Here is a 114,517-nt window from a genome sequence, read left to right on the forward strand (position 1 = left end):
TTTCAGAGGCTTTGTCCTCTCTCAGCTGTTCCAGCCCGGTGCCCGTATTGTGCTGCCGGACTCATTACTGGCAAACCGACAGCCCGAGCACCATGCTAATAGGGCTTGAGTCGCCCTGGGCGAGGGGAAGGGAGGGGTAACAGTGTGAATGAGGCACAAATGCAGAAAGAGGCTGTTAAAAGAGACAGGGAGGAAGTATTATCATTGCCTTTATGGCCACACATTCTTGTTTTTCTCACTCTCTTTGGATTTCAGCTGCATCAAGGTTTGATAGTTGTGGTCATTATGCAGCGGGCAGAAGCCCAGTTGGCAGCACTGGCAGACAATTTTTGAGGCTGATGACAAGAAGAGATTTTGTGTAATTTTTGACTCCATGGTCACACACACACTTGTATATTTTTGTTCCTGGCTATTAGTTTCTGCGTGCTTTAAATGTTTTCAGTGGGTGCATTAACATGCACAACAATACAAAACTACGAAAAAGCAGCTCGGTTTTTAAACTTGACAAAGCGTTCACGAGAGGATTCAAATTACCTGAGTCTTTTTTTCCGGTTTTGATGTCAAAATGTAACTGGGCAAAAACGCAAACATGCGCACAAGACTCAGAGCAGCGGTAAATGTACATGCAGAGCGGAATCAAAAATGATTTGCCAAAATGTTTGGCGATGGGGTTCTGCTTTGAACGGTTTATACTTTATATTCTCCTGGGACCCTTTTGTCCTCTGTAGAGGACATTATGTTTTAATGAATTTCTCTGAGACCATACATGGCACAGTTTTATGTCTGGATATCTTATACAGAGCACATTCAGAGCTTTTTTCTAGAGATATAACATGTTTGGAGGTTTGTTCATAAACACTCCCTCTGCTTGGTCTTTAAATATGACTGATATCGACAGAAAAATCAAATGTTGCATAGGAAATATGATAATATTTCGAAATTAATCATTTCAGTCTGACTAAATTGTTTGTCGTTAATAAACATCTCAGAAAACGGTATGGGGTTTTCAAATCGTATTAAGTCATTTTGTTTCGAAACAAGGCATAATTTTACATGTCTACTGTTAGAGGAAAGCAGGACAAACCATTTTGGTTCGGCATTTTGGGGAGACACAACAGGGAAATAAATTATAGATCAATATTCCAAATAAGATATATTCTTATGAAAATGTTGCCATGTTATTACTCCCATTATAACTTTATTTTTCCTTGGTTTGCCCCAACAACACATTAATATGCAAATTAGATGCAGTGTAATAGATGCATTGAATAAAATGGTAATGTAATTTACGGACATTTTACGCACAGTAAAATAGTGTCAAATAATTCTGTTATATCTTTGGTAACATAGTTGAGAATCATCTCTGTACAAAGTTTGGTTCACAATAGTCTGAAACCTAAAAATTGATTGGTGAATGAAAAAAAAAAAAGTTTTTTCCTATACTGGAAAAAAATAAATAAATAACGTATTTTGAATTGATGTCCTTTGAACAAAATAGTATTTTTTTCCGTACATTTATTTCTTGTGCAAAAAAAAAAAATCTTATTTTTATGGCTCAGGAGGATGGAAAACACTGGTTACACGACTTTAACTGTCGGGTTATGGATAATTCGGCCGAATAGGCCAGACCTACTGCTTATTTTATATATATATATATATATATATATCATATTTCTGATATTATAGCGTGTAATGCCGCGTTTTATTTTTGTATTGGGAAAAGGCATAATAAAACACCTTATCCATGTAGGCTTCATTGTTTTAAACATTTATTTTTCCATAAAATACCAATGCTCTTGCTTTCCTTATAGGCTATACACTTTAATTCAAAATGGTAAACAGTTTATGGAAAATGTTTTAATTCAAACTTAATTCAATCGCCAATTAAAAATGTGTGTGTTTCTGCGCATGCGCGCGCACATTCAATTCCAGTGGGGACTAAAACCTGAACAGCCTACGCACCGACTCGGGACTCGTGTCACCGGGAGGATCTACATTGAGGTCCCTATGGAAACAAACTTGTAAATCATAAAGGAAGGTTTTTTTTGTTTGTTTGTTTGTTTGTTTGTAAGTTTTCTGTGAGGGGTAGCTAGTTTTGGGTGTAGGTTTGTGTAGGGCGATATACGGTTTTTAGGCTACAGTTTACACACAGTTGTGTTACTCTCCCACTGGTGGTAAATTGTAGTTTTGTCTTTGTGGTTCCAATATTGGCTACTTTGGAAAACGTAATAAATTATAAAGCAGAAACGAAAGATTTCTGTCATGAAGGTTCATGTGTGATTTCACAGTGTAGGCCTGGTTCATTTCCAAACGGTTAAACAACATCCAGTCCTCACACGAAGCAAAGTAAATATCGAGGGTCTTCGACGGTCAGTGTCTTTATCGTTCAGGATTCTTGTCGTGTACCGGAGCCCCAGGCGCTCGTGTTCTCGGTTGCCACATGTAAACGGCCCTCATTCATCACGCGCGCGCTGGATCCAGGTGGGCCGCGGCACCGTCGAACCGTGGCCTCGTTAAAGAGCCATTATAATGAGGCCACAAAGAGGCGAGAAATAATTGCAAATAAAAGTACGTGATGCAGAAAATAAAAAAGGAAATTAAACAGATGCGCATGTTTTCAGGATCATTGCTTTTGTCCCTTTCATGTGTTCCGTTAAATCGCTGACTGGCGAAAAATATGCAACATAATTTATGGTTTTCAACAGGAAAATAGTAGAAACACCATAATCATCACCGCCAACTCCAGTCTAGCAGCAGCAGCACTAGCAGCAGCCTATACAATTTGGCCTATAGGCCTATATATATGAATGTTTTATTTATTTAAGAATAATCAAGCTGTTTGCCCTTATATTCTGACAATATGGAATATATTACACTTTTATGATAGGCTACAAAGAGGAAAACACACAAGTGGACTTTGTCATGCTTTATTTAATTCAAAATAATTCTGTAGAAATTATTAATTTACATTTGAATAATATAATTAACAGTACAATAAAACGTAATCTCTGAAACACAAAACTCATTTATCACAGAAATATAAGCATGATGATAAGATGGGGAAAAAATAAAAGCGATAATATAAACATTTTATAACTAATGAATCCCCAAACGATTCAGCCTGAATAATAATGTGTATTATAAATCAATTTCATTTTAATAGGGCTTTGCCTCCTCTACATTATTTACATATTACCCCCAAACATTAAACTTCTGTAATGGTTTGGACTGAATATGCAGCCGAATGTGATGCTTTTAATAATCATTGTGGATTTGGTGGACGGAACATCGAAGAGAGAAATATCCGCGTGTTAACATTGTGTTATTTCAATGTAGTTTTAAATATTTAGGCTACTGTATGAATATCGATGAAGCCATCCGATATAAATTCATTCAGTTCGAATCCAACATCAAAATGTCACGTGAGGAAAATTAAAATCATTTATAACATTTTTTTTTTTTTTTTTACAGTTTAGTTGGATGCAGTTTCGTAGTAGCCTATTTGTCGACCGCGTAGGCTATGCTTCAGCTGCTAAAAACAACTCCTATGTCTCCTTTCTGTCCATGAATATGCTATATGAAAACAGTTTGGAGAACTGTCTTTAGAAACAGATAAATAAAAAACACAGGCAAGAAATATTCTGACTGGTGGAAGAAGATGTAAACGTGTGTTTGTAAATGGCCTTTAATTGCGCCTTGAACAAAGGACATAAATAGATTTACAGGCAATAAAAGGTGCTGTCCGTCAATATGTTTTCGTTTTTCTTCACTCCTTGTGTCTTTCACTGGACACTCCATTGTAAAAAAGAGAAAGTCATCTCCGTTCTTCCCCGGTACTAGAGATGATCATAAGCGGCGGTGGATGAAGGCGGCGCTCGCGCGGCTGAACTATAGTAATACGGGGAACCTGCAGGGGGAGACAGGGAGTCCACATAGTAAACCGAGGAGCCAAAGAAGAACAGACATTTGTTGTATTATTTTGTATTGTTGAAACTTCAGTTGGTCTACTCTGTAATTCTAATTAAATCACGAGCTAGAGGGCAAACGGTCATCTTGTGACTGTGGCATTATTTCTTTCCACAGAAACGTTCAATAGCCTGAAGGCACAAAAAGTTACCTCAGAGGACATGTGACTGAAACTTTATGCAATAGTTGAAGGGCACGGCAGTCCCATTTGGGTGTAGACAGGTGTTTGTTTGTTTTTTGGGTTTTTTTCACATGTAATGCGAGTACCCTCTACTACAAAACCATTACCATGTGGAAAACACTGAAAGTCCCCAGAGACACACTGTTGATTCTGCTCTACGTACCTAATATGCTGGAGTTGGTGAATCTCCAGGCGTCGCTGTAGGAAGAGTACGGCGAGTGGCCGTAGGTCTGTCCCATGTATTCTGGACCTGCAGGTGAACACACATCCGTAAACAACCCATTAAAAAAGACAACAGTAACAAAAAGCATGCCACAAACAAACTCCTTGAATGAAAACAGATTCAGACTTAGGATCTCATCCAGTTAAGTGTTGTGCGAGTTCGTCTGCACTTTCGGCAGCTAGCACATCATTCACTCGGTGGTTAGAGGCGCTTGTAAACCATTAATCCCACAGGCTGGGCAGGTGGATGGCTGCTCACTGGTGCATACAGTCAGTCTGCTTTAGCGTCTCTCCATCCCTCACTTCCTCCTTTAGCCTTTCATGCTCTCGCCGCCTCCCTCTGCCATTCTTTTTTTAACATTCCAATATCTAATTGGTAATTATGGGAGCCGGATTGAATCCCCCCCTCCAGTGAGTAATTGTGTATGAACGCTTCCTCTCAGCAAGCCCACCAGAAAAATAATAAATCAGACCCTCTCATTTCGCGCTTGGTAGGGCAGACTTCAGATGAAAAAAAGAAAAGTGTATCAGAGTCTGAGCACCTCCATCAAGCTCTGCTGCGTTTGCCTCACGTTCCTCCTGCCGTTTGTTCCTTAATGCATATACTCTCTGTATATTTTTTCCATATAGATTGTGCATTCATTCACGGTTTGCATCCCTCCCAAGACTGTCTTTCTCTCTGGGACTGATAGTCATGATCCCTCAGTGGGGCCCCAGTGTGGTTCCTGTGGCTCTGTGTGGTCGGGTGAGAGGGGCCGCCGCGGGCAGCAGGGCGGAACTCCTTCCCCGTTCCCCCCATTCGTCCCCAGACCTGCTCTACCACAGCAAACCAGCTACTGATTAACCCACCCGTCCCTCTGTTAATCTCTAAACCGCCCTCCCGGCACTCTCACACGCTCTGTGCGCTCCTCACATTCATACTGTACCATGTTTATCACCGACTGTTTTCAGAGAAGCTGCACCAATGAGAGCACGGAATCGCCAAACTAGATTTTAACAATTCCTGAAGTAAACGCGAATGCCTGTGTGAAAATCAGCAGCACTAGAATGCTGCTTTGAGCTCACTGAGCAGAGGTTTTTATCCAATTGAGGAACATCACAAGTCATTTGTCATAAGAACCGGATTCATAGTATACAGTGGAAAGTCTAAGCTAGACTAGTACACAATCTAGAGTACGGGTGAAATAAAGAACAGAAGACAGATGTTTCTTTTAATAAATAGGAATCACAGTAAGTGTCTCTGCGGTTGCTGATTTGTTGTGCAGTTGCTAGGCTGTTCTGGGTGGTTGGCTGGCTCATGCCCTGTAGTCCTGTGCTATTGGGCAGGTCAAAATGAATAAAATGTTGAACTCTCTGGGTAAAATGGTTCAAGTTTGGTGGTTCAGATACATTCAACATAAGAAAAATAAAGAGATTACAAATGCAAAATCTTCTCAGAACAGCCAGTGTCACTTCAATTAACTCTTTCCCGTATTTAGATATTTAGTGTTGTTGAATGATATGGGAAAAATTCCCTCTGAAAGGTGGCACTTGCCTTAAAAAACACGGCTAAATGCAAGAGAATTCAAAAGGCTGGCTCACCTGTTACCATCCCAGTAATGGTGGATGATGAGAAACCCGTCTGCGTGGCCGAGGGGATGTGTGGAGGATAACCGGGCAGCATCGAGCTCGCCACATCTCTGCCTGAAATAGTCATCAAATCCACTCATTGGTTTGTCTTACAATATCGAAAACACCGTACAGGTGGGGACACTGGGATGATGGATGCATGAGCGATGTGTGAAGTTTTACCTGTGATGAGCGGCGGGCTGCTGAACTGCCCGTGCACTGGGGCATGATGGGAAAATGAGTTGAAGCCATGAGATAAATGAGTGGCGTTGCTGCAGCTGTTAGCGATGGGCGCTGATGATGGAGCCGAAATGGAAGTGAGCTCCAGGAAGGCTGAATTAGTGATGATGTTGGGGGAGGGGCTTGAGCTGTTAATGTTGGGTGACATTTCCTGTTTCAAACAGAGTGGGAGGGGCTGTAGAGCTTCTGAGGCGGAGCAATGGGTTGAGGGACAGGTGGAAAAATGAATGTATGAATGTTAATTGATGAGCAACGGAATGGATTACAGTAATCACAGACAGCATAAGCACAATGACGAAAATGGGTAATACAACAATCAAATAGGAATTATGAATTTGGGGAATACAGGACTGAGCGGTTTCTAAATTAACTGTGTAATGTGTTGCTGGACATGGCACTCCAGAAGTGTCTTTTCATACAGTAAATGTGCCTCACTTCTTGTAAATATCATTTTGATGAGGAGAATAAATGAGGAATTAAAGGCTTTTACATATGGATTATGGTTATTACCTGCAACCACTGTGTATCCCTGATGTGCTGCCAGGTTTCGACTGATAGCTGAAGCACTTTTACCCTCATCCAAACCGCCACTGATGAGCGAGAGAGGATAGAGTGACTGCAGGAGAGAGAGAGTCAGTAGCTGAATATCCGTGTGCATGCGCAGTGATTGGGACAGCATTTTACTCCAGTACCTGCTCTGTTTTGCTGGCCACAGTCTGGTTGAATGTGTCGGAGCTGTAGTGATGCCTCTCAAAGCCACAGTCCTGGTGCTGGGAATGGAAGTGTTCGGTCCTCAACTGTTTCCGGGATCCGCTGCCGCTGCCCTGAGAGTCCACACTGTGCCGACAGCTCTCCTGATCACCTGACATGCCGTGGAAGCTCATTATTTCTTTACTGATAACAGGACTTTCTTTAACACTAATAGTGTGTAAGACTCACTGTCATCGTGGCTCCTCTTGCCCTCGGCACTGGTCTGTGGGATTCCCAGCAGGCCGCTGATGGAGTAGGTGGAGCCCAGAGAGTCTGACTGGGGAGATTCTGGAGGAGTGACGGCTGAACTTGGAACTGTAAATCAAACAGACTTTACTTTAACCACTCTGAACTGAATCAGATATTATTGTGAATTGTTAGTGTATGTTCTTACTCAGTGAATGTCCAGGACTGAGGCCTTTACTGTCCAGGGGAAGGTTGAATGGCTGTTGAACTTTTGTGCGAATAATCCTTTAAGAGAAGAAAACAGCGGGTTAGCAAAGTTAATCAAGAAGGAAATGAAATTCGCACAAAGAAAACTAAGGACTAAATTCTAAGACTATGAAGATTTCCAAGAACATTAACGTTCTGTGGTGTGTAATGTTCTTTGATGAGGTTTGGGTTCAGTACCTGTTGATGGAGCTGACGCTGGGCACAGTGTCACCGTCACAAACGCCCTCGGCCAGCAGTCGGTCTCTGATCTCCCACGCAAACATGGTTGGGTTCTGACGCTTGTACTCCGCTATCTTCTCCACCACTTTAGGAGTCGCCACTTTTGGCTTTGAGCCCCCAATGACTCCTGGTTTAATGCTGCCCGTCTCATAGTACCTGAAAGACAAACAACCATTAAAAAAAAAGCACATATACAGCCGCTGGGAGTGAGTTTTCACAGCTTCCTCCTGTAACCCGTCTGCTCCCTTATTCTTCATTTTCATTTCTGCTAGATTCGATCTACCCTACTTTCAGTCTGCTCATTCTGCATGTGTATATCATGCACTGTGCTGTCTGCCATCTTATAGAGTGTTATGTTGTGTGTAAAGTTATATATTTGGAGTACATAATTGAGTACCTGTTTCTGGCTGAATGTCAGAATGTCAGATATGCTGAAACTACTTGTGTCTGATAAAATCAAGGCCTTCAGAAAAATACAACAACTAAATACAACAAAAAATACAACAAGTACCAAAGAAAATCCAATATTGCACTTGCTACATTTCCATATGTTTGTCAGTAGAGCAGAGGAGACTTAACGAACACTTAATGAGGAAAAGTAGAAAATAAGTGAATGTGTTTGGCCCATCCTGTTGTTGTTGAAGTGTTTGTGTGTTCAGTGTGTTCCAGTATGGGCCGCTCAGGACTGTTTACCTGCCCAGGATCTTGCTTACGCAGCCGTGACTGACCCTCAGCTGGCGGGAGATGTCACAAGGTCGTACGCCCTGGTGCGCCATGTCCACGATCCTCTGCCGGATGACCTCCGGGAGCGGGCGACCATTCACAAACATGCCACCTAGTTGATTAAGACCCCCATGACCTGGGGGTGAAAGGACATGAACACACATAAACATCACGCCAAATGTATGAGGAAAACGTGCACAATGAACACTGCCTCTGTCAGCACAGGTGAATTTAATTTGCCTCATTACAGAAATAGTTACCAAATCACATTAACACTCTTCTGAAAGTTATGGAAATTCTCAATAGTGTCCAGAATAAAACCTTATTCATGTCATATTCAGATATCATGTCATAGCATCCACTACAGTATGATGTCTTCAGCATTTCCAATGTTTCCTCAGTTTCTATAAATCCAGCAGACATTGTTACCAGTTCCACACTTAAAACGATTATATAAATCTCAAGTTCACCACTAGAACTGTCACCAGATAGTTTCTGGTCTAGAGCGCTCTGTACACATTTTCTGGAAAAAGGTGTCATGCTCCTGTGGGACACAGTCGCCCTGTAGAATATTTGGATTTTCAGACTGCATTAAACTCGCCTCAGATATAGAAGAAATTATAATAATAATATATTAACTAATAACACTTCCTGCTATTTCTAGTTTTAGCCATTAACGTTTTTGTGTCTTCGAGTATAAATAACCTGTACTGAGGCAATTAAAACTATAAAAGTTATACAATTGTATCAAAGGAAAAGAATAATGTTTGTCATCCTTTGCACTGAAATAATGGAGAGAGGGACTTGCGTCTATTTTTTTTTTTTAATATATCTATAGTAGCCATAGACCTATATATTTAAATAAACATACGATGTTTATATTGTTCAGTAATAAGTAATACTTCTAACTAGTATCATTGTTTTATGGATAATATATTTAATTTTAATAAGCAGATGTTGATGTAGGGTTTTTCTTTTCTTTTGTGACGAAATTTGTCCGCGCTCGTGTGTCCTGCTGCGCCGCACCAGTGACTCTCACAAGCGCCTCACTTTTAATTTAACCCATTCAGTCTCTTCTTCCCCTTTTGCTCTTTTGTAGCTTTCATTTCCACATCAAACGGCGCTATTAACGGTGTTAGCGGAGTGTGTCAAACTCTCCTCGCCAAGAGTCAGCAAGCGACAGGATATTAAAGCAGAGAAACCCCAGGAGAATACGCACACACACACACACACACACACACACGATCTAAATGGCGACCTTTCATAGATTTAATTAATTTATTACAATATTTTTTTTTTTTTATAAACAGCTGTATAAGTAGCCTAGTAACCCACACCCTAACCTAATAGAAAACTTACAGAATTTTTACAATAAAAAGTTTTTTTAAACACATTTTTCACAAATAAATACAAATGGCATTTAACTTACAACAAAAAAATTTGTATAATGATTTAGCAACATTTTATGTAAACACAATCGTGTCAATTTAAAAGTGATTAAACTGAAAATATAAAATTGGGTTCACACAGATTCCAAATGCTGTACTAATTTAAGTTTTACGTTCACCTACCCAAAGCCAAATCTTATAGCCTAGTTTTGAAGATGGATTGTAATTATTTATTGTAAATGCACATTATTAATATCGTTTTTAAAGATATTTGTTTTGGATCATGGCCTTAACTAGCCTACAAAAATCTATAGCGCATCGCTTAAAAATATATATTAACTGATTATTTATACTGTAAATGTTAAATATATTTTGTTCTGACATTATGGACACTTGATCTATTTGGTACAATTAAGTATTTGAGTAGCATGTAATTTCAGTAGGCTACGCCACGGGGGTAAAAACATGAGACAAAAAAACAAAAACAAAAAAAACAAATTTGGACCATAATAATCGTGTTTCAATGAACAACGGAACATAAACATAATTTTGACTGTACATTAGTTTAAATAGAAGGGAAACGAGATGTTCAGGTACAAATATGAGACCGAAATCGTAAGGGGATATTTTTTCAACAGAAGTGCTATATATTATGCAGTGTATAATAGCCTAAATTTAAACGTTACAGCCTAGCACCTAAATTTAAACTTTTAAAACGCACCATTAATATTACCGATTAATTAATTTTCATGTAAAAAAGCGAAACCAGGAAAGCGGCTCTCTGAGCTAAACACAAAAACTGAATGATGTCTCTCTCCATTACCGCTCTTATACAGTCAAAAATGACTAAAATAGCGGCAAAAATCCATGCGTTGGAATGCGGGTTCTGGAGCAGGTTTACTGCTCAATTGCTATAGGCTCTTATTGTTGAACTGAGCACCAACAGATTTAAACCATTAACCTCTGAAAGTAAAGTCAATATCTGTCCGAGTAAAGACTTCATGTCTAACTCCTCTCGAGATTTCAGATTACTTCTTCTGCACTTCAATCGTTTGATAAACTATTTAAACAACAATAAACAAAAATGCAATTCACAGGAAAGTTTTTATTTCTTTTTCTTTTTTTCTAATCGGATTTATGTTATGAATGTGAGAGGATCTAGTTTTATTATTTGTTTAACCTATATATCAGCAAGTAACCTATATTCCGTAGCCTATAGCCTAACATGAGACCAACACGGACCGCTGGAAATATAGTGATATATGACACATAACTTCCTATAGCCTACTAAATTGTCAAACCACTACTGTCAAATTTCCATTTTCTATGTTTCTCTTACAATTGATAGTAAATTAACAGTAGCTATTTGTAAAATAAACTAATAAAATAAAAAGGAAAATCTGTATGTTATTCGCTGAGTTTACTATTGTACAATGATGAACATTACGTTGCCTATATGGCAAAATATGTCATTTAAATTAGGATAAATGTAGACATTTCATGTGATCTACAGATTCCGGTATATATTTCAAAATAACTCGTTTATTGTTTTTACCTCGCCCAGTTGTGTTGGACATTTCTCAGAGAAGTCTTGGTCTCTTGATGTCCTGGTTATATGTCCGAGTGTCCACTCTCACTTAATTTGCTGTGTTTTAGTCCATATGAGGTCTTGAGTGAAAATATTCCTGCGTGGATAGTTTTATTCCCTGCAAAAGGACATTTATGGTGAACCTGACAGTTACGGCTATTGTTATATATTTATTATTTGATATTTATTAATGACTATTTGCATTAAACAGCCTCTCATATTCGATACTTAAGCACTTAATGTTTAGTCGATGAGTTATTAACGTCAAGCTCCTCGTTTTTAAAGAGATTTCGCTTGTTTTACTGCGTGTTATAGGCCTACTGTAGCTACATTATGAGGTACAGAAGTTGTTGGGTGAACAATCTGCAGTTATCTATAAATGTACACCTGCCGACCCCATTAAACCACATCAAATCAATGCGCAAAAATTGTATTCAGCATGTTAAGCATGTTTTACCTTTTGGAGAAGAAATGTTTGGAAATATCCGAAGGCTTTTATCCAACGCCACAGTGTCAGTTAGAATGGCACATATTCTGTTTGGCTTCTCGGTCGGATGAATTAGAGTTTCTCCGGCAGGCTATTACGGAGCCGTAAGAGCGCCTGACGGGCCCAGCGGAGGTTTTATCCCGGCGGCTCTCCGGCGCCCAGGACGCGCTTCGACCATTGGACGACGGATTTAGGGGCGGTTCGTGTAGAGTGACGTTTCCATCGGGGTGTCGGCCAGACCAAAGTGTACGGATGGATGATTCTGGGTGTTCAGGCGCTTCCAGAACACAACAAAACACCAAGCGATACGTCAACGTTTACGGAAATATTTGTCAAGGATCGGGCTTGTTTCCATTCACCCAGTGATTAGATGTGAGATGTAACGCGCCTCCTGGGGTGATGTGAACGCGCTCATCGTTCACACACAATTGGACTCATGATTTGCCATAATCTGTTATTATATCATGACAAATACCTGATCCCTCACTTGATGGATACCAGCACTTTACAGTGGTTTACCTCAGCTCTCTGTTGAGATAGCAGGCTAATAATAATAGCCTAATAATTAGTAGTAGTAGTAGTAGTATAATTACTGGGCTGTATTTATTTAGGCTATTTATTTTTTTGCTATTTGGCTATTGTTTCATAATAGTTTAATAATGACAATGCTATAGTATTTCTCTGTAAATAATTATCATCAATCGCTTGCAGTTAAAGTAGTTTTATTCCTGTAAAAAATTGGGCAGGCAAGGTCTTCTCTCAGCCTTTTATTGGGCTGTTTTGACACTTGAGCGGCTCCCCGTGAATAAACTAACTCTCAGCGGGGTAACTGGATTCCCGAGCATCTTCACACAGTTTATGTTGTTCTCACAACTTTAAAACAAACAGAACAACCCGAATTACTCATTTATGGAAGTGAGATGTTTGGCCTTTGCCATATGGCGCGTGGCAGTGCAGAAATTAAGGAGCAAATATTTTATTAGCACATTCTGACACCAAACATTGATGAAGAATAGCTAAACCTGGATTTGTTTTAATGAATATTTTGTGCTTCTGCTAGACTCATTACATGGGATGTGGTCTCGGTACAAGACAATTAAACCACATTAAAAGGCTAAAAAGAAAATTAAAACATTCCAAACGCACTCCATATACTTATCTTGTTATTCCTGGGAAGTTTCTTTCATTTCATTCATTCGTATTCATGCCATCGCCCGGTGCATAGGGTAAATACAGCGAGCGCGGAACAAAGTGATGGTGTTTTCCGATAAATACAGAGTAAAGAGAATCACAGTATATGGAAGCAGAAAATTCCTTTCTTAAGTGCAAAAAGAGCGAATGAAGAACAAACGCCCGAGGAGAGGGCAGAGAATAGGAAAAGAGAGAGAAACAGAGGTTACCGAAAGTTTAACAAGGGATTAAACCCATGAGCGATAGTTAAAATACGTTAGTACTAAATTAATGATGCATAAACGCCCTAAAGTGGTTAGCTATTCATTTAATGTAGTGACCATTGAAGAGAAATGAAAATAAAGAAAAACACAATAGACTCTGAAGTGATTTTCATATGTTCTATTTAAAACAGTTGTGTGCGTTTTATTCATGTTGTGTCCAAATACATACTAGGCCTATTTTAAATGCAATTCAATGAGTTAACACTTTGTTGCGACCAAAACAAACAAACAACGGTCAGTGTTGTTCAGATATCAAGAAAAGACTAGACCTGTTAAAAAAAGTTACAGCTGAACAATTCACGTGGAATTGTGCCTAAGACAGAGACATATTGGCTACTGCACTATATTAATATAATATAATATAATATAATATAATATAATATAATATAATATAATATAATATAATATAATATAATATAATACTATTTGAATTTCACCCTCAAACTGTTTTTCAGTATCGCATAGTTAGTGAACAATTAATATTTTAAAAGCACAGAGCAAGCTTAATTCACATTCTTCATTGATTTACATCTCTGATTTATTGCGTTTATTTTTATTGGACAGATATCGTCTGCGATAAAGGTCAAATAAATATTAGCAAGGGCAGTTTATGGTTTACTGGTACTCAGTTTAAAGTTTCTGTGAAACTTACATTGACCAACACAGGCTAACACTGGAAATGTCGACAATCAAAGAAAAACTGATGAAAGCATAAAGATTCTAAACATAACCCGGGCTTGATGGCTTATACTCAGTTCAATTAAATAATAATTGAATAACTGAGTTTTTAATATAATTGTTATTTCAGCATATTCTTAAATATAACTGAAAACCTTGTAAAGGTCCGATTGAGCGGCCGAATCAGTTTCCTCTCGCACTTTTCTCATTCCCACGGCGATCAAGATAAAGTGCAGCGCTTCGGGTGTGTCCGTATGGAAATCAGAGGGCAAAGGTTCATGTTGTTGCATCTTTCAAGTCCAAACCGATCAGAAGAGCTGAAACAATGTGATTGTTGTCCTGCTGTCATCCACTTTACCTCAGTACATCAAGTAATGCAGGTGACCGAGGGTTTAGGACACCTTTTATTTCAATAAATCTTTGCGGTCTATTATGAATGTAAAAAAAAGAAGAAGACATTAGAGCAATATGCCTGTTTTTTGGTTGATGTTAATTTTATGCTAAAACTCACACTGAACAAAGTCCACAATGTCATATAATTATCAGTCACCTTATCTGACGTGCGAAACAGCGATGTTTGCCCGTTTTAATTTCTTAAGCATTTTGGATAAATAAAGTTAATTTCTTTTTTCTTTTTTCTTTCTTTTTTTGCCTCAAGAAACACTGCCAATAATCTGAAAACTTTTGTCATTTACAATGGTTTAAAATATGGATCTAAAAAAGCAACAAAAGCTATGCAGTTTTAATTAAAGGAGCCTAAGCTTGAAACTGTCGCGTGCTCGAGTTTAGTTTTGAGCTTGTGCTTAACCAGTCTTTTATTTATTACATTATAATAATTCGTTCATTAAGCATAGGAAACGCCCCGATAATGACGATTGCATTGTTGTTGTTGTTGTTTATAAGTAGGCCTATGAGTGTTTCTTCATCGTCTGACTGACAGGCGTGTGCTTTAAGATTTAGCTCCACTTAACAGCTGTTTCAACTAATTTGCAATATCCCCAACCCCACACACACAAAATAAAAATAACTTGTATTTAATTATCAGTCTATTGCAATGTTTGTAAAGACCCTCTCTTATCTTTATAGTGGACCATATGCATTTCATGCAGGCACAGATTGTCCTGATTGTGTTTCTTCTTCAGTTCTCTTTCCCTTCTTTAACATTCTGTTTTAAGCTCTCTCTGTTCTCTGCTCATCCCTGTTTTTCTGGTGTTTTGTGCATTGTCACCCCCCTCCATCTCTGTCTGCTGGTCCAGCCCTCAGCATTGTTCAGTCTCTGTCTCCCATTTCCGCTTCAGCCTGTAACCTCTGACCCCAAACCCTATTCTGATCTCCCCCTGTTTCCTAGACCTGCTCCTTCCTTTATTGGTCGCTCGCCCCTAAAGTTTGGGGGTCTAATAACTGTTTTAGGGGGGTTTTAGAGAAGCTGTGACAAAACCTCAGCATGCTGGTCATTGTACATGACACAGTAATGAAAAGGCATTAAAAGTCCATTAGAAAGAGGACTGAGCTCCAACTTTAAGAGGTTCACCAGGGTTTGAGGTTTCCAGGTGAGTTTACAGAGGTAATGATGGAAGTACAGTCATAGAGAAATATCAGATTCAGCACAAAAGAGTTAGTAAGCCTTAGACTGTCATTGCAACGGAAACGACCCTATCCTCATGTAGAGTTCAGCAGTGAGACATGGACAATGAGTCAGTAATGGACAGTAGAGGAGGGGCTTTGAAATCATTTTAAAGTTCATGTTAGTTTCTGCGGTACGAAAGAGATTTTTGGTGAGATTTTGAGGCAGTGCATTGACATGCTTAGTATGAAAGGAATTAGAAGTTATAGAATTTGTGACTGATAAAATTGAGATTATCTAGATCTGTCTCTGTTCAGCTGATTGACTTCTCACTGCCAAATCATCTTTTTAGAGAGAAAGAAAAGAAGAAACTGTTTAGTGTAATTTTGCTTTTGGATGTCATCTTGATTCAAAATTCAAATTGTGCCTCATAATTCCACTCTCTGACGGATGAAATCTCTGTTTGTGCTTCTCTCACTGATGTTCAAAGTGTGATCAGCCTCGTGAGATGATATTTCAATAATATTTTAATATAGAATTTTTGTATAGACATGGATAGCACTCCGAAAGGTGCTATAAGAAAAACTAAACCAGAGATTAGCGCTCAGACATATTCTTGTTTATTACTGAGGGACAATTAATGGCTAAACAGACTTTTGAGGTCAAGCTGTTGAAGGTGGAAATGAAACGGTTTTGTGTAAACCACTGAAGTGATGTGGGTCGCTGTAACTGACACCCATTGGTGTTCAGTAGCAGTACAAAGGATTTAACCGAGTACAGAACATAAACAAACCAACGCTGTAGAAACCGAAGGACACCAAATCTGTTTGTATGCTTTACTGACAGGAAAATAAACAAGGATGAAGATGCTTGCAGTAAGACGGGCTTCAGAAACCGAAGGACACCAAATCTGTTTGTATGCTTTACTGACAGGAAAATAAACAAGGATGAAGATGCTTGCAGTAAGACGGGCTTCAATCTCCATAAAATTTAAAAGTAACACAACCCTGAACTTTAGTTTCGAAGATGTTGAAACAAGCACTTCATGCTTGAGCATTTTGACTGATAAAATCCTCGTCACATGAGTATACAGTGTCATTGTGTCTGCTTCAGTCAAATATATTTATCACCTCTATGCAGTAAAACTGAGCTGCGCTTTATATTCCAATTAGTGGTAGATGCATTTCAGAGTCATTAAGTTATAACAAGGGAGTTTTTCCCCCGGTCACACAAGTGTCTGTAGGAGATTTATTGGTAGGAAACCCTGTGGAGAAATCCACTGAGCTTTACAAACACTGTGTAAATTCAGCGCAATTAGGCCTTTATAGTCCCGTAACTCTCCATCAAATGCTTGTCAGTGTGTTGTTTGTTGAGGGCAAGAGAGAAAATTGGATTCGTTGACCTTGGTTGAGCCCTGTGATTATATAAACCCTCATTCGCAGCTCCTCAAGAATGTCAGGTCAACGTATGATGAGAGTTTTACGAGGACTGAGGTAGGGCAGATCACTCTTTGGGTTTGGCTCATCAGTTCAGCAAGTGTTTGGCCTAAAACTGATACTGGATATGTCGATACCGCAGATGATGAAGTTCAGGCTTTATTCATGACTTCAGAAACACACAGCAAATGAGATAAACAGACTGAAATAGAGATACATTTACATGCAGAATATTAGTGAAATGCTACAACTACAGTGAGTGTAATGAGCATTAAGTCATTAAGTCACCTGTTCTCTTAGTCTCACAGAGATCATATTGGACCATTGTGGATGTGACTGAGGTTTGTGTGTGTGTGTGTGTGTGTGTGTGTGTATTCACTGTACACATACAGACAGACAGAGAGAGCGAGAACGTCTCTTGAGTATGTCAGAGCGAAGGCTGAATCTTTTCCTTCAGTGACTCTATTAATTTACCTCATTTATCTTAAACCCCGCATACATACTCACAGTATCCGTGTGTGTGTTGTGTGTGTGTGTGTGTGTGTGAGAGAGAGAGAGAGAGAGAGAGAGAGAGAGCGGTGCTCATAGTTGCTCATGTGCTCACGTGTGTGTGTGTGTGTGTAAAAGAGGATAAAAACACAACTGCTTCCCTTTTCATTCCCAGAGGACAAATCCGTAGCGGAAAAACTCATTTTCCTGCAAATAGTTTGTCAGTTGAGCTAGAAGAAGTGATAAATTATCACAGACATTTGGAGAGAGAGGAAGAAAGAGAGAGCGAGAGAGAGAGAGAGAGAGAGAGAGAGAGAGAGGCAGCAGTGGAGCAGTTCTCTCTCCTCTTTCTCCTCTCTGTCCTCATCTTCTTCCTTTCTTTATTTAAGAGCACCGCAGAGTCCACCTCACACCTGTCTGTCTGTCTGTCTCAGGTACAGTGAAGGGTTACACTCTGACTTTCTATCCCAGATGATGAATCGACAGCCAGTAAAATGGATTTGTTTTCAGCACATCAAAGCAACAATAATTCCTCAGTAGAGATGTGGCGGATGATGGATGGAGCTGTAGAGACACATTGTGCTGTTACTATAAATGCTGTGGAAAAAAATCAACAATTGTTTTTGTTAGTTCAATAACTGACACGAATCATGATGGAGAGATAAGGATTCACATGTTTATCAGTAATGAAATTCCCAGACACTCCTCGTTCTGACGGCACAACTTAATCAAATAAAAACATAGGCCTATATTGCTTATTTCTACAGTCAATCTATGTTTTAATGAAAATGCATAAAATATATGTTTGATCAGCCATGTTGATATAATCAACTGATATAACTAGCTAGGGACGACTGTTTCCTTAAAATGTAGGAACTTTTCCACACATCTGTCGTTCACATCACATTGGTTAGAACCATAGACTGTATAAAAACAGGTTAGAATTGATGGAACATGCAGCTATTGGCTATCGATGTTTTTGCAGTGTGAGAATCACCTTTAAAACTTGTTTTGGATTTCAGCAGGAGCTTATTCCTCTAATCATGTAAATCTCAACAGCAGTTATGACATCAAACATGCTAACCAGACAAACATTGAGCCCTTGATTTAGACTGAATTAAAAAAGTGCAGAAAGAACATAAAAACAAGGTGTCGAATGTCTTCCGACAGCTCAACTCACCTAAAACACAAAAAACCTAGAGCTATTTCATTCTGTTTTAACTGATGAAAACTATTCTTTACTTCTATAACTTTCAAAAAATACATTTCAATTCTAATAGTAGGCCTAGTTTTGGATAAATTAAAAAAATCAGTATCGTCCTGCAGCTGAGGTTCCTTTAAGCGAAAGCGATCTGCACAGGCCTCAAATTGCGATTTTTTTTTTTTTTTTTTTTTTTTTTTGTCAGCATCTGTCTGTCTGTAATTGTGAGTCTGCTGTCTGTTTAGTTTTGTTATGACCGTTTGTCCTGCAACAATGAACAATTTTCACTGCAAACGCACATTAGACCAGAGGATATTACATCATCATTATCATCATAACCATAAACGGGATCATAATCGCCATCATCACAATAACAGTTATAATCACACTCTCTCATTTCTCAGTATATTCACTGAGACGCTAAAGGCAATCCGACGGGTTTAGTTGCTCGCGTCCGCAGAGACCATATGCGGCAATTTCGAAAGTAAATAACATGCCTTTCTGCTTCTGTGTGTTTTTGTGTCTCCTCGTTGTTTGTTGTGTGGAGCTTTGGGCCTGTTTTTAACAATATCTCTTTTACTCTCCGTACCCCCTCTCTCTGCAGTGATTGATGGAGTGAAGCATGGGAGCGCGGAGTGGTGTGTGGCCAGCGGTCCGAGACACAGAGGGAGAGAGAGCGGGAAGGAGAGCAGGCGCGAGCGGCGCGGGAGCGGGAGGAGCTCAGCTGAAAGCTGCAGACTTAATTCTATGCATCATTAAACAGTCTCACTCAATGCAACATCCCCTATACATCATCCACGCTCAGTAAACACAACGATGACATTACATTAGCAAGCGCAAATGAATTTTCTTTTTAGAGGGAAATTGAGAATACTCTCTCTCTCTCTCTTTCTCTCGTTTTCTGCTTTCCCTCGCTCCACGTCACACATGCTCGCAGAAACAAAACATTAAAAGAGAGATATTTAACCAAACACAAATGCCGTCTCTCGTCTCCTTCGCTTTCTCGTAGGCTACACGGTGAAATCATGAAGCGCCCTGAATCCCAAGTGGCGTGGTTCCACGGGGGTGCTAGAGGGTGCAAAGCACCCTCAAATGAAATCAGTAGGCCTATAGCACCCTCCGTTAACACTGTGATAATGGCATTTCATTGGAGATTTGGCAAACTATCCAGTGCTTTATGGTTTGCGCTTTGCAGATCGGTTTCTATTTCAACATATTTTGCAGCAGAGCAATGTAGCCAATCACAGACATATGTGTTGATTTCTTGATCCCAACAGCCAATCAGAGGAATTTAAGCTAGAATCCATTCACCGCTCACATGGCAGCAGTTTTTGTTCAGGTGTTGCATTCAGTGCCAATGAACTAACTATAACAAAGTGACACTATGTAAATAAGAGATTCAATGTGCAGCATAGAGAACTTCATGGTGATGAGTGACAGCTTTCAGTGATTTTAAAGGGAAAGCTCTTGCGCCATACCAATGTATGGCACCAATATATTATTTATATAGTACATAGAGAGAGAGAGAGAGAGAGGGCACCCTCACTAATTTAGGAAGCACCCTCATTGATTTGATTCTGGACCTGGACTTTCTGAATCTGTCCTTTAATAGTGGATAAGACTCATTAGACATCCTAAGGTCTAATCACTTGTGTTATCTCAATCGGTTTCAGTCCCAATACTAAGAACGCGTTTCTGTAGCTGGACACATGAGTTCATCATCAAAACTCCTGTAACACTAGCCTTTCATTTAAAAATTATTTCATTAGGAAATTTCCCTTTCGTTTCCTAAAAACAAGATAATTGTGACGTGTAATGAGAATTTCTTCTGAATGAGAGTAATGAGAGAGCTTCTTTTAATTTAGTAAATTTAGTGATCAGGTAATTCAGCAGACTGTATAAGAACAACCCAAGATCTTCTGAATGACACTGAAACACTTTATCCTTCTTCACCTGGTTGATGACTGTCCAAATTGCATGTTTATTCTTTTCAGACTTCAGTCGCTTTTGCCAGTGTTTTTTTCGGCATTGATTATGATCCTCATGAGCGCAATGTCCAAATCTGAACACATTCATTCCCAACGGAAGCAGAATCCTGATGGTATGTGTAATATTGGTTTTCACTGTGAGGAACAGTAGATGGCTTTCTGAGTTCAAATTGTTTATGAAGGAAAATATTTGACAATCTCAGTGGTCTTCCTCACCATTTTTTTAACAAGCATTAATTTTTAGTTGAGAAGCACATGCACTTGTTCTTGCAGCAACACCTGATGTGTAAACAAACAGACCTACACAAATGAGGAAATTCTGACCATTCAGATTGAGACACATGAACAAAAATCTGATTTTGAAAAAAAAAACATTTAATTTCCTATAATCTGACATAAAATCCATAATATCTACGCAAAAGTTCTTATGAATGAAGTCACATGAGTTCTGTGTTCTGTCAGTACACTCTGTCAGAGTCAAAAGATGGTTCTTTAAAGGTTCTTTACATGTAGTAACGGTTCTATTTAGAACCATAGCATCCTGAAGAACCCTTTCATGCTGAAAAGGATCTTTGTGTTGGAGGTTAGGGTTCTTCTGTTCCTGCTGAAGCACCCCATCACTGATCTTCTGGAGCTCAGTGATCCAACAGAGTGTCAACACACTCTTAAAGTAATGAATTCTTAAATTGAAATACAAATTTAAATAAAAAATTGTAGCTGGTTTTCCAATCAAACATGTTATTCTCTCTTTTTTAGTTTTTTGGTCACATGTAAGTTTGAGAATCTCTGTTAAAATGAGGATACTTATCTCTTCTCCACTTATTAACAGGAATTTATAATCCATATTAAAGGAGCATTGCGTAGGTTCTGAAATTTCTAACCGTTAGAGGAACTGCAGCCAGTCTCATGCTCGTTCTCAGTGCGCACGCTCGTACGAGCACGACCACATAAACCAGGGTTGCCGCAGCAACCACTGACGCCGGTCGCTCTCTCTTTTTGCCACACTAGATAGCTTTTATTATTTTATTTTTTTTACTTGCGAGGATTGTCCGTGGGTGTCTGAATTCTGCTGCTGGAGGCTGGTCGCTTCTTTCCATCCACAGAGTCCATCTGAAAATACTATTGCCGCTTATTACTATAATGGCTGGCGTGCCGTACGGTTGTAAGCCAAAAGTAGACGAGAACGCGCATGACGTCACATTTTGTGAATTTTCGCACCAATTTGGGCCCGACTCCTCCACACACAATTGAGCCTACAGGCTGATAGAGGCAACCGTGGTGGACAGTCGAGGTGTCATTCTTTTTTTTTTACATCATGGTTGGCTCATAAATGTACAAATGAAAATTCTATCTTAAAGATTTTTTTTAAGTAAAAACCTCCACATAGCTCCTTTAAGAATGCTAGTTGCTACATGGGTTTACACATAAATATATGCAGTCACAAAAATATATCAAAACTTTATATCTCATTTCAACAGCACATACCATCCATTTTATGCAATATTGGCCTTCATGAAGAATTGTTTTTACATAAACAACTGGACACACTGTAACTTTAAACTCAATTGTGTATTTCAGATGGATCATAACCTCATCATCTGCAGAGAAAAACTCCCATTCAATCACACAAAAATACACATTATGGTGGAATCATAGAGAATTATGAAAATACAGTATTTCACTGGAACTTGGTCTTCATTATACAATTTTCTGTTTCTATTTTTTTTTTACTTCTTAAAGTATTTATTTTCAAGGTCAATTGTCATTTATGAATGTATTCTGCCAATAAATTGTTAGAGCACTGTCATTTTTTGCAACAATTTTGTGTCATTAAAATAGTTAAGGTCCTTTATAACATTTGCAGATCATAGTTCTTTATGGAACCCCACAGAAAGGCTTCTGTTTAGCACTAAAAGTGTTCTGCTATTGTTACAAGCTGAAGAACAGAGTGTAAATTTTATACTGTTTAGTGCTTTTCTTGACTAACTGTTCTTAACCGTATTAACAGAGTTTACAACTAATGTGTTTAGATTCTGGTGAATTCTGGAAGCTTCTGTCCTGGTGATGCCCACCTCCTTCACTGGCACTGATTGAGAAAAGATGCCATGAATGTGAAGGATTTGATCCGTAATTGAATTCACAGATGCATAAAAAGAAAGGAAAACTTTTAGTCAAATTTGCAAGTGTGTATTAACACATAAAAAAGAGCAGCATAAAGAAGGTCCCGCCTCCAGACGAGCCTCATGGTGTTTTTTATGTGAGCTGAAGCTCTTTCTTTAGCTGGAAGTGACTGACACACTTTCTTTCATATGCGTTTGAGCTGATTTTTCAGCTACCCTGCGCTCGGCCAGCTGTGTTTTGGTGTAATGAAGTGATTTGCTGGCCGCAGGACTCGAGCGCGATGCTATTTTGTCAAAATGCCTTTTTTTTGTCGCTTCATTTCCTACTTAGGCCACGTTTGACGTTCCTGTCTTATTCAGAAGGCGGCAAATGTGAATGGCATAAATTACAGGCCTAATCAATTGAATAATTATGTTTTTATTGCACACATTATGTCTTTTTCTCCCTAAAAGTGGAAGGCCTGTCTTTTCTCTAAAGTTGACAGAATCCATTAAGAGTGAGCTATAGATCATCACATCTGTCTCGGCGTGTTCGTATATATCGCCCAGCTCGTTTGGAGAATATCGAATCGGTTACACTAAAGTAACCCCCCGGATTTGGCCAAATGTAAAAATCTATTTCTTTCATGCATGCGTGAGGAGCTGTCATCGCATGGCGTAATGACGGATGGCGGCAGTTCTCTCTCGCGGCGAGAGGTGATAAAGAGTCAAAGCGAGGACAGACAGAGCGACGCATGAGGACGGACCGACAGACAGCGCAGCAAATGGAAAAAGATCCTTTCAGAAATAAGGATGATCAGTCAGTGAGGAGGACTTGATTTTTGTGACTTTGTGAGCGATGGCCGCTGTCTCTCAGCGGGTGTGAGTAAAATCTGGAGTCAGGGGTCAGGAAGAAGTCAAGATCATGAACTTTGACCTGTGGCAGTTCTCATTGATTCTTCATCAATCCTCACGCAGGTTCCTGCAAGTTTGGAAGTCATAATTCTGATTTCTTTCTGTTTGGAGAAGCTTTTTAACTTGGCTACAAAAGTGAAGCTTTAGGTGTGTTATCGATGCTTTATGCATTTCATTGTCCTCACAACACTACAAAGAATGACTGCTCATTTCACCTTATCAAATGGCTCAATACTACAGTACAAATACAACATAAAAAAATTATAAAATGGATGAAGAAACACATCCTATTGATGGAGAAAGGCAGCAATCCAACTGACACTTTTTAAACACTTCTCATTATAAAGCTGCAGTTTGTCTCTATCATCTCCCATATTTATAAAACTCTGCATTAAATGCTCCAGAAACTGTCCTTCTCACTCCCCCATATGATTCCTCGCCATGCAGCTACTATCTACTCATCTGTCTGTATCCCACACCTTCAAACAGAACCCTGGACCCCCGCTGGGACCGGCGGACCATCCTGTGACCCACACTGAGGTGCGATCTCAGTCCTCCCCCTCCAGCGTTTACGGTCTGGGCTCCGGAGGGGCGACACATCAGCAGCTCTGGCTCACATTGCTTTGCTTTTATCATAGCGGCATGTGGTGGCGCAATCAGTGGATGATGATGGAGATTGTGGGATTGTCTCTCAGTGGGACTGTTATGATGCTATAAACGGAGCAAGGTTTGATTGAACACACACTTTACTGCTTTGGATGGTGTGAAGGAGTTTGGTTGCAGTTACTGACTTGATGTGAAGGAAAGCTGCTTGTTTACTGAGAAATAACTTCAATTGTCATTGGAGGGTTTCTCAAAGCACTGTGAAGAACTTTAGCAGCACATAAAGTGAACATGATATTAATGGCATGTGTCCTAAAAGCATTGTTATCTGAGTAGTGTATAGAAATCAGTATGTACATAATTTAGAGCTCAGATCTCTCTTAAGTCCGTTAGTGCAACTTAGACAATACTTTCTACATTCAAAAGGATGAAAAATAAGAACAGGATAATATACAGCTAGTCATTAAAAAAAAGGCTTGTGTCGATAACTGTATTTTTTACCACTTACTACATGTTACATACAGTTTTTATTTTTATTTTTTTATGATTAAATACACAAACTACTTGAATTGAAACCATGTTATCATCTGTTTTTCACTTAATTTTCAAACATTTAAACCAGGCAGGGTTAACCTTACAGCAGTGCAAAACACCACAACCCCAATTCCAGAAAAGTTGGGAAGTTTTGTAAAGTGCAGTAAAATCAAGAATCTGTGATTTGTTAATTTTCTTTAACTTTAATTCATTTGGAAAATGGATTTCCAAAGTTTTTACTGACCAACTTAAATGTATTTTGTAAATATAAACAAAGTTTGATTCCGATACCTGCAAAACCCGGGAAAAAGGGTTGGGACAGAGGCAAAATAAAAGTGAAAAGGTTGTAGAAAACCCAAATTAAACTGTTTTGAAACAGTTCACTGTAAGTAGTGTCATGTTTGGGTATAAAAGGAACATCTCGGTCTTTGCAAGCAAATCTGGATTATGGCTCTTTGCTTTGTGGCAAATGTCACTATAGAAGTGTCAAACAAATCAAAAATCACATTTCGCAATAAAAAAATCAAAAATAATGTAAGTATTTCACCAACTTCTGTATTTAATATTGTGAAAAGATTCAGGGAAACCACGGATATCTCAGTCTGTGTAGGACAAGACAGTAAACCTCACTTGAATGTGAGTGAGTCGTCATGCTACGGTGTTAAATATAGCCACATGGGCTCAGGACAGGAGTACTTCGGAAAACCCCTGTCACTTAACACAGTCTGCCACTGCATCAATAAATGCAACTCTAATCTCTCTCTGTTACTATAGGAGAAAACTATAATGTACATAAATTCTATGCAGTGATAATGCCGGGTTCTCTGGGCCAGAGTTCATCTCAGATAGTCAAAAAGACAGTGGAAATGTGCCCTGTGGGTCAGATGAGTCCATATTTCATCTAGTTTCTGAGAAAAATGGACATTGAATTTCCAGTTCCAGAGACCAAAGGGGTCATCCAGACTTTACCAGTGACAGAAGCAAAAGCAAACGCCTGTCATGGTATGGAGGTGCAGCAGAGCAAGCAGCATGGGTGACTGAAATAATTGCAAAGGTACCATTGTCATGGATACATATATTGAAATTATACAGAGGCATATACTGCCATCAAGATGACATATTTCCTGGGACCTCCATGGTTATTAGATCAAGACAATGTCAGGTCTCATTCTGCATATGCTACAACAGTGTGGTTTTGTAGACAGAGTAAATGTGCTAGACTGGCCTCCAGTCCAGATCTGTCTCCTATTGAAAATGTATGACCAGTCGTGAAAAGGAGAATCAGACAATGATGATCACAGACTGCTGAGCATCTTAAACGTGCAGTATGGAATTTTTGGCCACCAACTTATGGGAGTTGTTGTTCATTGGAACACGCGCTCTGTCGCTCCCTATCATTCCTCACTCATTCTAACTTAGTATTTTGACAATCACGTCTTTTCGAAAGGAGAGATATAGACGGTTTCAACGGCAACAACATAAACAAACGTTACTGCGCATGAGCGCTTTTGTGGACCTAACTTAACTTCTGGTAGACTTCCAAATAGAATCAATAACAACAGCCAAGTCCCTCTACAGTAGATATTTTTTGATAACAAACAAAATGTTTGCTGCGTGGATCAGGCGGACTTAATGAAAATGCAAATTCATTATTTGCCAACAGTAGATGTTTTAAAGCATAGAAATAAAGCGCGAGAAATAGAGGTTTCCCCAGTAACAGCTGTAAACGAAGCAGAGCCGGTACGCTCATACGCTGCTATCAGGCATATAACATGCAAGTCTTCCTTCAGAAATACAGCGATATAAAAACACCTGTGCCTCGCTTTGATATTTAATCATATAAATGTAAGGAATTATTATTATTAAACGTGCAGTACTTAACGTTACTCAATGAAGCCTTTTTGAAAAAAAATCAGTTTTAAAATTCTCCAAAAATAAATAAATGTATGGGAAACACATCCCACAGCACAACCACCTGAGCCCAACTTCAGTCTACTCATCACCTTGGCTTTAACTGCGTTTGTAGAAGGCACTGCAGCCAGACCGATATACACAACACAGACCGGAAGTTAACTTAGGTCCAGGCGCATGCGCCCGATGAAACCGTCTATATGAATTATGAGACCCCTATCAAATCAATATTCCATCTAGCTAGTAGTAATATATGTTAAAAAACCTTTCGCCTTTCGTTAATAATTATAATTATGTTATACTATGATATCGAACAAGTTAGAGAACTAAATTTGAAGCTACTTTATTCAGCTAGATATAGAACAAATGTAGATTTACATGAGAGCTAGTCCGTCTGCGTTTTACACAAGACATCATCGTTTCACAAAATATACGGATAGATACAGTTAGCTGAATGGATGCATACCTGTTTATCAGAATGCAAGCGAGTTCGGCATCTCTCTGTAGTTTCAGCTTGTCACGAAGCTCTCTCTATCTTGGAAATGCAACTCCAATATTTACCCGTGTCTTGTAGCTTCTCTTGTCCCAAAACCATCTCGGGTCATTTATTTCACCCGTGCGTTTGCGCTTCACAGAACGTGCAGCCAAAGCATAATCATGATCCATAACTAAGTTATTGATTGAGGTTTAAATACGAATATAAACAATATAAATATAAAATATAATAGTCTCGATCAAGGCTACTACTTTTTCTCGTCTTTGTTTCTGTTCACCTTTGTATTTGGCGGTTCCGCAGGAAGTTAGATAAACTAGAGGGGTCAAAGTTTATATGACGCCATAGACGGGCGACAAAACGGAAATAAAGAAACGTGCCGTGTCTTCTAATTAAACTATAATTTTCTCAGGATTTGAAAGTTCGTGGAAACTGTCGGGATGATGTAAGTACACAACTAAAAATATATATATAACATAGATATAGTGATTTCTGCTATTTTTAAAGGAGAAAAATTACATATTGCGTCTTTAGGTCTTGTATCGAGTGAGACTACACGAAATTTTTTTTTGCAAAACTTTGACAATTGGCCTCAACTCCCAAAAAAATTAAACATTGTAATTAAAAGGAAAGTTGATGTGGCACAATGGTAAACATGCCTGTTCCAACTTTTTTGTGTGTTGCAGCCATCAAATTACAATTTTTATTATGTTTAAAAAATAAAATTAAGTTGCCTAGTGAAAACACTGGAAGTCAATTAAATGAAGGTTAAAGAGAATTAACAAATAACATATTCTTGATTTTATTTGTTTTTATTTCACAAATTGTCCCAACCTTTCTGGAATTAGTGTTGTAATTACTGTCAGACTTTCAAAATCCTTCATCACTTGTATGTTTGTAATCCCACTTTGTAATGGTTAACATTTTCATAAGTAACTGTTATTTAATTACACAATTTTTCTCAGTAACTGTAACTGATTCCAATTACATTTATTTTGTAAATATGTTATTCATTTTCATGTAACTATAGTTACTCACCAACATTGGTACTAACTCTGAACCTGCAACTAATCCTAACCTTATTTCATGTAATTACCTTATACCACCCAGCACTGTCTTGAGTAAGTACACATTTACATTGATATTTAATAATTTAGCAGACGCTTTTATCCAAAGTGACTTGCAAATAAGGAGAAAAATAGAAGCAATCAGAGCATCTGGAAGGCGCATAAGTCTGAACTAGCGAGTTTTGGTATATTGGTGAAGAGCCTGTGGCTGTCTTCTAGGCAAACATTTAAACCTTGAATTTAATGTGTGCGGCTAATGGCAGCCAGTGTAAACTGATGAAGAGAGGTGTGACGGGGGCTTTCTTTGGCTCATTGATGGCCACTCTCATTGCTGCATTCTGGATCAGTTACAGAGATTTGATAGGATGGAGTTATGGTTGACAAACCTAACTATATACAGTTGTGACGAAGTGCTGGGTTGGCTGAGACCACGAGCAGTTGTGTTTTAGCAAGGTTGAGTTGAAGGTGACTGTCCTTCATCCAGCCAGGAATATCTTTCAGACAGGCAGCAATGTGAACAGATACTGTCGGACCATCTGGTTGGAATGAGATGCAGATTTGAGTGTCAAAAGTGATGGAAAATAGTAGTGGTCCAAGGACTGAACCCTGAGGAACCCCAGTAGCAAGAAGTTCTGACTTAGAAACATCACCCCTCTAAGGCACCAAAAACGACCTGTCTGAAAGTTAAGACTTGAACCACGGGAATACAGTCCCTGAGATGCCCATCTTCATGAAGGTGGACAGGAGGATCTGGTGGTTAACTGTGTCAAAAGCAGCAGACAGATCCAGCAAAATGAGTATTGAGGAATCTGGAAGCCACTCTTGCCAGTCTCACGCCTTCAGTAACCGAAAGCAGGGCAGTCTCAGTTGATTGGCCTCTTTTGAAGCCAGATTGGTTGTTGTCCAAGAGGTTGTTTTATGCGAGAAACATAGAGAGTTGGTGGAACACAAATCGCTCAAGTGCCTTTGCAATTTATGGAAGAAGGTATACCAGTTTGTAGTTTTCTAAAAGTGCTGGATTTAGAGAAACATCCAAAACAAGTTTTCCAAAACCATGTAAAAAATGAAAGGAATGAGTGGAGATGAGGCAGCAAGTACCAAAGTACCCAGGCTGCTTTAGCAATGTCCTGGCTCAGACCTTTTGTTTGGCACCGACAAACTGTGTCCAACATACCATATTTTGAAAAGGTAAACTAAACACTATTCAGTTGTCAGTGATATGTTTGTGCTGCAAGTTTGTTTCTAGTTTGCAATTTTAGTAGTATATTAGTAGTAGACTATTTTTCTAATAAAACAAACAAGTTTACTGATTGACCTCAGTTATTTTACTTATAATACACTAATGATTGCTAGCTACAGTATGTTAATTATACAGTATCTCTGCAAAATCCACACTTATTGGTGCTTCTGTAATGCACACATTTGTGTTCATTTTGTCTTTCCCTTTTGTTATGTCTAATGACGTATTAATTGTTGTCTATCATTGATACAAAGAGTTTTATTGGTGTTTGTATTTTTGCTCTCTTTCTCTCTCTACCTGTGTGTTTGTGCTTAATGATGATCAGCTGTGCTCATCCACCTGAATGTGTCGTCCTGATTGGTGCATGTTTGCTGACTTCTAGTACAAAACAGTAGAAAAAGCATGGAGGAAGGGGAGAGACATCACGGCGTTTGAGGTTGTCCCGCTCTCCATGCCCATGAGGGCTTATTGTGCTCTTTGTTGGGGGGTTGTTACAATGTTTCCTGAGTTGATGATTTGCTTAATGATCAGTTAAGCTTGTGGGTATGGTAGGGTGGAGGACACCCAAACGTTTTCTCCTCTTTAAAGGTTAGTTAGGGAGTTAAGGAAGTTCTATGTTGTTTTGTTTATTTTCTTTAATGTATAGGTAATCTAGTATTTACCCCTCTTTAGGTAAAGGTATTGTTTTTTTTTTTTGTTTTTTTTTAGGATGTTCTTTGTTCGGGTCCTCTTCCTGAGGTAATGTTTTTTTTTTATTTTTTTTTTTTATTTTTTTATATATTAATGTTATCTTTTCGTTTGAACCACATTATTGAGTTAAAAATAAAAAAGCCTCCAAGCTGTTTTCAACCTCAGATCTGTGGTTGGTTGTGATTTTTTTTGGGGGGCCTGCAAAGCTGGAGATCCTCAAAGTCTCTTCACTATTATTGTTTGCCATTCCCATTAAACCCTAGACTAAAGGGGAGGACATAACACTTTGTACTTTTTACTAAAACGTTATTCTTCTATGGCCCTGTCCCAAATGGCACACTTCACATGCATTGCAGCCTTGTGGACTTACAATGGCCATTAAGTTCAGGAGACCTTTCAGAAGGGTGCTAGGGAGTGCCCTCTTTGCGGCCACTATGCACACGTTTTCAGAGCCAGCTCAGGAGGAGAGCTCTGCAGCAGACTTCTCCCCGAAAGTCAAAGCGGCAATACGTCACAAAAGTGTGGACTCTGAGGAAGATTGCGTGGGTTTAGGGTGTGTTTTAGGACAGGGCCTAAGTATTGTAGGTTGAAAGTGATTACTCTGGGGAAAAAAAAAGTGGTGGCAGAAGAATTGTCTCCATTCGCAGCCACACTATCATCATCTGGTCCCACCAGTGACAGTGAGGAAAATAAGCAGTGCTCAACCATTTGCCTGGATGACTTTGGCACTTCAATACTGCAGAGGTCAAGTAATCCATGCAAAGCTGCTACAAATTCAATGATGCAGTCAACTCCATCTTCATTCCCTTCTGTGCCATACAGCAAAAGGAGAAGGGCAGAGGTGGAAAGAAACTAATTACATTTACTTTTGTTACTTTAATCGAGTAGCTTTTTTTGTGTACCTCTATTTTTTAAAGTAATTTTTAAAATCAGTCATTTTTCTTTTACTTAAGTAGCAGGACTTATGTTGGTTGCAGGGGCGTAGCCATCTTTTCAGAAGTGAGGGGGACAGAAATTACACACACAGACACATACAACATTACGATATAACATTTCTGTATTAATCTATATAGCCTACCAGTCAACAGTTTTTTAACAGTAAGATTTTTAATGTTTTGAAAGAAATCTCTTCTGCTCACCAAGCCTGCATTTATTTGGTCCAAAGTACAGCAAAAATATTGAAATATTTATTCTGTTTCAAATAACTGTTTTCTATTTGAATTTTAAAGGTCCTTTATAAATTATTTTTTATAATTTCTTTATAAATTATTTTTTATAATATGATGATTTGCTGATTATCAATATTTAAAACAGATGAGTAATTTTTTTTTCAGCATTGTTTGATAACTAGAATGATCCACAGATCAGCATTTATGTGATTTTTATTTTTTATTTTTTTTTATAAATTATAGAAATTAATACTTTTATTTAGAAAGGATTCTTTAAATTGATCAAAAGTGATAATAAAGACTTCATTTTACAATGATTTCTACAATGATTACAGAGATTTAGATTTCAGATAAACGTTGCTCTTCTGAACTTTCTATTCATCAAAGAAACCTGAAAAAATTCTACTCCGTTGTTTTCAACATTATCATAATACAAGTTTTTTTTCTTTTTTTTCTTTTTGTTTTTTTAGCAGCAAATCAGTATTTCTGAAGGATTGTGTGACTTGAGTAATGATGAAAAAAATCAGCTTTGAAATCTCAATAAATAACATTTTGAAATATATTAAAATAGAAAACAGCTATTTTAAATAGGCTAGTACAAATATTTCAAAATTTCACTGATTTGCAGTAAGTGGATCAAATAAATGCAGGCTTGGTGAACAGAAGAGACTTCTTTAAAAAACATTAACAAGCTTACTGTTCAAAAACTTCTGACTGGTAGTGGATACTATAGGCAACTTTAATTTTTCTCTAATCTCTAGCTTTTAATTTGCTTAGAAATATATAAATGCTGTACAATAACAAATAATGATTTGTTTATATACTACAAACACTTTTGTCATATAATAAGGCAGAATAGTTTCTATACTGTAATGAATGCTATGTCAGTTAGCACTACATTGTTCATATACTTTATTTATCACCAGTGGACACTTTCTGCGTGAGAGAGCCCACCAGCTTTGAGTATGAATGAAACACACACACACACACACACACACACACACACACACACACACACACACACTGCAGGAGTGTTTAGCGCTCCGTGATATTCATTTCGCCTTCTGAGTCAGAAAAAAACCCTTGAAAAAATGCCCAAATTTCTGATTAGGTGCATAAAGTGTCCCATCTACTCGCGTTTTGCATTGTTGAGCATTATAACTATTTATAAACGCAATGTCCAATCAGAGGTATTTTTTTATTCATCACTACGTAGAATGCCAGAGTTGTTCAAGTGTCCATGCTTACTGACTGAATTCTGAATGTGCATTCACAAAATTTCTCATAAGCAAACAACAAAGTTGAAAAACAAACGTAATCGGTTGATTTACTTCAGTGAAAATTGGAGTTTTTGCAAAAGTGCATAGCTCACATTAGGCTGAAGTCATGGACCACTTTAGTGTCCTTTGCTTGCTTTCTTTCTTTGTATCATTTATAATTATATATATATATATATATATATATATATATATATATATATATATATATATATATATATATATATATATATATATATATATATTTGTTTTTCATGCTACTGAAATAACCAATGTGATGTCTTGATTTTCTAACCTTCAAAAGCAATTATAAAATTCATAAACACCTCTTAGCTTGCTTTGTTGGTAACTAGAATATAAATAGCTTTTTTCTGCCTACTTGGTGGGGGTGAGCGAGATTTCACCAAGTACAACCTTCCAATCAACCAATCAGAATAGAGATATAACCTTTCAGAAAATATCTGTTTTGGGCTTAAAATCAGGGTTAGGTGCTTCTATGCCCTCGTCAATCAGATATCATTTACCAGAGATTTTAGGAATAAATTATGGGTAGATTTAGGTTTAGGGGTATGTAATGAATGTAATGGTACTTTTACTAGAGTAGAATATTTTAGTACTCTTTCCACCTCTGGAGAAGGGACAGTGCAAATGATGGCATTGGACAGCTACTTACTTTCCTTGAGAAAGACAAAACGGATAGTTTTGATAAGCATGCACAGATTGTTGCAGACTTCATACACAAACTACCACCATGGCACTGTGCCATCTTCATAAAACATACAATACATTGTGCTTGATATTAAAATGCAGCTACTGGATGAGCAAGACAATGGCACAACACATTAGAGGCTGATTGTTTTTTTGTATTTGTTTGTATGCTCTCTTGTGTAAAAATAGTATTTTTGGTGTTTCAAATAAATATGTTGTTACACCATATTGCTGCTGCTGTTATTCATTCAATAAGCAAATTCAAAAGTTATGCAATAAATGAAATGCCAAAAGAACATACAATAGTAAACCTTTGTTTTTGTATTAAAATTAAATCATGACAACACATAAAATATAAAGGTGCAATGTATCCAGTTTAATAAAATAAATACAAAAATGAAATAGAGTGAAAAAAACAGGCTTGTGTTATTGAGATGCCTCTAATAAAATATTTTTTTTTTTCAAATCATGCTAAAGTTTTCTGAGCCATTCACAATTCCCACAGAGGACTGATTATGGAAACTGAATGTTTATTTCTGTATTGCAAACATTATACTTGACTCTGAACTGCTGCTATTATTATTTTGTCTATATCCTGACCATTGGTACCCGTCTCATACCTAGATACATTCATCATTGTACTGGTATACGTATTAGTAAAGAGACTATTGGAGAAAACCCTGTGATATTATCTGAAATTTTAACCTGTATGAAAATGTAATTCTACAAATGATTTTAAGGTAATGGTTGTATATGCAAATCAACTCAGATTGGAAATAGTGTGCTTAGCCCTTTTACTAATTGTGTAATAAAATAAATAAATAAAAAAGTATAGTTCAGGTGTAAAAACAACAACAACAAAAAAAAAAAAACATTCATGCTATACAGACAAATATGGCAATACTATTATAGTGTATTGATATTATAAAAGGCTGATCATTATAGAAAGTTAAATGTTAATTTAGATAGTAGGCTAAATGTAAATAAGCAGTATTAATGGTTGTAATCATAGGTGAAATTTGTGAAACCAGGCACATACTCATTGGTAACACAAAAAGTCAAAAAACAACAACACAATTTTAATGTCAAATAAGCTTTACATTTGTTATAAACATTTATTACAAGACTCTGTGGAATATTACTTCTGACTGGTCAGGTGTGGCATTCCAAGGTATGTTATCCCTCGATAGCAACCGGTAAAAACTAATAACACAGGCTCATCCAGGTAACTGAAATCAGTGCTGTACTCAGGGGCGATTCTAGGATTTTCATTTTAGGGGGGCTCAGCCCTCAGTGAGGGTATAATAAAAATAATAGCCTATTAATATTATTATTGTTATTATTATTATATAACATATTATATATAATGAATAGGGGTCGTATACTAAACGTACTGCATAGATAGCATTTGAGTACTGAATAAGTGAAAAGTGAAAGTGACATACACCCAAGTATAGTGACCCATACTTGGAATTCGAACTCTGCATTTAACCCATCCAAAGTGCACACTCGGCAGTGAACACACACATACACACACACACACGGAGCAGTAGGCAGCCATTTGTGCTGCGGCACCCAAGGAGCAGTGGGGGGGGGGGGTGCCTTGCTCAAGAGCACCTCAGTCGTGGTATGGTGAGCGTGATTTCATCAAGTACAACATGTTCCTGGATCAACATCCTTGTTGAAAATCAGGCTTAGGATCTTCTATGCTCTTGTTAATCAGTTATAATTTCCCATGGATTTTAGTAATAAATTATGGGTAAGGTTAGGTTTAGGGGTAGAGATTGGGTTAAATCTATATTTTTAATAATGTTGATCCAGGATCAACAAAAGATGTTGATCCAGGAACATGTCGTACTCCCCCTCACCTACAATTCCTGCTGGCCTGAGACTCGAACTCAAAACCTTTGGATTACAAGTCTGACTCTCTAACCATTAGACCCGACCTTTTTTTTTTTAAGTCAGTCACTTATTGAAAGTGAATAAGCCAAATTCAAATCTTCATAATCTCCACACACACAACCTGTTTACTGGACAAACACAAAATTTTACTGTTTGCATTTCTAGTACAACCCTGTTTCCTTAGTTCAAGTCAAGTCAAGTCACCTTTATTTATATAGCGCTTTATACAAAACCGATTGTGTCAAAGCATCTGAACAAAATAATATTATTAAGTAATAAAAATGTAAGATGAAAACACTTTGGTTACAATATCTGGATAGGGCCGCATCAGGTTCACATTCAGGAGAAAGAGGCATCTCCAACTGTGACATGAGGGCACACAGTCTCTGTCCCAGGTAGGTCCTTTGGTCTTGGGAAATCCATCTATTGCTCATATTTCGCTTTGTTGTTATAAGTACTTGTCACTGTAGGCATAGTTGCTGTGAGGGAGGGCGTGGGCACAGCCTCTTCTGGGTTGACAAATCCAGCTGATTTTGGACTTGCCTTTTCCACTTAATTTGTCACTTTTGTCACATTTGTGCATGCGCAAGAGATCACATCCGGGGCTTTCCGCGCTTGCACAGACTAAAGCCAGAGCGTGCGCGCGCACGTCACATCGGGAAGCACTCGTGCACTCAGATCAGTTGGACGTGGTTATGTACAAGAGGTAAAAACGATATAAATACTGTTCGTTTTCTTACACAAACCGCTCGTTTCGTGTCTTAGGTCATCAATGTGTACTTATGATGGGGAATTGTTTAATGTTGACTCCTCTGTGCAAGCTCTTTGAGGTGGTGACCATAGACATCCATTATGTGAGTCACAGACAAGAACGGTTGGACCTAAAAATATCAAAATGGGAAATACTGAGGAAACAAAGAAACCTACATCTTGGATAACCTTGAGGTAAGCTAAAACATATCAAAATTTAATTTGTGAGTGAACTATCCCTTTAATAAAGAAGGAAGTTGCAGATATAGGGTTAGGGTTAGCGATATATTCATCTTGTCTTATTTGCAAAATATTTATTTATTTATTTTTTTTTTTGTTTTCATATTTGTTTTCAACAGTGTGTGGCAATACACTAAGGCAAAGAAAGAAATCGAGGGAAAGACCTAAAATTTGCATAGTGGCCCACTACGCCACCTAGGGACTTTCACCCCAGTATATAAACAACCAATACAATTAGAGGTTAGATCTTCCCAGAAATTATTGAGGTGCTTCTGCCAGTTAAACCCAATGTTTTATTACATCAAAAATAACATGTTTAAAAATAAATAAATAAATAAAGTTCACAATTCACAAGGGGACATGTTCTATACAGATATCTTTTAAATACCCACAAGCAAACAAAAAGAGATACCAATTAAGAAAGGTTAAATACCAAATAAAAATACAATCAAGACAACACATGCGATAAACATGAATCAAACAGTAGAAACAAAACAGCAGTGCAATCTGGGTCTGTATGTCCTGCCAAATATTAACACAGCTAAACCTAAAGTGAGTTCTTCCTATTCTCCAGCAGAGGGGGTTGTGGTAGCAATATTCCTCCCATCACAATCTATCCCACCTATTTGCGTTGCAGTTCCAATGATGAACCAGTAGACAAAATTCAGTCCCATGGTCTAAAAATCAAGGAAGCTATAGGCACAATCATCTGGGAATTCATAGCCCCTCTCTCCCTCAACAACTGGGAGAGGCAAGTGGTCCAACCCCTTTTCCTCATTGCTGGCAGTGTTCGCAAAATGTTGTGCAGAGAATGGTTAAACTGTTCACACTGCCCATTGCCAGCAGGATGATATGGAGTAGTTTGTGACTTGACAACGCCATATAGGCCACACAGTTGATGAATCAGAGAGCTCTCAAAACTCTGTCCCTACTCCCTGACTTGGTACTACAAATTTATAGAACCATTCCGTAATCAGAACCTGATACACTATAGAGGCATGTTGATCCCGGGTAGGGATGGCCTGGGTGAATTTCGAGAACACATCAGTCATAATGAGAATATTTTTTATATAATTCTGAGCTGGCTAAAGAAGGGTAAAGTCCATAGCAATTATCTAATTTGGCCATGATGCAAGATGATTCATAAAGGCACGCACCACTGATTGAGAACTCTTAGACACCTGACATCTGTCACACCTCAGATGACATGCCGGGCCAACAACACCATCTGCGGACCAGCTGTAGTGTTCGCTCCATGCCCTGGTGCCCATGCCCCTGAAGCAGCAGAGTGAGCACTTCTCTCTTCAGTGTCATGGGGTGAACCAACTGCAGAAACTCCTCACCCCCATCAAGATGTAGAATACAATGCTAGAGTACTCCCTCCTGCATCACACGACGGTCCCACTGTCGCTGTAAGAACACTGGCCTTGCATTCGCCTTTCCTCAGGGGTCAGCTGGTAATGGTTCTTCCTAAAAACTAACACCTCCTTGATCACAGGATCCTCTGCCTGCAGGGCACGCAAACTAGCAGGGGCATACTAGGGCAAGACAGAAATGGATGCTTGCATTACCTCCTTTAAAGAAACTTGGGGAAAGGACAATGGCTTTTGGCAGTTCTCCTTCATCCCCACCTTCGTAGGCCCCACATGCTGTCGCGAGAAGCCATCTGCATTTTGGTTAACACTTTTGGCCCAACTAGTATTCTCAAACCTTTTCAGTCATTGCCCATTTCAGGGCCAGAAAATCCAACTTCATCGAGCTGTAATTCATCATATTACACTCAGCAGGCCGCAAGCTTCGGCTGGCATAGGCAACTGGTTTTACCTTGCCCTCTAGCTCTTGCGAGAGAAAAGCACCAAGCGGCTAGCATCCACTTCTAAAATGAAGTATAAAGAAAAATTAGCATAGGCCAAAACTGGTGCAGTACTGAGCTTACTTTTGAGACCTTTAAAACGATTCTCGTACTCCTCAGCACATACTGTGGAGAGGCCCTTTCTAGGACCCTTCCTCCTCTTTGAGCCGACCAGTTCAGTCACCAGCCGATGCAGAGGAGCTGCCAGTGCAAAGCCCTCCACAAATCGTCAATAGTAACTTGCGAAGCCAAGGAAAGACCTAAGCTCAGATAGATGAGCAGCCCTTCTCCATTCTGCCACAGTCTGGATTTTCTTCGGATCAGTTGAAACACCAGTCTTTGAGATCACATGCCCCAAATAACGTACCTCCTGTTTGAAAAATTAACACTTTTCCAACCTGGCTTTGAGGCTTTCTTGTTTCAGCCATTCCAGCACAATCTTGAGCCGCTCTAGATGTTCTGCAACATCTGGGGGAAAAACACGATGACATCATCCAAGTACAATAACAGAGACTGACAATGCTGGACCCCGAAGATCCTCTCCATTAGACTTTGAAATGTACTCTGCACACTGCATAGGCCAAAAGCCATTCGATTCCACTCAAAAAGGCCAAATGGGGTACAGAATGCAGTTTTTAGTTTATCCTTTTCAGTGATTGGCACCTGATTGTACCTGCCTTCCAAGTCCATTGTTGTAGACCACAGAGCACCAGAGAGAGCGTCAAGAGACTCTTCAATTCTTGGTAGGGGAAAAGCATCTTTCCTTGTCTTCCCATTCAATTGATGGTAGTCCACACACACAATCTGAGGCTGCCATCCTTCTTTACTAACACAATAAGCATAGGGGCTACTACTTTGTTGGATGATTTGTGTCTCTAGTGTTCCTGTAGCTCAACTGGTAGAGCACTGTGCTAGCAAGCGCAAGGTTGGGGGTTTGATTCCCCGGGAACACATGATATGTAAAAATTGATAGCCTGAATGCACTGTAAGTCGCTTTGGATAAAAGCGTCTGCTAAATGCATAAATTTAATTTAATTTTAATTTAATCTAACAACTGATTAATATGGGCTTTAACGGTCTCATTTTATGAAGGGAGAAATACGGTGATACCTCTACCTAACTGGAGTCTCATCTACCAATGGAATTTCATGAAAAATTAAATGTACTACAACCCAAGTCTATATCGTTAGAGTGAAAAACAGAACTATGTTTATTCAAGCACAATTATACATCACTCTAATCTTGTCCTGAAAGGGGGGATAAATCTAAGGTATTGATCGTATCTTGGACAACAGGGGCATCAAGAAAAAACATTGTTGCAGTAGCAGTCCCAATCTCCTTAACCTCTGCTGTTAGACTAAGCATGCTTATCGGTTTAAGGGTACAAATTACCGTACGATGTCTTCCAATCCTTCATTAACTACTGGGATGTATATTGTACCACAGGTTACTGCAATCAGCGATGGAGAGGCCAACAACCCTGCTGGTAGCCCGGTCCCTGGGGGCTTAAACAAAACAGGATATCCAGCATACTGGGTGGAACAAGTAACAGGCACCAACTTCATGGTTCCACCAGGATCTCTTCATCCCTGCACCCTCACCTGCCCTAGAAAATCTACTGCAGGCTCTACCTTAGCCCGATGGCACTGTTGCAGGGCCTGACAAATGGCCTTGGGACCTGTCACAAAGGCGCCACTCTTCTCTCTAGAAATATGGCAAATAGTCTTAGAGTTTTTACTTGACTAACTGGGGCCCAGGTCAGGAAGCAGACAGACTGGCTAAACCGACCGTCCGCTAGCTGCCTCACATCACAGAGGTCAGTTAATTCTCAGCACATAAAGACTCTTTCACCTAGATATCATACTATAGAGACTGTGTCTGTTCCATGAACTAGAAAATACAAAAAACGTCCAAACCAAGTTTAGAGTTATAATTTAATTGAGATTCAACAAATAAAAAACAGATGCAATACGGATAAACAAATGATAAAGCTTGGCTTATTGAATATCAGATCCCTTTCTATGAAAACACTTTTTGTAAATGATATGATCACTTATCATAATCTAGATATGCTCTGTTTGACAGAAACATGGCTAAAACCTGATGATTACATTATTTTAAATGAGTCCACACACCAAGATTACTGTTACAAACAGAAGCCGCGTCTAAAAGGCAAAGGGGGAGGTGTTGCTTCAATTTATAAAGTTTTCAGGATTTCTCAGAGGGCAGGCTTCAAGTATAACTTGAATAATGGTAATATATATTATAATCCCTTGAAGTAATGGTGCTTCATATAACATTATCCAGAGAAACAAATGTTAATGATAAATCCCCTGTGATGTTTGTACTGGCTACTGTATACAGGCCACCAGGGCACCATACAGACTTTTCTAAAGAGTTTGGTGATTTTATATATGAGTTAGTTCTGGCTGCATATAAAATCTTAATAGTTGGTGATTTTAATATTGTGGCGGAGGTGTGGTTTAGCGAAGTCTGCAACGGGAGAGCGAGTGAAGAGACGAGCGGCGATAAGTGGTTCAGGTGAGAAACAAGTAACACCTGGATCTCGTTTCAGTGATTGGCGTGGGGAACCCGCATTTAAGGAGCGCGACAGCCGGCGAAAGGGGAGAGAGACGGGGACTCGTGAGCGCAGGAAGCTGGAGAGCGATCGAGCAAACCAGACGCAGTATCCGTGGCCGAAGTGCTGTTAGAGAGTGCGCGCACCTGCCGCGCTTGTTTGTTTGTTTATTTGTTTTGTTTTGGTTTTGGAATAAAGCCTCTCACGAGCCCCGTACGCCGACTCTGGTCTCCTTCCTCTACTCTGATTGAACCTTCATTACACTGGTGCTGAAACCCGGGAGGAAGGAGAGTGTTCGCCATGCAGACTCCGTCAGCTACATCAGCCTCGCCATTTGCGGACATCATATCATCGCTCGCGGGCCTGCACCAAGAACACCACCAGGCCCTGCTGGACCTGCGGGCCGACCAAGACCACCGGTTCCAGGCGATGATGCGGGCCCAGCAGGAGGACCGCGAGCTGGTCCGGAGCTTGCTGGACCGGGAGGCTCGGACGGGGACGGCCTCCCCCAGCGCCCCGCCCCCTCACATGCCACTCCCCAAGATGGGACCCACTGACGACCCGGAGGCTTTCCTTGACTTGTTCGAGCGGACTGCGGAGGCGTGTGGGTGGCCGGTGGACCGCTGGCCCGTACGGGTGATCCCTCTGCTGTCGGGGGAGGCCCAGAAGGCGGCCCAACAACTACCCGTCCCGAACCTCCTGGTCTACGCCGACCTCAGACGAGCCATCCTCCAGAGGGTGGGCCTCAGCCCAGAACAACATCGCCAGCGCTTCCGGTCACTGGAGCTGGCCGAGACGGGCCAACCCCTTTGTGTTGGCGCAGCAGCTCCGGGACTCGTGCCGCAAATGGCTGTTGGCCGGGGACGGCGACGCCGAATCCATCATCAACGCGGTGGTACTGGAGCAGTTCATCTCCCGCCTTCCAAAGAAGTCCGCCCAGTGGGTCCAGTGCCACCGCCCGGCGTCGCTGGATCTGGCCATCCAACTGGCGGAGGATCAGCTGGCGGCGTGCTCCGGGGTCGGCGAGCCCCTCCCTGCTGTCTCTCTCTCTCTCTCTGTTCCCCCCCCCCCCCCACTCCGAAATCTCTCCCTCTCCCTAGGTCCCGTTGGGTGGGGCCACCGAGGGCTGTGCCCCGCTGGAGGGTGGCGATGGAGCCTGCGGCCGGGGCCCGAGGTCCCGCACGAGGGATGGCCGCTCCCCAGCGACGGGGGAGTGAAGACCCTCCGGCTGCTTCCCCACGTCAATCCCCTGAGCCACTTCCCGCCACTAGGGCAGCGGGGAGACCCGGGCCAGCCTGCTGGCGTTGCGGGGATCCGGGCCACTTTGTGGACAGGTGCCTGATGATGGAGGTGGGGACACTGGTCCGGATCCCTGACGACCCGCAGGCTGCCCCCGATCAAGCCGGGCTGTACCAAATACCCGTGAGTATTAAGGGGGGTACCTATCAGGCTCTGGTGGATTCAGGTTGTAACCAGACCTCCATCCATCAAAGCCTGATACAATCCGGGGCATTGGATACGGGCCGCATGGTTAAGGTGAGGTGTGTGCACGGGGATATAAGGGAATATCCATTAAAAGCCATAGGTATTACATTTCGGGGCCATAAGCATAGTGTGGAGGTGGCCGTTAGTCCGTGCCTCCAGCATCCGCTAATTTTGGGGACGAATTGGCCAGCATTTCAGCATTTACTAGGGTGTTTGACAGCGGGTGCCGTCGGGGGAAAGAACCAGCCGGGGGGCGGGGCGAGCGCTCAGGTGGGAGAATCTGTCCCGGGGCCTAGCGGGGCGGTCTCAGGGGAACCGAGCGGCATGGCGAGGCTAAACCTTGCCGGCCGCGATGACTTTCCCCTGGAACAATCCCAGGACGAGACGCTGAAGCATGCCTTCGAGCAGGTCCGCTCGATCGATGGGCGGGTCCTCCACCCTGAGCGTCCGCTATCCCACCCGTATTTTGCCGTTATTAAAGACAGGTTGTATCGAGTGACCCACGACGCTCAGACAAATGAAGATACAACCCAGCTGTTAGTACCGCGGAGCCGTCGGGAAATGCTTTTCCGGACGGCGCATTGTAATCCTATGGCAGGGCACTTAGGAGTAGCAGCAACACTAAATCGTCTAACGACCCGATTCTTTTGGCCGGGCATTCACGAGAACGTGCGCAGGTGGTGCGCGTCTTGTCGGGAATGTCAGCTGGTAAACCCACCGGCCGTTCCAAAAGCGCCTTTGCGCCCTATTCCTCTAGTGCAGGTCCCCTTCGAGCGAATTGGTATGGACCTGATCGGGCCGTTAGAGCGATCCGCACGGGGACACCGTTTCGCGTTAGTCTTAGTGGATTACGCGACACGGTATCCAGAAGCAGTGGCGCTCCGCAACATCTCAGCCAAAAGTGTGGCGGATGCCTTGTTTCGTTTAATCTCCCGCGTGGGAATCCCAAAAGAGATTCTCACGGACCAGGGCACCGCGTTTATGTCGCGCACGTTAAAAACGGATTATTGGGCATTAAAGCGGTGCGTACCAGCGTCTATCACCCACAAACGGACGGTCTGGTCGAACGGTTTAATCGCACATTAAAAACCATGATCCGGAAATTCGTACATGAAGACGCGAAAATTGGGACCGTTGGCTAGAACCCCTCTGATTTGCTGTGCGCGAAGTCCCCCAAGCCTCCACGGGGTTTTCCCCCTTCGAGCTTCTCTATGGACGTCAGCCCAGGGGGGTGCTAGACGTCCTGAGAGAAACTTGGGAGGACGGACACTCGGATAGCAAAAATGAAATTCAATATGTCCTGGACCTGCGCGCAAAACTCCATACACTGGGGCGGCTCTCTATGGAGAATTTGCTTCAGGCCCAGGGCAGACAAAGCCAGCTATATAACCGGGGAACTAAGCTACGAGAATTTGCACCGGGAGATAAAGTGCTCGTTTTACTGCCAACCTCTAGCTCCAAATTGTTAGCCAAGTGGCAAGGACCATTTGAGGTCACACGGCGGATAGGAGATCTCAATTATGAGGTAATAGGGACAGATAGAGGCGACTCACGGCAAATCTACCACCTCAACCTCCTTAAAAAATGGAGTGGGGAGGAGTCAGTGTTGCTAGCGACGGTAGTGAGTGGGGAGGAGGATCTCGGGCCAGAGGCGATTATTAAAGGAAAACCCCTCGCACTGGCTCTAGGAGGGGACCACCTCTCGCCCTCGCAGCTCACTGACATCGCGCAGTTGCAGGTAGAATTTGCAGATGTGTTTTCGCTCCTACCCGGCCGTACGGACCTGATTCAGCACCACATTGAGACAGAGCCGGGAGTCTTAATTCGCAGCCGGCCATATAGATTGCCTGAACACAAAAAAAAGGTAGTTCAGACTGATTTAGATGCTATGCTGGGGATGGGAGTAATCGAGGAGTCACACAGCGATTGGGCGAGCCCGATAGTTTTGGTGCCCAAAACGGACGGCTCGGTACGGTTCTGTGTAGACTATCGCAGGGTGAATGCAATTTCCAAATTTGATGCTTATCCAATGCCGCGGATTGACGAGTTGCTCGATCGGTTAGGCACGGCTCGTTTTTATTCGACATTGGACTTAACCAAAGGTTATTGGCAGATCCCCTTATCTCCCATTTCCAAAGAAAAGACCGCCTTCACCACGCCGTTTGGATTACACCAATTTGTTACGCTTCCGTTCGGCTTGTTCGGGGCCCCGGCTACGTTTCAGCGCCTCATGGATCGAGTGCTGCGGCCCCATGCTGCATATGCCACCGCCTACCTGGATGATATTATCATCTATAGTGGGGACTGGCAGCGGCATATGGAGCATGTGAGGGCGGTCCTCAGGGCGCTGAGACGGGCGGGGCTAACGGCCAACCCGAAGAAGTGCGCAGTTGGGCAGGTGGAGGTAAAGTATCTGGGCTTCCACTTGGGCCACGGGCAGGTGCGTCCCCAAATTGATAAGACGGCAGCAATTGCAACCTGTCCCAGGCCCAAGACCAAAAAGGAGGTGAGGCAGATCTTGGGGCTGGCGGGATATTACAGGAGGTTTATTCCTCATTATTCGGACCTCACCAGCCCGTTGACTGACCTCACTAAAAAGGAGGTACCAGATACGGTCCAGTGGACGGAGCCGTGCCAACGGGCCTTTACCCGAGTTAAAGCGGCCCTGTCTGGCGGGCCGCTCCTGCACTCTCCTAACTTTGCTCTCCCCTTTTTTTTGCAGACCGACGCGTTGGACAGGGGGCTGGGCACGGTCCTGTCCCAGGAGGTGGGGGGGGAAGACCGCCCGGTGCTGTACATTAGTCGGAAGCTCTCCAAGAGAGAGACTAAGTACAGCACCATAGAGAAGGAGTGTTTGGCCATCAGGTGGGCGGTTCTCACCCTTCGTTACTACCTCCTGGGACGGGAGTTCACCCTCTGCTCGGACCACGCGCCCCTCCAGTGGCTCCACCGCATGAAAGATACCAACGCGCGAATCACCCGTTGGTATCTAGCTTTACAGCCATTTAAGTTCAAGGTGATTCACAGGCCGGGGGCGCAGATGGCTGTGGCCGATTTCCTCTCCAGGAATGGGGGGGGGGGGGGGGATGCAGGCCGGATGGCGCCCCGGCCTGAGTCGGGCGGTGGGGGTATGTGGCGGAGGCGTGGTTTAGCGAAGTCTGCAACGGGAGAGCGAGTGAAGAGACGAGCGGCGATAAGTGGTTCAGGTGAGAAACAAGTAACACCTGGATCTCGTTTCAGTGATTGGCGTGGGGAACCCGCATTTAAGGAGCGCGACAGCCGGCGAAAGGGGAGAGAGACGGGGACTCGTGAGCGCAGGAAGCTGGAGAGCGATCGAGCAAACCAGACGCAGTATCCGTGGCCGAAGTGCTGTTAGAGAGTGCGCGCACCTGCCGCGCTTGTTTGTTTGTTTATTTGTTTTGTTTTGGTTTTGGAATAAAGCCTCTCACGAGCCCTGTACGCCGACTCTGGTCTCCTTCCTCTACTCTGATTGAACCTTCATTACAAATATCCATGTTGATAATGAAAAAGATGCATTGGGATCAGCATTTATAGGTATTCTGAACTCTATTGGGGTTAGACAACACGTTTCAGGACCTACTCATTGTCGAAATCATACTCTAGATTTAATACTGTCACATGGAATTGATGTTGATAGTTGTGGAGGCGGAGGCATGGTTTAGCGAAGCCTGCAGCGGGAGAGAGAGTCGGGAGACGAATGGTGAGTGAGCGGGTTGAACGGAAATGATGAACACCTGTCTCTTGTTTTAGTTATTGGCGTGGAGAGAGTATTTAACGCCAGGGGAAACTGGAGTATTGGAGAGAGAGAAGGACTGCTGACGGGTCATCGACCTGGTGGTGCTGGAGCAGTTCATCGCTCGGCTGCCGAAGAAGAACGCTGAGTGGGTCCAGTGCCACCGTCCCACGTTGCTGGACTCGGCCATCCACCTGGCGGGGACCACATGGTGGCGTGCCCAGGTGTTGTCGAACCCCTACCCTCTGTCTCTCTCTCTTCCTCTCTCCCCCCTCCTTCTCTCTCTCTCTCAGGTGTTGCGGGGATCCGGACCATTTTGTGGACCGATGTCCAATGATGGAGGTGGGGACAATGATCCGGGCCCCCGACGTCCCGCAGGTCATCCCGGTCAGGCCGGCGAATACCAAATACCTGTGAGAATCAAGGGGGGTATATATCCAGCCTTGGTGGATTCAGGATGTAACCAAACCTCGATCAATCAAAGCCTGATTCAACCGGGGGCATTGGATACCAGCCGTGTGGTTAAGGTGCGGTGTGTGCATGGGGATGTAGTGGAATATCCAGTAATGCTTGTCGTTATCCAATTTCGGGGTCAAAAGCATGGCTTCGAGGTGGCTGTTAGTCCGCACCTCCGGCATCCAATAATTTTGGGTACGAATTGGCCTGCTTTCGCGGCTCTATTGGGGTCTCTGTGTGTGGATGCCTCTTGGGGAAATAAGGCCCGGAGCGACCGATCGAACGATTTAATCGCACTCTTAAGTCAATGATTCATAAATTTGTGCAGGAAGACGCCAAAAATTGGGATAAGTGGTTAGAACCCTTGTTGTTCGCCATGCAAGAGGTCCCGCAAGCCTCCACGGGGTTTTCCCTCTTCGAGCTTCTCTACGGATGGCAGCCCCGAGGGGTGCTGGATGTCCTGAGAGAGACTTGGGAGGAGGGACCATTTCAAAGCAAAAATGAAATTCAGTATGTCCTGGACTTGAGAACAAAAGTCCACACTTTGGGGCGGATATCTAGGGAGAATTTGTTACAAGCTCAGAACAGACAGAGCCGGCTACACAACAGGGGTGCTAAGTTACACAAATTTGCACCGGAAGAGAAAGTACTTGTATTGCTCCCAACATCAAGCTCCAAATTAATGGCAAAGTGGCAGGGACCGTTTGAGTTCGCACGACAAGTCAGAGAGCTCGATTATGAGGTTATACGTTCGGATAGGAACGAGGCACGTCAAATATATATAATCTCCTTAAAAAATGGAAGGAGGTGGAGCCAGTGATGTTGGCGATGGTGATTAGTGGAGAGAACGATCTTGGGCCGAAGGCGAATGTCAAATTTCAATTCCTCCCCCTGGCCCCAGGTGGAAATCACCTCTCGCCATCCCAGCTCACTGATGTAGCAAGACTGCAGGCTTAATTTGACAACTTGTTCTCGCTCCTACCTGGCCGTACTAACCATATCGAGACGGAGCCGGGCGTGGTAGTTCGCAGCCGGCCGTATCGCTTGCCTGAGCATAAGAAAAAGGTAGTTCAGGCTGAATTAGGTGCCATGCTTGAAATGGGGTTAATAGAAGAATCCAACAGTAACTGGGCGAGCCCGATAGTTTGGGTTCAGAAAACAGACGGCTCAGTCCGTTTCTGTGTGGATTACTGCAAGGTGAATGCTGTATCGAAATTCGAAGCATATCCAATGTCGCGGGGTTGACGAGTTGTTTGATCGGCACAGCTCGTTTTTATTAGACGTTGGACCTAACAAAGGGATATTGGCAGATCCCCTTGTCTCCTTTATCCAAACAAAAGACAGCTTTCACAACGCCAATTTGTTACCCTTCCGTTCGGGTTGTTCGGGGCTCCGGCCACCTTTCATCGGCTCATGGACAAGATCCTGCAACCCCATGCTGCATATGTAGCTGCCTACTTGGATGATATCATTATATTTGGTAATGATTGGCAGCGGTATATGCAGCATTTGAGGGCGGTCTTGAGGTCGCTGAGAGGAGCTGGACTCACGGCCAACCCGAAGAAGTGTGCGGTTGGGCGTGTGGAAGTAAGGTATTTGGACTTCCACTTGGGGTATGGGCAGGTGCGTCCCCAAATTGACAAGACAGCCGCGGTTGCGACCTGTCCGCGTCTCAAGACCAAAAAGGAGGTGAGACAGTTCTTGGGGCTGGCAGGATATTATAGACGGTTTGTGGCTAATTATTCATAATTCTTGTGCAAGTCGGACAGGGGGCTGGGGGCAGTCCTGTCTGAGGAGATCGAGGGAGAGGAACGGCCGGTGCTGTACATTAGTCGTAAGCTCTCTAGGAGAGAGACAAAGTACAGCACCATTGAGAAGGAATGCCTTGCCATCAGGTGGGCCGTCCTCACCCTCGACTACTATCTCCTGGGCAGGGCACCCTCTGTTCGGACCACGCCCCCCTGCAATGGCTCCACTGCAATGGCTCCAATGCGCGGACACTCGGTGGTATCTGGCTCTACAGCCTTTTAAGTTCAAAGTGATGATGTCTGCGGCCAACTTCGTCTCCAGAAATGGGGGGGGGGGGGGTTGGGGTGTTGCAGGCCGGATGGCGCCCCCTGGGTCGGGCGGCGGGGGTATGTGGAGGCGGAGGCATGGTTTAGCGAAGCCTGCAGCGGGAGAGAGAGTCGGGAGACGAACGGTGAGTGAGCGGGTTGAACAGAAATAATCAACACCTGTCTCTTGTTTTAGTAATTGGCGTGGAGAGAGTATTTAACACCAGGGGAAACCGGAGTATTGGAGAGAGAGAAGGACCGCTGACAGGTGATCATGCCTCAGAGAAGAAAACCCGGAAGTGATCGCAATATTGTGTTTATGTTGGTGTAGTTGACACTGTGAGCCGTTAAAAGTGAATTATAGAAATAAAGTACCGTCAGCAGTCAAGCCGACCCCTCGTCCTCTTCCTTTCCATCCTTGAACCTTTCTACAATAGTGTTGAAATTATGCAGCCAAGTGATGATATCTCAGTTCATTATTTAGTTTTGTGCAAACTTCATATAGCCAAAACTGTAAATTCTACTTCTTGTTACAAGTATGGTAGAACCATCACTTCTACCATAAAAGACTGCTTTCTAAGTTATCTTCCTGATGTATCCAAATTCCTTAGCATATCCAAAACCTCAGAATAACTTGATGATGTAACAGAAACTATGGACACTCTCTTTTCTAGCATTTTAAAGCAGTTAGATTAAAATGATTTTAATAAAAAAAAAAATAGCAATTTAATGAGTTTATGTTTTTATAACATAGCCATGCCTATGATTTAGGACTATCACACAAACAAGAATGCTGTTTTTATTTCTTTCTTTTTTTTTCTCAAATATCTGCATGATCGCAAATAAACATGAACTTATAGAGTAACTTTCAGACAGAAAAATTATATTCAAAAATGTATATTTAAACGTAACATTTATGCACAATCCATATATGAATTTTGTTGATTGTGATTTCATTTGATTTATTTTTATTCAATTGTGAAGCATGTTTTATTAGGAATGCACACTCTTTATTTGACGACTTGTGGACTGTTCTGCTGCTACACCCGTTGACTGCAATAGCAAGGACTATTTTATTTTATAACTTCAACTGAATTTCACTGAAAGAAGAAAGTCATATACACTTAGGATGCCTCGAGGGTGAGTAAAACACAAACCAATTTTCATTTTTGGGTGAACTAACCCTTTAAGACTAGTACACAGATCTGTATAAGTATAGGTTACAGAATTAAATAAAAAAAATGCAAACATTAGACATGAAGAAGTCTCTGCTATTTTATTCGGTATAATAGTTAAATTTTCAAAACACTTGAAAAACATTCATAAGAGCACTAGAGTTACCATCTATAGAGCAATGGTTAGTAAGGAAACTATAACAGTAAACATGTATTATTGCATGAATAATAAACAATTATCCAACCGTAACCTTAGTCAAGCATTAATATTATTATTAGTATCTATTAGTATTAATTATGATGCAATAAATATGGTATAATTCAACAATGTTCAACCCTCCAAAACAGAGAAAACATCTTTTACAAAAACACATCTACATGTCTGTCTCTTTCAAAGTGTTTAGTGTATGACTTATATTTTTAGGGGTTATTTTAAGCACAATTCTTAACCCTACCCCAGTCCTCACTAATTTTCAAACCCTGGATACAGCCATACGTGTATTGTAAAATAAAGTGTAACCTAATATTGTTGATGTACAATACATTTGAAAAAAAAAAACCTGAGAATAGTGTGATTTAAAGGGAGGGAGAGACAGATGAGCCTTCTCGTGTCTCATTACTCACCTGTATTCACACACACACACACACACAATTACACAACACTGATAGACGTGAGAGAGAGAAGAGTCTCTAATGGACATCTGTGAGTGGCCTGATCTGATTAGCTTGTGTCATGTGACAGGCACATGGACTCTGTTTGGCATTTACATCAGTTTTTCACGCTCGTAGTAAATACAGGTGTAAACAGGGTCTAAAACATTTTGTGATCAAATCATTGAAACCGCAGATGGAAGTAGTGAACACACACAGTGTGTGTAAAACCCAAGTACACTATATTGATCCACAGCATTCTGCTCCATCTAGCACACAATTGAGAATGCAAGCCTTTCAAAGAATACTCTACTGACCATGAGCATGAGCATAGTTGGTGAAAAGAAATCTGTCTTCGTGTGAACAGTGTGTCCGGAGATGTGTGGATGAAAAGATGTACTGTCTGCAATCTGGAGCAGAACGTGCAAGGGAAATATACTTATGGCTTAATCCACAGCCTTCTCAAGTATACTCTGTTAGATAGCAGGCTCTCGACATATGCGCACTAGAAAGATTTGTCAGTGTCCAGTTTTATCTTCAGAATAATGAGTGATAAAATATGTAAATGCACTTGTTTAAACTAGAGTTAATCTTTTAACCTTACACAAGAACTCATCAAAGAGGCTGTAAGTGCAGTCATTTGCAAAGGTAAATGAATCAGCTTTTTAAACTAATTGGTTGATTCAACTCTCTCATTAAAGTAGTCACTTTCTGCCACCTAATGGAGGTTCTAGCTTCATATTTAAAAAGTAGCGTATTTCATGTTTGCAATCATTTAATATTTATACATTAAAATGTTATATTTAAACTTAACAGTTATGCAAAGGATTGTCTGTAATCTGGAGCAGAATGTACAAGTGAAATGTACTTTTGGCTGAATGCACAGTCTTTTAAAGTATACTTCGTTTGATAGAAGGCATTCGACACATGCACACTAGAAAATTTTGGTCCTTGTCCAGTGTTTTCTTCAGAGTTATGAGTGATGAAATATGTAAATGTACTTGTTTAAACTAGAATTAATCTTTTAACCTTACTCAAGCACTCATCAATGCAATTGTTGTCTTCACTAGCAGCACCTAACTACTTAGTGCAAAAAATGCAAGGTGAAAATGCAAGCTGTGCCTACAGAGTACATGTGGTTAGTGTTGGAGGGCTCCAGGAACATACAGCAAGTAACTGTTCCACTTAGATCCCTGTCAGGACAACAAAGCCTTCAGCATGTAAATTATATAAAAGTCAAAAAAGAGATACTCAGAAAAGTACTTTTGTTGTAGTGGTTTGGCAATGGTTCCCAACATCACACATTTTGTACGTATCCCTGATGAAAAGCACCTAAATCTAATCAGAAAGCTGAAATGAATGTGTCTTAAAAATAAAGGTGCTTCACGATGACCATAGAATAGCCTTTTTGTCTAAAGCGTTCCATTAACATCGGAAGAACCTTTCTGTTTCACAAAAGGTTCTTTGTGGCGAAATAAGGTTCTTCAGATTACAAGAAGGTTCAAAAGAGATGGTTCTTTAAAGAACTTTGACTGAATGGTTCATTGTGCAACCAAAAATGGGTCTTCTGTGGCATCACTTGAAGAACCTTTTAAAGCACCTTTATTTTTAAGAGTGTAATCCTAAATGTGCAGATCTGTCGGACCAGAACCAGAACTGGGAACCCAGAAACCAAAACTCTGATTGGAAGGGATTTTCAGTCTTCTCAGAAACATAGGGCCCTTCTGGATTCTGTTTCAATGGTTACTTTAAATTGTAGTCATCAAATAGTACATCTAATTAATTGAAACCATAAAACTTATACAATTTAACAACAATTCATTAAAAGTTTAACAGAAAATTAATTTGAGCATATAACAGACAGGGGTTCTGTGCTGATGAGTGTTTTTTCTCCTCTGTCTGCAGTCCTGATCTGTCCGTTCAGCAGAATTCCCTCGCCGCGCCATCTGTCTGAATGCTGACTGCTGATTCACCTTGAGCTCCAGATAAGTGTCCAACTCCGGACCGAGGAAGATCACAAGAACACATGCAAGTCAAGGCTGGGCTGCTGGGTTTTCATAATGGCAAAACACTCAAATCATGTAGCTATGAAGTGGGCTATATAAATGCAAATTGTATTGGAGATCTAGAAGAGGTCTTGGAAAGAGAGTCATATGTAAATGTCCCATAAGAGCAAAGCGCTGCGCCCGAGCCAATTACCGAAGGAGAATGCCAGCGCCTCGTGGTAAATCATGGCGAACAAGGTGAGAACTCTGGAAATTGAATAGTGAGGTGGTGCGTTTTGACTTATTGTAAATGCAAGAAAGATGCACAGGTGCAAAACTACAGGCTGAAATGAGCCTAGGACTGAGGTAGTTTTTTTGTGGCACAGAGGCCTGTGATACAGGGAAACTCTTCTTACTGATCACTATTTCCAGTATAAGTGGATAAAAGAGGACTAAACTTGATTGCTCATTTAACTCATATAACGTGCTGTGTGCTGTTGTGTATGAAAATGCTTTTCTGCCCATCAATGTGGCTGCAGCATAATAATAGTGAATGCTGAGAAAGGTTTCCATCTAGTGTTCATCATAAAGAACTGCATATTCGTTCAAAGAAACTGACTACTCACTACTCACAAGACAAACACAAAGAGGCACTAATAGTTCTAAATTACACTTGTTTATTACCAAAAAAACACCAGTAAATTGTCAGACAGAGACTGTCATCATCAGTGACCGGATGAGATCATTAGTGTGAAAACCTGGGCTATAAAAACTTCTCTATAAATAAATACTGTACTTGAGCATCCCATCAATAAAAAAAAATCCCAGCTGGTGCTTGCCATTGACCATTTTACGAACAGGAGAACCTGTTCCTGCTAATAAATGCATTACAACATAGGATACAGGGTCTTTGCAGCAGCAGCACTGAGTCAAGATTAAATTCAAACTCTGGTCAGTCATTTCTTCCTGGTGGGAATGTTCCTGCAGAGCCACACCATCCCGTCCTACAGCAGACAGAGAGCATGTCTACATCAGTGTCTCTCACATGAACACTGTGTGTGTGTGTGGTATTCAGCTGAATCATACAGTAAGTTTTTTGAAAACAATAAATGCCTGTAGATTTTATGCGAGGGTTAGGGGATAGAAAATACAGTTTTTACAGTAGAAAAACCATTATGGAATTAACCCATAATCATAGGAAAAGCAGTGTGTGTGTGTGTGTGTGTGTGTGTACCTGGACTCCCTCTGCAGTGAGAGCGGAGCAGGGCTGGATCTGCCATATCCGGTCTCGTATGGTGTGCAGGTTCAGGCTCTCTGCGTTCTCTGCCGCTGTCGCCGCCATCATCATGTCCTGCTTGTTTGCAAAGATTAACAGGGGCACCATGCTCAGTTTCTCTTCATCTAGCAGCTCTGCCAACTCCTGATGATGGTGGGCAATTCAAACACACACACACACACACACAGAGTGAAGTGTGTTTAGTGAGGTTGGGTTTTCAAGAAGAAAAGTGGCAACATTATTAGACTGGCTGATGGTCTACTGACAACATCTGTCTATTGCCTAAAAATCTTTTCATATTCAGTGAAATGTAAAGGACAGCTTCCGGCTGATATATAATACAGACGGTGATGAACGTCTCACCTGTGCTGTTTCATCAAAGCGTTTTCTGTCTGAGCTGTCAATCACGAAAATCTGTAATAAATTAACAGTGGTTAGTGTAATCTCATCTGTTTTTATGAAGTTAACAATTGCTGATAGAAATAATCCTGGATCAAATCAAATTCACATGAAACCACATTTGTAACCCATTTACTTCTGTAGTGTCATGGACGTACCACGGCATAAAGCCCACCGTCTGAGTGTCCATCATCGTCCAATAAATCTTCTAACCCAAATCTATGCTCACTTCATATTTAAGTGTAGATTAAGGACCGCTCAGACATATTTTGTTTTAAAGCAGAAATAAGCTTTTCTGTATATGTGCAAGACTTTCATCAGCCACCACAACACGGAAATAACTACAAGTATAATAAACAGTGAAACTATCTGTGCAACAAAACAGTGTACACAATTATGACACTACATTAAAGTAATATGATTAGAAATGCCAGTTTGTAATATTGAGCATCATAACTGAATGAAGTTGGAGCAAGAGATAACTTTTTGATAAGGAATTATAAAGAAAAACAGTGCTTTCTTTACAGGAATATCACTGATGAATCATTCACAACATAAACACAAATAAACCAATGTCAATGCTGATTTCATGTTGACCTTAACAATAATGAGGAAAACTGTAATTATACAAAGCAAAACGTTTCCAAAATACTCTCCAAATACAACATCAGAGACATTTAATGAACTATAAACACCAGGAGATCTGTGTTCTCAAAGTAGTTCCTCCAGTAAGGTCTGATCTTCCGCTGTCCACCGATATCCCAGACATTTAGTTTGAACCCTTGAGACTGGACACTCTTTATGTTGAAGCCCTGTTTAGAAAGACATCACCATGTTGAGAGCGAATGACACTGCAGAGGTTTGGTCAGAAAAGGTATTGCTGTGATCTATGTGTGACTGACCTGTGTAGGTGTAATGTGGCTGATGTCTTCTGATGCCAGCTGCTTCAGTATGGTGGTCTTGCCTGCATTGTCCAAACCCAACAGGAGGATTCGAACCTCCTGCTCAGGAGAGTTCTTCAGTCTCCTTAAGACCGACAGCAGGCCCTGACACACACAGTGTTTTTTTAGGACTTTCCATAGACATGATTTTTATATTGTACGAACTTTATATTCTATCCTCGAAGCCTAACCCTAACCATAAACAGAACCCTTGGGCTTCAGAAAACTTTCTGCCTTTTTACATTTAAAAAAAAAACAAACTATAAAATATATCAAGGCGACCAACCAACCAAACAAAAGGTATCTAGTAAAATTTTTTGTGTTTTTGTAATTAATATCTGGCCAACACACTTATATTAAAACAGCATCAGTCATCAGTTCACAGCTCCAGGAGGGAATGACTTAGGTAATAAACCGATCACTTAAACTATAATGCTGGAACTGAGATAGCACTATACTTAAGGTAAAAACACCAGGCTTCATTTATCAACAGTGCGTAATGTGTGTGTAATAACAGTGTGTGGGATCTACAAGCACAAGTGTGTGTATACAAGCACAACCCTGAGCATGCTTACACAGAGCATCTAGTGGTAGAATAGCGATACTACAAAGTGTGTTTCCTGTGTTCCTTGATTGCAAATAGCCTAAGCCTACTCAATTAATAAATATATATATATATATATATACACCTTTATATATATACACACACAGTTACAGACCAAAAGTTTGGACACACCTTCTCATTCAAAGAGTTTTCTTTATTTTCATGACTATGTAAATTGTAGATTCACACTGAAGGCATCAAGGGCTATTTGACCAAGAAGGAGAGTGATGGGGTGCTGCGCGAGATGACCTGGCCTCCACAGTCACCGGACCTGAACCCAATCGAGATGGTTTAGGGGTGAGCTGGACCACAGACTGAAGGTAAAAGGGCCAACAAGTGCTAAGCATCTCTCGGGGAACTCCTTCAAGACTGTTGGAAGACCATTTCAGGTGACTACCTCTTGAAGCTCATCAAGAGAATGCCAAGAGTGTGCAAAGCAGTAATCAAAGCAAAAGGTGGCTACTTTGAAGAACCAAGAATATGACATATTTTCAGTTGTTTCACAGTTTTTTGTTATGTATATAATTCCACATGTGTTGATTCATAGTTTTGATGCCTTCAGTGTGAATCTACAATTTTCATAGTGAAACTCTTTGAATGAGAAGGTGTGTCCAAACTTTTGGTCTGTACTGTATACATATATATATAAAATCTACATATACAGCCTTGAAAACCATTCATATAAAAGTGGAAGTGGGTAAATAATGAAATTATCATAGGACTCTGAGCTCATCCATGAAAGGTGGAAATGATGCTGTTACAACTCCCGATATTAAGCCATACCCGGTCTCCCCTAAATATGTGGCGCATCACAATTGTGTTCTAAATAGCAAACTCATGTTTTTAGAAAATATTGAGTAAATGATGATCGTTCCTGTGAACTTGCCTTCGTCTGATGGCGTTAGAACATAGATGGTAATTACAGAGACACGCTTGTTAATCTAACAGTCCAGTGGCTGGTTTGAACAGGTCCGATACCAATAACATTGTAGAACCTCAGTACAGACAGCTGTATTTAAAAGATAGAATTTGAAGGAAACTGTAAGATTTGAACGTTTCGTTTAAAAAATGTTTTGTTATTGACACGGTGAGTAAGTTATTTGAGATATGGCCTATCTCTTTCCATTTAAATATAACTTCCTAAAATATATGTTCACCTTATAGGCAAAATTTCAAACATTTTAGTTGTTTAAAACAGTTTAAGATACTATTTGGCAAGTGGAAAAAAAATTAGAACAACTCTGAACACTTAATTTAAAATCCTGTGAAGATTTATACATGAGGCCCCAGAATGTTTGTGGATGAAGCTAGATGACATACAGCAAAAACTACTGGGCATGCGCACATCAATGTAGCCTAATTTCGCACACTGTAAAAAAATAATTACTACTTTTGCATCATTGTAAGGGATAGCTTTAGGTTTGGGGTGTAGGCGTTAATTAAAACTCAATCTAATAAGTAGAAAATTAAATTAATGGTTAGCTTCCGGTTTTGCTGTATCTCTTCTAGCCACAACCAATTTCTGTCTGGTCATCATGAGCAGAGGAGCTTTTTCTGATCCTGAACCAATCACACAAGACTGTGTTCCGATGAGCTAATTAGCTGCTTTGAATGGGATTGACACAGATTAACACAGAGCTCCACGTGCTGCTAACCAAAATAAACCTCAAGACAGTTTCTGTGCCATATGTACAGTAAACACTCAACACACTACATTCATATGATCTAATATATAACGTTACCTTTATTTAAATGAGAACAGTGAAACATCGAAGTTCTGTTAAAGGCTCGTATCGCTTATTTTGCTTAATAGATGCGTAGGCTATATGGATTTACATTTTTTAATAACTCCTTACAAATACTTAAAAACAACAAAAAAAACAATTTTCTAATTGTAGCGCGTTATAATAAACCGTTAAGCGCTTTTTAAGGCATCTTCAAACATCGAATAGCTAGTGTTCAATATAAACCGATAGAAAACGTGTTTTAAAAAAGATCAAACCGAGAGAAAACTTAAGCAATCAGACTGTTCACATATAAATGAAATGTATGTGTGTGTGAGAGAGAGAGAGCATATGAGATATCAGCCGAGATACTCACCATTCCTCAGTGCGCGCTCCTGTTGTCTCACAGAACGCGCGATTGATGTCATTCGGTTGACGTCAGGGGATAATAAAGCCTCACTGCCACGTTACATTCAAACTATCTTAAAATATGCAAAATGTCCACATTGAATAAAAACGTTCTGTTCGTATATGTATTAGTTTTTATCATTTTTGTGGTTTTTAACTATGATGTTCAGTAGAGAATTTACAAATTTATAATGTATTTGATTTGCTGTTGTAGGAAATAAGCATATACTTTTAAAAAATATAATAGACCGATTAATATAACGATACTCACGCATAGTCACGTACTTAGATGTAATGCGAAACAGCAGAGGATGTGTTTCAGTATTCGGTTTCAGTGTCGCTTTTACTGCTGTTATTGTTTTGGCTGAATGTGATGCTGCTGCCCTCTGTATGTGGATCACATTAAATCACATTCATTAACACAGACATGTCGCGCGGACAGTCATCTCGTCTGTTCAACTGAAGCTTTATGATTCCGCTCGAGTTTGGAAAGAAAAACGCAGCACGATGCTACAGAAGCTGCTGGGCTCCGTGGTGGGGCTTCTCTGTACAGGGACGTGTTTAGTTCAGGTAAGCCGGCGGCGCGTCCTTTGAGGCGGCGAGTGTTGAACTCGAGCTCCGGGATCAGCACGGAGCGAGGCCTCGATAAACAACTCCGATAAAGCCATAAAACCAGCATCGTGTAACAATGGTTATAAACACCTTATGTCCTTTCTTACGGGACATATTTAAAACCAATATTAACATTTTACATTTTAAAGTCACAGACATTCGGGACATGAAAAGATAAAACTGGTGTTTATTATTATTGTTTTGTACTTTAGTGTTTGTGATTATGCGGTGTCTGCAGTGTTTTGCAGTATGTCTGTAGGGTGTTTAGTTAGTTCGCCGGCTTTGTGTCTTTGTGAGGTTTCGGTTTGACTCGTACCGATTGTTTTTAAAGGTTATCGTGTAGGTAAAATGTCCAGCGCCCATCATAGTTCACAAGCAAACAAAGACTCACCTGTCCAACAGGCAACACAGTGTTTCCTTATACAGTATTATATTAGAGTACCCAATTTAGTAAATTTTATATTATTATATATAATGTTTCATATTTATTGTTTGATTTCAACTACACTTGCATTACTTTGTCTCTATAATTTTTAGACTAATATGGGCTTTTTGACACAGAAATCTGATTTTGACTGGTGAGTCTGGTTTTCAAAGATGAATTTGCCTTTGTGCTCATAATAAAGGAGCCACACTCTTTCTCCGAGTGTTGAGAGTGTTTACTGTCAGTCCTCCAACACAAACGCTGATGTAAAGCCTGGAGTGTGCATGATGAAGAGCTCAGATCTGTGCTGTTGTCTTTCACTCAATGCTTGTGTTTGTTTGACAGGGGAAGGAGTTTTGTTTCGGCGTGAACAATGAACAGTACCGCTGTGAAATGGGCTACTGTTGTGGTGAGACCGAGTGCTGCACATACTATTACGAGCTCTGGTGTAAGTGCAGCACACACACACAAACACCCACCCATCCATCCGTATGTGGTTCAGGCTCACACGCATGACAGTACAATGCTATGAGCTGTTTGGTCCACCAGCCTGAGCATGTTCACTTCATATTTCAGCTCAAAATCAAAAGGAATAAAATTAGATTGAAAAACTTAATGAAAACAAAGCTTGTTTTCTGGCTCATTTTTTGCATTGAGACATTGAAACTATATTTAAATACATTTTCCTCTGTATTCTCATTATGGTAATTCATGACATCATTGATAAAGCTAAGGTAACTCCCTCATGAACCTTCAGCACTCATACATCCCGATAGAAGAGAACTGAATGTCACTAGGAATCAGGGACTTCTCACTGTACTCATCTAGCAACACCATAACACTGTGGATGCTGTCAGATCCAAAATTATTGACTTGGTTTTATGAGACCAGAATATGGATTCCCAGAAAGTCAATATTTTGTAAATATTGGCTTTCGGAAAAAGTTGTGCTTTGGCTACACTCTGAAACCCGAAGTTGAGTATACTCAAAACATTTTAGGAAACTTATTTCCCTCAAAATATTTGAGTAAGCAATATCTTTTTTTTTTTAATTAGTAGAGCTTAGAATTGTTCTCAGTCCCTCCTTATTCATCATAATGATAATGATAAACCGCTTGTCTAGAATAAAAATCACCTTCACTCAAAACATTTTAGTTACAGTATCTAACAAAAGTGAGTACACCCCTCACATTTCAGCAACCACATTGGCTCAAGGGACAATACTATAGAAATTAAACTTGGATTTATTTTGTAATAGTCAATGTGCTGCTTTTATAGCAGTATAGATTTACTGTCCTCTGAAAATAACTTAACATACAGCCATTATTGTCAGTAAAGCTGGCAACAAAAGTGAGTACACCCTAAGTGAACATGTCAAAACAGTGTGAGCACCATTGTTATCTAACGCTGCCCTAATCCTCCTGGGCATGGAATTCACCAGAGCTGCACAGGTTGTTGCTCGGATCCTCTTCCACTCCTCCATAGTGACATCACGGAGCTGCTGAGTGTTAGTGCTTCTCCACCTTTCGCTCAATAGGGTTCAGATCTGGAGACATACTTGGCCACACCGTCACCTTCATCTTCAGGTTCCTCAGCAAGGCAGTTGTCATCTTAGGTAATGTTAGATAATGTTTTCCAACATTATCATGTTGGAAAACTGCCCTTATTCCCAGTTTCTGAAGGAAGGGGATCATGCTCTGCTTCAGAATGTCACAGTATATGTTGGAATCCATGTTTCCCTCAATGAAGCACAGCTCCCCAGCACCAACCGCACTCATTTAGCCCCAGACCATGATGCTACCACCACCATGTTTGACTAAAGGCAAGTCACAATTTTCTTGGTACTCCTCACCAGGGTGTCGCCATACATGCTGGACACCATCTGAGCCAAACAAGTTTATCTCAGTCTCATCAGACCACAGGACATGGTTCCAGTAATCCATGCTCTTGGACAGGTTATCTTCAACGAACTCTTTGCAGGCTTTCTTGTGATCCAGCTTCAGCAGGGGCTTCCTTCTGGGATGACAGCCATGCAAACTGACTAGTTGCAATGTGTGTCCTATGGTCAGAGAACTGACAAGCTGACCTTCCACTTCTGCAACCTCTAAAGCCATGCTGGCAGCACTCATGCATCTGATTTATGAAGCGAGCTTCTGCACCTGTAGCACAGCACAAAGACTCAACTTCTTTGATCGACCCCTGCAAGGTCTGTTCCAAGTGAAACCCATTTTGGAAAAACTCTGTATGACCCTGGGCACTATACTGTAATTCAGTTTCAGGGTGTTACAGATCTTCCTATAGCCTAGGCCATCTTTGTTGAGATCAACAATTCTAATTCTCAGATATGTAACCCCTCTCTCCTGGGTCCTCACCGCCACTCCTCGCTCCGAGTGGGCCTCGAACCGCACTAACAAGGAGGCTAAATGAGTGCAGCCACTAGCGTCTGTTGCCAGGGCATCTCTTGAGATTGGGGAGTGAGGTTTACCTGCACAGCACCTACTCGCTGGCCTCCGTTACACTCACCCACCTAAACCTCACTCTCATCCGGGTCACGGCACCAATCTAACCCCTCTCGAACCCAGGTTCAGCATGGGATACAGACGCACACTGACAAGGAGGCTTAATGACCGCAGCCACTAGTATTTGTCGCTAGTGCATCTCTTGAAATCGGGGAGTGAGGTTTACCTGCACAGCAACTACTCGCTGGCTTCCGTTACAGATACTCAGAGAGTTCTTTGCCATGAGGTGCCATGTATGAGATAATTGTTCCCCAAAGCACCACATTTTACATAATACAAGATACACAAATTTGTATGGTCCTGTCAAGAAGACAAAAACATGAACATGATGAATAGGACATGCAGCATTGTTGTCACATAGGGTGTACTCACTTTTGTAACCAGCTATATTGACAATAATGGCTGTATGTTAAGTTATTTTCAGAGGGTAGTAAATCTATACTGCTATACAAGGAGCACACTGACTACTCTAAAATATATCCAAGTTAAATTTTTTATAGTATTGTCCCTTGAGAAGAAATACTAAAATGGTTGATAAAATGTGAGGGGTGTACTTACTTTTGTGAGATGGTGTAAGTGCTAGTAGCAACACCCGCTAGGACATGCTAACATAGCTACCTTAAATACTCTACCTTGCACATAAATAGTCAAAACAACATGCAGTGTATATATAGTCTTAACATTTAGCTGTCCATCCTCAACCTAACCACAGGCTCTACTCTTCACCACAGCGATAACACTACAGAAACCTCTGTAAATGCTAACACAACATTAAATACTAACTTAAGTATCCCCATGTTAATCTAGTGCAAAAACACAATTACACTTAATTTCAACATTTATTTTCCTTATAGTCTGATGCAAAGTATGCTGGAAACTAGAAAACTCAATCATTTTAATTTAAGCTTACTACAAATAAATCTTCTATTCACATAACATTTGTTTTTCAGTTAAGTTCAATTAACTTTCCTTATTATTTGAGTGGAATCAGCTCACTAAATTTAATTCATTTCACTGTTCAGTTTTACACTAGGTAGTTCTGGTGTGGATAAACATGTCACTTCTGCAGGCTGCATCTTACTCGGTTAGATAAAGTGTCACCCTTTTCATAGCGTTTGCCGGCTCTGAGACACAGAGCTTAAAGTGAACTCCTGATTATTCAAATATACAATATAGTCCAATGTTTTTGAATTGCTGTTTTACCTTTGTATATTTTTACACTTGATTTTCAAACTGTGATTTGGTGGTGTTCTTGTAGCATTGTCCTCTTTTGTGCTAAGAAATAAATCTACAGTCAGTTCTCTCTCAATTGGTCCCATTGTTGTCACCATTAAGCCTAAATATGGCTATATGTCACTTTTAAAGGGGACATCGGATGCCTTTTTTCCACAAGTTGGTACGATTTTTAGGGTCTTATTAAAATGTCTGCAACATACTTTGGTTAAAATTCCTCAGTATCTGTGTTAAACAGCACCCTTTAAAATAAAAAAAAAAACAGCTCTTTTCACAGGGAGCAGTTTCGGTGCATGTTTCTTTAAATGCTAATTATATCTGCTCACCCCGCCCCTTTCTTATGTGGAAGAGGAAAGGTGATTTGTAAATAATCAAAAAATGTAAAGTGTGAGACTTATCCATGTTGTGATAACTGAGGAGAAACCATTATATCCTGCTCCCAGCCATATTTGCAGAGGCATCCGAAAAAATTCTGCACGTTCAAAGTCTAGTGTGAGCGCCCCTTGATTCTGATCCAAAACTGCTTGTGACTACAACTGTTTGAGTACGGAGAAAATGTCAGACAGCGTACAACTGGCTGAGGGGCAGAGCTATGCTAACATGGGCCAGTCCATCAGTGGTTGTGGGTGGTGCCTGAGCAATATAACATCATATTACTCAGAAAATTAAAACGCTTGATTAATGTTTTGTTGGGGGATTAAAAAAAAGTAGTGAGTGGACTTTTGACATTGTAGGGTGGTTGTGTCCACACACTGCTAAGACACATTATGTGCAAACCCAATGTAAAAGTGATTTTTGCATCCGATATCCCCTTTAATTGTCAATAAATTGCTTATCTTTAACAGTTTTGGTCCAACATATTTACCTGTTGATCAAAAATTGCCTTAAACTTACACCAGATTTAGTTAGTTTGTTTTATTTAGTAACTTTCAGAATGGTGTACTCATTTTTGTACAACAACATTTTCTGCTGGATCATCATATCTGTAAAGAGCTCTAACATGTCTTCTAGGTAAAGAGTAATTGCTGAATTAAAGTTTCAGAGGGGTGTGCTCATTTATGCACTGTACATATATATCTGTACGGAAACATAATTTCTGTAAATACTAAAATTGCTTTTGGGCTGAAAATGATTATCAACCATTTATTTGTTGAATCAGGTGAATTACTGATATTAAACATTTGATTGAGTCTCTTAAAGACATGAAGAGCCACCTGTCAGTCATCTAGAGATGCGATCGGATTGTTGGCATTGATCAAATGACTGATATTTAGAGCAGTGTGACGGTATGCAAGGACTGATGGTGATGATGGTGTGTGTCTGTAGGGTTCTGGTTGGTGTGGACCCTCATCATCATGCTGAGCTGCTGCTGTGCATACAGACACCGGCGCGTCAAGATGCGCCTGCAGCAGGAGCAGAGACAGAGGGAGATCAGTCTGATGGCATATCAGGGTGCCTCCAGCTCCTTCGTCACTCCTCCTCCTCTCAACCTACGTGAGTACCGTCTTCACACCACACCATCACGGATGCCTGATTTGCGCTAGGGCTGCACAAATAATTGAAATTAAATTGCAAAGGCAATAAATCACGATTACACAGAAGGTGCGATTTTCATGCGTACCTCTCAGTGAAGCACAGTTCTGTGATCAGTAGTAAAATCTCCATCTGAAGGCCAGAGGGCGATCTCGTGCTGAAAATCCAAATATGCCCAGAAGAAGAAATCCAGGAAATGAATCCAGGAAACAAAAAATGTTGATTCAACATTACTAATAAACACACGACTACGGGAATATATGGTTTATCTGAGTTCTTCTTATGATTTTCATCATCATAAAGTATATCTATAATGAAATGCTAATCGACGTTATCACTGCTTAGAATTCAATCAAATATTTTAATTATTCTGTTTGAGAAGCCACATCATCTCACAGAAGGTATTATTTCAAACACTTGACTGAAGTAATGAAGGGAGTTTGGAGTAAAAAATGTTATTAAATGTGGGATTTGTCACATGCTCTCAGATGGAGCAGCATTTGCTACTCAGAGTTGTAGTTCACGGAGGAGATACGCAATTTTAGAGAAATCATCAGAAAATACAGTAAAATGTTGGTTTCGCTTGACATGCACTGGCCAGGGTGTTCAGATATCTTTAGCTTATAGTGCAAACCTTGAGAAGGTCATGCTGTGAATTAAGGGACTCATTCACGCACACATTAAAATGAGCCTTTACTTTGGGGACAAGTTCTCGCTATTAACTAGTTACTTATTAGAATGCATATTACTAGCATATTGGCTGTTTGTTGGTACTTATAAAGTACATATTAATGCCTTACTCTGCATGACCATATTTTAGATCCCCTAATCCTACTTCATGCCTAAATTTAACAACTGTCTTACTAACTGTTTAAAAAGCAGCAAATTAGGAGATTGAGGCAAAAGTTAATAATTAAAATTTGACCTTAAAATAACATAACCTCATTTACTCATCTCTATGCTTTTTGTTCTTCCATGACACAAAAGTTCTCAAAGATGTTCACAAAGGTGATGTTCTCAGCTAAATATAATGTAATATTAGCCAGTATGACTCAAAAGCTGCTATATTTCAGTGAAGGCAAATGTGAACTTTTATCAGTTGTCATTAAAAACAAATGTACATTCAGAAGAGTCGGATCCATATTCAGCCTAGTTCATCAGTCCTCCGTAATACCAACCAGTTTAAGCTGCGGTCGGTAACTTTTGACGCTCTAGCGGTTAATAAACAGAACAGCTTGCGTCTTGCGGAAGAACATCGTAGCCGGAACTACTTCTCTCTGTTTATGTCTATGAAGAATCGCAAAGGTACTGGGTTACTCCGCCGCGGTACCCCCGAAGCAATCTAAAATAGTCCGAATATAAACACTTATTATAGGTGTACCCTAGTGATTCAGGACAAGCTAAAACACGGTTTGGAAAATGGATGGTGTACTCGCTTGTTACGTTCATTTTTCTACATTTTGAACATAAACAAAGTTATGGACCGCAGCTCTGATTGGTTGTTTTTTACCGGGAGCGGATGACTTTCTGCAAATGGCAATAGGAGCACTGGGAGGAGCCAGAGGAGCTTGATTTTTTTTTTTTCACAGATTATCTGTCTCATATTCTACTGTCAGGACATAATGACAGGTTTAATAAATATGTAAAAAATATTTTTTTACAAAAGTTCCCTACAGCACCTTTAACTGCATTCACTCTAGCTAGTCAGACACATGGAGACACTCGTCCAGCTTCCACTAATATGCTCCTGTCATCTGTTTGGTAATGGGGCTGTAATGTGCTTCACGTCACCTCTGAAACGAGCGCAGCAGCTGTGTCTGTTATTTTGGTCAAGTTGAGCAACACTCTGACACGTTTGTGTCCTTCACTTTCAGGGTTCTGGACAGACTGTAAGCTACCCGACTATGAGGAGGTGATCGCCCATCCGCCCACGCCCCCTCCGCCCTACTCAGAGTCACCCCCTGACGTCCCAGTGCTCGCCAGCAGGACGGAAGCGGCCGTGGTCCTGGAGCCGCCTGTGCCTGAGACGGCTGTGGAAGTGGACGAGGACGAGGAGCCCAATGGGCGGCGCAGACATGTGACGGGCGACTCGGGCATCGAGGTGTGTGTGTGCCAGCTGGACGAGGGTTCGGGGCCCGAGGAGGAATCGCTGTGTCAGGGAGCCGACGGCGGCTGCTGCTCCGAGTGTGAAACCCTTGCCAGCAAAGAGCTCTCGGCCGAACCCGCTGCCACCACCGACCGCCAGGTGTGACAGCCCGTCAGTATCAGGAATGAGGGAGTTTGTGACAGACTTTTTCTACAGTCTTGACTGCGTCGTGTTTGTCCGTTTCCCAGCATCCCTCTCGCTTTCTTCTAACAGACTGAGCGATTGATCCACACAACTGTTTGTTTCTCACAGCTGCACCGAGACTTCAGCCCAGAGCGAGACACACACACACACACAGATCGACACATATGTCTCCTCCCGCAGGAGACACGCACGCACTGTCTCAAACACACAGGGTGGCACATGTTCTTTTTTATGATGTTTGTGTGCTGAGGAATCCCATGAGAGCCGGTCGAGCAGATAAAAACACAGTCAGCTGATCGTCTCGTGTGTGTGTATCTCATCGTGGCCTTACCTGTTTCATACACTGCTGTAAACAAGCTTGTGTTGATCTGGATGTGGCGTCCCGTGTTTGTGTGTGACCTGCTGCAGTCACATGATTTATGATCTATGATTTATGTTTATTGGTGAAGCACAGATATGATCAGAAGATGCCACAAAAGGCGGCGATGAGTGTCATGTCGTAGAGGAAGACTGACGTTTACCTGCATTAAGGGCTAAAATTAAGATCAGAATGTTTCATTTGGTATTCTGATGTCAGTCGTGTTTGTTTCCGTGAATGCTTGTCTCTGTCAACCCTCTGAACATGGCTGCAAACCCTGTTTTGTTTCCTGTTGCACTGAAGGACGCTGTCATCCTCTCAAAATTCTTTAACTCCATCCCAATTCTCACAAAGTTTACAGATTCTGTGCCTTTCCTGGTGTAGATCTAGATGAACTAACTAACTAGGCTATGCAAAAAATGAGGACTCTCTTTTGTGAGCTGCATTAGCGCGGCGGCATCTGTTTAGCAATACCGTTCATGTTCACGTGATTCAAACAACTCCTTTTCTCTATAATCAAATCAAATAAGTTCATGTTCATTTCTTCACCGGACACTCATTACTGTGTCTGTCCTGTCATAGAGTTTGTTTCCCTTAGTTTGTGTACTTACTCTGTTCACAATGCCTCGTTTCTTATGGATTGATCACCATTTACAGGTGAAATCTGAGGCGTTTTGGATCATTTCAGGTTTCAGATTTTGTTTTGAGCACGCTTGTGTCAATCACATTACATAGGTGCTCTCAAACATAAAGCCTTTGACATTGAGCAGCTCCAAGTCTGTTGTCAAATGTGTGTTTATAATACAGACATTTAATACCAAGCCAAATCACAGCGCAAATCTGCATCATGGCACAGTTCTATAAGCATGAGCTGTTGACTTCATACTCCTTTATAATAGTAGTGCTCAGCTTAAGTGTGTAATGCATTTTAAGGCCAATTCACAGCGTACAAATAAACGGCAACAAACACGTTTTTGAGGGGTTTTGTCTGATCCGTGTGTTCCCCTTTTGGGGTTTATTTTCGTCTGAGTGAACATATTCAATCAGCATTTGTCAGTGTCTGTTGCTAAAGTGTAAACATGACAGTTATTTTTCATAAACTTCTAAATCACACGGGCAACTTTTTTATTGGTGTTTGTCTGTGCGGTGTGAATTGGCCTATACTTGACTCATCTGACAGTCCGTGAGGTTTTCTAATAGTAACTAGTGATGATGATGATGATTTCTGCCAAATAGCAGCTGATTTGGAAATGCTCACAGATCTCCAGACACGTTTGTGGTTCCAGCACTGAAAGCTGTGTGGCATTTCTACTGTCGGTTCTTTAGTAAGACGTCTGCTGTGTCTCTATAGTCATTTGTATTTTATTTTTGTAATAAAAGTAATAAACCAGCTTTGGCACTGAGCCGTCCCTGTGTGTTTTTGATGTTCATCTGCTCACATCATTATGTTTGACTGAGACAACATACTGTACTGATGATGACTAATAGAAATCTGTAGTGTGGAAATAAATCTGCAGGCAATTCTTGACCAACTTGGTACTAATATCTGGGGGGGTAAAATCACTTGCAGAACTCCTGCTGATAGAGTACAATCTTCATATTTACAGTAACAGATTGTCACATTAAAAGTTGTGCTTATGAGCCTTAGCTACAGCAATTGCTGTCACTATGTCCTCCATATCCTTTGTATGTTCCATTCAATTGTTGAGTTTAAACTGAAATTAGTGCCACTGCTGACAGCCTCTCTTGACCTGAGGAATGGTTTTTTTTTTTTCAGCTTTGCTAGTTTTATTAGTTGACAACTATGTTAAATCAACCAATTTAATGCAGAAGAGCTAAATAAATTGGTAAAGTAAATGTAATAAAACCCTACATTTTTAAAGCCTTTTTCGATAGATTTTTTTGGCTCTGCCATTCATGAAAAATACATTTTCTCCTGGTGGAAAACAAAGAGTTAAGATGAAAATGATGAAATTACCATTATATCCAGTAGATGGAAGCAGAGGATCACCCATTAGCTCAGTTGCCTTTTTATCTACCTATTTTTGTTCATGTCTTGCTTTTGGATTTATTATAAAATATGAAGTATAGCAAGTACAGGAAGTCACAAAGTTTCATGCCCAATATGCTCAGACACCAACAATGCAAAATCATTTAAACACTTATCTAGTTAACTACAAATTAAGTTAATTATTAATAGTATAATAATTAAATAATGCCTTAAATATTTTGACTTTTAATTATTTAATTTAAAAATTAGATTGTTCAAACATTGCAAAAAAGGACACATCAAAGAAGAGCTTTAAGTGATATTTACCTGTAGAAGCTGCTAAAGGCAACACAGACTTGTTGCTGCCTTAGTTTTGTTACTCTGAATTTAATATGCATCACTTAAAGCACAGCTCTGTTTTGACATTGGCTCGTCAGATAGTTCATTCCATCTATTGCTACAGGTATCACCGTTAATCGCGGATCAAGTTTGGCAGATTCACTAACACCCTAACCCTGTTCACAAATCTGTCTAAATCTGTGTTAGTGAGCACTTCTCCTTTAATGAGATAAGATACTAATTAGACATCATGATTATTGCACAGGTGTGCCTTAGGCTGCATTATCACGCTGCAACATGAGGTGATGGTTGTGGATGAATGGCAAAACAATGGACCTCAGGATCTCGTCACAGTATCGCTGTGCATTCAAAATGCCATCAATAAAATGCAACTGTGTTCGTTTTCTATATCATACGCCTGCCCCTACTAAAAACCCCACCGTCACCATGAGCCACTCGATCCACAACGTTGACATCAGCAAACCGCTCACCCACACATGACGCCATACACACTGTCTGCCATCTGACCTGTACAGTGAAAACCAGGATTCATCCGTGAAGAGAACACCTTTCCAAAGTGCCAGACACCATTGAATGTGAGCATTTGCCTACTAAAGTCAGTTAGGATGATGAACTGCAGTCAGGTTGAGACTCAGATGAGGATGACAAGCATGCAGATGAGCTTCCCTGATATAGTTTCTGACAGTTTGTGCAGAAATTCTTTGGTTATGCAAACCAGTTGTTGCAGCATCTGTCCGGGTGGCTGGTCTCAGATGATCTTGGAGGTGAAGATGCTGGATGTGGAGCTCCTGGGCTGCCTTTATGAGGCCGGTTTAATGTACTGCCAAATTCTCTGAAATGCCTTTGGAGACAGCTTATGGTAGAGGAATGAACATTCAATTCAATGGCAAAAGCTCTAGTGGACATTCATGCAGTCAGCATGCCAAATGCACGCTCCCTCAAAACTTGCGACATCTGTGGCAATGTGTTGTGTGATAAAACTGGACATTTTAGAGTGGCCTTTTATTGTGGCCAGCCTACCTGTTCAATTATCATGCTGTCTAATCAGCATCTTGATATGCTACACCTGAGAGGTGGATGGATTATCTCAGCAAAGAAGTGCTCACTAACACAGATTTAGGCAGATTTGTGAACAATATTTGAGAAATAGCCCTTTTTGTACATAGAAAAAGTCTTAGATCTTTGGGTTCATGTCATGAAAAAGAGGGCAAAAACGAAAGTGTTGCATTTATAATTTGCATTTATAATATAATAATTTGCATTTATAATATGTTCAGTATAGTAAAAACCGAGCAAAGGGCACTTCCATTATCACTAGGGTAGCCAAAAATTACATTGTGTTGGACGCAGAGCAAATTGGGTGGGCCTAGCTTAAAATACATCTGTTATCAAAATATAGATAGAGAGAGACTGCAGAAAAAAAGATGAAAATTTCAGAGAAACAAAACATTCAAAAGAATGGTTTTGATCAGGAAAGGGGTAGGACCCGCTTAAATATTGGAGCAGATTTCGAGCAGTGGAGAAACTCAAGGAGCGGAAAGGCCTGGAATCGGATGCCATGCTTTGTTTCTTCTTTATAGACAAGTTACACTGATTTTTACTTTGAGTGACCATAGTAATGCACACTTATTGATGATTATCACTTATTTTTATCGCTTTCACTTATCGTCATTGTCAACATAGTACATGTAGATTCCTCATTAGCGACTGTTACTATAGGCCAATATACGTAAACTGTCCACTATATTCGAAGGGTCAACTTGACACCAATTAAAAAATGTTAATATTGAGTTAATAAATTTTAAAACACAAACCAACACATTCTCACCTGTGAAAGGTTATCCCATTTCTTTGGGAATTTAAATCCTGGTGGATTTTACAACCATCGGCTGTGCAGGATTGTGGCATCTTCGAATATTCATTGAATATTATGGTGAATGATGTAAAGTTGCCATTAGCAAGATCGAGGGACATGTCTGCATGCTTGGAGTTGTCAACGAGGCAGCCATCTACCTATACATATCTATAATGTAAATGACCATTGATGAAGAAGACCAAGAAGAAAGCAGCAGCATATCATGCTTTTTCCTTAGCAGTCGGTTTCCAGTGGTGACCCATCGATTTGTTGCTCTGTTGAGAATGTCTTGTGTCTTAAAACCAAAGTACTTTAAGGCAAGTCATGTCACTCGGCAGCCATCTTTGAAATGTCTCTTAGGCAGGGAAGTGCAGCTCCCATCTCTTTAAATAGGGAAACATCAAATTAAATAATGTTCACCAAACTTAAGATTAAATTCCATATTTGAAATAACCAATGAAATCTGACAACGGTTTCATAAATGTTGTTTCCGTCGCTCTAATAGCATTAAATAAAAAAGCTTATTATTCAGACTAGACCAACCAGTGTGCATGTGCAGTCCTAAGCTTGCGTCTCAGAACATTGAATGTTTCAATAGCACACAGGACTTCTAACGTCAGCTGCAGTGACACAATGACTTTAGTGATTAGCTTTTTTATTCAAAAGGCGGAGCTTCCTTCGATAGAGCAGCCATATTGAGCATTGCATTTTCCCCCAATTCCATACTATACGAGTGACACGTATTGGGTACTCTAATCTTTGATTAAAACCGAGAACATATTCTGAGTTGACTGAATTTACTCCTGGATGCATTTTTGGAACCAGCATACCTCAAGTAAACAAGGTTTTGGCCAATTTACCGAGAGTTCAAGGTATATGTTACGGTAAATTAACCTTGCTTTCTGGAATACACCTTGGATTATGTTAACTATACATAAACTTTCAATTATGCTGCTTCATACAGACTGGTGTTTGTCAAACGGTGTTTACTGCTCCTTTATTCTTCTACTTTATTAACAGTAGTGGCTAATGTATCGAAACTCTGACCCATTTACAGGAAATTACTGACTTCTGACAGATGCTCAACCTCAACAATATGGGTGGTTTTTATCTTCAAATGCTGCAGAGACAGACAAATTCATGCACATTATGAGAGGCAATTTACAAAATAGTATTCGTGACTCAATTAAGATTTTAAATGTCTAATGTTTATTTGTCATCTTTAATGGAGCAACTGAAGTGTTAATGGAAATTCAATTCTTTGATGCTGTCATTTCAGATGTCAAACAACAAGGATTTCTACTCAGGCCATACCGAAAAGGGGAGAGGTGAAGGTACTAGTCCTGAATCCTCCTTGTGATTTTGTGCTGTCCTCTCCGGTCATCCATAATCAGCTCAAACTCATCTGCACACTTTCCAGCAAAATAGCTCTTTTACAAAGAAGTGAAACGTAGATGACTCGAGTACAGTCGCAGATTTTAACACATTATCACTGCATATCACACACTAAATGATCACACAACTTCAATGCTGATTCATTATGGTAACATCAGGAGGAATTTTCAGTATTTTTCAACAGGTTTCTTTTTTTTTTTTTTTTACTTAAAAGTAGTCTTTCAGATTCACTTGACCTGGAGAATGGTCTTTCATTACAGAGTGAAGACTGATGTCCATCTGATTTTCAATAACATCTACAGATCTGAGTCTTGATGATAGACATCATTGTATTTGTTCATTTAGATGGGAGTAGGAAAGTTACTCTTAGTCTTAGAAAGTCGTTGTATTACAGTGTTCAACTCCAAACCTGAAAAAATGTCACCTGCCTATTGACTCAATAATCCTGAAAATACTGAATAGCTTGTTAAGGCATGTTTGATTAGAGTTAGAGCTGAACGCTGCAGCACAGCACTAGCATTTACATTCAGCTCAGAGTGACACATTTTCAAGTGTTGAATGCTCAGTGTTTAGCATTACAGTAGTGGCATACAGATAAAAGGGCATAAAAGCAACAACATTTTCATTTCAATTCCATAAGATCATTAGATTTCCCATTTGAATAGAGACAAATAATCATTTTGCCAAAAAAAACAACAAGATGGTGCATGCTCTGTACAATAAATAAATAATAAAGAATAAATATTGGGTCTGTTATGTGAATGAAGGCAGCAGAAGCGCAGGATGCAGGGAGAGTTCAGATCTTGTGATGCTCTCATCATCATGTCATCTGAAGCTGGAACCTGACAACGGGTGAGGTCCAAATGGTCAGAACTTCAGTGGACCACATCATTCACAGAGTACAGAAACATTCAGACAGGAAGTGCTGAGATGAGAACGGGTCAGTAGAAGCGTTTCCGTCTGCTTTCGCTCCAGTGTCCGTACAGCACGAGTCCCACAACCACCAGGAGAAACACACCCAGCATGGAGAAGAGCACGCTGAAGAAGATGGCGATGCTGCTCATGCCCTCTGCATCTGTGTACGCTGAGATACACACACACACACACACACACATCACATGTCTGCGTGTGTCAGCATGCACTACTCTTCAACAGCTCATACTCACGTCTCAGTAGCTCCATGTTGTCCACGCTGGGTATCAGCACCTCCTGCTCCTCCACATCCTCTTGTTTGCTGCGCAGGATGGTCAGCTGGTAGAGCTTCATTGAGATCAGGTCATGGTTATCTGACACACACACACAAACACACACACACACACACACACACAGGAGCTGAGCAGTGGATCATGAGATGGATCATGTGAAGCAGTCGTGTGTGTGCCTTTCAGGGAAAATTATTCTGATGATCATGTAATCTAATGATCATTAGGTTGATTAATCGATGATTTCACTAGTTAACCACTAGGGTTTGATCAATTATTAAGCTCTTGTAATTATTTAAAATGTAGAAAAAAATTTTTTTTTGCAGGCGCAGAACGACCACATGCAATGCAGCGAAAATTACAGCTGTTTGGAAAAAAATAAGCATTTTTACTTGGTTTTATGGGCACTTGAAGCCTTCAGAACGTGAAAATATCGATCCTAAAGTATTGTGGCAGAGCAAATGAACACCTCCCAAAAACAAGAGTGCCCAGAGTGCTGCTTATGTGATGGTAGCGCATGTTTGTGTTTCTGAGTTCATTCTTTCGAGTTTCTCTATGCATAATTTCATAGATATGTGGCTATATTTAACCACTGGTTCACCTAAAACTCTTACACTATCTGTAGTTAAATGGCATGGTTTGATATAGTGCTCAGGTAAATTTGATCTAAGTAAATGTTAAACTTCTGAAATTCAGAAAAAAAGAACCACATATTGATGAATCAATACATGAAAATTATGTATCTGTGTCCTGTTATTTATCTTTTGGTATGCATTTCAGAAAAAAAAAAATGGTTAGTATTCAGGTGTAATTGCAAATAGTGATTAATCATGATTAATCCACTGAAAATTCTGATTAATTTGATTAATTTTTATGTTAACTCATTTTATGTTGACTGAGGCATTACAGTGCCCCGCTGGTCAAATCATGTTATTGCAGATCCTTACATTACACAATATTACTATTCAAGAACAAAACTATTTGCTGATAATGTTGACTAACGGTTTCAGTAGCGTTTATCACCTGACAGATCTCCAGTGATGGCTGAAATGCCAAAGTAGAAGCCCTGCGGCAGACGCACGCCAGGAACGTCCAGACAGTCTCTCCATTCGTGCTGCCCGTCGATGTCAAGCATGATCTGCACCAAACACACACGTCAGTGTGACATCAGGAAGGACAGTCTGGGTCTATGGCAGGCGTCCCTCACCGTGAGTCTGCGCCGGACATATCTGATGAACAGGAAGGTGTCGTGCTTCAGGTTGCGCACCATGGCGTTACAGCCGCCTAGTTCTGTGGGCCGCCCATCCCGCTCGTGATCGTAGCTTATGGTGCCATTGCCCACCATGGCCAACACGTACGGGAATATCCTCTGATGACAAGCAGAAGAGACGACAGCAGAATGAACTTAGCATGTGATCAACTACTAGTCAACAGAAAATCACTTATGATAGTCAGTGAACTAGTGAGCGGTTTATTACCTGTGTGCGGGGCGTGTATCTCTTCCTCTGGGCCTAAAAACAGACACATACAAACGGAACAGGCACACATGATCAGAAATGACTGATTTACACTGCGGTTAAACTGTCCTGGTTGGATTGACTAGGGAAGTGTTCACCAGAATCAGACACATAAACCTCTGTTGATCAGAACAGAGTGTACAGGAATGAGTGAAACATGAGTGGAGATGGAAACGTCAACATGTTCTCTTGAATCAGGTTTGAAATACAAACTAAAAATACGAACACGCTCTGTGTGATTCTTCAGATCTCTTCGTGAAACTCGTCTAAAGATACTGTGCTGCTATAAACGATCTCTTCATGTAAGAAATGGACTGAATGAAGGCAAGATCTTTGTGTGGACCGTATCAGAGTCCTAAATACACAAATACCACCGCATGAATCTTTAAATAAATAAACTGAGATTTCCTTCTGAAACACAACAGAAAACAACAGATTTGCAAATTTTCTAAGTCTCTTTTTCTAAGTCCTACACACAGATACATACTGTAATGTCATTGATCGTGCTGGCAGTGTTTGATTTCTGTACCTCCATGAGTTTCTCCTCGTTGGGGTAGGTGTCCACAAACACGCCAAGTCCTGTGAAGAAATCCCTGTTTCCAAACACCGGACCTGCAGACAGGTGAGGGATAATCTACAGTTATTAGCAAACAAACACTGACCAGAGATCAGTCTCGACTCAATGAAACGAGCATCTGCAGCTTTGACCTTTCTGCATGCGCTCCTTGGTGTACCAGATGGCCAGACCGTCTCCATTCAGATTCTTCTTCCCCTGACCGTGAATCTTAAAGTGCACCTGTAGTTCCCAGTCCCTCAGATGACACGGCTACACACACACACAACCATAAAAATACACACACAGTGTCTAGTCATGAACCAATGAACCATTTCCTCTGCTTTTAGGACTAGTTAATGGTTAGGGCGGCGTTGGTTAGAGTTATGATTATATTTGTTTAATAAGAAAATCGTAGTAAGCACACTAGTAAGTGATGCTGACTTACTATTCGGCTCCAAATAGCTCCCTGTTTGCTTTGCTGGTCTGGAGTGAGACGCACGTGATCGGTGGTGACCAGAGCGTCTCCCATCTGCTCCCAGTGAGATGAACCCGACACACCGATACCTGAAACACACACACATCATACAATACACAACACATACATGTTAGGATTTCGTGTTTTCTAGGTTAATTCCATAGATGTTATGGTTTTAATACTGTACAAACTGTATTTTCTATCCCCTTACTCTAACCCTAGCCCTAAACCTACCCATCACAGGAAATTCTGCATTTTTACAATTAAAATAAACTTCATTCTGTATGGTTTATAACCTGTTTTCCTCATGGGGACCAAAAAAATATATATAATAGTTCCCCCTCAAGGTAAAAATAAAATTACTGCTATTACTATCTTTGTGGGTAACGTAGACTAACCATGTTCCGTACACTTTTCGCTATTCACCGCACGCCAGTGACCACTCCTCCGTTGTAGAAAGACATACAAGCATGCTTGTGTGCGCATCTTCTTCTTCTTTAGGGTTTATCGACAGCTTGCATCCATTATTGTTGCACTACCGCCATCTTCCGGATTTATTTTCCTTTAATATCCATTTACATCCTATTCTTATCAGACCTGTTCTTGATTAAAAAAAAAAAACCAAAATATTTCCTCTGCTTTGTTCTTTCTCCTCACTTTGCAGTATTTCCCTCATTCCTGTCTCTATTATTCCAACTTTTCCTAACTCTTCCATCATATTTTTCCTCTGTTCTTCATATTGTTTGCAACTCAACAACACATGCTCTATAGTTTCTGCAACCTGACAACAACCACAAAAACCAGTTGGGTGCTTTTTTATAATGTGTAATGTGCTATTCAGATTACTATGACCTATCCTTAATCTTGTCATAACTATTTATTCTTTTCTATTCCCTCCCCTATTCTTCACAACCCCTACTTTATTTTGAATAGCATACAAATGTCTCCCTTTAGTTTCCCTGTCCCACTGATTTTGCCATTCTCTAATGGCTTCTTTCCATACTACACTCTTTCCTTCAGACTTTGACAACTTAATATTTACTTCAATATTCTCTTTTTTTAACAGCTTGTTTAGCTAACTTGTCCACTCTCTCATTACCCACAATGCTTGTGTGCTCATTCTCCGGGGCAATACCTATTATACAGTCTACACTTTGATTGATGTCTTTAGGACCAATAGTTTTTGAGAAAACTGGGGAAAAGTACCACACCCTTTGCGCGCGCGCTCTCTATCTCAAACAAACACACACTAATACCTAGCCATGCAAACACACAATCTAATGCAGCAGCCAAAGACATGGCATAAAACAGTTTTCATTCCTGTGTCAGAATGATAACGTATATCACATAACGTTACGTATAATAATTATCATGATGATAATAGGCAAACGAGAGAACAACGAATTTATAATGCATTTGTGTCTCTTACCCTGGTAAGGCTTGGACAGTGAATACTCTCGCTTTAAAAACTCTTCCATTTCATGACCGTCATCACATAAACTTACACTGATCACTGCAAATAAAATCAACGATGATCCAGAAATCATGATTTAATTCAAAGCTTTTTAAACGCGTCCACTGGAATCACACTCGCGGCCATCGAGTCCCACTATCGGTCAATGGTACCACCTGATTGGCTGCTGCTGTTCACACGGCGCGCATCTACTGGCTCTCTCATCTGTCAATCAAACATTAGCCCTCCCACACATCAGCAAATGGGACCGAAGATAAATGATCATAAAAGATTTGCGATTTGCTAAAACAGCAACGAAACGTGTGAAGTAAGTAGTTACTCTACACATTTATAAAATTTTATAGACCCCCGAATTTGCCCTTTTTAAATTAATTTTATATAATTGTTTTATTTTATGTGCACGCTTCATACTTTAGAAAATGAGAGAGAATGTGCAAACCAAATACACAGTAGAGTAATTCACTGCTAATGTATTTTTATAATTATCATTATTAGAGTCGCCTTCCTTCCGGTGTATATTGCGTAAGAACTGAGTTAGGGACTATCACAAAATATCACCAGCGCCAGCGCCAAACATCAGGTCATATTATCAGTTATCTTAAAGGGATAGTTCACCCAAAAATGAAAATTATTTCATTAATAATGGCCATAAAGCTGTCGGATTTCATCAAAAAATCTTAATTTGTGTTCCGAAGGTGGATAAAGGTCTTACGGGTTAGGAAGTGAATTATCCCTTAAAAAAACAGTGCAGGAAAATGGTTGCTTTATCAAATTCACACTTTAATATACACAACTTCATGTCAATTAAATGAAAGGACATATTCAATTGTTTTTTGATGAATTTTTATTGAATGTGGAGATTTTACACTCTCACTCATCAATCTGGATTTAAACCTCCATTAACCAATCACTTTTGAGGTTTTAAATGAAGCACAAACATCAGATGAGGTAAAATCAGAATCCTATGACGTGTGTAAGAGAGTGTGATTTGTAGACGACCCCTTATCTCAGCTACAGTATAGCGTGTCTGACTGTGTGTGAACACAAGAACTCAACATACAGCTTCTGATCTGATCTCAGATCTGAATCAGATATCAACCACACATAGGATGGAGAACACGCCCGAGAAACACAGCAAAGTGTATACTTATCGAGACACGTGTGAGATTTCTAGGTGTTTCTTTTCCACACCTACATGTGTGCATTTTTAGATGTTTTAAGGCCCATAAATTGGATAATAATATAGTTTTAAAACCAATTAATTGGGCAGTAGCCTATAGCTTAATTTCTTTTTCAAGATAACTTAAACATGAGAATCAGATTAAACGTTGCAATGAATGGACTCTACAAACTGGAAATAAAGAAGATACACTTTATGTATATGAATTTAATAAACAGTTCTAATTATCATTGTACCCTTTAGTAAAATCTTATGTCTAAAATGATTAAACATGATTATTATTGAATTCACACTAATATAAATTAATCTTTTCCAATAAGTGTCACAATATCCACACAAGAACAGAGGACAGGTAGATCCAATAGCAGTAAAGGTTTCTTTAATAAGGGAAAACCGTTACATCAATTCAATCCAGGCAGGGGTCAAAACCAAGGTGGAAATCAAAACTCAACAGAACAAAACACACAGGCATAAACAGGACTCGGAAGTGGCGTGATCAATACAAGGACTCGGTGACCCATACTAAAACAGACGGGGTATAAATACACAGGGAAATGGGAAATGACAATGCTAATGGGGAATTGGCTGAGTTCAATGATTAATGACCAGGGACAGCGGAGTGCAATGAGGAGACCGAGATCGTGGTTCAGGAAGGGACAGACACCGTGGGGAAGGAGGACATCTAGTGGTTACCCAAGGAGCACAAACCAGACACTGAGACAATACCCCCCCCCCCCTCCCCCCTCCAGGGTGGAGCAAGTGGAACTGGGGCCCACCACAGCCATACGGTTGAGACAGAGGCCCACCAGGGCGGCGCAGAAGACCACCACAGTGGGATCGAATTAACAGGAGAGCAAGTCTGGTTAGGCAAGTCTGAAACAGAGAACATGAACAAGTTAAGGGTAGCCTCCGTGGCCACGACAGGATCAGTCGAGCGCTCAGAGAGTTCGGCTGAGACGTGACGAGGCTCTGGAAGTTCAGCAGAGGCATGGGGAGGCTCTGGTAGTTCCACAGAGACGTGGAGAGACTCTGGTAAACCCATGGTGTATAGACTGGATTCAAGAAGATCAATGCTGACTTGACTCTGCTCATGAAGATCATTGGGGACTTGCCTTTGCCCATGAAGATATTTGGTGACTTGCATTTGTCCATGAATTTCACCGGTGACTAGCCCTGACTCTGGAGGGTCAACGGTGACTAGCCCTGACTCTGGAAGGTCAACGATGACTAGCCCTGACACTGGAAGGTCAACGGTGACTAGCCCTGACTCTGGAAGGTCCACGAGCACCTGACTCGACTCTGGAGGGTCAACTGGAACCTGACTCGACTCTGGAGGGTCAACTGGAACCTGACTCGACTCTGGAGGGTCAGCTGTGGCTGTCCTCCTGTGCAGAGGCACTGGGCAAGCAGCCATCTTGTGTCATGACTCTGGACCGGTGGCCATCTTGGGCAGTGGCGCTGGACTGGGGGCCATCTTGCATCGTGGTGCTGGGCTGGTGACCACTTTGTGCTGTGGCGCTGGGCTGGCGTCCATCTTGCCTTATGGCGCTGGACTTGCGACCATCATGGGCAGTGGTGCTGGGCTGGTGGCAATCCTGGGCAGCGGCGCTGGGCCTGGCGGGCATTTTGCGCAGCGGTGCTGGGCTGGTGGCCATCTTGTGCAGCGGCACTGGGCTGGCGGCCATTTTGTGCAGCGGCGCTGGCTTGGCAGACATGTGCTTCCTCTCCCCTCTCCGTCTGCTATGGTGAGACAGCGGCTCTGATCCATCCCACACGAGCCCAGGATCGAAGGGAGGCCATGGTGGAGAGCGCTGCCGGACCTCCTCTCGACCACTAACTCCTCTACGACCTCCCCTGGTCCCACTGAAAACGACCAGGCGGGTCCCCTCAAAACAACTCATTCTCTCCCGCTCGGTGGCTGGGGAAGAAACATCAAAAAACATACTGCTGGATCTTGTGTGACGGAGTCCTTCTGTCACGAGATCCACACAAGAACAGAGGACAGGTAGATCCAATAGCAGTAAATGTTTTTTTAATAGGGGTGCTTCGATCACGATCGGCCGATCGTTAATGCGCATCTCGTCAGTAAAGCAGCTGTTACTACACAGAGCCGTTGTTAACTGAGAAGATGCGCCAAAACACGCTGAAAATGAAGTGGATTTGCGCACCTTCTCGATTAACAACGGCTCTGCGTAGTAACAGCTGCTGATGTGAAATCACGCACCTGATGGAATTAACCGCTGATTAGAGAACCAGCTTTACTGACGAGATGCGCATAACGATCGGCCGATCATGATCGGAGCACCCCTATTCTTTAATAAGGGAAAACCGTTACATCAAACCAGTCCAGGCAGGGGTCAAATCCAAGGTGGCAATCAAAACTCAACAGAACAAAACACACAGGCATGTACAGGACTTGGAAGTGGCGTGATCAATACAAGGATTCCGTGACACATACTAAAACAGACGGGGTATAAATACACAGGGAAATGACAATGCTAATGGGGAATTGGCTGAGTGCAATGATTAATGACCAGGGACAGCTGAGTGCAATGAGGAGACAGACACCGTGGGGAAGGAGGACATCTAGTGGTTACCCAGGGAACACAAACCAGACACTGTGACAATAAGTTTAAACTGATTTTTACATTTTTGGGCATTTTTACCTATATAAAGCCTTTTTTTTTCTAAATAAAATATTTAATTAGTGAATTAGAATAATAAGACATTTGGGCTGTTACCAAGAAAATCAAATTAACATCAAAGCTGCATTTGAAGTGAAGTGACATTCAGCCAAGTATGGTGACCCATACTCAGAATTTGTGCTCTGCATTTAACCCATCCGAAATGCACACACACAGAGCAGTGAACACACACACACACACTGTGAGCACACACCCGGAGCAGTGGGCAGCCATTTATGCTGCGGCGCCCGGGGAGCAGTTGGGGGTTCAATGCCTTGCTCAAGGACACCTAAGTCGTGGTATTGAAGGTGGAGAGAGAGCTGTTCATGCACTACCCCCACCCACAATTCGGTCCGGCCCGAGACTAGAACTCACAACCCTTCGATTGGGAGTCCAACCCTCTAACCATTAGGCCACGACTTCCCTGGTTGCATTTAGATGTATTTACACACTGTTTCAGGGCCGCGTCTAGCCAATTTGACGCCTTAGGTGAAATATATATACAGTGTTGGGGTAACACATTGCAAGTATGTACGTGAGTATGGCCCTACTCATGGGTACAGAAGCTTATAAATCATACAGAATTTTTTTTTTTTTTAAAGATTTATAAAAAAGCAGAAACTTTTCTGTGAGGGGTAAGTTTTAGTGTAGGGCGATAGAAAATACAGTTTGTACAGTATAAACACCATTATACCTATGGAGAGTTCCCACAAGGATAGTCAACCAGATGTGTGTTTGTGTGTGTGTGTGTGTGTGTGTGTGTGTGTGTGTGTGTGTGTGTGTGTGTGTGTGTGTGTGTGTGTGTGTGTGTGTGTGATCTGGTCTTTCATATTTTTGATTTAAGCTCTTCAGTGTTTCAGAGTGAGCAGTTGAGAGTCATGAATGTCACTGTCACACTGATCCACTGCTGTTGCTATTTGTTTCAGTATTGTGTACTATCCTTATTAGCTTATTCATGGTCACAATAAAGGAATTAAACTTAAGTGTTGATGTTGTTTAGGCTTTATGTGTCCTTCATCAGGGTGAGATTCAAACAAAAGAAATCTGAAATGCTTTCGCTCTCTCTCTCTCTCTCTCTCTCTCACACACACACACACACATACACACATTCAAGCACACTCACACACCATACTGAGGAATGTCATACTGTTACAGTGAGTATAGATCATTGGTGTCTCTCTCCCCTCCCTGCAGGATATTTATGGAACCCGTCTCACCCGCAAAGCCCTCTGCATCACAGGTGATCCCACACACCCATCACACAGCTTCTTCAGTCTGCTGCCATGAGGGAAGAGACTGCGGAGTCTCCAGGCCAGGACCAGCAGACTGAATGACAGCTTCATCCACAAGGCTGTCAGGAAGTTGAACTCGCTCCCGAACTTGCCCCCCCCTGTCCCTCTTCTGCCACAGGCACCACTGAACTATGTAACACCCCCCCCCCCCCCCCCCCCCCCCCGCCACTTTGTGCAGCATTGCTCTGCTCACTACCTCATTCACCATTGAACTGGCGTCATTCTACCACCTCATCAGTCAGTTGAATAAAATAATTGCTCTTGAGCCCTTTGTCAATTTAATCAGACTGAATAAGCTTCTTTTTGCACTAAAAATCTTTTATCTGCACTGTTTGTCCACTTCACTGATTTGCACTCTATCTGCCATGTGCCTTGTGCTGCTTTATTTAACCTGATTTTAAATCGTATTATATTTTTTACATTCCCTTATTGTATAATTGTATCTACATTTTATATTTGATCTAGATTTTTAGGCTTTAATGTTAATGTTATCTGTATGCACCAAGGATCTGAGAGTAATGCAATTTCGATTCTCTGTATGTATCTCTGTAATGAAGAATTGACAATAAAGCAGACTTGACTTGACTTGACTTGACTAATTATTACAGTGTACAGTGCACTGTGTACATCTTCTGAGGATTTTGCAGCCCGGAAAATGGAGCACAGCTGGAGGAAAACAAAACTAGAGGTATTTTGTATTGCTTGGCAGGAAAGTAACCTGTCCTACAGAAAAGCACTAAAAACTGCTAGATCTGATTACTTTTAATCTCTTTTAGAAGAAAACAAACATAACTCCAGGTATTTATTCAACACAGTGGCTAAATTAATGAAAAATAAAGCATCAACAAGTGTTGACATTTCCCAACAGCACAGCAGTAATGCCTTTATAAACTACTTTTCTTATGAAAATTATACTATTGGACATAAAATTGTAACCATACAGCCGTCAGCTACAGTATTGCATCAGACAGTGCACTATAGATCCCCCGAGGAACAGTTCCACTTATTTTCTACTATAGTAGAGGAAGAATTGTATAAACTTGCTAAATTGATTAAAACAACAACATGTAAGTTTGACCCTATTCCATCTAAGCTCCTAAAAGAGGTGCTTCCAGAAGTCATAGATCCTCTTCTGACTATTATTTATCCATCATTGTCATTAGGATATGTCCCCAAAACCTTCAAACTGGCTGTTATTAAGCCTTAAATAAAAAAACACAACTAGTCCCTAAAGAACTAGCTAATTACAGACCGACTTCAAATCTCCCTTTTCTGTCCAAGATACTAGAAAAGGTAGTATCCTCACAATTATATTCCTTCTTAGAGAAAAATGGTGTCTGTGAGGATTTCCAGTCAGGATTTAGACCGCATCATAGTACTGAGTAGTGAGATCTTCTCTTATCATCTGATCATGGTCGTATCTTTCTATTAGTGCTATAGGATCTTAGCACTGCGTTCGACACTATTGATCACAAATTTTTTTTTTGCATAGACTAGAGAACTTTGTTGGATTTAATGGAAGTACATTAGCATGGTTTAAATCATACTTACAGTATATGACCACAATCAATTCGTGGCAGTGAATGAAGATGTATCATATCGATTACAAGTGCAGTATGGAGTACCTCAAGGCTCAGTACTAGGGCCGTTACTCTTCACGCTTTACACGTTACCCTTGGGAGATATCATCAGGAAACACGGTTAGCTTTCACTGTTATGCTGATGATACTCAGCTCTATATTTCTTTGCGCCCCTGGCGAAACATGCCAATTTGAAAAACTAGTGGAATGCATAGTCGATATAAAAAACTGGATGATGAGTAATTTCTTCCTGCTAAATTCTTAATTAACAGGTGTTAATTATTGGACCAAAAAACTCTGCATGTAATAACCTAGAACACTGTCTAAGATTTGATGGCTGCTCTGTCAATTCTTCGTCATCAGTTAGGAAACTAGGTGTGCTATTTGATAGCCTTAGAAAGCCACATTTCTAGCATTTGTAAAACTGATTTTTTTTTTCATCTCAAAAATATATCTAAATTACGACCTATGTTCTCAATGTCAAATGCAGAAATGTTAATCCATGCATTTATGACCTTAAGGTTAGATTATTGTAATGCTTTATTGGGTGGTTGTTCTGCATGCTTAATAAACAAACTCCAGCTAGTCCAAAATGCAGCAGCTAGAGTTCTTACTAACCAGGAAGAATCAGAATCAGAATCAGAATGAGCTTTATTGCCAGGTATGTTTACACATACGAGGAATTTGTTTTCGTGACAGAAGCTCCGCAGTACAACAGAATGACAGCGACAGAACATAAAACACATAATAAAAGAATAAAAAATACAAATAAGTAGATAGTGAATGACAATATACAAATGACAATTGTAGGCAGGTATATTACAAAATGCAGTTATGTATGTACATATATATTATGTGCAAAATTTAAGTGTATACTAAGTATGTGTGTTAGATAAAAAAAGTGTATGTGTATATAAATATAAAGTGTAGTGTGTTCGCCGTTATTATCAGCTGTTCATAAGATGGATTGCCTGAGGGAAGAAACTGGTCCTGTGTCTGGTCGTTCTAGTGCTCAGTGCTCTGTAGCGTCGACCAGATGGCAACAGTTCAAAGAGGGAGTGTGCTGGATGTGAGGGGTCCAAAGTGATTTTGACAGCCCTTTACAGTTCTTGAATAGATGGGAGAGTTGAACCGATGATTCGCTCAGCAGTCCGGACTACCCTCTGTAGTCTTCTGAGGTCAGATTTAGAAGCTGAGCTGAACCAGACAGTTACTGAAGTGCAGAGGATGGATTCAATGATGGTGGAGTAGAACTGTTTCAGCAGCTTCTGTGGCAGGTTAAACTTCCTCAGCTGGCGGAGGAAGTACAACCTTTGCTGGGCCTTTTTCACAATGGAGTCAATGTGAGTGTCCCACTTCAGGTCCTGAGAGATGGTGGTTCCCAGGAACCTGAATGACTCCACTGCAGTCACAGTGCTTTTCATGATGGTGAGTGGGGGGAGTGCAGGGTTTTTTTTCCTGAATTCCACGATCATCTCCACTGTTTTGAGGGTGTTAAGCTCCAGGTTGTTGAGAGTGCACCAGACAGCCAGCTCTTTTACCTCCTGTCTGTAAGCAGACTCGTCACCGTCCTGAATGAGGCCGATGAGTGTGGTGTCGTCTGCAAACTTCAGGAGTTTGACAGAGGGGTCCTTAGATGTGCAATCGTTGGTGTACAGGGAGAAGAGCAGTGGGGAGAGAACGCAGCCCTGGGGAGCTCCGGTGCTGATTGTACGGGTGCTGGATGTGTATTTTCCCAGCCTCACTAGCTGCTGCCTGTCTGTCAGGAAGCTGTTGATCCACTGACAGACGGAGGTGGGCACGGAGAGCTGATTTAGTTTGGGCAGGAGGAGGTTTGGGATGATCGTGTTGAAGGCCGAGCTGAAGTCCACAAACAGGATCCTCACATAAGTCCCCGGTCTGTCTAGGTGTTGCAGAACATAATGCAGTCCAATGTTTACTGCATCGTCCACAGACCTGTTTGCTCTGTAGGCAAACTGAAGAGGATCCAGCAAGGGCCCAGTGATGTCCTTCAGGTGGGCCAGCACCAGTTTTTCAAATGACTTCATGACTACAGACGTTAGAGCCACAGGCCTGTAGACATTTAGTCCTGTAATTTTGGGTTTCTTAGGGATGGGGATGATGATGGAACGTTTAAAGCATGAAGGGACTTTGCACAGCTCCAGCGATCTGTTGAAGATCTGTGTGAAGATGGGGGCCAGCTGGTCAGCACAGGATTTCAGACAGGCTGGTGTAACACAATCTGGGCCTGGTGCTTTTTTCCTTTTCTGCTTCCGGAAGACCTGGCGCACCGCATCCTCGCTGATCTGAATTGCAGGTGCCCCACCTGAGAGAGGGGATGCAGGAGGTGTGAATGGTGAGAGTGCTTGATTGGAGCGGTGTTCAGGATGGGTTGCAGGAGCTGTGAATGGTGTGAATGGTTTTGTGGGGAGGTGTTCAGGGCAGGTGATGGGTGTTCTTTCAAACCTGCAGTAAAACTCGTTCAGATCGTCTGCCAGTTGTTGATTCTCTACAGTGCTGGGGGGTGGTGTCTTGTAATTTGTGATCTTCTTTAGACTTTTCCACACTGATGCGGAGTCGTTGGAAGTGAACTGAGTCCTTATTTTTTCAGAATAATTCCTCTTTGCCACTTTGATCTCCTTTTCCAATGTGTATTTAGCCTGTTTATACAAGACATTGTCCCCCTTCACGTAAGCATCTTCTTTGGCCTGACGGAGCTGTCTGAGTTTTGCAGTGAACCACGGTTTGTCATTATTGTAAATTAGTTGAGTCTTTGTAGGAATACACATATCCTCACAGAAACTGATATATGAGGTTACGGTCTCTGTGAGTTCGTCCAGATCGGTGGTAGCAGCTTCAAAAACACTCCAATCAGTGAGGTCAAAACAAGATTGTAAATCCTGCTCTGCTTCATTAGTCCATCTTTTTACAGTCCTTGATACAGGTTTAGCTGATTTTAGTTTCTGCCTGTAGGACGGTATAAGATGAACCAGAAGGTGATCAGAACGTCCCAAAGCTGCTCGTGGAACAGAGTGAAATGCATCCTTTATTGTGGTGTAACAGTGATCCAATATATTACTGTCTCTGGTGGGACATGTAACATGCTGTCTGTATTTTGGCAGTTCACGGGACAGATTGGCTTTATTAAAGTCCCCGAGAATGATTAAAACAGAGTCCGGGTGTTGTTGTTCTGTCTCTGTAATCTGATCAGCGAGTTTCTCTAAAGCTGAGCTCACATGCGCTTGCGGAGGGATGTAAACACTGACCAGAATGAACGAGTGAAACTCCCGCGGCGAATAGAACGGCTTGCAGTTAATGAAGAGTGTTTCGAGATTTGAGCAGCGTGTCTTCTTTAACACAGTTACATCTGTACACCACCGTTCATTGATGTAAAAGCATGTCCCGCTGCCGCGCAATTTCCCAGTTGATTCTGATTCGCGATCCGCTCTAAACAGCTGAAAGTCCGGCAGATGGAGCGCGCTGTCCGGTATGGTGTCATTCAGCCAGGTTTCCGTGAAACACAGAGCAGCAGAGTGTGTGAAATCCTTATTTGTCCGAGAAAGCAGAAAGAGTTCGTCCGTTTTGTTGGGTAGAGAGCGGAGATTTGCCAGATGGATGCTAGGCAACGGCGTTCGAAATCCGCGCTTCCTGAGTCTGACGAGCGCTCCCGCTCGCTTCCCCCGTCTGCGCGTCCTGAAGCGCTTGATCAGCGCCGCTGCTCCTCCGATAACAACGTTCACTAAAACATCTGAATAATTGAAATCCGGAAAAACATCTTGTGGTGCGTTCTGCCGAATGTTCAGCAGTTCTTCCCTGGTGAAACTGATGGCAGGAATATAACTAAGGCCAGGACAAACTAACAAAAACACAAAAACATATGCAGAGCTCGTCACGGAGGCAGCCATCCTGTATCGGCGCCAGTCAAAATGTATGAACATGTTAGTATGAGCATATTAGCCCGGTTCTGTCAACACTGCACTGGCTCCCTATCAAACATTGTATAGATTTTAAAATCTTGCTTATCACTTATAAAATAATGGTTTAGCACCTCAGTATTTGAATGAGCTCTTGTTACATTATAACCATGTCTGCTGCGTTCTCAAAACTCTGGCAACTTGATAATACCTAGAATATCAAAGTCAACTGCAGGTGGCAGATCCTTTTCCTATTTAGCGCCTAAACTCTTGAATAATGCTGTGTTCCAGGCAGGTTTTTGAGCCCGTAAATCATGACTTCAAACCACGGCTCACAGCTTTGTAGCATTCCAGGCAAGTCACGCCACACTGCCTGAGTGCAAGGAATTGTAGGTAGATTATAAATTTTATTGCAACATCATTGTGTTAAAGTCTATTTCTCACCATTTACCACTTGCTTAAACACCACATCAGTAGGCAATATTGTCCGTAGGGTCTGCAATTGTTGTTTTCGCGGGCTATGTGATGTCAGAGTTTGGAACTGGGAGTACATTGATCTAGTACGAGTTCACGGGTGGGAAGTCACGGGTTTGACTGCTGTTCTGGTGTACTTTCATGCGTAGATGTTTTGACAAACACGGGTTAAGAGTTGCCTGGAACGTTGCATAACCTTCCTAACATTGTTTGGGAGGCAGACACACTCTTGCAGTACAAATCTATATTAAATCTTTAACCTGACTTACAAATAACACATTAATACACTTCTAATATCCAAATCCGTTAAAGGATTTTTAGGCTGCATTAATTAGGTAAATTCTAAACACTTCTCATAACACCCGAAGTACTTGCTACATCATTAGAAGAATGGCATCTATGGTAATATTAGTCTGTTTCTCTTTTATTCCGAGGTCACCGTAGCCACCAGGTCCAGTCTGTATCCAGATCAGATGGTCACTGCAGTCACCTGGATCCAGTACGTATCCGGACCAGATGGTGGATCAGCACCTAGAGAGGACCTCTACAGCCCTGAAAGACAGCGGAGACCAGGACAACTAGATGAGCCCCAGATAGAGATCCCCTGTAAATACCTTGTCTCAGACGACCACTGTGACAAAACCACAGAAAACAGATGATTCTTCTGCACAATCTGATTTTGCTGCAGCCTGGAATTGAACTACTGGTTTCGTCTGGTCAGAGGAGAACTGGCCCCCCAACTGAGCCTGGTTTCTCCCAAGGTTTTTTCTCCATTCTGTCAACAACTGAGTTTTGGTTCATTGCCGCTGTTGCCTCTGGCTTGCTTAGTTGGAGACACTTCATTTACAGCAATATTGTTGACTTGAATGCAAATCATTGCACAGATACTATTTAGACGGAACTGAGCTGCATGATGACATCACTGAATTCAATGATGAACTGCCTTTAACTGTCATTTTGCATTTTTGACACACTGTTTTCCTAATTAATGTTGTTCAGTTGCTTTCACACAATCTGTTTTGTTTAAAGCATTATATAAATAAAGGTGAGTTGACTTGACTTCTGTGTGTCGCTTCATCCACACAAAACACTTTCTTATAAAACATAAGAAACATACATTTCAGACATTTTTATTTTCTCCTATATGCAATAGTTCAGTTACAGTGATACTGCTCCAGTGTTGTTATATTAGATATAAGCACTTATGAATCGCCTCTCAGTCAAAGGGACCAGAACTAACTTGCATACTCAATACAAAAGTCTTTCAATAATCTGGATTTGTAAAATTTGCTAATCTGGATTTGTAAAATTTTGTTGTAGTTTTTTTCACTCTACTAAGGTACCCAAACCAACTTGCAGAAAACATCAACATGCAAACAGCTCATAACAACAAACCCTTCCATATATTTTGGAAAACATATTTTGTATAAAATTCTAGTATTTATTTCCATTGTTGAACTTTTTAATATGTTCTAGCACATTAGTATTGCAAAGTCATGCCTGTTTTAAAGACAAATAGTCCTTTACATATAATATTAACAGATTAATGTTCTGGATTAAACTTAAAGGGATAGTTCACACAAAAATCATAATTATGTTATTAATAACTCAACCTCATGTCCTTCCAAAACAGTTAGATCTCCATTTATCTTCGGAACACAGTTTAAGATATTTTAAATTTAGTCCAAGAGCTCTCAGTCCCTCCATTGAAACTGTGTGTACGGTATACTGTCCATGTCCTGAATGTGGGTAGTATGAATGGAATTCGGACATACTACATCTGCCATGTTGACATTGTCACGTGACATACGTCGTCACAACAGCGCGTAAATTTAAAGAGTCCAATCTACTGAGCGAACATCGGTGATGTTTTTCGTCTGCGTTTTTATGTCGTTTGAATTAACTCAAAAGCAGTTTAATAAAAAAAAATAAAAATAATTAAAAGCAGGCATCCATCAGCTGCTCATAGATCACGCCTTCGTTGACAGCATGTAAATCCTTTACTAAATATAAATTTAGCTTTTAGTTTTCTACCTCAGAATAACAGCAGCTACAGCTGTGAACAGAATAACAGCCTGATTTTATGTAAGGATATAAAGTCATTTATTGTAATGAATACAAATAAAAATACACAGAAGAAACAAAAGGAACATGAATCAATTAATAAACTTGAATGAATGCTTAGACAAATACACACACACAAACACACACACACACACACATACATATATATATACACAGAAATACATTATAGATATATACACAGAAACACACACATATACACACATTCCAATATATACATAAATACATACATAATATATACATTATAGACAATACACACACACACACACACACACACATATATATATATATATATATATTGTATATATGTATATGTATATACATAATATATATATAAAGAAAGATATACATATATCAGCAAATAATGTGTAACCTATTGAAATTTTATTCTAAAAAACAAAAACTACATATTTACAGACTGTGAACAGCATCATACAGGCTGCTGTCACTGGTCTTCGACATCCAAGAGCTGCATAATATTGTGGACAGAATGAGCAGGACAGGTCTGTCATGGGGATTTTGAGGAGGCTGATTGCCCTCTCCACCGCAGATGACCTGGAGGTAGTGGGACCAGGTTTCCTTCTGGTAGCTGGCACAATATATGGCTGTCACATACAAACAAAACCTCCAGTAAGTGAAGCCCAATGTTATTTCAACAGGAAGCGGTTTCATTGTGTTCAGCTGCAGATCACCACCAGGGGAAGTACATTGATATCTTTGTTGAGTATCCCGGGTCTGTATATGATGCCAGGGTGCTGAAGAACAGCTTTATTTACTTTCTATCACTGGAGGGCTGTATCCACCTGCAGGAAAACACATCCTGGGAGATGGTGGGTATCCTTGTATGAGTGCCTACATCTGCCTCATCACAGAATACAGAGAGCCTGAACAGAATGCTGCACTGGTTTGTTTCAACACCAATGATGCTCGCGCACAGAACATTGAGAGACCCATCAGGATGATGAAGACAAGCTGTGCTCCATCTTCTTCTTCTTCAAGGCCCTGGAAGTGAGTCCTGCCTTTATGCCAGATGTTGTTGCATGCTGAGCAGTGCTCCACAACCTTCGTCTTCTGAATGAGGACATTGTTGATCCAGAAGTTGTGAAGGATCATGACGATGATACACTGGAACCCCAAAACACAGAAGCCAGCACAGGAGAGCATGTACGGGACAATCTGTCCACAGTTGTGTCACATCAGAGAACAGTGTGAAGCTCATCAAGAGCAGGATTACCTGTAGACAACTGAACAGGTTAAGACTCTGCAAATCAGTTCATCTTCTCTTTGTTTATGCCTGTGTCAGTTATGAAGGTAATTTTAACACTGTCAAATCGAGATATACATATATTAGTTAAGAAATATACATATAATTATATATACTATAAATCACGTAAATATGAATAAATACACATGTAAATATTTAAATGTAAACATTTGTGTGTATTTATATATACACATAAATATACACATTACACACATAACCGGGAAATCATCTAGCAACATATCACATAACATATCATATCATATCAACATATAAGTTTAATTTTACAATATGTATTACTCTATCTCTAGGGTCAATCTTAGACTTCCACTTTTTCCACTAATTTTTGATACCCAAATTTAAAGTCCTCATCTACACTGAACTGAAGCTGCTGAAGTTAATTTTCCTGACATTATTATAAAAACGTCTTAAGAAATTCCCTTTTGGTGTTGCTTTAAGCTCTATTATACTACTTTATGCAAAAGTTAATGTGGTTTTGTCTGAAGCTTTGTGCTCTTTAACATGTAGAAATGAAAAATAAATAAATAAATAGAGATAATAATTTTAAATGTGACCTGGTGCATGGGTATTTCTCTAAAGTGTGGCAACCATTCTCAAGACAACATTCTTCAGATGTTAAGATGTTGCTTGTTTAAAAAAACAACTGGAAACTGCTACAAAATCATTGTGCACACATGCTTCAAGAAAAAGTTACTTGCTATTAAAGAGCCAGTAAGATGAAAATTCTAAGCTTCCGATCACTGTTTATAAGTCCTGTACATTAGGTTTAAATCCATCCAAGGTTAAAAAACATTGTCATTTTGTCAAAATATCATTTTAAAATTACCTAAATTCTCAGAGATCCCCAAACAGTTCGCGCAAAGCTGTTCAAAAGATTCAGTTTCCTTAAACCCCACCTGTCGGTAGCATACTGTGTTCTGATTGGTCAACTAACATAGTCAGGTTTGATTGGTTGTTCCGCACACACCTCCACGGTAAACTATACGTTAGCATCTGTTTGGGGTGAATTATGTCTTATTCCTCTCATCGCGAAGCAAACAGTAAGATAAAAAAACTTGAACAGTCTCGCTGCTTTTTCTTCTGTGTGGGTGTATTCAAACCTCGCACTTCAGTTTTAATCTGAATAGTGCGTTCAGCGCGGGGGTGTGGTCAGATATAACGAAGGGAGACATGAAAAACAGACATAGCGTTGTTTTCATATGGATTACTCTATCACAGAATATCTGTTTTCGGCAGCACTTGTTTAGTTTAAAAGTAGACATGTCAAGCTTTCTATAGATATCTCTCTCATGTCTCTTCGTTGAGTATTCACGGAGTTACACTTCATTTTAATGACGTTTTTGTAAATGAAGATCAGTGAAGACAGGCTGCAGACAGCACACATACTGATAAGACGCTCGGGAGAAAACAGACACATAACTTCATAATCATACTTCGCGTTGTGATTCGGAGATGCTAGTTGTTCTAAATAAATTTGGTAATGAACCCTCTTTTATGGCCAAACGCTTTGAAAATCGCTGTACTCACCGATATTAGAAAAGCAGTCATCAGTGAAATGTTTAGAACTAAACAAAAGGGATTTGTTGTACTGCTCTGGTATTGTGGTGAAAATGAATTTTAGCCATTGGTTCTTCTGATTTTCATTCTTTGGCAGTGAAAATAAAACAAACTTGCCTTTACAATTAAAAACACACCGTCTCCTCGACATGATGCTATCACACCAACCAGAGTTCAGAGTTCCGTTTCTCCCAACACGGTAGGCGGAGATTATTATGCAAAGTGTTCCTAGTGACGTACATAGAGATGGGCAAAAGATTTGAAATCTATAACGACTCGTTTCAGCGATTCAGAGTCGACTCCTTACTTTAGATGCCAATAACTTTATAAATCGTGTACTTTTTGGTTTAATTACTTTGCACATTGTTTACACTGATGGACAGCTAGATCATACACTATAATACAGGTAATTTTTGATTTCCCATCTGTGTGGCTCTTTAAGCACTTTGCAACTGACAAAATAGTAACTGGAAATACCTGGAAATTTATATTATATTAATAAAAACAAAAACTGAATAAACCAGTGATGATCCTAACATAAATACATGCAAAGAGTGTGTGTAGTTAAGATTCATTTTCATGTATATACTTACTAAATTATGCTTTCTAGTAAAGAAATCTTCATCATTGGATGAGAACAAGTGTGTGTTCATCAGTCCCTGTAACATCAAAACAGGATTTACACATTACTGATGATTTATGATCAAACTAAGGCCCTTATTAACAATAGTTTGCCATGTATGTTATCCAACCATTTTCTTTATCAAAATATCAACACTAGTAAAAGAGAAATTAAATCGGGTTAATTAACGTTACTTAAAGTTTTGTAACTTTATCTCATTTAATTACTTAACGAGTTTAAAGAAAACATCGTTAACAAGCTGATGTACAGCATCTGATCGATAACAACGATTAAACATCTTTTTACACTCAATTTACAAAATCATCTAATGGATTTACAATATATAAACCTTCAACAAGTCAGTCGTTTACTTGGATTATGTTAAACAAGTACACTTTAACCACGATGAACAACGTTTATCCATAAGGTACTTACACTTCAAAACATCCGTGTGGCGGTTTTCTGTTATTTTCGAAATGACGAGGCCACTCCCGTGGCCTCATGGGATAGTGTAGTGTCCATCGTATGCATGCTACAGATTTCGGGGAAGTCTCAATGGAGGGACTGAGAGCTCTCAGACTAAATCTAAAATATCTTAAACTGTGTTCCGAAGATAAATGGAGGTCTTACTGGTTTGGAACGACATGAGGGTGAGTTATTAATGAAAAAATTATGATTTTTGGGTGAACTATCCCTTTAAGCTACAATCCGGTCTTTTCAATTCAGTTTATTTTTTTACATCTGCTAGGACACATTTCTTAATAGTTATTTCACTTTTTCTAAACACTTGCCACTGTTCTCCTAACCAACTTTTAGTTTGACAAAACAGTTCATTTCACATTCAAAATGCATTTAAATCACTTTATTTTATCTCAAATCAACTCATTCATCATAATACTAGAAGAGTTTAACCCATGAAACAGTGACCTAAAAACTCTTAAGGACAGGCAGAATTACACAATGATTTCCACTGTAAATTTTCTTTATAAAACCATATAAAATGACTTTCTGTACAGTTCAGATTGACTGCAGTAAATGTTTCACGTTTTCATTAGAGCAAAACATGATTCCTGTGTTGCCCCTTTTGAATAAATGATAAAGAGATTGAAAGACTAACACTGTGTAGGAGTTCATTTATATCTAATGATTTTGATAGTATTTAATTTCATATTTTAGATTCATATTCATATTAACAGTTTTGTAAAGAGCTTGTTATCTTGCAAAATGTCCAGTGGGTGGCTGGTGTTTGTGTTTGAGTGAGAAAATAGTTTGTGTAATTTAAAGCTATATTAATTTATTGTATTTTGTGTCAAAGCAGTGATAAACGATCCACATTTGATCCACACAGAAGCTGCTGAGTTGTGTCCGTCAGCTCTGTGTGAATTATAAGAGGTTTTGAAGTTTAACAGCATTAATGTGTGTGTCTGGCGTGTGTATCGGCAGGTTATGCTAACGAGGTGGGCAAGGCGTTTCGCACATTGGTGCCAGTCAGCTCGGTGTGGGCCAGTTACGCCGTGGCCACTGCATACGTGTCTGCTGATAAATTTGACAAAGGCAGGAAAGCAACTATGGCGAGTCGGGGTCAGTCTGAATCAGTCAGTCTGTCATCTTCTTGCTGCTCTTCATGATGGTTCGGCTGTTTTGTGTCTGCAGGTTCACACTGAGGATAATGGAAAGGCAGTGCGGGTGGCCGTTGCTGTGGTTGACACGTTCGTCTGGCAGGCTTTGGCTTCAGTGGATTCACAATCAACCGCATTTGTGCTGCGTCGCTCTTCCTGCTGGGAAAAATCACATGCTGCCCACTTCCTGCGTGCAAGTGGACCACAACCGCCATTGGCTTCTCCACCATCCCATTCATCATCACACCCATCGACAGGTGAGAAAGTGTGTATGAGAGAGTGTGTAAAGCCCCTTTCACACTGCACGTTGGTCCCAGAAAATTGCAGGAAAATTGCTAGAGTGCCTTCTGTGTAAACGCAAACACGTACCTGCTGGGTTCAATCCCAGAATGAGCTCTGTGTGAACAAAAGCCAGAACTAATGCCATAAAGGGTATAGGACCATCTGTAGGACCAGCGACTAGTCAACGTCAAGCTTAAAGCGTCACGGCAGAGCATTGAAGTCGACTAGTCGCTGGTCGTATAGAGGCAGCAACAGGATAAGAAATATTTGAAGGACTTCCACATTTATGCTCAATTTTCCTAACAGTTAAAATGAGAAATAAATGTATAAAGGACGTGTGATTAAATTACTGGAATGCTCGAAATTGAACAGGAGAATGCACATTCACTACAGCATACCGTAGAGGTAAGTTAAACGCTGTTCTAATCAGTTATAATTATCATTGTACCCTGCTGCACTGTAACACACACACATAGGAAACAGACAGTAGCTCGTACGCCACACGCAGATCACGCGCGCACAGAATCATTCAGGTCAACATAGTTCTGTGATTTCTCAATAAGCTTAGAAACGGAAAGGTTCAAGGCAAGCATATATTTCTTAATAACTAAATCCCATAGCGTCACTACTACTAGAGAGACACTGCCATGTAGAATTAATTCACACACACACAATCGCTCTCACTAATGGAATCATATAAATGTAATCTTTTCTGTGGTACTTTATCCATATCTGATTTAGAATGAGCAGAAATCTGTGAGAAATAAAACGGACCCAAAGGCAAAAGAACTGATAAAAATTAGCTGTTATTGGAGCAATAGCCATGTGGGCAGCACAGTTTCATAGCTGTGCACAAGGGGTTTGTCACAGCTCCAGACTTATTTGTTCATTAATGACGTCATCAGCGACTAGTCGACTTCAACTTGATTTTCATCACATAAAATTTATCTGATTTTAAAAATCAGAAGTCGTTCAACTCCTAGTGTTTCATAGCAATGACGCACATTATCGTGCGACTCTTTTACCAGGTGTTTTGAATGCAGATCAACGTTCGTGATGAAAAAATATTTGCAAACTGTAATGACGCTCAGGTAGAAGATCAGGTAGTTCCTCACTACCAGCAAAGTTGTGATTATCACATTACATGTCACTTTGTAATGTCATGTGTCTTTACGGATGTGTGTGAAGGTGTGAATGCACACACAGATTCCAGAAAATCACTGTCAGTGTGAATGAATCACAAACGATCCCTGGACAAATCCCGGGACACATTATTGTATTGTATTGTGTACATGTATTTTCCGGAATATCTGTGTAAAAGAGGCTTACGTGAGTGTGTGTGAATCACTGTGTGAGTGTGTGTGAATCACTGTGTGTGTGTGTTATGTCCCAGTGTTTTGAAGTCAGTCTGTTTGTTCTTATCAGGTCGGTGGATTTTTTGTTGGGCTCCAGCCTGCGGAAACTCTACAGTGAAGGAGAAAAACATGAATGAGCCTAGTCACAACACAGACCTCTGACCCCTGATCTTTCCAGCCAGCACGAGCACCAGTCTGTGAGAAATGTGTCTGACATTGACGTTATTACTGGCATTCCACATGAACCTTCATTTGCATGTGTCTCAATTGATAATGGTTTTCATCTTGGTTGTTTGCTTGATTTTTTTTTTTTACTTCATCTCGGTTGTCACATTATTGCATTATTTATTTACAGCTCTTTAAAGTCAGTATGTTTCTGGTGAACGGTTGAAGTACTGTATGTTTCCAAACTGTAGAGATGATAAACTAGTGAAGGCTGAGATTCTAAATACTGTTCTCTGTGTATGTGTGTTAGTATCTGTCTGTACAGGGAGAAGCTCAGACAGTCCCAGGACAAACGATCAACTGCCAGTGTCCAACGTATGAGATATACGTCTTTGGAGAGTTTATCTAGGTTTTGGAACCAATCAGAATTTTGTTGACTTATGTATTGACGCAATTAGTATCCTCTGTCAGGGTATAACTGTGGTTGATTTTGAGTTGTACGGGGTGCGGCCTACGAACTCCGTCGAGAGTATTGAAGCTGACTTCTGCTGATGAAATTGCAAACTATTTTCTTCAAATAAAATTATTATTATTAATTGAACTCATCTCTGACTCCTGGTCTTCATTGTCAAATATCTGGTCATTGGGTTTTAACTGTAAATTCCCCTACAATACTGTAATATCAAATCAATTTGTAGTGTTTTTGATGATCTGTCATTTGTTTAATCTCATGATAAAGGAATTAAGTGCGTTTCTCATTAAGCTATAAACTCCATTCAAGTTCAGTTCTGAATGTTCTGCAGGAGCACAAAAAGTGGCATTAAAAATATATTTTTAATCAAATGTTTGTTTATTTCTCATTCCGACTCCAGCCTGATTGAGAAAGGTGTTTCCTTCAATAAGTTCGAAAGAGTTTTTAGTTTCTATGTTTATTCAGTTATGTTAATGTTGTTGATGTTTTAAGAACATGGCTCATGAGAAGACTCAGAAGGAAGTTTACTGTGTTTACAGCTCTACTGAAGGATTTTCATATTTCAATACATGACAGATTTACCAATTTAGGTTGTGGGTTTGATTCCCAGGGAACACATGTTGGGTAAAAACTGTTAGTCAGGCAAAGCCTGAATGCACTGTAAGTTGCTTTGGATAAAAGCATCTGTTAAATGCATACATTTAATTTTAATTTTAAAATGGTGGATTTGCTCTGACCTTCACTGCACTGTACTGCATCTACTTGTCTTTGACATGGTTTCTTCCTTGAATAGCTTACTGCTGTGCCAGATTTTTTCCCATTTTCATTTTTTTCCCACAAAATTCTTTCTAAAAATTACTTAATCATCAATATTACACAAATAGTATATTTAATAGCCATATTATCATCTGATTAAAAACAAAATTATATAAATGTGAAGCTGTTCTTGGACATTGCAAAAAAAAATAAAAAATACAAATTATATATATATAGATAGATAGATAGATAGATAGATAGATAGATAGATAGATAGATAAGACTCGTATGGTAGAGTGGTAACAATGAGTGGTTTTATAATTAGTCAGTAACCCCAACATTTTCTTTACACAGACCGAGAGCTTGCACAAAAACAGTCCTTACCTAATCTTCAAAACAATTTTGGTCCTTCGAGCCTGATCAGTAACTTCGTAACCCAGTGATGTGCATCAAGAACTATAGGGTGTATAACTGACAACTTTTGTCCTTCAGCTCGACGTACATGACCACCAACTCTGATAAGCTGGCAAGAGTCATAAAATTCTGGGGCAAGAGCAAGGAGTTGACTGAGTGGAAGGTACAAGTTTACCAGATTTCAGCAGTTTGTACTTGTCAGGAAAAATATCAACTTGAGATTTCTGCAGGATATGCCATTCTGCAGTTTGGTAGTCCTTTCCTAATGGTGGTTCTGTATCTTTAAGCCCCTGAACTGTGGCCTCTACTAACTCGTTCCAAGTGCTGTGTTTGGTAAGGTCAGGAATATCAGGCACAGCCACTTCTGTCCTAAGGCCAAAGAAGATTACTTTTTCGCTCATCTGTCTTGATTTCTGGTGGTTGGATGAGGGGCGTGACAGGCCATACCGATTAAGACTCAAGTAGAAAAGATGGTCCTTGGCCCCATCTGTTGGACATTGATAGTTTGGAAAGAGTTGTACCTTGGTTGAGGTAATCTGCTGGATAACTGCTTGAATCTACATATCACCAGGTACATTCAGCTGTCAGCTCTTGATTTTTGGCTATCCTGGTGCTAACCAACACCTTGAATCTGTATGGTTCAGACTTGAGCAAAGCTAGAATGGTGGTGGAATCCACTCATAGTGTCACTGTATTGATTTGGAGGCTGAACTCACTATGCAAGAGTTGGGCTTATTGGGCACTATTCAGGTCAGCTCTAGTCAGGCAATACCCAAGGATGTGACAGAGTGAGGTAGTGAGATACTTGCCAACATAGGTAATTCTAGCTCACATTCACACCAGGATTTCAAAAACTAATCATGTACACTGTCAGACGTTTCTGTAATTTCTACAGTTATTCCCCTTACAGTAAGTAACTTTAATACCCTTTGTATCATGGGAATTTTCTGTGATGTCAAACTCCACATACAGCAACTTGCTGTATTTTTTTAAATTGGTGTATACTACTATATTTGCCGTAACGGCCACTGTGATGCCATTCAATTGAGGTTGTTTTATTTTCCTAATTTCTTACATTTGGATTGACAAGATTTGTCCTGCACCATGTTTTGTCCTACAATGCCACAACAGCTTGGGCCAGACTATACTGGACATGTTAACATTATATTTCATTGCTTGTAATGATTGGAAAATACATTTGCACTTGGAGTACTACTGTACGTCAGATATATATTGGGGAATCTGTTTACTGTCCGCATCCATTGTAGATGGATTATAATGGGTTCTATATTTTCTTTTGTCAGGCCATGCTGCTCGCATCCGAATAAGACACAGATCCACCGGGGCAGCGCCACTGGTTTTGCCCAGGGATTAGCCCATGAGAGTGGAAGAGTTCCGGAGAAATCTATAGTTAAATTAATAAATTACAGTAAAATACTGATGAATTAGATTTCTTTATAGCAATTTACTGTAAAACGATACAGTTTGCTACTGGAAACCTTAATTATAGAAACTTACTGCCACTTATTGCCACTTATTGCCACTGGGTGTTCACAAAGGCATAGGAATACACCTAACAGGGATGGACTCAAGGCTGGTCCTGGCAGCAAATACTGTAGTTGTTCAGGTTATGGGCTTCAAAGTGAAATGAACAATTACAAACCACTCTGTTCTTAACATTGTGCTGCACAAGATGGTGAGGGATGAACCATGACTTGTTCTGTGAATGAACTATTTCAAGTGGTAGTTTGATGACATAACCCAAGGTCTCTAGTTTCTTCATCTCCTGTTGGTAGGCGGCTTCTCTGATAGGGTTTTTCTCCAGGCATTTCTCTGTGTTCCTAAGGTTTGAAAGTACTACCTCCATGGGAGCTTGAAGAATGGGTATATCCTTCTTACGCAAGAGAGGAGTGGCATAGCAACTCTGATAGTCTTTCACTGGAGCAAGTCAAGGGCTTCTTGGTCCTGCTTAGAATGAGTGACAAAATTCTCTGATCTGTCGGGAATCACGTCTACTTGTCAGAGTCTCTCAACACTCCGGAACAACTCTGTTATAGAGGGATTAGCCACAATGTGTAGACACTGTTGCTGGGCCTTGTAAAGAACAACCCAGTCTTGTCCTGACTGCTGTCGGACCTCCAGGTGGACCAAGTCAAACTGGTTTAATCGGAGTGATAAGGTGAGGATGATCTGCTCCGATCAGTAACCGGGAACAGACTTTGTGAACAGGCTGTAATGGTAAGCCTCTCAAGCGTCGTTAACGTCAGTAAGGCTCTGCAACATGGTAAGTATGTTCAATCAAGCTCAATTCACGGAAGCTGGTGAGGTTGACCAAACCGGGTCTTCAGAAAGATGACCCAGAGGTAGACCTGAATCCACAGCTCAGTCCACACCAAAAAAAGGAACTGAAAGCTCTCGGCTGAAGCTTCCGTGATGTGTTTGGTGTAACAGAATATGTTGACATTTTTCAAAAACTGTACATTATTGTAGTTCCTCTACTCCCTGCCTCTCTCACACATGTAGTTTTCTACAAAGCCCCTCCTTCCAACAAGCACAGTCTGCTATAATTGGGAACAGAGTCACACGACAGACACAATGATGATCCTTTTATTGTTTTGCAGTACACAAGCCGCGATTAAGAAAGCTGACTCCACTATGAAGACCCTGTCTCTCTCTCTCAGGCACACGCACACACGACATGATACTCAACACGATGCACAACTCTGCATTTGAACAGTCAATAGCAAATACATAAACTATAAAAAAAAAAAAAAACATATAGTAGCTTATTCAGAATAAGTGCCAAATTGTCATTGCAAAGTCAGAATTTACCCAATTTTTTTAATAGCCTTTGCACAGCCAGCCTTGGTACTCTCTTATGTTTCAAGCTCCCGTTGGAGGCCGGCAAGAGCCTCCATTTCTATGGTCGTCGAGGCTTACCTGTCTGATGCTGTGAGTATTGAGCCCCCATTGGACTGCCGGCGAGAGCCTCACAGCAATACAAGCTTACCTTTTCCATTCTATGGCCTGCGAGGCTTACCCAGCCGATGTAGTGTGCATGGAGTTCCTGTTGGATGCTGGTGAAAGCCTCCTGGCCACATAACCACATTACCTTTCCATCTTACATCTGGAGAGGCTTACCCGTTCAATGCCGTGAGTATAGAGCTCCAGTCGAACATCGGCAAGTGTCTCCCAGCTCTACAACATTACCTTTTCCATTTCTACAGTTAGTGAAGTTTACCCGTTCAATGTTTGTGCTCCCGTTGGACGTCGTCGAGAGCCTCCTGGCTAGACAATCTTTACCTTTCCATTCTACGGTCGGCGAGACTTGCCCATTCGATGCATGTGCTCCCATCGAGACACCATGAGTCTCGACCTCCTGCCAAATGCTGTCTAAACCATCTCAGCTATCTTCACATCTTTTCTCCCTGCATGACAAGGCTTATCCGTTCAATGTTCTGAGTTTGATACCCCGTCAGATGCCGCGAGAGCCCTCCAAGTTGGGTTTTCCTTTTCTCTCTCCCTGCCCGGCAAAGTTTACCCATTGATGCATGTGCTCCTGTCAGACATCGGTGAATTGCATTATAAGGCTTAGCCGTTCAATGTTCTGTGTTTGATACCCCATCGGATGCCACGAGATCCCTCCAAGTTTGGTTTTCCTTTTCTCTCTCCCTCTCAAGGTTTACCCGTTGATGCATGTGACATCAGACATTGGTGAGAGTTCTACAGGTTGGGTTTTTATACTTGCCACCCGCAAGTGAGTCTCATCCATCTGATGCTGTGAGTATTGATCTCCTGTCGGATGTCGCAAGAGTTCTCCTTGTCAGCCCAAAGCCTTTTTATCTGTCAAACTGAGAGGACCCACACGTCCGTTGTCCTGAATCTTGATCTCCAGTCAGAGGCTTCATGGGCCCTCTTGGTCAGCCATTTGCCCTTAGCCCACTGATTAGCCCATACGCTGACACCGTGATATATTCCAGTCAAGGCAACTCTGGCCCTCCTGGCCACTCTATACAATCACGCTGCTCCTCCCCTTTGGCCAGTAGGGCACACCCATTCCAACGCTTAGAGCTCCCATTTTGCATCGGCTCGATCCCTCCTGACTTGGCACCCCAAACCACGAAGTCCAGTACCAGCAGCTGGTAGGGCCTACCCTTCCAATACATAAGTCACTCCCGGTGGAGTACGTAGGCTCTTCCGACCTGCCAACCAGCTGACTTCTCAAAAATTAACCCATCCAGTACTCAATGCTTATTTTTGGGGCGTTCTTAGTCTGGCGGCTGGCCTTTGCTCAATTCCTTTTTTTGTGTATTCTAGGTTCAGGCCATTCCCGAGCTGGCATTAAGACCCGTTCACACCGCCAGCGACACACAGCAGCAGAGTGACACGATCCCATTCAATTTCAATGGAGAGCTGACGACTTATGGGAACACGCGTGGAATGTGGCGTGTCAAGTGATGCAAAGTTCAAAATTCTTCAACTTTATGCAAACAAGCAGAAATTTCGTGAGCGCAATCAATTTGAAGCGAAGTCCAGGGTTTCTGCAGGATTTTTAAGCTCAAATTTAAGACCTTTTTAAAACCTGCACAAATAAAATTAATACCATATGAGCAGGGTTGGGCAATGTCCATATTACCATATTAAACTGTAAAATCACTGTAAAAAGCATAAGTTTTCACAAAAATTTTACGTTTTATAAAATGCTACATTTTACATTTCAGCCTTTAAACCATTTTTAAGAAAATGAGTAAAAAGTATTTAATATTATATTAATTTTAACAATTATTATTGATAAAATATGATATTAATTAAATAATATAAATTAGGGGTATGCAATATCGACAAAAAATTATATTTCGATTATTTTTTGGGATTTTATCGATAATGGTAATTCGATAATATTTCCCTATAGAGTGTGGTGTTGTGCTGATATCTTAACTCTAATTGTGCTAACAGCTGTCTTCTGAATTCTTTATGGTAAGTTCACAGCAATATTATAAATTAATAATTTCCAACTAGTTTTATAGCCATTTTTATTTTTAAGCCATGGTGCAAATAAGTGTGCACCAATTCTTGCATTCGGGCTTTTACCAAGCAAATGTAATCTGTATTAGGGGTGCTCCTATCACGATAAAGATGCGCAAATAAACGCTGAAAAGGCTTCTCAGTTAACAATGGCTCTGTGTAGTAACAGCGGCTCTGTGAAATCACGTACCTGATGGAATTTACCACTGATTAGAGAACCGGCTTTACTGACGAGATGCGCATAACGATCGGCCGATCGTGATCGGAGCACCCCTAATCCATATCAACAAAATTGATCTTTGTAATGCAGAGGAAACACAGAAGCGGCATTAGAAGTGTCATTTAGATGCATTTACACACTGTTTAATGCAGGGACATGGAATACTTTAACTTTTAATACATGAATAATGTTTCCTTTCATAGGTCACTTTGATGCTGCGGTGACGTCACGGTATGGGAACACCTCTTGGTGTGTGTAACGATAAAACTCCATGATCACGGCAAGAAGGAGGCGGGAACCGGAGGACAATCAAATAAGATTTAATAATGACAAAATAAAGATAAAACAGCACCCGTCCCCGGCAACTCACTCTAGCCCACAGCCTCGAGCGTCCATTGCGGCAAACTCCCTCGTCAGCTCGATGGCACCACAGATTCACCACAGCGGTGAGGGATCTTCAGCAGCGCATCCCTCCTTTTCCCGTGTTTCGGCACCACTATAACGATAAACCTCCATGATCCCGGGAAGAAGGAGGCGGGAATCAGCAGACAATCAAATAAGATTTAATAATGACAAAATAAAGACAAAACAGCGCGTCAGCCCCTCACAGACAACTGACGCGCCCAAATGAAAACCAAACACAACTAAAACCCAGGCCTGGTCCTCTCTCGTCCTTCACTGTCGTCGCTCCAGTTTTATATCCTTCTATCTCCTCCGTGGGACTCGAGCCCAGTGGGTCGAGCAGGTGTCGCTCATCTCCAATCACTCCACCAGCTTCACCTCGTTCCCTCGTTTTCCTTCAGGAAAATGACATTTCTGTATCCTAGTAAAGCATCTCGCATTCTCAGCAACAACTACACGAGCTGTGTTCAACTCCTCAACGAAAGTGTAAGGAGCCATTTAACAGGTTTATCACGGGGGGACACTCATGAAAGGTGTGTCATGTGCCTGGTCCTGCATCATGCGCAGACGGTGCTTAGCAGCCTTTCTTCATGTCCTCACTGTGATAACCTGTGGCTAAAAGTTCTGCACTTAATGTTAGAAGTCTTCTCCAGGGTCGTCCCTGTGTCCAACCCCCGCCGTATCACGTCTGTGGTTTCTGAGGCACCTCACGAGGCGATGGCTTGGGGCGACATGGACTATGAGGATAGTGCTACGCTAGAGTTTTCCCCACTTTGCTCACTCTCCCCCACTCGAGTGCAAGAAATCAGCAAAAACTTTGTGGTGCTCTTTGCTTTTGCAAACAAGGATCTACGGCCCACCCCGTAGGCCTGCAATGCTATTTCCTTTGGCTGCGGGCTGCATGATGACAACCTTTTGTCCACTGCGTCTTTGGATTCAGAGGACGTTCTGGCTGACACGTGGTTCTCTCCCTCTGAGTGGACAGGAGAAACACACCTCCTCTTCTCACAGTGAGCTGTTGGATGTGGTTACCTTTGCGGTGGATAAACTGGGGCTGGATTGGGAAGTGGATGTGAACCAGGCCCAATCTTCATCTAAGCTGGATGACCATTTTTTTACCTAGTCATAAACCTGCACAGCCCCGTAAGTCATTGCGCTTCTTCCCGGACCTCCACCAAGAGATTTCGGGGTCCTGGAAACAGGCTTACTCAACGCTCATCACAAGCGCTGCAGCCGAGGATTTCGTCAACATTGCTGAAGTGGAAGAGACTCGAAAGTCGGCCTGGAAGTCTTGCCCTCTCCCTCCTTCAAAGGTGTGTCGAGTCACATCTAACATCATCGGTAAGTCTTACTTGGCTACAGGTCAACACACTCCATTCGATGGTGGTGCTTCAAGATTACCAGGCAGAGCTTTTAAAAGAGCTTGATGGCTCAACCTCACCGATATTAAAGAAAATGATAAGTCTTTTCTTATGGGCTGTTTAGTGAGGTGGTCACCTCGGTGGTGGAGAAATTTAGGGCAGCAAAGCAGCAATCAGCCGCTTACTGGCAGCTAATTCCTCACAGGCCCGGGGAAACAAAGCGACGCCAGCTGCGGTGGCTTGCTCGTGTTCAACATCCCCACACCGTCAACGGGTTGCCTAACAGGAAGAGCCATCACCTATGACACCCCCTCTTAAGGAATGGGGACCTAGGGCTTATCCACTGGCTTGCCAATGCCAACGAAAAAGGCTAGACCTGAATTCCACGGCAAAGACCTCGCATCAGGGACTGTGCCCTCCACTAGAGAGTGATGTTGAACCACTAATGTGCATCCAACACTCTCACTGCAGTCCCCAGGCTCTAACAGTGACTGTCTCACCACAAAAGGTGCCTCGAGCACCATTGGTCAGACCTACCACTTTGAGCGCCCCCTCAGACACAGTTTTAGGGGTGACCCAAGTGTCTGGCAAAGATGGCCTGTTTATGACGGCCCACAAAGTTGCTGCTTTCTCGCTAGCAGCGAGGCTCAATGTTCATCCTGTTGGAATAAATCCTGTCGTGAACACGCTTCAGGATTATATACAACGAAACGCAGCGACTTTGACACATACATTTCCCGTGCTTACAGACGCCGCAAACCTTCCATGCTCCGAAATTCTAACGCATGTGGAGATATTACAGCCACAGGTGGAGGTCTTTAGACCATTAACGCTTTTCGGGCCGTGTGGGAATGTTTGCCCGGAATTCAGCAATGGGTGTGACGCACAATTCGTCACGGACACACCATTCAGTTTCGAAAAGGCCCGCCTCTTTTCCACGGGATTCTTCCCATGATTGTGTGTTCAAAAGAAACTTCCCATGATTGTGTGTTCAAAAAGATGTCGTCTCTACTAAAAAAAGGCTAAAGAAGAAGTACACCCCTCTCAGATGGAGTCTGGATTTTACAGCCAATATTTTGTTTTGCCAAAAAAAGATAGCAGCTTACGACAAATATTGGATTTATGCTGTTTGAATCTTGCACTCAGGATGAGCAAATTCAAGATGTTGACGGTAAAATATATTCTGTCACAGATTCAACCAAACAATTGGTTTGTCACGATCGATCTGAAGGATGCATACTTTCATATTCAGATCATCAAGAGGCACAGGAAGTTCCTCAGATTTACTTTAGAGGGCAAAGCTTATCAATTCTGAGTTCTGACTTGCCCTGGCTCCTCTGACTTTCATGAAATGCATGGACGCAGTTCTGGCCCTGTTGTGGCTGCAGGGCGTTCATGTGCTGAATTACCTGGATGATTGGCTGGTATTAGCACAATCACAGACTCAAGGACGCTCTCGTCGAGATCTTGTGCTGAATCATCTAAGCGGCCTGGGCTTATGCACGAATCTCCAAAAGAGTGTTAGAGGTCTGTTTTTGCCGCGAGACTGTCATATTAGATGCGTCTTTTACAGGATGGGGGGCTGTTTGTCAAGGATGCCTAGACCACAGGACTTGGACGGAGGCACAGTGAGGGTGGCATATAAACAGATTGGAGCTGGTGGCAGTCTTTTTGGCTCTGGATTTTTCAAGACTGTTGTATGGCTGTCATGTGTTAATTAGGATGGACAACATAGCAGTTGCGTGGCATTTGAATCACCAAGGAGGATTATGCTCTCGCACCCTATGCAGGCTGGCGAAGAACATCCTTCTATGGTCTCAGAACAGATTTCTGTCAATCCGAGCTGTTCATGTCCCCAGACACTTTTGCACTTGCGAAGTGTAATGAAGGTTGCACCCCCAAACGAGAGGTGGAAGTGGACTTATTCGCGTCGAACACGAATAGGCATTGCCCACTATGGTTCTCCCTATCCTTCGCATCGCCCCTGGGACTGGACGCTCTAGCAAATGAATGACCCAGGACAAGATTGTATGCTTTTCCTCCGATTCTGCTAATTCCAGTGGTGCTATCCAGAATACGGTTGGACAGAGTGGAACAGTTGTTGTTGGTTGCTCCGTGGTAGCCCACTCAGCAATGGTTTGCAGAACTGATCAGTATGTTAACAGGTTCTCCATGGGAGATTTCCCTAAGACAGAACTTGCTGTCGCAAGCATGGGGAATGATCTGGCACCAAAGACCAGATCTATGGAAGCTGTGGGCATTGCCTTTTAGCAGAGTGAATTTTAATGTCCCGGTCTTTGAGTGGAGGCCACCAAGACTATAATTAATTCTAGGACAGTTTCTACGAGACATTTATATGCCTTGGAAACTGTTTACCACCTGGTGTAGACTCCATAATATGGATCCAACTTACTGCCCTGTCGTCTCAGTACAGGAGATTCTTCAAAACCATTTTTCAAGGGGAGTTACGACAGCCACTCTTAAAGTATATGTGGCAGCCATATCAGCTAACCACGCACACGTAGATGCCATTTCAGTGGGCCATCATACCCTGGTCTCTCATTTTATGCAGGGTTCGCGAAGGCTTCGGCCTCTCCGCCCTGCAGGAGTTCCATCATGGGATCTATCCATTGTATTACGAGGGTTATCAGGACATCCATTTGAGCCCTTGTAAACTGTGTCTGAAAAAATTCAGACTCTAAAGACAGTCTTTCCTTTAACTTTATCCTCCCTCAAAAGCTCTTTCTGTTTCACCTTTGTGCATGAATTTTGCACCAGGATTTGTGCAAGTTTTTCTGCGACCAAGGCCTGACTATATCCCTAAGGTTGCTTCGAATCCTTTTCACTTCCAGCAGGTAGTGTTGGAGGCTTTCTCCCCCACAGAGGCAGGGTTAGGATATCTAAGCCTTTGTCCTGTGTTAGCGCTGAAGATCTATGTTTTATTGTACAGCCCAAGGGTATGGGTCCGACCAGATTTTGGGAATAAAAATAAAGGCCGTGCTGTCACAAAACATTTCCCATTAGTTTGTGGAGGCTATATCCTTAGCCTATGAGGCACACAGGCTCGCTTTGCCCTTAGGAATTCGAGTCCAATCCATAAGGGCAGTGGCTTCCTTAGTGGATATTCTATGGATGATAAATGTGCTGCGGCAGGATGGTCCTCAACAAGCACTTAAAAAAAAAAAGTTTTACAGCCTGGATGCGAGGATAGCTCCTGGCTCCCGCGTTCTTTCCGCTTGAGCAGATGCTTTCCTCGGATCCCAGCTATCTCAGGTACGTCAGGCGTGATGATATAGTGTTCCCATTCGCTCACCACAGCATCGAAGTCACCTATGAAAGGGAACATCTCGTTTACGTATGTACAACAACAACAACAACCTTTATTTATAAAGCACATTTAACACAATAAAAATTGATCCAAAGTGCTGTACATAGTGCATGGCAGGACTACACTATAAAAAATAAAAAAAACAATTACAAATTTCCAAAAGCTAAAGAATAAAAATGTGTTTTCAGAGTAGATTTAAAAATGTCCAATGAAGGAGCAGACCTCACATGATAAGGAAGAGCATTCCAAAGCTTGGGCCCAGCCACAGAAAAGGCCCGATCACCCTTTAATTTGTAACGACTTTGTGACACATTTAAAAGCAAGTGATTTGAAGATCTAAGTGACCTAGCAGGACAGTATGGCACAATAAGATCACAAATATACCGTGGTGCACAGCCAGACAATGCCTTGTAAACAAACAAAAGGATCTTAAAATCAACTCTAAACTTAATGGGAAGCCAGTGAAGGGATGCCAAAACAGGAGAAATATGTGCTTTCAGAGCAGGAGAGGAATCTGCCGGACAACCGAGAATTAAAACCTCTGTTTTATACTCATTTAACTGCAAAAAATTATTTGTCATCCACCTCTTGATATCATCTACACATTCCAATAACACATCAAATGAAGCAGTGTTGTCAAGCCTTACTGGAAGGTAAAGCTGAGAATCATCTGCATAACAGTGATATGAAATGTTGAACTTCTGAAAAATGAGGGCCAAGGGCAGCATATAAAGGGAAAACAATAAAGGTCCCAAAATAGATCCCTGGGGCACACCAAACAAAACAGGCGCAGATGACGAGGAACAATTTTCTAAATTTACAGAAAAATTCCTCTTTTCTAGGTAGGAAGCAAACCACTTTAGTACAGTGCCCTTGACACCAACCATATATTCTAGTCTTTCCAGAAGAATGTTGTGGTCAATGGAATCAAACGCAGCGCTCAGGTCTAACAAAACCAGCACAACACAAGAGCCTGAATCTAGAGCAAGCAAGATATCATTGGTAACCCTCAACAGAGCTGACTCAGTCCTATGTAATGATCTAAAGCCAGATTGGAACATGTCCAAAATTTTAAAAGAATTCAAATAAAATTGGAGCTGTGAAAAAAACTACTTTCTCTAAAAGCTCAGAGATGAAAGGCAGTTTAGAGATCGGTCGATAGTTACTGCACATATCTGGATCAAATTGAGGTTTTTTCAACATAGGTTGTACAATTGCATGCTTAAAACTAGCTGGAACGACACCTTTGGCTAAAGAACTGTTTATAGAAGTTACCATGTGACTAATGGTAGAAAAAAACATCCTTAAAAAGACGAGCTGGGATAATATCTAGCTTAGAACCAGAACACTTCATAGTGGAGATTATATCAGCTAGTTGAGTAGGACAGACAGGTTTAAAGTTAGACAGACAACTCATAGGACAAGGCAATTGCAAGTGACATGGTTCGGATGGAACAATAGAGCTAAAAAATAAATTTTTTGAGTGAAATGTTTTAAAAAATCTTCACAAAGCTCAATAGAGGCCTCAGATAAAATATTTGTGGTCGGATTTAGAATAGAGTCAATCGTATCAAACAGGACTTTTGGACGCTTAGCCTTGTCAGAAATTAATTGAGAAAAGAAGTTTGATTTTGCCTTTTTACTGCCGTTTGACAGTTGAAAAGACTTGATTTTAAAATTTCAAATGAAACCTATAACCTATCTTTTTTCCACTTTCGCTCTGCTTTTCGACACTCTTGCCTGAGAGCGCGGGTGACATCATTTAACCACGGCTGGCCAGCAACCTTCATCTTTTTACGCTTAAGCGGAGCAACAGTGTCCATAGTTAAAGAGGATGCTTTATAAAATATCTCAGTCAAGCATTCAGTATCTGTTTCATTCAGAAAATCATTATTAAAATGTGAAGAAAAATGTTCAGAAAACAAATTTGCAGTATTTGAGTGAATAGCTCGAGAGAGAGATGAAGGGTGAGGGGAACTAGAAAACGGGAGAAAGCACTCAGATTCAAACGTAATTAGATAATGGTCAGACACACATGCATCAATAACCTCCAACCTCCAATAACCTCTTCTGGCTCCTGCCACGTCTGCAGCTCCCTGTTGTGAACGCTGGCGCTGTTAGCTGCCGCTGCTCAGGGAGGGAATTTTAAACCTTTTAGCGCTTCAAAATCGTCCTGCACTTATGAATGCATGGATGCCTCTATGAACTGTTATTAAATCATTTTAAGGAGTCTGAACTGAACTGTTTCCACGCCGATTCGGCGGGTTTGTACGCTGGTTGATCTACCCGCGTACCTATGACTGTTGATGCTTTATGCTGTTGCCGATCGACTGACGGTCACATCTCCAGCCGATTGACTGCCGGTTACTAAGTGTTCTTTCGCCGGCACGCGGTTCCACTATGATGATCACTGAGCTACTGGTGCGGATCAACTACATCTGGGTCGTTCTTTCTGCAATATACCACTCGATAGCATGGGCGATGCTCCAGTATTCGGCGGCGGAACTTACTCAGCTCCGTTTACGTCCTTTTAATCTTCTGTCAGCTCCACATCTTCCCTTGGATATTGTGTACATTCCACGTCGGAAATATATACATCGCGGGTCTCGGCGGAGTTATAACACCGATGGCTCATGTCAAATATGGTCCTTTTGGTCATCTAAACCACGCCCGCCTAGGAGGCTTACACGGACTGTCAATCGCAGTGTATTAATCAACCCGGCCAGATCGGTTGGCAACGATTCTGGTAAAAACAATTTTTTCTTTGGATTGCTTAACATACGATCGCTTTCCACTAAAGGACCCCTGGTGTACGATCTACTGTCTGACCGTGAGTTTGACTTTCTCTGTCTAACTGAGACATGGCAGAAACCAGATGACTTTTTCCATCTAAACGAGTGTGTTCCCCCAGGATATAGTTATGTTTGTAAATCTTGTGATACGGGAAGGGGAGGGGGGCTAGCAATACTTTATAAAGAGAAATTGAAAGTATCTCAGTTGACTCTATCTACATATTCTTCTTTTGAGTCAATTGTCATAAAAATCAATGGTGCGATTCCAACCATTCTCATAACTATCTACCGCCCCCCCAAGAGCAATAATGCCTTTTTAACTGAATTATCTGAACTCTTGACTTATCTATGTTCCATATCTTCAAATGTTATCCTTCTGGGTGATTTTAACATTCATACAGATAATGTCAGTAATGCATTTACAAGCGAATTTTTATCATGTTTGGATTGCTTTGGTATACAACAATTTAACACACTGCCCACTCATACTAAGGGGCATACTCTTGATCTTGTTTGCTGTTCTGGTATAACACCTTTTAATTGTACTGTTTCTGATCTATCCATATCAGATCACTTTTTGGTCTCATTCTGTGCCAAACTGGCCATTTTTAAGGTAAACCTGTGTCGCCCGATTACATTTCGGAATATTAAGAACATTGATTTGCCTACTCTTGCTGATGAACTTGCCATCTTTTCCAGTAAATCTGATTTCACTACTGTTGATGAACTGGCAAAATATTACAATGATGGACTGAACATGCTTTTAGATGAATTCGCACCTGTGAAAACGCGAAGGGTTTCATTTGTGCATTCAGCTCCTTGGTTTACACCTGAACTGCGTGAACTTAAAACTAAAGGCCGTAGGTTAGAGCGGCTGTACGTCAGGTCTGGCCTTACCGTTCATAAAAACATGTATGCTGAACATATTCAAAATTATAAAAATGCACTGACTACAGCTAAATCCGATTACTACTCCAATGTAATTGGAGTTAGCAATGGGAACTCTAGGTCACTTTTCTCGGTGGTAAACAATATTCTGAAACCACCTGATTCTCTGCCATCTGATATGTATTCCACTGACTTATGTGATCGCTTTTTGACTTTTTTTACATCTAAGGTTGAAAATGTACATCGGCAATTACTTACTGGTACTCTTCATAATGACTCCTTTCAGTCTATCACTCACACACCTCCCCACTCTGTCTTCTCTAACTTTACACTACCAACTACTTCAGAGATAGTGGGTCTGATAGGTAAATCTAAATCTTCGACTTGTCAATTAGACCCTCTACCAACTCCTTTAGTTAAAGCTTGTTTACCAGCCCTTTTGCCGTTGATAACTAAAATCGTTCATGCTTCACTTGGTTCTGGTTTTGTATCTCCATCTCTTAAATCTGCTATTATTACACCCATACTTAAGAAACCAGGGGGTGATCCATTTGATTTTGAAAATTTTCGTCCAATTTCAAATTTACCATTCATCTCTAAGGTAGTTGAAAAGTGTATTGCAATTCAAATTCATGAACATCTGTCCAATAATAACTTGTATGAACAATTCCAATCTGGTTTTCGTCCCCACCACAGCACTGAGACTGCTCTTGTCAGAATAACCAATGATCTACTGTTGGCAGCTGACTCTGGGCTTTTAACTATACTTGTCCTCCTTGACTTGAGCGCTGCCTTTGATACTGTCTCACATAACGTACTTCTTGACAGATTAGTCTCCATTGGTATTACTGGCACTGCTCTGTCATGGTTTAGTTCATATCTATCTGGACGCAGTCAGCGTATTCAACTAAAAGGTTTTAGTTCAAGAATATCTACAGTCACCACTGGTGTTCCCCAAGGTTCTGTTTTGGGCCCGCTTCTCTTCATTATATATATGCTCCCTCTTGGTAATATTTTAAGGAAATGTGGTATTAATTTTCACTGTTATGCGGATGACACCCAACTTTACCTGTCTGCCAAACCTACCGGTTCTTTTCCTCCGCCATCTTTGTCAAGCTGTTTAGCTGAAATTAAAGACTGGCTTTCAGCGAACTTCTTGAAATTAAATGGCAATAAAATGGAGGCTCTGCTTGTTGGCACTAGATCTGTTGTGTCTAAATCTAATTGTTTCTCTTTACACATTGATAATACTGCAATCTGTCCTTCCTCTCAGGTTAAAAGTTTGGGTGTCATCATGGATAGCACATTATCTTTTAAAGCTCAGATTAATAATATCACACGGATTGCATACTTCCATTTGCGCAATATTAATCGTCTACGTCCATTTCTTTCAAATAATAATAC

The 114,517-nt window shown here is 41.0% G+C and overlaps 5 protein-coding genes across 13 annotated transcripts; 2 read left to right on the top strand and 3 right to left on the bottom strand.

Moving 5' to 3' along the window:
* Nucleotides 1-2,913: 2,913 nt before the first annotated feature.
* pax8 (paired box 8) lies at nucleotides 2,914-11,954 on the bottom strand. Of its 6 annotated transcripts, none has more exons than XM_026254822.1 (12): nucleotides 11,796-11,954; nucleotides 11,306-11,456; nucleotides 8,333-8,498; nucleotides 7,598-7,795; nucleotides 7,362-7,438; nucleotides 7,157-7,282; nucleotides 6,910-7,079; nucleotides 6,728-6,833; nucleotides 6,161-6,400; nucleotides 5,951-6,052; nucleotides 4,311-4,397; nucleotides 2,914-3,907 (listed from the first exon to the last, which is right to left on the bottom strand). In XM_026254822.1, the coding sequence occupies exons 2-12, from the start codon at nucleotides 11,325-11,327 to the stop codon at nucleotides 3,837-3,839; spliced, it is 1,365 nt and encodes a 454-aa protein (XP_026110607.1). In that variant the 5' UTR covers nucleotides 11,328-11,456; nucleotides 11,796-11,954; the 3' UTR covers nucleotides 2,914-3,836. The 6 variants fall into 6 exon arrangements, with proteins under 6 accessions (XP_026110607.1, XP_026110611.1, XP_026110605.1 ...); XM_026254826.1 differs by having other exon boundaries at nucleotides 6,161-6,403; nucleotides 8,333-8,474; nucleotides 11,796-11,950; XM_026254820.1 differs by having other exon boundaries at nucleotides 6,161-6,403; nucleotides 11,796-11,949.
* Nucleotides 11,955-52,880: 40,926 nt separating this feature from the next.
* LOC113084433 (ADP-ribosylation factor-like protein 3) lies at nucleotides 52,881-57,986 on the bottom strand. Of its 3 annotated transcripts, none has more exons than XM_026254841.1 (7): nucleotides 57,847-57,986; nucleotides 57,544-57,649; nucleotides 54,801-54,944; nucleotides 54,594-54,710; nucleotides 53,863-53,913; nucleotides 53,458-53,643; nucleotides 52,881-53,227 (listed from the first exon to the last, which is right to left on the bottom strand). In XM_026254841.1, exons 2-7 carry the CDS (start codon nucleotides 57,544-57,546, stop codon nucleotides 53,180-53,182), a joined length of 549 nt encoding a protein of 182 aa, XP_026110626.1. In that variant the 5' UTR covers nucleotides 57,547-57,649; nucleotides 57,847-57,986; the 3' UTR covers nucleotides 52,881-53,179. The 3 variants fall into 3 exon arrangements, with proteins under 3 accessions (XP_026110626.1, XP_026110621.1, XP_026110620.1); XM_026254836.1 differs by having other exon boundaries at nucleotides 53,085-53,227; nucleotides 57,861-57,955; XM_026254835.1 differs by having other exon boundaries at nucleotides 53,085-53,227; nucleotides 57,544-57,645; nucleotides 57,847-57,936.
* Nucleotides 57,947-67,946, top strand: wbp1 (WW domain binding protein 1). The gene is made up of 4 exons (XM_026254834.1): nucleotides 57,947-58,145; nucleotides 58,957-59,059; nucleotides 63,689-63,856; nucleotides 65,770-67,946. The coding sequence occupies exons 1-4, from the start codon at nucleotides 58,083-58,085 to the stop codon at nucleotides 66,144-66,146; spliced, it is 711 nt and encodes a 236-aa protein (XP_026110619.1). The 5' UTR covers nucleotides 57,947-58,082; the 3' UTR covers nucleotides 66,147-67,946.
* A 3,988-nt stretch (nucleotides 67,947-71,934) lies between these two features.
* On the bottom strand, nucleotides 71,935-77,514 carry lman2la (lectin, mannose-binding 2-like a). Of its 2 annotated transcripts, none has more exons than XM_026254843.1 (9): nucleotides 77,323-77,514; nucleotides 75,864-75,982; nucleotides 75,571-75,688; nucleotides 75,392-75,474; nucleotides 74,824-74,856; nucleotides 74,553-74,714; nucleotides 74,369-74,483; nucleotides 73,310-73,429; nucleotides 71,935-73,227 (listed from the first exon to the last, which is right to left on the bottom strand). In XM_026254843.1, exons 1-9 carry the CDS (start codon nucleotides 77,438-77,440, stop codon nucleotides 73,085-73,087), a joined length of 1,011 nt encoding a protein of 336 aa, XP_026110628.1. In that variant the 5' UTR covers nucleotides 77,441-77,514; the 3' UTR covers nucleotides 71,935-73,084. The 2 variants fall into 2 exon arrangements, with proteins under 2 accessions (XP_026110628.1, XP_026110629.1); XM_026254844.1 differs by lacking the exon at nucleotides 77,323-77,514 and adding an exon at nucleotides 76,292-76,679.
* Nucleotides 77,515-91,083: 13,569 nt separating this feature from the next.
* On the top strand, nucleotides 91,084-97,839 carry LOC113069643 (mitochondrial fission process protein 1). The gene is given in 8 exon segments (XM_074559884.1): nucleotides 91,084-91,147; nucleotides 91,365-91,547; nucleotides 91,625-91,781; nucleotides 91,877-91,884; nucleotides 95,478-95,605; nucleotides 95,688-95,766; nucleotides 95,769-95,910; nucleotides 97,361-97,839. Coding segments are annotated over 8 exon segments (828 nt in total). The 3' UTR covers nucleotides 97,428-97,839.
* The last annotated feature ends 16,678 nt before the right edge of the window (nucleotides 97,840-114,517 follow it).

This window comes from Carassius auratus, chromosome 5 (genome assembly GCF_003368295.1).
Source record: "Carassius auratus strain Wakin chromosome 5, ASM336829v1, whole genome shotgun sequence".
NCBI lineage: Eukaryota > Metazoa > Chordata > Actinopteri > Cypriniformes > Cyprinidae > Carassius > Carassius auratus.

What these genes read in the sequence shown, in the direction of transcription:
- pax8 (XM_026254820.1), bottom strand. Translation starts at nt 11,327, where the DNA reads ATGTCCAACACAACTGGGCGAG. An exon ending in TGGCCAGCAAAACAGAGCAG is followed by an intron (nt 6,834 to 6,909) that starts GTACTGGAGTAA and finishes TCTCTCCTGCAG; the next exon opens with TCACTCTATCCTCTCTCGCT. An exon ending in CAGCCCGCCGCTCATCACAG is followed by an intron (nt 6,053 to 6,160) that starts GTAAAACTTCAC and finishes TGACTATTTCAG; the next exon opens with GCAGAGATGTGGCGAGCTCG.
- LOC113084433 (XM_026254841.1), bottom strand. An exon ending in GCCACATTACACCTACACAG is followed by an intron (nt 54,711 to 54,800) that starts GTCAGTCACACA and finishes CTTTCTAAACAG; the next exon opens with GGCTTCAACATAAAGAGTGT. An exon ending in TTGAGAACACAGATCTCCTG is followed by an intron (nt 53,914 to 54,593) that starts GTGTTTATAGTT and finishes AATTTATTACAG; the next exon opens with ATTTTCGTGATTGACAGCTC.
- wbp1 (XM_026254834.1), top strand. Translation starts at nt 58,083, where the DNA reads ATGCTACAGAAGCTGCTGGGCTCCGTGGTGGGGCTTCTCTGTACAGGG. An exon ending in CAGGGACGTGTTTAGTTCAG is followed by an intron (nt 58,146 to 58,956) that starts GTAAGCCGGCGG and finishes TTTGTTTGACAG; the next exon opens with GGGAAGGAGTTTTGTTTCGG. An exon ending in TCCTCCTCCTCTCAACCTAC is followed by an intron (nt 63,857 to 65,769) that starts GTGAGTACCGTC and finishes CTTCACTTTCAG; the next exon opens with GGTTCTGGACAGACTGTAAG.
- lman2la (XM_026254843.1), bottom strand. Translation starts at nt 77,440, where the DNA reads ATGATTTCTGGATCATCGTTGATTTTATTTGCAGTGATCAGTGTAAGT. An exon ending in ACTGTCCAAGCCTTACCAGG is followed by an intron (nt 75,983 to 77,322) that starts GTAAGAGACACA and finishes TGTGTGTTTCAG; the next exon opens with GTATCGGTGTGTCGGGTTCA. An exon ending in ATGTCCGGCGCAGACTCACG is followed by an intron (nt 74,484 to 74,552) that starts GTGAGGGACGCC and finishes TGTTTGGTGCAG; the next exon opens with ATCATGCTTGACATCGACGG.